General features: G+C 39.1%; 2 protein-coding genes and 1 long non-coding RNA gene across 6 annotated transcripts in view; 2 read left to right on the top strand and 1 right to left on the bottom strand.

The window, feature by feature from the left end:
• Window positions 1–27936: 27936 nt before the first annotated feature.
• On the top strand, window positions 27937–37440 carry LOC113536330 (uncharacterized). 2 transcript variants are annotated; one of them, XR_003403673.3, is made up of 4 exons: window positions 27937–30486; window positions 30664–30819; window positions 30997–32418; window positions 36926–37440. It is a non-coding gene; the product is annotated as an uncharacterized LOC113536330 (long non-coding RNA). The 2 variants fall into 2 exon arrangements; XR_008300770.1 differs by lacking the exon at window positions 36926–37440 and adding an exon at window positions 32777–34840.
• A 5995-nt stretch (window positions 37441–43435) lies between these two features.
• shisa9b (shisa family member 9b) lies at window positions 43436–83153 on the top strand. The gene is made up of 4 exons (XM_026930179.3): window positions 43436–44305; window positions 45431–45543; window positions 74594–74740; window positions 76221–83153. Exons 1-4 carry the CDS (start codon window positions 43797–43799, stop codon window positions 76613–76615), a joined length of 1164 nt encoding a protein of 387 aa, XP_026785980.1. The 5' UTR covers window positions 43436–43796; the 3' UTR covers window positions 76616–83153.
• A 41012-nt stretch (window positions 83154–124165) lies between these two features.
• The window catches only part of LOC128317303 (uncharacterized), a 20510-nt gene continuing 496 nt past the window's right edge, over window positions 124166–144179 (bottom strand). Inside the window, exons 1-2 of one of the 3 annotated variants that reach the window (XR_008300816.1) lie at window positions 137774–144179; window positions 124166–124758 (exon numbers count right to left, since the gene is read on the bottom strand). The exon at window positions 137774–144179 is cut by the window's right edge and continues 496 nt beyond it. Coding sequence is in view for 1 of the 3 variants with exons in the window: in XM_053228720.1 (XP_053084695.1) it covers window positions 138178–143925 (5748 nt within the window). In the remaining 2 variants the exon portion in view is untranslated. Of the gene's footprint in view, window positions 124759–137473 lie in introns of those variants that run through there. The other 2 variants (XR_008300815.1, XM_053228720.1) reach the window with 2 other exon arrangements.

Here is a 144179-nt window from a genome sequence, read left to right as displayed (position 1 = left end):
TTGTTAGTCAGTGTTTAGGCACCTCTTTGGTTTGTCTGTGTTTTTGGTAAAGTAATATATATGTAAAAGCTCCAGATCTGACCAATGATACCTTTTTCCTTGTTTCCTGGTCTTGTCTTTCCTAGCTTTGTTTATTGTTCTTCTGGTTTGACCTTTGGCTGTTTTTGTCCCTGAGTATGAATTTGCTTGAGTTGTCTGATTTAATCTGGACCTCTGTGATTTTTTTTTGTTGTGAAATGCCTCCAAAAGTGAAAATGCTTATGTGTAGTACATTTCAGCTTCAGTGGAATAAGGCATGGTGTGAACACAGGCACTTACACAGATCACTGTTTGAGCTTCACAGGGGTGATTTATTTATGAGCTGTGGGGAAGAGAATAAAAGAGCTTGTACTGTTCAGTGCAAGTTTCTTGATGTGGGCTACCATGTGCTATGGTAAAGAGGTGCTACTGAATGTGAGGAAAAATATTTCACTCATGAGATGTTCATTAGTGTTCTTATTCCTCCTTGGTAAGCGATCAGTCTTAAAGTGCTTGTGCATTTTTTGGTCTCATGACCTGAAGTGTGTCAGGGTTGCTGTCCGTGGTGCTGATTCTCCGGCCCATGGGCTGTAGTGGGTACCGTTGTTTGGGGCCTGGTATTATGAATGCAGTATATTGCTCATAAGCCAGTGATAATTGTTTAAATGTTATTTTTTTCATGTATTCAAAAACTTTATATGGCCCAGCATCACAAAGGTGATGTATTGTTTCTGAGTCAGTGATAATTAGTTTAGTTAGAATTATATATTTCAGATATTCAAGTACATAAGTAGGGTTTGGAGACCAGTTCTTGATTATAAATACAGTTGTGTACCACAAATTTCATGTAGTTAACCCAGTTATGAAAGTTCTTTTACTTTTTATACTCTGAGGAAACGAATCTCTCACAAATCTGGCTGAATTGTAAATCAGTCAGCATTGGGCATCCTTATCAGGTGTGCCTGGAGTTATCTCACAGGCACATGAGTGCTGGAGAACACCTCCAGCATGTATGCCTGTTTCTCTAAGATTAATGCAATTTAAATAACCCTCAATCACTTTTCAAGGGTTTGTTAATGCTCTCATGAACCAAGCTGGTAGCTGCCTACTAAGCATATTTGCTAAAATAAAAGGAAAATTATTTGACCTTACATAGACACCGTAAAACAAGGCCATTATTTTAGTCACACAGAGAATTTATGACTGTGATATAGGCAGCTGTTTCTGCAAGTATAACAAGCTTATCAGACCAGCGCAATATCCAGAGGAATAGTGCTTGTAGACAGGAGATGTATGACTGAGGAAAGTAAATTTACAGAGAGTAGAAAATGGGAGAAAAACAAATAGACATCCTGGGTGAGGTGAAATGCTGAACAGAGGGGAAATGTGTTTGAAAAAAAAAAAGAGCTAAGAAATCACTTGAAATATAAATCAAGATGACTCTCAGCCTTGAGAAAGATGAGGAATGTGTGAATATGCTGTCAATTGGTGACAAGAGCAGAGTTTTGAAATATGGTGGTAGAATAGCCATCTCATTATAAATAAAACTAAATATCCAAGGAGGTAAAATAAAGGGAAGGTTGTATGTCTTTGGAAAATCAAATAAATAAATGTGTAACTGATGATATCTGCCCTGATGTGCAACCCTGTGTGAAGATCTGTGGAGAACACTGAACTTATGATTAAAGGGACGTATGATTTCTTGTGGAAGCCTATCTGAATGGGAAACTTTCTATTGTTGGATCTTGTGTAAAACCTTTAAGGATTCCCTCAGAGGAAAAAAAAACCCTAAGAACTCTCTAGGGTTCTAGATGTAATCTTTTTTTTTTCTAAGAGTGCATTAATGAGATCCTGTCACAAATACCCTCTTCTGGATTACTTTGGCTTTTAAAAGCCCTAAATAGATGTGAATGAAAGCTCTAGTGTTCTTGATGTGATTTGTATTACAAAACAAAAGAGGCCTGAGTCTTCTGGCACACCAGAGTAACCCAGAGATGCCCTCTAAGGTCGGCCAATGACTCAGCTCAGATATCAGAGAACAGTCTCTGGAGGCACACAACTGAAAGGCCTACAATCTAATAAGCTTTTTCATTTTGTTATGGAAAAAACCCTAAAAAGACAGAACATTCTGGCTCACGCCAATACATAGTCTCGAAACATTACCGTGTAAATCAGTTGAGGTTAAAAAATGCATAACATTTCTGAGGTTAAACAGTGGGCTATTTTTTGTATGAAAAATTATGAGAGGCTGTAAGCGAAGGTGTACTGGATTAAAAGTGAACAACCTTTCAATTATAATTCAATTCAATTCTTTTTTATTTATCTAGAGATTTTAACAACAGACATCATTACAAAACAGCTTTAAATTTATATTTATATTTAAATGTATTAATGCTGTTGAGCACATGTTAATGTACTTTCTTACCATAATTATTTGTCACTTTTCTGACTGTCTAGACTATTTGGTTTAACTGAGCATCTGTTGGACACTTTGGTGCCGGTCTGTGTCATAATTGTCTGGGATTTGGGACAGCACCATGTCCTGTGTGTCATCCAGCCCTCCTGACTCTTTTCCACAGCTCTCCTGCCTCGCTCACAGTCTCCACAGTCTCTCATTTCTCACCTCTTGCAGCTAATGTAATGTAGATGTGATGCCACCAGGGAGATTTTTTCCTTCCTAATTTACGGTCAGATGTGATTGACAGAACCAGGTAAGCACCTGCAGGTTCTATTCTTTTAAAGGAAGGTACCTGCTGACAGTGTAAGTCATTGCTGTGAATATTGCTTCTCAAATTATGTCTGAGTGAACATTATAAAGGATTCAAGTTTAAATAATAATTAAGACAGACCTGCTCCACTTTTGATGTTCCAAAAAACTAAGTGTTCCCAAAGCTTTGTGTAAAGACAAGTTTTAATAAGGTGAAGTCCCACGGAGCCTGAGAAATGCTATCAGGTTTGAGAATCTATGCCTTTATTAATAAATTTCTTTTGTTATACTACCTACCGCTGTAGTAGGACTGCTGGTTTCATTAATATCCAAATGACTGCTCAGATGTGGTCTATGAATTTCAACAGATATGAAATCATATGACTGTTTTGCTTTATGAAGACCTATAAATCCCATAATTTTAGACAGATGAGAAGTAGGCTACTAGGCTAACTGTAGCAACGTCACACTTTTAAGTGAAGTACAATATATTCTTGATAACTGTTTATTTTTTAAATTTATAATCAAATATTTTGGCTTCTGGCATGAATTCGTGGGCTTAACAACAGTTAGCTGGTTGGTTGATGCTCCAGAGATCAGTTTTTAATCGACTCTCCATGTTGTTTGACTAAATTTGTTGAGATTCACAACAGATTCATTGAACAAAGTCACTATAAATTTAGGCAAGATGTATAACCACAATAATAGTCACAACCGCATACTTTGGTGACGTGTATTTACTTATTAAAAATTAATTCATGCTGGTTATATAGATTGAATATTTATGCTTTTAAAAGATAAACTCAATTAATATGACTAAAGCCCAGTCTTATTTGAATAAAAAATCAACCTTTTAAGGGATATATCCTTAATAAGGTATCTGTGAATGAGAATGCTGTTTTCTGTTGATTTAAACACTATACAGTAAAACTTTTTTGTACATTAATTTTAATATTGTGCAATTTACTGTGATTATCATTTAAGTTGTTATTCTGTAGCTGTACTAAAGAGACAGAGAGAAAGAGAGAGAGAGAGAGAGAGAGAGAGAGAGAGAGAGAGAGAGAGACAGAGAGAAGCAGGGAGACAATGTTTCTTTCAAAAAATAAGAAAAAACAGGATCAGTTTGCATATTTTGAAGTGCAACGATCCCTAATGGCAGGAATGATGGAGGGTCAAAGTCATCATCCACATATTCAAAGAATGATGTAAGCTCAAAACACTAACAAAGTCATATGCTGCACATTTAATAAGTAAATCCGGGCCCAGTTTCCAGCTTGCTGTCTTTTCTGTAGAAATACTGTATGTGAGAAGAACACTAAAATTACAGAAGAGAGGAACATTAGGAAGATGAGACCTCAAACTCTATCTTCTCCTTAATGTTTGTGCACCAATTTGACTCTAGACATTTCATTTTCTGATGAAATTAGTGTGCAGACATAACCTAGTAACAGACATTTTAATGTATTACTGTATCTCTAGTAATGACCATTAGTTCTTTAAAGACAAAAAGCATGGGTCTACCTTAAAGTTGGACTCATCTGGATTTTTTCCATAATTGAAATCCACCTGTTTTGGGTCACCGTTATTGCCTTGAAGCACACTGGCAGATGTCCTGGGCCACAGAGCTGCAGCAGTCAGCGTTGTGGCAATAATGAGCCAAACTGCTGGACGTAACATTATATGGAATGAAATCAGAGTCAGCAGAACCTGAACCTGAATTTGTAATGTGTGGCAGAAACAATGTGTGTAAATGTGATGTTTTTGAAAAGTTTAGGTTAAAAACATTCAGGTAAGAAAAATTCACATAAAACAAACAAACAAACAAAAAAAAAATCAAGGCATTGAAAATTCAGGTCAAAACAATTCAAGTTGTGCAACTCAGAGAAAATATCCAGGACACTCAGAAAGAGTAAATGAGACAGGCTCTAATCAAACTCAGTCCTGACCACAACACACACACACACACACACACCTGTGAGCTCATGCAGGGGGGCTTGATTGCTGATGCACAGTGCCGTTGTAGAGAAACAAGCCAGTGGAGTTTTTTTAATTTTAAGTTGCTTGTGTCACTTTTCTTCAAAGGAAAACCAATTAAATGCCAGTGTTACTTGTTTAGGTAGCTGTCATTATGACAGATAAGCAGCTGCTTGACTTAGTTTTCATCAGTAAATCCTGCCACGCTTTAGCATATGACCACAGTCAAGCCAGCTGCAAGGCCAGCTCTACTTTTTCAAATGTTTTGACTCAATTAGGGTCCACAAGACAATATTAATTTAGAACACAGATTTACCATTCATTCAGTGGACCAGATTAGATTCAGTGGACCACATTAGGACCCAGGCGGACCCGGGCCATGGGCCGTATGTCTGACACACTACCATAGCTCTCAACCAGATGAGCAGCACAGCGTTACAGTGAAGCTCTGGCAGTTACCACAAAACCTTGTATATACATGCACACATGCTGCATAATTGACAGAGTAATTACTGATTTTGTTGCTCACAAAGTGCAGACAGATGATACGGATGAAATGTAGCCTCAAGTAAAAATCTTTTAAAATTTGCTGAAAGTGATGAGTGGATCATCAGTTGATTTCTTTTGCCCAGTGCAGTTTTACTTGATCTCTGTTCTAGAGCTTTTAGCTACAGGCACATTTTAAAGACAAACTGAAGACACATTTATCTGGGTTTTCCCAACCTTGAATCGAACAATGATTTCATGCATTCATCTTGCTGATTCTGCAATACATTACATTTCCAAATATGGCAGGGGAAAAGTACAACATGAGGGATTTTCACACCATCACAGGTTTTCAAAATGTATTTAGGGCAATATCCACCCTAACAGTAAAGAAACTAAGATGATGGGTGATGAAAAACCTGTAAAATTTGGTAAAAACCTTGAATCACTCCAAACCACCAAGAAAAACGCTCTCCACACTTTTCCTTTTCATATTTCATTGTCATTCCATTTTTTACAGAGTCCCTCCATTTTCACAGGCTCAAAAATAATTGGACAAACTAACAATTATAAATATTAGGATTATTTTAATACTTGGATGTAAATCCTTTGCAGTCAATGACTACCTGAAGTCTGAACCCCATGAACATCACCAAATGCTGAGTTTCCTCCCTTGAGATGATTTGCCAGGCCTTTACTGCAGCCACTTTCAGTTGCTGCTTGTTTGTGGATCTTTCTGCCTTCAGTTTTGTCTTCAGTAAGTGAAAAGCAGCTCAATTGGGTTGAGATCATCGGACATTTAAGAACATTTCATTTCTTTGCCTTAAGAAGCTCTTGGGTTGCTTTCGCGGTATGTTTTGGGTCATTATCCATCTGTACTGTGCAGCGCTGTCCCGTTTCGCAGCATTTGACTGAGTCTGAGCAGAACGTATAGCTTTATACGCTTCAGAATTCATCATGCTATTTCTCTCAGCATTCACATCATCAATGAACACCAGTGACCCAGTTCCATTGGCAGCCATACACGCCCATGCCATAACACTGCCTCCACCATGTTTGACAGATGATGTGGTATGCTTTGGATCATGAGTTCTTCCTTTCCTTCTCCTTACTCTTCTCTTCCCATCATTCTGGTACAAGTTAATCTTGCATCAGAACTGCTCAGGCTTTTTTTTACAGGTTTTTAGCAAAGTCTAATCTGGCCTTTCTGTTCTTGAGTGTTACTGGTGGTTTGCATCTTGAAGTAAACTCTCTGTATTTACATTCATGAAGGCTTCTCTTGATTGTAGACTTTGACAGTGATATGCTCCAGACTGTTCTTGACTTGGCTAGATGTTGTGAAGGGGTTTTTCTTCAACAAGAAAAGAATTCTGCGATCATCCACTTTAGTTGTCTTCTGTGGTCGTCCAGGCCTTTTGATGTTGCTGAGCTTGCCTTTGCATTCCTTCTTTTTATGAATGTACCAAATTGTTGACTTGGCCACTCTTAAAGTTCCTGCTATCTCTCTGATAGGTCTGTTTTGTTTTTTCAGCCTAACGATGGCCTCCTTCATTTGCACCATCACCTCTTTGGACCGCATATTGAGAGTTCCCATGAAATGCAAATTCAACACTTGGAATTAACTCCAGACCTTTTATCTCCTAAATTTGTCATGAAATAACGAGGAAACAGGCGTAGTAGTATGTCTACTTCATTGTCGGTGAAGTTCATTTTTTGACTTTGACATGCTCCATGTTGTCAGCAGCAATCAGTGCCATGAGAAGGCTAAAGGAAAGTTGTTTACCATATATGGTGATTGGGGGTGTTCTTCATGCAAATGAGTGTGGCTGTGCATGAGCCGAGCAATTTAGATTTGTAATTTTTATCAACATCCATTGCGTACAGCTGTGCGTAAGCCAGGTAATGTGAGGCAGGCAGGAATGACCTAGACAAGACTAAATCAGGAACCGTGAAGCAGAATGTGGTCAAAACACTAATCAAACCAGACAGAGAGCAAATGGTGGAGTAAGACTTTACAATGTAACACAGAGAGACCAGTTATTTAAAGGGAATAGAGTGACTGCAAACAGGCAAATGTTATTAATAATTAGGAGACTGTGACCTGGGATAGGCGCTTGACTGGAGGTCCTGTCATGAGGTTGTGGGCTGTGAATCATGGGAATTATAGTCTGCAACTTCAGAAGTTTATGTGATACTGAACAGGAGGCGTTCTATCTGGTTCTTTTGATATATGATGGTTCATTGCCTATGGCCTTCCCAGAGTAGTGGTGATGCCAATATGAAATACACGATTAATAAATTTTGCTTTAAAATATGGTTTTGCCTCAAAGCTTTCTTTAAGACATTACTTTTCTCTACTTCACCATTAAAAGACAAATACAGAATCCTTATACAGGCTAAAGGCTATGTCTTTTAACTCCAATAAGGTGCTACAGTATATTTCTGAGATTATTATTTCCACAAAAGCATGACTAAACTGCTGAAATGAATGTTCGCTATGACCATTTCCTTCTATTAAATTCTATCTGTTTCACTCCTAGTGCTCTCTCAGAAGCACAGGCAGTCAATGGGTACTTGTGTTTCTGTAAAACCAGCAGTTGTTAAAACATTAAGGTTGATTTGACGCTGTGTCCTTGAGACAATCACATTTAAAACCTACTTCAGATGTTTTATATACTTGAGGAGGCGAAGAGGTGGAATTAGCTCTCATAGCTTTCTTACGACTTTGTGCATACAAAATCTCATGAATTTACTGTTAATCAAAAGTTCTGCAAGCTTTACATGACATCAGATTGTATTGGCAATTTGTAGTGAGCACCAGACGCAAATGAATCCATATCTCAGGCTACTGTTTTTATTTGGCATCATATGTGTCTATTGTTTGGTTTGGTTCCTTTCACTTCTTTTTTGACGTGGATGTGCAATCAAAAGCAAGGGTTCATAGCTGTTCATTTTATTATTATTATTATCATTATTATTATCATTAAACTCATCCCAACGGAACGGATGAAGCAATTTCTTTGTAAATGTAGGTCATGAAATGCAGTTCACAATAGACTTCCCTGACATGGCCTCCTTACTCATGATCATACTGGTTTTCAGCGTCACCATGACAACCCCTCCCTTCCGCCTGGCCTTTGAATATTCCAAATTTTAGGGGAGGGGGGAATAGTAGCAGCAGAAATCATCTGAATTAGAAGCTTTCTGATCTGAATTTCAACAGCTTCAGCCCTTCAAAAGCTGAGACTACAGTGTTGTCTTTTTTTTTTTTTTAGATAATCATAAGAACAGGCACATTCTCATACCACTCAGAAGGTAAAAACATTGCATGAAGTAACATATTTTCTATGAAGCTGCAGACATGACAATAGCATTAAAATATATGGAGTACATTTTAGTGAGAGCAATCCAATTCATTTTCAGTGTTAGTCTTTTCAAAACATAACATATAAATTCACTGGTGAATGCAGTATAATTTTCTCCCAGATCCTCATATTTTGTTCATAATAATGTGTGTATAATTAGACTAGAACTTCCTGCTCATGAGATTTGTACTTAAAGATTTCAGCTTTTTTTTCTCCTCTGCACAATATTAGGCAGGTGGTTTTAATGTTGTGGCTGACTGTGTATAATAGCATTGTACATTAACATTAAAACCACCTGCTTAATACTGTGTAGATCCCCCTGTGCCACCAAAACAGCTCTGACCCGTCAAGGCATGGACTCCACAAGACCTCTGAAGGTGTGTGTGGTAACTGGCACCAAGTCATTAGCAGCAGATCCTTTAAGTTCTGTAAGTTGTGAGGTGGGGCCTCCATGGATCAGATTTGATGGCCAGCACGTCCCACAGATGCTCAGTCGGATTGAGATCTGGGGAATTTGGAGGCCAAGTCAACACCTTGAACTCTTGGTCATGTTCCTCAAACCATTCCTGAACAATTTTTGCAGTGTGGCAGGGAGCATTATCCTGCTGAAAGAGGCCACTGCCATTAGGGAATACCTTTGCCATGAAGGGGTGTACTCATTGCCCAACATTGCCCAGATCATCACACTGCCTCCGCCAGCTTGCCTTCTTCCCATAGTGCATCCTGGTGCCATCTCTTCCCTGGGTAAGTGACGCACACACGCCCGGCCATCCACATGGTGTAAAAGAAAATGTGATTCATCAGACCAGGCCACCTTCTTCCATTGCTCCATGGACCAGTTCTGATGCTCACCTGTCCATTGTAGGTGCTTTCGGTGGTGGACAGGAGTCAGCATGGGCTCTATGACCGGTCTGCAGCTACGCAGCCCCACATGCAGCAAGCTGCGATGCACTGTGTGTTCTGACACCTTTCTATCAGAGCCAGTGTTAACTGTTTCAGCAGTTTGTGCTACAGTAGCTCTTCTGTGGGACCTGCTGTTTTGGAGATGCTCTGACCCAGTCGTCTAGTCATCACAATTTGGCTCGTGTCAAAGTCGCTCAGATCCTTACACTTGCCCATTTTTCCTGCTTCCAACACATCAACTTCGAGATCTGACTGTTCCCTTGCTGCCTAATATACCCCACCCCTTGACAGGTGCCACTGTAACGAGATAATCAATGTTATTCACTTCACCTGTCAGTGCTTTTAATATTATGGCTGATCGGTGTACTGTATAAAGTCTGTATTCCAAGGTCGTATATGTTTTTGTGATTATTAGAATCTCTAGCTTGCATCTTTGCTTAGCTTTAATACAAAGAGTTTGTGTATAATTGCTAATAATGAGCAATAAAATGGAACAAGTTGTATGCATTGCTGAGGGGGTTATGATGTACAGTTGCGAAAACATCACGTAGATGTGTGTGTGAGCAGAATGAAATGAGGAAAGAGACAGGGAGATGCCAATCATTCTGTATTTGCCTGTTCCATTAAATAAGCCTTTTTAACCACATAAATGCCAACACCCTCTCATTACACAGGCCCACATCTTGTTGATGTGTTCAAGGAAATGGTTTCCCTGAGGCATCACTGAGAAAACAATTTAGCTCTAGAAAATGAGTACTGTTGTTATCAAAGTTCCCAGCCTCAGAGAAACAAAAGCTATCCACTCACTCGGGGGCTACATGTCCTGAACACCCACTCATGTTCGGGACGTGTCATGCATGCTGACTACTAATCTCTCAGCAGACCTCACCTCAATCATTCCCTACAAGTATGCCCAGCCAGGCCTCCTCCTCCTCCTCATCATCCTCCTCCTTTAAAGATTTTGACAGTATGACAAATTATACAAGAAATGTCAATATAGAACCCTTATTTTTAAAGAACTAATACACAAAAAAACACCAAGAAGGCTAATCATCAATGGTGACTCAGTAGTATGACCTTATTTATTCTATCTATTTACTATATCTATTTACTATATCTTGTCTGATTTTTTTCATTACTAGAAACATTGTCATGTTTGGAGTCTTCTACCTTTCAATCAGACCAGGTGGCCACTGGTCAAGTGAAAGAATCATGTGAGAGTCATTGCATATCTCAATTAACGTACACTTTGGGAGCACACAATGTTAATAAGGGTTTTGTAAGACGAAGAAGCTTATCACCATCTAACACAGGCTTTTGTACTACACATAGAGAGGCCTAATAAGGTTTTAATAACTAGCTTAATGTCAGAGGTGCTGAATGGAGGTTACAATGGAGAACCACATCTAAGAGAATAATGGAGAGAAGATGGGTCAGATACACGTACATCCAACCATAAGGTGAAGGCTGAGAGGTTGTATTTAATATTAAAGAGACTCTAATTACAGCATTGTTCTAGAACCTAAACTCCTACATTTCTAAATTTTATCTCTTCGTCTGTATATCTCCATGGAGGGAGTTACAGATGCAGAGATACAGATGAAGAGATAAAATTCAGACCAAGCTTCTCTTGTGTTGATTGAGAAAATTATTGCCATGGCACCAGCACTTTAGTAGAATATCATATCTAATTTACATAAATCTATTTACATAAACAATTACAGAATCACATAAACACCTTAAAGTTAAACCTTAAAGTTCCATAAACCTTAAAGTTCAAATGGTTTTGTATTAATGTGTCCATAGAGAGTGCACCATGGATTTTGTCATTGACTTTGTTAATTATAAAGAACAATGAATGGTTTTACTGTATTCACATGGGAATGAACAACGCACAGAACACTGTGGACTGCACACTATATAACATACAGGAAAAGCTCAAGTACATTTAAAACCCACAGTGCAGTCCCACAATAAGTTTACATGGCATCACACATGTAATAGAAAAACAAAATGGGAAAAAGCGAGAACGGTGAAAATTCCACACAGACAATAGTTTTGTCTCATACTTATGTGACACCCTAGGGGCTCCTTGGAGGACTAGTGGTTAGACCACAGCACTCTCACCACTGTAGCCTAGGTTCAATTCCCAGCTAGGTAACTAACCCCAACCACTGGGGTTGTGTGCAAAAGTACACCCCCAGCACTGGTCCCAAGTCCAGATAAAATTGGGGAGGGTCGTCTCAGTAAGGGCCCCTGGCATAAAAACTGTGCTAAATCAAATACAAAGACCAATGATCTGCTCTGGCAACCCCTAACAGGAGCAACTTATGTGACACCCTGGTTGGCATGGGAATGCAGGCATGAGGGAGAGTACTCTTTATCTTTACAACCTTCTTAACTGAAAAAACAAAATCTTCAATAATCAGGTAAATTCACACAAGCTCAGCAGGATGCTGTCGAGAAAAGTCATGTTCCTCTTCACCTAACTGCAAGACATGTTGTTCTTCTTTCAGCTGCTCCCGTTAAGGGTAGCCACAGCAGATCACTGGTCTATGCAGTTTTTTTTAAACGCTGGATGCCCTTCCTGATACAACCCTCCCCAATTTTATTAGGGCTTGGCCTGGCATGAACTTTCATGCACTGGTCGGGAACCGAACCCTGGCTACGGCGTTAAGAGCACCTAACCACTAGCCCTCCAGGGACCCACCTCACTGCAACACTTACAGTGTTTAAATAGAATACTCTTAATCCCACACAGATGTACATTCATTCATGAGATTACCTGCTCCTTCTCCCAGACTCAGCCTTCCATTCACAAGCGGTGCTCGACCATACCAGAATAATTAGGTACAAACCTGCGTTAATAGCCAGCTCCAGACACTGCCTCACCTCCTTTTTGGTCTTGAGTCTTGGGAAGAGGACAATTGCTGCTGTCTAATCAAGGGATGCACCTGCCCAAGACCCAAGTGAAAACCTTCATACCATACTGCATCCCATCCAAATGCATACTTGTTTAGCTTTGTTGTGAGTCCCACCCATCTCAAGGACCTCAGGAAAGCCCTCAGATGTTGGATGTGCCACTGCCAATCATTACTCTCTCTCTCTCTCTCTCATTCTCACTCACTCTCTGTCAAGCTACATGAGTTACTCCTGCTGCCGGATGAGATGCTGGTACCATTGACTCCTTCTGCCTTCTAGTCATGCCTGGCCCATCCTGATACTCTACTTCTACTTGGTGTTTTCGTCACTTGAGAATCACTTGCTGCTGCTGAGGATGGCCCCACATGGATAGCCTAAAGATTGCTGTGTGATTGCTGTGGATGGTACCACATGGATAGCCAAAGACTGACATGAAATTGCTGTGGATATTACCAGGCAGATATCCTAAAGATTGCTGTGCATGGCCTCACTTGGATAGCCTAAAAATTGCACTTCTGGAAACAGTTTATGCCCAAGTCTCATTCATTAGTCCGTCAATATCTTCACTTGGATACTATAGATTTAAAACTAACAGTGGAGTGAAATAAATAAAAACCCTTGATGCTTGTACAGAAGATCCTTTCAACACGCCCAGTACTGCACCACTGGCTCTCTCTGCTTGGCGTGTAGCCCATCACTGCAAGAAACATGGTGTTTACATAGAATATCTTTAATCCCACAGAGATGTACACTCATTCATGAAATTACTTGCTCCTTCTCCCAGACTCAGCCCTTTCACAAACGGTGCTCGACCATGTCCCCATCACCACAACTTAAAATTAAACTTGAAATTAAAGACAGAAAAATAATTCATGGCTTTTTCTTGTTGATTAATGATTCAGTCCCCTAAGATGTATTGGTAAATATTTTGCAAATACTACAGCAAAATTTTCATCATTATTTCAGAAAATTTGCATTTATATTTATCCCATTTGACTGACGCTTTTATCCGAAGCGACTTACAATCGAATAAGGAAAAAAATGAGCTGCTGAGGATTAAAGGCCTTGCCCGAGGACCCACCAGTGGCAGCTTGGTGATGCTGGGATTTGAACTCACAATTCACAAAATTTATATTTTGTTGTAAACTTTTGCACACATATTCAGTATCATGCAAATAAAAAAGTTATATTGAACCATATGATTCTAAGATCTCTGCAGATCTCAGTGTTTGTGTGTGTGTGTATGTGTTGAAAGGAGACCACTGGAGATGGACAAATTTTGACAGAGCTTCTGGTTTCTTTTATTCTTCCCTTTTTTATGTCCTCCGCCTCCGCCTCCACCACCTGGGACAAAATGGCCCCCAGCCCTCTGTCCAACATGACAGTCTGCAGAGAGAAAAGTCAGCAAAATGAATCAGAAGGCCCACACAGAACCGCTTTTACCTGGCAAAAAGCCTGTTTGCACGGCTCCATCCACTGGAACGGAACTGGTGATCCCCTTTCAGTGAGGTCAGTCAAATAATTAGGTGACGTCCAAATAATTAGGTCAAAATCTACAATATTGGCCAGCCAGCCCCAAGAACCCCCTCACCCCCTTGCTGCTGTCTAATTTGGGAACACACCTGCCCATGGCCCAAGGGGAAGCCCAGATTGTACTTCCAGCTGTCTAATTGCACACTTCTTTGGATTTGCCATGAGTCCCACCTGTCTCAAGGAAATTTAGACTCTTTGGTATTGCATCATTACTATAAATGATTATTTCATTTATATACACAGCATCATATGCTGAGTATTTTGTCCATGGAATGTTGAAACCTGGCCTGGGGGCCAAACAAACCAAAAGGAAGGGTAACAAATTGGTGTAACCTGAAACAGAATGGAAAAGTCATTTTTTTCTCAGGACATTGGAGTCAGTGGAATCTGCCAATACCCCTTGATTAAATCCAGTGTTAAATAAATGCTGTAGGGCTTCCTCCCATACAGTAATTCAAACAGGGAGAACCCCTGAGGCTTCCGGGACCTCTCGTACTGAAAATAATATGGGCTAAATCACTTATCCCAATTACATGCATCATCACGAATGAACTTACAAATCATGTTTTAGCATGTTTTAGCATTTTTCAATGGGCTGTCAAGGTCAATCGCAATTCTTTTAAAGGGGACCTTGATTAATAGTGTTTTTGGGTGGCTGGTAACATTTAAAGCATCCTGCACACCACTTTCGTACATCGCCCTGCTTGGCCAAGAAAAATGGGTCATTAGACGGTTGAACGTATTATCCTACATCACTTGGTATAATTTATCCTTAATTACTGAAAAGTTAGTGTGTTTTCTGACCAGTTTATGTAATCATCATCGACTTCCGTGTCCAAGGGACTTGATCCAAGGGGACCAAGGAGAATCCCCACAAAGATGAGTGACCTCCTTGTATGAGGTGTGAGATGGGGACTAACCGTCACATCAATGCTATCCCTGGAATTTTTTAGAATGGGAACAAGTTGATATTAGTACTCCCTTGAATACTCTCTGGTTTGTGGCATGTTCCGGGTCACATATTCTGGCGTGTTCTGGCGAGGGACTTAATTATCTTGCCGAGTGGGGAGCTTTCCATTGAGGTGTCTGGTACCTTGTTCTGGCTTTCAGCACCACTGTAGAACCATGTGTGTGTGTGTGTGTGTGTGTGTATGTGTGTGTGTGTGTCTGATGGAGGACTCTGGAGACAGGCGAATTTATCTTTAACATCCCAAATGCAGAGTTTTTTCTAAGCAAGTTTCATGAGAGGGCCATTGGAGCCATGTTACTTGTTTATAATCACAATAAAGCAGTTCATGGCCTACCGCCAAGTTAAACACCATAAGAGAAAAAACGTCTCTAATCCAAAAACGCTTCATTCGCACAAGCATAGTCATGTGAACCTGAGTAAAACAGATTACAAATGGAAAAAAATTTCCATAACCTCCCATCACCCCTTGCAATTATAACCACTGGTGAGGGCTCAGATGTGGCCGCCTCCAAGCCTCAGAGCTGAGCAAGGAAAAGCCTCCCACAACTGGCTTACATAAATTCCACCATGCCTGTCAGAAGAGAAGATCTCATGATGCTAAATTAAATCTTAGGCTCCAATTACAGAGAGAAAATTAGCTCAATGGGCAACTTCCAATCACATCTTTGCCTTAGCAACAAATAATACTCTTAGGCAAAAAGGTAGGAGGTGTTTCCTTTGGGAATTTTTCTGATTGATATGCGATTCAGTTGTGGAAAGGAAGTGCCTAACCCTGGCTAGACAGCAAATCCGTCTCTGCCTCCTGACATTAATATAAGCTGTCACAAAGCAAGGATCCTCTGATAGACTCAGGAAGCAGTATGCTGAATAGGAGGTGTCACCAGTCAGTCCTTTTCGTGCAGAAAACAGACAAGACAGATTCATTGTTTGAGTTGGAGGAGCCGGAAAGGTCAGCTAATGCAAGGGGCTTTCATTGTAGGCTGAGGGGTGGTGAAGTAATAGAGCTGAAGGGTGTCACTATGAGGAAGTAATTTCAGGGAAAGTGAAAATACCACTGACATGAAAAGATCAACAGAGACAGTGCTGATTTTCTCTTTTTTGTTGCTCCTTATTTGTTTGGAGCCTTTGGCACAGAGACAGTGAGGGAAAGTGAGATGGGAAAAGTAGCATGGTGCCTGGATGAAGCAAGACATCACGAGACATTTTGAGAAAGGGTGAACCAGGAAAAGAGAAGTGGTTACGAGATGCATGGGACAGATCCTAATCATTTATGTACACGTGTGAGAGGAAAAATATCATGATCTACTCTTCATAACATACACTGTTAAAAATCTGTAAATTCACAGTGACATTTTCACTGTTTTTCAACTAATTTTTTTATGGCACTAAAATCATTCAATACCTGATAAATGAAGCTGTAATTTTACTGTATTTGGTGTTAATAATTTAATATAAATAATTTACATGCCATCAATCTGTTAATGATTATTATTACCTGACCAATGGGAACACAGAGTCCCAACTAAAAGGGGTGGAGCTATAGATTTAAAAGCTACACTTTGGCACTATTGTGTTAGCTAGCTGCCTTGTTTTCTGTCTGTCAGCTGGTATGGCAGTATTTCTTGTTGCTTTTACATATTCTCCTTTGCTGTTGTAGGAAGTAGTTAGCTCTAGTTGTGGCTAGTGCCAACTGTTTGTTTGTTGTCAATTGTGTGCTTGTTTCTTTCTCTTTTTTGCTAGCCCTCTTGTTGTGAAAACAGGTATGACTGCGCATGCACCTCATCACAATGAATGTCTGGACACATGAGGATAGTGGACGGTGCCACCCCCTGTATTTTTGGGTAGTTCAGCGTAGTGTTATTCGTCAGTATTCTTTTTCAGATTTTTTCTTGCACTTAGGTTAGCTACTTAAAATACAGCCTAGTGTAGTCCTGTGTCACGCACTTTTTGGTGCGATCAGTGTTTTCCCTCCAAGGCGAGACTAATTTCCTTGTTGTCTAAGCGTTTTGTTGTCTGTGACTGCAAGTCTTGGTGGTGTATTTTTTTTTGTAATTACAATAAAATATTCAGCCATACTTCTAAACCCTGTCAGTCTCATATTCACCACCAGCTCATACCATCTTTCCAACCTGCAGTCTTAAGATTGTTAATGTTCTTGATCTTACACTGGACCTTAGCCTCCTACAGGAATGTAAGAAAAAAATAAAAAACAGACTTGCATATGAAAATAAAATGTCTTTAAAAAAAAGACTTGCATATGAATATGTGTAACATTTATTTAGTAACACTGCCTTATTTCACCCTCTAGACCACACAGTGACATCTGCAGGCTATTCTTCATTTCACTGAAACGGTCTCAGATGGGTGCAATATTAGTGTGTCAGCAAGCTTAAAGGATTATGAGACGTTTAGCCGGCTGTATTTAGCTGTGTGCACATGCATGATAAATTTGTTATAGCATAAAATTGATAAGTTCCTTCTTTGGCTATGATGTGAGCATGAACAGTTGTTTGTTGGTACACCACACAGCATTGCTGTCTCACTGCTCCTGGTTCCCCAGTTTGATCCTGAGCTCAGGTTACTGTCTGTACATGTCCTCTGTGTCTGTGTGGTTTAAATTGGCCACTGATAATACTTGCTGAAATGTTTATTTATCTGCTTTTGTTTTTTTTTTGTTAGAATTATTTTCACCATTAAAAGGATCATATTTGGATCATGGTCAGCCTGGTTTCATATCTCACTACAGTCTGAAAGAATAAGGCTTCCAAAAAGGATCATTTATTTCCTGCCTGACAGGAAGTCTTCTTCACCCTTAAAATATCATATTTTGCATAAAATTGGCACTCATGCATTTCAGTTATATCATTTGTAATATTTTCAGAAATAATTGGAAATTTAACAACTTTTGATCATCAGAATATTTTAATACGATGTTTAAAGTTATACAAAAAATGAAATCTTCAATTTTTCACATAAGAAAAAATAAATATGGCCTGGGCAATATTAAAGGTATCCTTACCTAATACTTTAGATGCATAACCCTTGGCAAGGATACCACAGTCCTAATGTTTCTTGTAACCATCTATAAGGTTCTTGCACCTTTCTGTTGGCAGTTTCTCCCACTCCTCAACTGTAGTTTGTTCTAACTGTCTTCAGTTGAATTGAAATCAGGACTCATTGCTGGCCAGTTTAACACAGTCCATTTACTCCTTCTTACATTCTTTTGAGCTTTAGGATGTGTGTATAGGGTCATTGTCTTGCTGGAGGACCCATTATTTCTGCCTTAAACCTAGTTTTCTGACACTGAGTAGCATATTTCTCTCTAAAATTCCCTGGTAATCCTCTGATTTCATGGTTCCTTCAATATGTTCAAGGCCTCCAGTACCAGAGGCAGCAAAGCAGCCCCACAACCTTCACCATATTCAACTGTAGGTAAGGTGTTTCTTTTCTTTATAGGCTTCATTTTTCCACCTGTAAACAAATTGCTGAATTGCATTGCCAAAGAGCTATATTTTGGTTTCATTAGCCCACAGAACATTTCCCCAGAGGGGCTGTGGTTTTTCTAGGTAGATGTTTGGGCAAAAATCAGTCATGCCTTTTTATGTTCATTTTGAATAGCAGGGTTTTCCTTGGTCTTCACCTATGAAGCCCTGCTCAGTTTAGTGTGTGGCCTAAGATAAGAGTAAGAGTTGGCAAGAGTTGAAACTGTCAAGATCTCTTCAGGTCAGCTTTAAGCTCTCTGGATGTAATACATGGCGGTTTTTCAACAGTTCACACAGGTTTTTGCAGATTTTTATGGTCAATGTTTATCTTACCAACCTGCCCTCAAACGTTCTTGACAGTTCCATGAGCTGTAAACGTCATTACATTGCGAACTGTGGAAACAGGCATACCAAGGTGTCTGGAGATGGCCTTGTACCCATTACATTTTTTTATGTATGGTGATGTATGGAGACAGCTCGCTTGTCTTCACCATCGTCAAAAAGGAACAGGGAATAAGAGTGACCTTTTAAAGCAGTAAAGTCCTCTTACTGGTTAATTTAAGTCATGTGAGTACTGGCAATTCATCATAGGTGGGTATAATTTCACTGAATCTAGTTTCTCTAATCCAGCTCATTTGAATTGCTCAATGGGTGCCAATAATTGTCAACTTTCCAATTTTTATATGACTATAACACATTGCCTTTTTAATTGTTATATTTTTTTTTGATCATGTGCTGCTCTGCATCAAGCAAATGAGTGTACATAGACAAGATATTGTATATTGAATTTCAAAAAGCAAGGGTGCCAGTAATGCTGACCAGAACTGTATTTTTCCTGTTTAAGTCGATGTTCAGACCAAAGATTTAAAGGTTAAAACATCATGGGCCTGGGCCACTAAAATTTCACCAAAATCTGAAAGGACGACTAATGGCTTAATTATCCACCAGCCTTGCCTCATTAGTTTACAGTCGCCTGTTTCGCCCTGCTGTGTGTCAGCCATGCACCTAGCTCTATCTTCTGGTGTATGCTACGCTATTCATCCCTGAGGGAAGTTTTGTTACAGCAACCAGTATGACACATCAAATTATGAGGACACTCCAAAACAACTTACAAGGGCACAGAGTAACAAATAGCAAGTAAATAAGCAAGTAATAAGTAAAAATGATATAGCCATGAAGTGCCCAGTGATCATACTCTATTGTAAGACAAAGAGTCAAAAGAAAGCATCTGTCCATAGCAGAAATAAAACAGAGGTGAATGAAATAAATAAATGTGCAAATAAATAAACACAGTGCAGATTAATGTGAAAGTGCGGCATGGGTTGTACATTGTCCTAAAAACCTAGACAACACAAGAATGAGTTATAAAGCCTGATGGGGGAGGATAAGAAGGCTCTCCTTTACTTCTCTTTGCTGCAATGTGGATCAGTCTGGACCTACTGTGCTCATGGAGAGTGTTGGAGACATTGTTCATGATGAGCAACATGATGAGAATCCTCTCCTGAACAACTAATTCCACGGAGTTCAGGTTCGTCCCAGTGACCTGTCCATCCTTCCTAATTAGCTTCTTCAGTCTGCTGGCATCTTCTGCTTTAAGGCACATCGTCATAAAGATGGTGCTCGCTACCATTGGCTGAACGCGCGTAGCATCCTGTTGCTTACACGGAAGGACCTGAGGTTCCACACAAAATAAAATTTCAAGTTGGCACTTTTAGGAATTGTACTGGAAGGTGTACAGTGTGAATAAGAAACAGAACCATGACCTATGGATGCTCTGTGCTGCTCACCACCAGGTCTGACACAGTGTCACAAATGCACAAACTGGAGTCTGAATATGACACAGTCAGTGATCCAGGAGATTTTGTTAGTGTTCATCTGCAGCCTCATTATCTTCTCACTAAGGAGAGTGAGCTGTATTTTGTTAATCACTAGAGAAACATGATAGTCACATTGTTGCCTGCTTTGTCCAAATGAGGTAGGCTGAAACCTTTCCAGGGTTTTCAGGGTTGACAGGTTTTAGGAAAATTGCCTGCCAAATGCAACTCAAAAACCACACTAGCCAAAAATATTTGGTCACAGAAAAGGGTAGACGGATTGCAGTATATATCTGCATTATGTGGCCATTTTACAGGAACCTGGCAACCCCGCTCACGGGGCATAGAAGTTCATGATACTCCTCTTGATATTCACAGGAGCTGCACTGTTAGGTTTTATCCTGACCTAAAAACTGCCTTACTGAGCTCCAAAATAAAACCATTTCTGTACAAACAAAAGAAATATGCTTTTCTGAGCTGTTGCTCCATATAGCTCAGAGTGTGTGCTGTGCACAAGAAAGAATATCTCTGCTGGGTCTCCAAAAAATAATCATTTACCTTTAAAAAATATTGTAAAACATATATATTGATTGTGCATGTTCTTCAAAAACTTTTTTGGAATATTACAGGTGAATTATAACAAATTTCTGCTTAAAGGACCCTATTTTGACTCGGCAGCATTCTGTGTGAATGTGACCCAGCTTTAGAGTAGATTCTGATCTTGTGTCCAGCAAAACTTTCTGATCTTTCTGGAATGTAACAACCCTAAAAACCTGTAAATCTGATAAAATCTCAGTAGGTTAGCAGGATGGTTATTGCTACCAAATGTAACCTAAATAACAGTTTCTTGACATGGAAAGGCTTTGAAGCTTACTCACACATTATATAGAAGCTAGAAAGCTATATTGTTATAGTTTGTGAATTTTTTTCTAGGAGACCTATTTTTTCAGTTTTTTCCTGTTTCCAGGGCATTAAAAAAAACAACTTCAGGTGCAGGCCACACCCACTTCTTGTTTTAATTTAAAACTAGATTTAATATGAATAAAGTAAATATTAATTTAATACAAATATTGGAAGATCCTTTTATTTTTTTTCTAGAAATAAATGATTGAAATTTGAAAAATTATCTGGCAATAGAAAATTATCTGGCAATATCTGGCAAGCTTGAAATCTGTAAGAAAACAAACAAACAACCAACAAACAAAAAAATTATAAATAGGATTAAGAGTCTTTTAATGGGCCTACTGTAATGTTATAATATGAAATAGATACATTTTACTATATTCAAGTTGTTTTCACTCATTGAGATGAAGTGAAAGTGATTTTTATTTTCAGTATTGTAGTCATTTATGTTTGTCTGTCAGTTTCCCACACAGTAAACGTCTGGAATTTAATGGTTTTCTACCATCATGAACATCACTGATGTTCGTCTTCTGACCAATTTTACAGGGCTTTTTTTCTTGAGGTTTTTTTTTGTAGCAGAAACTTTAAAAATGACTAAAAGAATGACAGAAAGGGGAAAATGAAAGAGCTAAAATCCCTGATTGACACCTGGGATGCGCTACCCCAGGATGAGGCTGGATTAGTGCTTGAGTCTTTCAGAACCATTGCCTGAAGTTCTGGCAATGAAAACTAAGTGATGAAAGTGGCAGCTGCAGGCGGATGGCAGGACATCCAGCATCCCTCGAGCTCGCTGATCCTTTTGCGTTCTGCTGTGGAAAACTTCTATATGCATAAACTAATTTAAGGTGGAAAGACTACGGAATTATGGGACTTACAACTGACTGGCTGACCACCAAAGGATTTACAGTGAGTAGTCACCAAAGCACTAGCAATACAATGGGAAGGATGGAGCATTGATTACTTGGCTGACCCTGGCAAATACACACAAACCTGTATTACAAAGCTGCAGAATGAACCATTGGTGTTTAATTACAGTATTGCTCTTTTTTTATACTGTGACAGGGCATTGGTTACACATTACAATAAAGACAGACAGATGTGGACCTAATTTTATCAGTGGATGAGGATAACAGTGATTAATTATTGTCATCTGCGGGTTGCAAGGCAGCAAGTCTGTATGTGTATTTACAGAGGCAGAGACTCAGAGAAAAGAAATTAATTCACGCCTCCCTGTGGCTAAGCCACATTTCCAAGCAGCATTAAATTTATCCTTTATGACATTTGAAAAGGTTTACTGCTGTTTTGATGCAATTAAATCACAAAAACTGGTTTAATAGACCCTGATTCAGAATTTAAAGTGGAAATTTAAATCAATTTAGATTTTGATTTTACCTATAAACTACAATCTTTACATTCCAACTGCTATCAGAAAAATAGATGCTCTAAGAAAAAACTGATCTCTGTGACTGACTGACCCAGGGTCTAAATCACACTTCAAATTCGTTAATCAGGAGCACACAGAAGCTTCCTTATAATAAGCCTGATGATAATTTTGAGCTCTCGGTGGGTAGAAAGTGCTAGCGTACCAGAAGGAGAAAACAGTGGTAGGCTAATGTAAAAGGTGGATAGCATATAATAACTGACAGAGTGCAAAACAATGTCAAATTTTGCTAATGAAAAAGAGCAGGGATCAAATTACCGAAGTCATGGGATGCCCAAACCTGCTGGTTCCAAGCATATTATCACCAAAATAAGACTGATGGGAGCTGGTATTGTCTATGGTATGTATTATATAATGTATTCAACTACACATCAGAGAGACATATCTACTTGGTTTTAATGCAAGTTTGACTCTGTGTTGAGTTTGTGCTAAGTTTCTATTAGGAAGAAATTGTTGTATTAATTGCACTGAACTGCTGATGTGAGGATTAAATACACAGTTAGGGTGTAACACAATGGCATGATCTGTATCTGTATCTTATTTAGATTTAAACCTGAAGTGGGCATAGTGTAAACCAGAAAGGTGTGTGTGTATATAAAATATACAGTTAGGTCCGGAAGTATTTGGACAATGACGGAGATTTTGTGATTTTGCCTTTATACACCACCACAATGGATTTGAAATAAAACAATCAAGATGTGATGGAAGTGTAGACTTTCAGCTTTATTTGAAGAGTTTCCACAAAAATATGGCATTTACCATTTAGGAATTACAGCCATTTTAAGCAAAGTACCTCCATTTTCAGGGGCTCAAAAGTATTTGGACAATTGACTGACAAGAAGTTAATTGACCAGGTGCGGTCCATTCCCTCATTACTTCAAGACAAATGAAGCAGATAAAAGGTCTGGAGTTGATATCAGGTATTGAGTTGGCATTTGGCAGCTGTTCAACTGGAGCCACCAATATGAAGTTCAAGGAGATCTCAATGCAAGTGAAGGAGGCCATCATTAGACTGAAAAAACAACATAAATCTATAAGAAAGATAGCAAAACTGAGGTGTGGCCAAATCAACAGTTGGGTACATTCTTAAAAAGAAAGAAAGCACTGGTGAGGTCAACAACATCGAAAGGCCTGGAAGACCACGGAAGACAACTAAAGTGGATGATCGCAGAATCCTTTCCTTGGTGAAGAAAAACCCCTTCACAACATCAACAGAAGTCAAGAATACTCTGGAGAAGGTAGGCGTATCATTGTCAAAATCTACAGTCAAGAGACACCTTCATGAATGTAAATACAGAGGGTTTACAACAAAGTGCAAACCACTGGTAACATTCCAAGAACAGGAAAGCCAGATTAGACTTTGCCAGAAAACATCTAAAAAAGCCTCCCATGTTCTGGAATAAGATTCTTTGGACTGATGAAACCAAGATTAACTTGCACCAGAATGATGGGAAGAGAAAAGTATGGTGAAAGAAAGGAACGGCTCATGATCCAAAGTATACCACATCATGTGTCAAACATGGTGGAGGCAGTGTTATGGCATGGGCATGTATGGCTGCCAATGGAACAGGCTCACTGGTGTTTACTGATGATGTGACTGCTGACAAGAGTACCAAGATGAATTCTGAGGTGTACAGGGCTATACTCTCTGCTCACATTCAGCCAAATGCTACAAAACTGATAGGACGCCGCTTCACAGTGCAGGTTGGATAATGGCCCTAAACATACTGCAAAAGCAACTCAAGACTTTTTGAAGGCAAAGAAATGGAATATTCTTCAATGGCCAAGTCAGTCGCCTGATCTCAACCCAATAGAGCTGCTTTTCACTTACTGAAGACAAGACTGAAGGCAGAAAGACCCACAAACAAGCAGCAACTGAAGGTGGCTGCAGTGAAGGCCTGGCAAAGCGTCTCCAGGGAGGAACCTCAGAATCTGAGTTTTGAGAACATGGGCTCCAGACTTCAGGCAGTCATTGACTGCAAAGGATTTTCATCCAAGTATTAAAATTATGGTTATATTTACAGTTATGTCACTTTGTCCAAATACCTTTGAGCCCCTGAAAATAGAGGTACTTTGTTGAAAATGGCTGTAATTCCTAAATGTTAAATGCCGTATTTTTGTGGAACCTCTTAAAATAAAGCTGAAAGTCTACACTTCCATCACATCTTGATTGTTTTATTTCAAATCCATTGTGGTGGTGTATAAAGGCAAAATCACAAAATCTCCGTCATTGTCCAAATACTTCCGGACCTAACTGTATATATATATATATATATATATATATATATATATATATATATATATATATATATATATATATATATATATATATATATGAAGTAATATATGAATCCTACCACAATGCCCCTGAACACTGGAAACCACTGGGAAAAATATCCAAAGGTAGAAATGTCAGAATAGTCTGTTAATTCTGGCTCTTTTCTCGACAATTTCTCAACCTCAGCTAGACCTGCATCACAGGAGTTCATAACTGGTCTCAAGCAGAGATGTGCGCTGGACTGTTTTTTAATCTCTCTTGTGCATTATTTTTGTTTTTACCTGTCCACAATATTTTCTAATCAATTTAGTTGGTTCTATTTCCCAAAATATAAACAAACTTGTACCTATCTAAACCACCACAACCCTGACCAGGGAGTTACTAAGGATGCTGTAAATATATCGTACACTGCTGCATGTTCATGTCATCTTTGTAGCATAAGCTTTATATGATGCCCACATAAAAGTAAAAACCTGACCCGACATTTTTGTTGCATCCCAGGGGATCCAATGCACACCTCTAATTTCAACCAGATGCTCTTTGAACCTTTCTGTTAAGCTTTCTAAAAGCAATGTGCCTCATATTTGTATCTACACTATATGACCAAAAGTATGTGGACACTTGACCATCACAGGCAAATTCATATGTGCTTGTTGAACATCTCATTCCACATTTATTCCCCCTTTGCTGTTATAATAAGCTCCACTCTTCTGGGAAGCTTTCCACTAGATGTTGGAGCGTGGCTGTGTTCATTCAGCTACAAGAGCATTAGTGAGATCAGGCGCTGATGTTGGTGAGGAGGTCTGGGGTGCAGTCAGTGTTCCAGTTCATCCCAAAGGTGTTCAGTGGGGTTGAGGTCAGGGCTCTGTGCAGGACACTCGAGTTCTTCCACTCCAACCTTCACACACCATGTCTTCATGGAGCTCAGGGACATTGTCATGCTGGAACAGGTTTGGGCCTCTTAGTTCCAGTGAAAGGAAATTGTAATGCTTCAGCATACAACAACGTTCTATACAGTTTTCAAGTTTTTCCAACTTTGTGGCAACAGTTTGGGGAAGGAGCACATTTGGTTGTGATGGTAAGGTGTCCACATACCTCTAGCCATATAGTGTATATTTCTATCCATTTAGAACGGATTATCGGTTCATTCCATATAATACGTATATAATCAGTTACATCTCAATGCATTGTGCTTGCAGAGATCAGGAGACTATTGTGAAAGAACACTTGCAAGCATAGACACAATTTCACATACCAGAGAGCACAGAAAATAGATTAAGAAAGGCAGAACAGTGTTGTTTGGAGAAACAGAATGTAATTTCTCAGAGCACACCTAATTGCCTTTTATCAAAATGAGTAGCTTGGCCACACTGTTTACAGAAAGGTTTACAGATCATTTGTGTACTGTTATAATTAAACAGGAGACATGATTTCCATGACTGAAGTGCACTTTCCAGTTCCCATTATAAGCCTTTCCCATTGGCTAGAACTTAACTAGAATGTAACAGAACATGCAGTTTTTTGAAATCAGAATGGTTAATACTTTTCACTGAATGACAGTTAGAGAGCAGTCAAGGCTGTGTGGCATAATTTTTGTGCTCTAGCAAAGCAACTAAAAGCAGCAAATGAAGACTCAAAATGAAGTGATACTAAGATGGAGGCCTGCACAAAGTAACCAGTTTTATAGCTGACCCTTGCCTACATTGAAGATGACTTTCAAAAACATCTTTTATTTGGGAAATAATACCATTACAATGACTACGATTACAATGGTAGTGATGTGATGTGTGTTGATCAGTTTTTGTTTATAGCTTATGAACAAAACTCGGATATGCAGAGTTTGTGTATTTTGCTTCAGTGTTTGTGTTCTTGACAGTCTAGATTGTTATGTTAGTTGACATATGGTCAGTTTTTCATTCATTTGCCTTTTAACTGGATTCGCTCTCTTTTTGTAGTGAAAACAGACAAGTGGAGTGATACAAACGGTGAAATGTACCAGTGCTGTTATACTAAATACCAAGTATCCAATAGTGGACCGGAACAAACTGTGTATATTTAATATTTTATCAGATTTACCTCAGGATTTGGATTTGATACCAGAAAAATCAGAAAGAATTTCTTTATTTTTTTTCTTGAATAATGCTGTAGAATAATCATTTAAGAATGACAGAGCTGTTCTTCAAAGCTCCAAGCAAAAGTAAAAACCTCGTGCTCGTGTGACTTTTTTGTTTCATCCTGTGGGATCCCAGTCCCTGAAGCTGGCAAGCTTTCCTACAAACAAAGAAGAAGAAGAAGAAGGAAAAAGCATACTCTGTCTATTGTGCATATCTGTATTCATATTGATTTAGGACGCATTATCTGTTCAATCCAAATAATGTATTTGTATTCAGCTACACTCCTATTAAGTACACAGTCAAAAAATATTATGTGTGTAAATGTGAAGTGGATATATGCACTGGAAGTATATTAAACAACTAAAACAAAAGTGTCTGAATACTTATTTCCCCTTGCTGTATTTCTGCAGTTTCTCTTCAATATATTGAGGATGGCCTATGTAGTTCATTTTTTTGGCGTATATCTACTGTTTCTATCAAGCTTTGTGTTTGTGTTACTTAAATACCTGTTATGGTTATTAGCCTACCTAATTATCTCAATGTGAGTCATTTTTTGTGGACATTTTAATTACATACAATTCTTTATCGAACTATGATTCACTAGAAAATACATGAACTGTAATACATAGAAATAATAAGAGGTATAGAGTCATGTTATTTCAGTGCAACAATACTCTGAGTGCCCCATCAGTAAGGAACCTTTACTGAGAAACTGGCTAAATCCAGTGTTGAATAAAAGTGAGCTGCGCTTAACCGATCGAGCAGTTCATCACTTTGAGGCATTGGGTATGCTTCAAATTTAGTCACCATGTTAACTTTTCTAAAATCCACACAGACACGGAACTACCCGTCAGCCTTGGGCACCAAAACCACAGGGCTTCTCCAGTCACTGTGGGACTCTCAATTACTCCCATAGCCTTTAGTTGATCCCAAACTACATTTTTCTTGTGTTTGGGTAGACTATAGGGGAAGCTGCAACCTGGGGGAGTCTCAGTGTGGTGCTCTATGAGGTTTGTGCAACCAGGTAGAGGTGAAAACCCATCAGAATATTTCCCTTGCACATGGCAACCTGTGCTCTCTGGGATGATCTCCACAAGGGGTGTTTGAGCCAAGTTTTTTAAGAATGCCACGGGTCCCAGCTCCTCTCTCTCTGGAACCACCGTTGCCAGAGCCACAGAGAGAGGCTCCATGGTTTAAGGAGATTGAGGTGGTATTTTTGCAGTGCATTGCCTCTATCTGTTCACCTGACCTCATAGTCTACTTCCCCAACTCGCTGTGTGACCTCAAAGGGCCCTTGCCATGTGAGTAATTTAGAGTTTGACCTGGGAAGAACTTTTATCTCCTGGTGTGAATTCCCCTAGCCAAGCTCCCCTTTTATACACTTAGGACTCCTGTTCCTGGGCATGACACAAATTCTCCTGTGTTAGGTGACTTAAGACATAGAGTTTTGCTCTCAGGTCTAGAACATACTGAATCTTGTACTGCACATAACGCAGTATCTGCAGTTGCATAACGGGTGTCCCATTGCATAATTATGAATTATAATCCACCAGGACTAACACAAAGTGATACCCTCATGTGCACCACTCTAATGGCCCAATGCCAATTCTTTTGAAGGGGACCTTGATTAAGGGTAATGGGTGCAATAGTGCTTTTGGGGTGGATGACATATTCACCAGCTGACATTTGTGGTATGCCACATGCCATTAGATGGTTGCCTATTTTATTCTGTCCTAGGTGGCCTACCATGGGAGTATAATGAGCTGCATTGAAAAGCATTTACCTGTGGCTTTTTGGAACCAATCATTGAGGGGTCTCTTCTTTTGCATAAGTGTTCTGCATCACTTGATATAACTTATTCTTGAAGATTGAAAAATATGGTGAGTGTCTGGCTGGATTATCTGACCTCAATTACTCTCACTTGGTGAAAGGCATAGTGAAGTGACTTGTCACACCGGAACATTTTAAGAAGAAGAAGACTTTGTTACATATACTTTACAGCACAGTGGAATTATTTTCTTTCCATATCCCAGCTTGTTAGGAGGTTGGGGTCAGAGTGCACAGTCAGCCGTGATACAGCAGCCCTGGAGCAGAGAGAGTTAAGGGCCTTGCTCAGGAGCCCAACAGAGGCAGCGCTGAGGCTTGAACCCCCAAACTTCTGCTCAGTAACCAGAACGTTAACCATTGAGCCACCACTGTCCTTAAATGAAAACCTGCCCCCTTACTAAAGCCTCTCCCTGGAAATTTATTAATATGGGTACCAGCAGATATTCATGAATATCCCATTGCACACACCTCACCTTCACTAATTGTGCATTTCCCAATTCCTTGCCTTGAATCAGGCTTTGGTGCACTGAGGTCTGATTATATCCTGAGTCCACCAAGGCCTGATATATACTCCTTTGGATACCCACTCATATGTGGTACATTCCTGCTCAATTAGGGAGGCCTGAGGGAGGCCACCATCCTGAGGAAACACTGATCCTTGAAATGCTTGGATTCCCTGCAGTGCCAACAAACCTGCCTGGGAGAGATAGAGAGAGAGAGAGAGAGAGAGAGAGAGAGAGAAACAAGGGATGCCTGGACCAGGGACTGCTGCCAGATGATCCTTTGCCAACTGAACAGCTTTGTCTAGGGACGCGGGCCGGTGGCACTAGACCCACTCTGCTGTTCCTGTAGGAAGTGGAGCGATGAACTGCTCCAGTACCACTAGCTCAATGAACAGTTCCACATCCTGCTCCTCTGCCATCAAGCACCGACAGCAGGAGTCCTTCAGCTGCTGCATGTAGATGAAGCCGACCTTGGTGAGCTGCAGCGACTGGAAGTGCCAGGCTGACCCGCTGCAGGACTACCCTCTTGAGGTTCAGATACTCCAGCTGTGCCTGTGATGGCAGCTGCTGGATGGCAAGCTGGGCTTTCTCTGATAGGGGAGGAATCACAGAGCCCATTCATCCTCCGGCCATTCCCGCACACTTGGAAAAAGTCAATGAAGGCCTCCAGATCATCAGTTGAGGCCATCTTGGTGAACTCCATGTGTGGGATGGTGGCAGGGGACACAGCTGGAGAGGTGTGGGAAACTGGAGCAGCTTCTGGTGTGCCCCCTGGTTCTTGGCCTGCTCCTTAGCGAGGGTTTCAAAGCATAGGTGCTGCTCATTGCGTAAGTCGAGGAGATCTTGGTGTTGGGTTTCATGGAAGCTGGTGAAGGGGCTTTATGATTTTGCAGAGTGGGGTGGCTTCCATGGCAGTGTCTGAGTCCTCTTGGGTCCCGGGTTTCGGGACACTACTGTACAACCTGGTGTGTATGCGTGTGGAGGAAGACTCCAGGGGCAGGTAGAATTTCAGCAGAGCTCTAGGCTTGTGTTTATTTGCGGACTTTCAAAACCTCAGTCCAAAAACAAACAAACTGAAAAGGGGCCGTCATCAGCTTGTGGCTTTTGCCCCATTCAAGTTAAAGGTTCAAGTTCATGCTCTGTGTGTGTGTGTTGCACGGTCTACCAGCTATGCCATCTATCCACTCTGCTGCTATGAAGACAAGCAGAGTGAGCTGATCAGGCTACAGAGATGGAGAGACAAAATGTAAGTCTCCCAGTTAAACTCCATGGCTAGCATAGCTTACAGCATATATTAACCTTAGTTATATTGTTTTAGCTCTGGCACTACTCCAGAAGCAATAATTCATTGATTAGTAGTATCAATCAAGATATCAAGGGCGAGCATGATCATATAGTCAAATTGACTTTGTTGTGATTTCAGATAGAAGCAACAGCTGCAGCAACAACAGCGCCAGCAGCAGCAAGAGGAAAGGAGCAGGAACCTGGCCAGGAGAGGCCCTGGTCGGCCCCGGAAGAGCAAACATGGCCTGTGTGCTCTGTCTCCACCTTCAGGCAAGCAGGATGCCAAGTGTGGAAAGTAAGTGTTCATGGGCTTGAGCACAGACACTCTCTCTCTGTTTAAGGCAGTCACTGAAAGCACAGAATAACACACATAAGTAGCCTATCGGTAATATGGCACAGGTAAGAATCATCACTTGTTACCTGTCAGTTCAACCTGCTTCTTCTCCATCTGCATGTTGTTTAATGTTTACAGGAACAAGAGGAACAAGATACTGAGGAACAAAAGTGAGCTCCAAACTAATGGATGTATATATGGGTGAATGTCATAACAGGGGTTCAAAAGTGAAGCCAAAATGTCTCTGATCATGTTAGTAAATGGAAAACAAGCCAAACTTGCAATTTGTTTCCCCCACGATTTTCTCCCTAATGTAGTCATGGCCAAGTCCCGCCCATCAGGCATCTCTCCACTGTCACACAACAGCTACCAACCAGGGAGGATGAAGTCTAAGTGTACTGTACTGTAGCTTGGTAGGGTTAGCGAATCACTCCTTTTAAATGAACTCCATCACTAGAATGAGTGATGCATAAAAGAACACACTTCTCCATTCAGATGTGTAACTTACTGCAAGTGTCAGATCTAGATGAAAATCATGGAGAGCAGTGATTTTTTTTCTTGAAAAAAAAAAAAAAAGGTTGTGTTGAGTGTAAATGTTGATTGCTGTTTAGCAGTATATTTTCAGTTGGTATATTACATTAGAGACTTACACTGAACAGCCATAACATTAAAGCCACTTGGTTAATATTGTGTAGGTCCCCCTTGTGCTGCCAAACAACTCTGGGGCTTTCATGGATCGGACCTGTTTGTTCAGCAAATCCCACAGATGCTCCCACAGATTGTATTGAGATCTGGGGAATTTGAGGCAAAATAAAACACCTTTGAACCCTTAGTCAAGCTCCTCAAACCATTCCTGAACAATTTTTGGAGTCTGGCAATGTGCATTATCTTGCTGAAAGAGGCCACTGCCATTAGGGAATACCGTTGCCATGAAGGGGTGTACTTGGTCAGTAACAATGTTTAGGTAGGTGGTACGTGTCAAAGTAACATCCACATGAATGCCAGGACCCAAAGTTTCCCAGCAGAACATTGCCCAGAGCATCACACTGCCTCTACTGGCGTGCTTTCTTCCATAGTGCATCCTGGTGCCATCTCTTCCCCAGGTAAGCGATGCACATGCACCCAGCCATCCACATGATGTAAAAGAATAAATTTTGAATGTATTTATTTCTGTAAAGCTGCTTTGTGACAATGTCCATTGTTAAAAGCACTATACAAATAAAATTGAATTGAACTGGATTGAAAAGAAAATGTGATTCATCAGTCCAGGCCACCTTCTTTCCACCTTCCATTGCTCCACGGTCCAGTTCTGATGCTCATGTGCTCATTGTAGGTGATTTTGGCAGTGGACAGGAGTCAGCATGGGTACTCTGTGCAATGTGACAGCTTTCTATCATAGCCAGCATTAACTTTTTTTTTTTTAGCAATTTGTGCTACAGTAGCTCTTCTGTGGGATCGGACCAGATGGACTAGCCTTCGCTCCCCACGTGCATCAGTGAGCCTTGGGCACCCATGACCCTGTTGCCGGTTCACCGGTTGTCCTTCATTGGACCACTTTTGGTAGGTACTGACCCAGTCATCTAGCCATCACAATTTGGCTCGTGTCAAAGTCACTCAGATCCTTACACTTGCCCATTTTTCCTGCTTCCAACACATCAACTTTGAGAACTGACTGTTCCCTTGCTGCCTAATATATAACGAGATAATCAATGTTATTCACTTCTCCTGTCAGTGGTTTTAATGTTATGGCTGATCTGTGTATACTTACATTACTTTGATTAGCATGATGGATTAGAAAATGTCACCTAGCTAGCAAATGGTAGCTCGATCAATCATGACTCAAATATTTAAAATCTTTTCCTGACAATGGTATAATCAATATGCTTGTCAAATTTTTTGCACTGTGTTCCTGGGACAGACTCTGGATCCACTATGATTCTGACCAGGATAATGTGGTTACTGAAGATGAAGAGTGGTAAATTGTAAGGCAAGGATGGTACACCTACTAAAGTTATGAAGAATGTGAAAGCTGACATTTTTTTATGCATCAAAGGGCCTTTTCCCCATCTGAACCTTTTTCAACATAAAACTATAGATTGTTATTTATTGCTATTTCTTTGAGCAATGGCATAAAAATCATAATGTTATTTATAATATACCATTTTTTGCACATGCCTTTTCTGAAAATGAGAATCCTAGACTGTGTTGGTGTGCAGATAAGGTGAGGCGTAACACATTTAGCTGAGGCGTAAATCCCTTCACCCTTCTTATTAACACATGTCAGTAACAATGGGCAGTTTTATGGGTCCTTACCTTTAGAAATCTCTTTTCTCCTGTGATCAAAGTGGAGCCCATGAAAGCCTTCCCTCAGAGGATTCTTCACATCCTTTAGTTTAATAGTGCCTTGAAGATGATGAAAGAATGTCTGAATCTCTACTAGATACACCTCATTCTTAAACATTTCCCAAGGTTGTGTATAGCCTACAGATACAGTTGACTACAGTTACAGGGAATATGCAACTTGAATGAATGCTTTAATCTGCTTTAGTCAACTTTAGTAAGAACACTCAGTACTCAGGGATCCGCTAATCTGCTTTGGAACATGCATGTTGGCATAAAGGTGTTCTTTTTCATTTAGAGCCATAAACAAATCACCATATGCTGGACTGCAATTCTCAGCTTAAGTTTATTCACCAAAAAGAGCTTTAGCACGCTTGCTGCGCATAGTCGGAGTAACAAAATCAAAATACATCCTTCCAAAAAATTGACAAAGCAGTGCATGTCAAAAATATTTTTAAAAAAAATCTTTCCTTGGGGTCATTCAGAGCCACTTCCTCTGTGGCTTTTTTTATTTTTTTGAAAACTAAACCATACATGATTTGGCCATTACCCACTGGAACTAGCTCCAAGGAGTGGTGATTACAAGATTACATTAGTCACAAATCACAAATATTTAATTCTGAGTGTATTTTTGATGGGGTGGCTGTCATGGCTACTATCCTTTCACTGCTTCCAATATGTATACAAGTGTAAGTATGTAATTTGGTTCAGGTAAAACCACCTGCTGAGTTAACAAATTGTATGATTTTAAGTGCTTCAGCTGTGCAGAAATTGTGTGAAGGTGTCTCATTAATCTTTTCAGAATACACATAGAAGCACATGTATATTAATAAACATGGATACACTATCAGCTCAAATACACTCTGGTAACACTCATATGAATATTAATCACATCATGGTTTCACTCTACATGTTCTGCAGATTAAGTATCATTCCTCAACATAGATAGTCTTTTGTAGTGGTGGCAAGAATTCAGACATCTGAAGCATGCGCAATAGCATGTACTTAGATTTTAGCATGTACTTAGAACTATTGTACACACATTTTATAGTATGAACATGCATTCTTTAGCTTAGAATTAAGCATGTATCTGCTTACTGAAAAGAAATATTTGTTATTAAATTAAATAAAGTTTTATTAAATTAATAACTAGCTACAAAAACGTGTAAATAATGAGCTTTTTTCCAACCTATTACCAAGATGTGTTTATCTATACATGCAAACAAAAAACAAAAAAGCGTGGTAATGATTTCTCAATTATATAGTTATGCCAAAAAAACTATGGAAATGTGGATTTATGCATAGCAAGGAAAATGCGAGGTGGTATGATATTGTGAATATAGACGCAGAATGTAAGTGTGATAGAAAGACTAATGCTTCACTCAGTGTCTCCACGAGAGGCCATGTTGTTATTACACTGCTTTCAATCAAAATCACTACAGAGCAATAAAATGCAGCATATGATTACTACAACAATAGATCCTCAGCAACAACAGTCTCTCGCTAGACTTTTTTTACTTCACAGAACATCCTGTTTGGCAGCGCTGATACACAGGAGGGAAACAGCACATCAAATAACCTTTGATCTGTCTACACTAAAGCTCAGGAGTAATGTGTGTATTAGAGCAGATAGATTACATAGACAGTCCAATCTAAAGTAATGGAACAGCAAGACCAATTCTTTTGTTTTTGCTATACACTGAAGACATTTGGGTTTGAGATCAAAAGTTGAATATATGATGAAAGATCATAATTTCAGCATTTATTTTCTGATATTTACATCCAGATGAGTTAAACAACTTAGAACATGGGACCTTTTGTTTGATCAAAAATATTGGAACATATGACTGACAGGTGTTTCTTGTTGCCAAGGTGTGTCCTGTTAGATTGCCAGTTTAATTAATTAATAGCTTTGAATGTCTGATCTTGGTTTGAACTCTGGGTTTCGCCTGTGGAGATTGCATTTGTTGTTAAAAATGAAAAACCAACATGAAGACCAGAGAGAGGTAGTGTCATGGCTTGGGCTTGCAAGGCTGCTTATAGGCTCATTAATCTTTACTTCTTTGTTGATGGAACTCATGATGGTAGCAGCAGAATGAGTTCAGAAGTCTACAGAAACATTTTGTCTGACAATTTACAGAGAAATGCATCCAACCTTATTGGGAGGAACTTCATCATGCAGCAAGACAACGACCCAAAACACACTGCCATCACAGCAAAGGACTTCATCAGGGGAAAAAGTGTAAAGTTTTAGACTGGTCAAGTCAATCACCAGACCTTAACCCAACTGAGCAGCATTTCACCTTCTGAAGAGGAGACTGAAGGGAGAAACCCCCCAAAACAAACAACAACAACTGTGGGAAAAAAAAGCTGTAGTACAAGCCTGGAAAAGCATCACAAAAGAAGAATGCAACAGTTTGGTGATGTCATTGGGTCTCCGGCTTGATGCAAGTATTAAACATTATTTACTTTAATTTACTTTAAGACGGTCTGTTCCAATACTTTTGCAGACTTAATAACTGGGTGGTCTGTCACCAAAGGTGCCATGTTCTAAGTTGTTTAACACATCCTGATGTAAATATCAGGAAATGAAAGCTGAAATTCTCATCTATTGTTTCATATTCCTGTTTTTATCTCAAACCGCAATGTCTTCAGTGTGCAGCAAAAACAAAAGCATTGGCCTTGCTGTTCCAATACTTTTGGAGGGGACTGTGCATGGATTCCAAATGACTCCACATGGATTCTAATGACATTGGATTGAAATATATTCAACATACTGTTATCTTTACATACAAAATCTTCTTTAGGAATGATTTATTTTGTCTTTTTATGACTATTAGACCTTACAATATTAGGGCCATCCTACAGTATGGTGACCAGGTTTTTTTAGAGACTATAACAGGATTGGGTGCCCTGCCTCCTGAATTGTCCACTAGGAAATGGAAATTAATTAATCTCATTCATAATGCTTTAAATATAAATTGAGGGAAAAATCACTTCACAAGTCATTTTTAACCCAGTGTGGTACATCAAGGATGGTACCCTGGAACTGCTCCACAGTAATTCAGATTATGCACAAGGGTCACAAATAATAGAAAGGAACCTCCAGCATTTTTCAGTCTAATCTCTGTGTGTAGTATACTATATGTGTATTTACCATGGAAAAACATTTTGACCATTTTGTGTTTCAGAAAAAAAGGACAGGAAACCCATTAGCTTTAAAGTTACTAAAACGTGCGAAAAGCATGAGGGGCACAAAGAAATGCAAAATATTTTGTAGGACATGCTCAAGAATCCTTTTGTCAAAGATATATAGTTCACATCAAATGAACATTTACTACATTTAATCACAGTTTATTGGTTGCCAGATGCTATGGTTGGAAAAGAGATTAAACAGTGGGAATCATGCATCGATCTGGCTTTATAAGGCAAGATGTAATATCCACTGCATTAGTAGCGTGTTATTCGAATCATTTTTCAGTGGAACTGTCACAGAGTTTGTCGACGGTGGAGTGGCTGGCTGCTTTATGTCCCAGGGCGCCCTCATGTCTGTGTTACCTTCTGGCTCTCCCCTTTAGTTGTGCTGTCATAGCTAGTCTCGCCAGAGTCCCTGCTTGCACTCTGCACGCAAAGTAAATTATCCTTAACCATTACGGGAAAAAGCTTACCTAACAATCTCTCCCCTCTCTCTTTCTCTCTCTTTCTCTCTCTACATGCCACTCCTGAGATATCAGTGATCCTGACCCCTTCTGCTTTCCGGACCTGCCTGATCCATCCTGATGCCCTACTCCTGGTTGGAGTTCTCATCAGTTGAGATCGCTCGCTGATGCTGGGGGTGGCCCCATATGGGCGGCGTGAAGATCATTAGGATTGCTAAGGATGGTGTCGCTTGGGGGCTGTGGAGATGGCTTGGGGAACTTGGGGAGTTGTGCTGTGGTGGCTTTGGGGCTGCAGTTGCTGGGAGCAGTTTTGCACTCAGGTCTCCATCAGTGGACAGTGGATAGGTTCAACAAACCAGACATCTTGTGAAAACTAATGAATTTACTCGTTTCACAATTGCACTATTTGTCTATTTCTATTTGCACTACAGTTATAGAAGGGATTTATTTACAATTGCACTCTCCGTTCACCTCTGGCTTGATCACTAGGGATAAATTCACACATTTACAATTTATTTTGATTTAATTTATTTTGAATGTATTTATTTCTGTAAAGCTGCTTTGTGACAATGTCCACTGTTAAAAGCACAATAGAAATAAAACTGAATTACATTTTAGTTTCTTTGTCTTTTTTTTATTATTGTTTATTATTTATTGTTATTATTGTTATTAACATGATTAGTTGATGGTAAATAGTGTTTCTACTACTGCCTGGAATCCACTCAAAATGTATATACATGTTGGATTTAGCAATTTAATTGTACTGATCAGGTAGTCATATTTCTTCATCCCCTGAAATGAATTCCTGGCCGTGCTACTGATGGGAGTAATAGGAGCAGCCTCATTGTGCTTGTGCCCAAACAGGACGGGGTGGTCTGTTTCTGCGAGGACTTTCACAAGGTGATGACTGTTTCTAAATTTGATGCCTATCCAATGCCTCGTATTGACAAGCTACTGGATCGTCTGGGCGCGGCTGGTTTTTACTCTATCCCGGCTTTCACCAAGAATTATTGCCATATTCCCTTGTCAGCAAAGTTCAAGGAAAAATGGTTTTCTCCGTAATATTTGGTTTACACCAATTTGTCACTCCTCTATTCAGGCTGTTTGGGGCGCTGGCTACATTCTGCATTCTGTGGCCCCATTGTGCCTATGCCACAATCTATTTACATACATAACCTACAGTAATGATTAGAAGTGGCATATGCAGCATGGGAGGGTCCTAAAGTCCTTGAGATGAGTCGGCCTCATAAGAACCAGCTTCCACTTGGGCAGGTGCCTCACTAAATTGATAAAACTGCTGAAAATTGACAGTGGAATTAACTGTTCTCTACCTCCTCTATCATAAAGTCTTCTTCAAGCTCATCTTCCTAACGCTCAGTGTGAGCCCACCAGGACAGCGCTTGTATCTAATATGACTGTACAGGGGACATTTTCTAGCATACATGTATAGATATTTTAAAGCTTTACTGCTGTTTAAAAATCAGAACATCAAAGATTTCTAATTTTAATGAGAACTTCAGAATAATAACAGCCCTTCACATCTTATACATTATTGATTATTTATGAAATACATATTAAAGCTGTGGTGGTCTTATATAACACACAATAAATCTGAGTCAGGAATGTTATATTAAACCGTTTACCTGACAGGTCAAATGTGAAGAGCCAGGCAAATATACACTGCAAATTAACACAATGAATCATGCAGCATTGCAATGAATTTTTTCTCCTTTTTTTAATGCACCCAAAATGAATCCCTAACATGCTTAGCAATCATCTGAAGCAATGAGCATATGAGATGTGGCTGTGTTTTGAATAGCTTTGGTTTTACACTGTCATTACAATTATCTTAGAATAGGTGTAATGTAACAATAAATCTGACCTCTATATTCCAAGTACCTCCTATTTAATTGCATGTTACCTATACACGTATTTGTCAGTCTGTGTATCTATACCACCTCTTCCAACTGGAAATAGCCTACATGTCGGTGGGAGGCCACGAGATCCTAATATTATCTTATCTCTTTGAATCACAGTTTAAAAAGTACGTCAGCCAGCCAGCACACCAGGGCTCACATCATGGTTTACATGGCTAAGTTCTGCCAACATGAACTGAACAGCCTGCATCATGCAAGCATGCGATGAGCTTACACTGCCAACCACCCAGTGAACTCGCACTGTGTATCTGTGCTACACACACTCCACATTTACATTGGAGGACATGTGTGGGTTGTATGCGCTGGGGTTTGTTAGTATGTGCAGTGTGTGTGCTTGTGTGTGTGTGCTTGTGTGTGTAGGGGGGTGGATGGTTGGGTGTTAGGGTAGTTAGATGGTCAGCTGCGTTTGATTTTGCGTCAGTCAGGAGCTAAAAATATCATTCCACTTGATGGCAGTGATCCAACATGACTGCAATCACTACAAAAAATGTCAAGATTACTCAGTGGAGGCAGGTGAAAGAGCATAAAAGCTGACAAATCTCTGCAATAATATTATGGTGCTGTTTAAAGCCTCATATACACAGTTTTGATTAATCATAGAGCAAATCTTTGATTAATTGCAGGATATGTAATTTCTGTCACTAACCTAAATGTATTTCCCATGTTGCTTGATAACTGGCTCCATAGCTCTCTCTCTCTCTCTCTCTCTCTCTCTCTCTCTCTCTCAGTGTGTTCAGTAAGTAGTAGGGTAAGTGAAGGTAGACTTGTGCATTCCCATATGGTGCCTTCATTTTTTCTGAGCTAATGGATTTATTTTCCACTGGCATCATATTGATGGAGGGAAGAGGGCAAAAGGGAGTCAAAAGGTAAAAGTGTATTTAGCCTCAAACTGACTTGCTGTGTGACACATGGTCAATTTCATTGCGATGTAGGCTAAACGGGGTTAAAGCCATGGTTCATTATCTTAGGTAGAGCACCATAAGAGATTTCACCCTGACATCCTCCAGTCTTATAAAAAAAAACCCTCTACTTACACAGAACTGGCTTTAGGAATGATAACAGCTGGGTTTTGAAATTTCTTTCTTTTTTTTTTTTTATTGTGTAGCTGAAAGAGCTTGAAAGTCTTTCATCACCCACACTCCTGCCACAGGGAAACTCTTGAAATGTTGCGAAATACAAGTCTAATGAACATCATGTGTAGGATTTAAATGTTAAAAACTGATTCTGAACCATGGAAGTGTGGCTACAACCTTTTTGCAGCCTTTTTATGCCTCCGTCACTAAGTGGTGAAGGCATTATGTTTTTGGGTGGCTGTCAGTGCATCTGTCCAAGATTCTCTTTAGCATGATATCTCAAGAACAAGCAGCTGAATGTTTATAAGATTTATGTAGAATTATCATTGTAGCCAGCAGATGAACTGATTAGATTTTCAAGGTCAAGATTATCAAGGTCACAACAAGGTCAAATGTGTGAAATAGTTTATCATACAGAGATATTACTTACAGGTTCATGCCCATGAAGTCAAGGATTATTCTGTAGCTATCTATGATTTTTGTCTTCGGTGCAGTAGTCGATCCATCCATCCATCCATCCATCCATCCATCCAAGGTTTTGTTAATGCAATATCTTAGGACAAAGTGGTTGAATGCTTGTAGGATTTACATGGAATTATTATTGTAACCAGCAGATGAAGTGATTAGATTTTGTAACTGATCCAAATTCTTCCTACCAGTTTAGTCCTTCTTAATACTAATTTAGTAATAAGAAGGACTAGACTGGCTCTTGATGGCAGCATCCCCATAGATGTTGTTGGCATTGAGTTCTAGTTATTTAACATAAATTGCATTTAATTGATATCTTTATTTTAGAAATATTTATTTTAGAGTAAATTCACTGATGATCAGATTTTCAGGCATAAACAATGGTCTCGTGATCCTTTTACTTCATAGAAAAAAAGGACATAAAAATAAATTTTTCCAACATAACATGTGCAAACAAAAAAGTTCAGGAATGTGGATAGAAATTTGCATCAACATGCATATGAACATGTGCTAACTTTCTCTGCTATGTGCCGCATCAAGCCACACTTCCATCGAGGTCTGTTAGACATTAACCAGGAGTCTTAACTTAGAGTTAGACAATTAGGCCCACATTCATAGACTATGCAGAACTTAGACATAACTACTCAGACAGTTGAGCAGAAAGTTCTTGTACAGGGCAGGTAGGGGTGATCACCTAAAGCAGAGGAGTATCTCAGTTACGTGTAATTATGATATTGGACTTGGAACCATTTTTCTTGTTTAATATCAACTTGAGCATGGAGCAATATTATGGCCAGATCTGTCAGTTTGAGTTACCCGCAATATATCATGCTGAAAATATACGTTTTGGCCATTGTACATACACTATAAAACTCTAAATATCACCCAGTTAACCGGTTAATTGTAGCACCAGGTCCACAAGGTTATTTTTTCCAGACATCAGAGGAAACATCTTTATCTGAGACATTCCCATCATCTTAAGGACTGAATACATTTTTTATAGATAAAGTTTTTTTCCTGGTTGTAACTGAAAACTTACTGACTAACCTAACATTTTATATCATAAAAAATTCTAAATTTGGAGATTCTCATGCTGACGTGCAGATGTTCACAGTTTCTAAAGAAAGCACGTTTTACTGGATGTTTATACATTTCCCAAAAATAACAGTGTGTGTTCTGAATCAATCTGTTCATCCAAGAGTACTTCTTCAAAATCCATTGTTCTTTTAATAACTATTTTTGAATGGTTGCATGGCTGACATTGCCTGTGTTTCTGGTGGAATTGTGCATAGTATAGCATCTATAACATAAGAGCCACTTGTTCCCTGACAAAATACATGATCCATGGCTTAGCAAATCGAGCAAAGTAAGAAACATGACAACAAAACCAAAAAACACAAGCATTATCTGAAAACTGAAAGAGGATTGTGGACTTTTTCTCATTCTATTTTCTTGTCAATAACAGAAATTAATAAATAAATCACCAAAATCCAGGCAGGAGGAATGATGAAACAAATAATTTTTAATTTGTTTTTATTGTCAGAAATAGCAGATACAAAATGTGTTTCTTTTTCTTCTTTGTAGCCTGTATCAAAATCTCCTTTAAAGCCCTGTTATAGAGCTAATAGACACAAAGGGAATCCTGTGCATCAATTAGTGTCTGTTAGGTGTTTGTGTACTCGCTGTTTTAATGGGATGAAAGATTAACACTCACTGGACAAAGTAATAACATTAGAATGAGCGCATTAATATAAAACTATTGCTCATGTTCAATATACATATATATATATATATAAGCTGAAAATCTACACTTCAATCACATCTTGATTATTTAATTTCAAATCCATTGTGGTGTGTACATATATATATATATATATATATATATATATATAAACAGTTATATATAGTTATATCAGTGATAATGAAATGGCACCGTTTTAGGGACTGACCTAAAAAAATTCTTTAAATCAGTTCAGCAGTTTAAATTTGAGTGGAATTGCCTTCCACTGAGACACTATGTGTTAGGCAGGATAGTCCCTTTATTACTTCTGAAAGCGCATGCTAACCCTGTAAATAACACCACAGTTCAGGCTGCTGTTGACTTTAGGACAGTTCAAAAATGACTTTAAAAATGGGGAAAAAAATACAGACAAAAGTAACATAACAGCCTCTCATACCAGTCATGTCTTATTATGTTGTTTCAATTCCAGCAAACTTTTATGACAAATTCATAAGTTTTGCATGAACCAACTACATGACATAGATAGGGTTAGAGGGACTGCATGTGTTTAAACAGATTATAAATGAACTGAAAAGACAAAGGACAATGGCAGGACAAGAAACTAACATGCTTGGACTCTTTTAAAGATGTGAACTTTGGCTAAGTGTAAATATTGTGTTGCAGTTATGTGTAAATATGTAAGTATGTGCACCCTGACTGTTCAGTTATGTGTGTTTTGACCAACTCAGTTCTGTGTAGTTGTATTGAAAATTGTTGATGATTGCCTGTAATGAGTGTTGAACTCTTACTAAAGCTTGATTTAAGCAGGTAAGAGGGGCTGATCACTCATCATAATACATGCGTCACTAATGAGGCTAGTTATACTCCAGGCTAGTTATACTCCAGGCCAGTTATACTCCAGGCTAGATATACTCCAGGCTAGTTATACTCAGCACATCTGGCCCTCACCTGGCACAACCCGGTACGCTGTTTTCACCTCACAGGCGAGGAACTGAGCAAAAGCACCGCCACACAGAGCTCATGGATAAAAGGCAGCACGAGCAGCACACTTCGCACTCTCTCAACCACTTCATAAGATCTGAACTTTGCGGTTGTTTGGAGAGCCTGGGCCTGAGCACGCAGGTTTGGACGCGGTATCTGGCTTGCTATCACTCAGCAGGCGTCAGCAGCTCCTAGCAGGCCCATAGATGTGCCTCTGAAGGGACCTGCTTGTTTCTCACTTTGTTCGCTCGCACCTTCCCACACTCGAGTCTCTCTCCTCCTCTCTCATTACGCACTTGATCCTGTTCAGCGTTCGCGCGCGCGCTGCCAGAGGAGCACTCGCTCTTCCACACACACACACACTCACACACACACACACACACACGCAGCAGTGATGCATGCGAAGTGATGTAGCCTGTCGTAGTTAAAGGAGGATATCTGTATCGCGCATGGGCGCCGCTTGTTTCTGTTTTTGGTCTTGTTTAATTTGTGTTGTATGTTTCAGAGGCGACGTGCAGCGACAGTAAAACGGAGGCACCGTAAGTTGCTCGCGCTTCTCCGACAGCCGACTGTTGCGCCAGGAGCGCGTCCGTCAGACATGAGCGGAAACGCGGACGGCGGCGACGCGCTCGCGGAAAACGAGCTTCTCTCCACTTCATGAGGCGCGAGCTGCGATTCTGTTGCGTTCCGGAGTGGAAGCGGATACCAAAAAAAGAAAAAGCGGAGGAGCGCGCGCAGGATGAGAAGCTCGGAGCTGCTGCTCGCCTACTTTCTCGTGAAAGTTGTGGCGTGCGATGTAGCCGGTGAGAGCGCTAGACAAGTCGGTTCGGTGGCCGTGTCTGGCTCCAACGAGTCCCGTGACGACGAGAGCGGTCTCTCGGAGCCTCCGCACACAGAGGATAAATGCAGGGGCTACTACGACGTGATGGGCCAGTGGGACCCGCCGTTCGTGTGCCGCACGGGCAGCTACCTGTACTGCTGCGGCACGTGCGGCTTCCGCTTCTGCTGTGAGTTCAAGGAGTCGCGCCTGGACCAGCGCGCGTGCACTAACGACGGCACACCGCCGTGGTCAATGACGGGCAGACCGCCACCCAAGAAGAGCGACCCGGCGCACGACCCCACGAGGGATAAAACCAATCTAATCGTGTACATCATATGCGGAGTGGTCGCCATCATGGCTCTGGTGGGGATTTTCACCAAACTCGGGCTTGAAAAGGCGCATCGACCTCACAGAGAAAACATGTCTAGGTGGGTGACCCGAGGGAAGACTTAACACTATCACCTGCACAGATAGATAGATTTTTCACAGACAGACAGATATAAACAGCATGGACACACTAGTGAGCCCATATAGCTCACTGTGCCTATCCACTATCCCCTAATATAACAGGCTGTTCACCCCAAATAACCCACAGAATCAAAATTCTTAACAATCAAACAAGAGGAGAGAGCGTGACCCTCAGAGAGATCATGGCTTGAGATGTAAACAGATAGTGGGAATACGTAGTGCAGGGGTCTTCAGTTTTATCCGCAAAGGGCCGGCGTGGCTGCAGGCTTTCATTACAGCCAAACTGGACGCACACTTGATAGCTGATTGAAGATGAACTGATTAAAGAAGTGAAATCAAGGCTGCAGCCACACAGGCCCTTTGCGGATAAACACCGGCTCATTCTGGATAAGACTGGAGACCCCTGATGGAGAGTATAGCTGCTCTCAGATTTAACAGTGAAAGTACAGTATAAATGCTATCAGTAAATGATCTTCACAGTAAACAAAATGTGTTTGTAAGTGTGTGGGGAAAAACAAACAGGTGTAAAAGATGTGACAGAGCAAAATGTGAACATGCGTCTGCACTACCTCTAAAGTTAAATCTCGAGTATAGCGATGGAGAAATGTTTGTTTTTTATGTAGTTAGTTCCACAGCAGCAACTGCCAAAGTTTTTACAACTACAATTTTAATATAAATACACTTGGATGCGTTTTAAACCCAGCTTCTAATTAATCCACTATCACGCATTAATCCACTGATCCCAATCATGCCACTAAACGAGTGATTATTCACATCTTCATTCAGGACACGTCTTTTAAGCTTATACAAATCTATTTAGATTATATCAGGTCAATTATTTTCAGATGCCCCGATTTCTCACATCCATTTTTAAGCGTGCACTTTATGAGTAATACACGTCATGCATGGTTTTTCATTTTGAACATACTGGCATGCTCCTGAGAATACAGCACCTGCTTCCTGGCAGTGTGTCTGTCAGTTTTGAAGCGAGACTTCAATAACAGTAAAATACATCAAGAAAGCAGCGCAGTACTTCATCTCTGATAGTTTTGAGACCTGCTATAATGACGTGTGTGTCTCTGCAGAGCGCTGGCGCACGTGATGCGGCAGACAGGAGGAGAGGAACGCGAGGAGAGCCTGGCTGTGCATGGACAGCCCTATGAGAACCTGCAGACCAGGACAACAGGAAACAACCTGCGTGAGTATACATGCTTTTAGAACTGTAATACCAAGACAGTGCAGTATAGGGAATGTTTTACATACAGTAAGTAAATATGAAACTTTGCTGGTGAAAAGACGCAATCATGTGACGCTTGTCTGTTGAGTTTCAGTTGAGCTTCCCTGTTGTGTACAGGATGTTTAGATCACACTTCCTGGCCTACCTGTGGATCACAGACCTCAGATAGTAATCAGTTACAATGGATTTTCAACTTGACAGTTTTATTTCCGATTACTGTAATAGACTTGAGCCCTTGAAATGGGTGAACTGTGTATTAAAAGAGTTATAGGTCCTATATATTTCTGACAGTAGGAGTCTTTATGGTCCATTATGGATCCCAGTATGATTTTCTGAGCCAGGGCAAGTGAGATTTAGAGTTGGGTGAGTTTGATTCAGAGTAAAGGTGATGCTGATTCAGAGTCAGGTTGCGCCTGATTCACAGTGAATTTGATGGAGAAAACAGATGCAAGAGAAAGTAGTAGAAGCAGCTGTGGCTTATTCACCTCAGAGAGGCAGCTGTGAGGTCCTACAGCTATTCACAAGGGCACAGATCTCTGACTTGGCCTTCGTTGTGGAAGGGAAGTTGTTACAGCAGGCCATTTTTGGCACATCCGGTGGGCCACAGCACCACTTACATCTACAGTGATCATTTAATGCGCTGGGGTGGTAATTGCCTTGGCTGACTAATACACATAGCAATGCTCTCTCTCTCACTTTCTACACACATGCATTCAGAAGCATACTGTGAACGCATGCGTAAGCAGGACTCTAATCACCATGATAGCAAGATACTCATGCTGTGCTGCTACCAGTGAACACACCTCCTGGTCTTCCCCACTAACTCAGCTCGAAGGGATCAAACTGATGATTTGAGTTTGTGTCACAGATTACACATGATCATTATTATTATTATTTATATTAGTATTTTTTCATAGAAGAACAATAAACCTATGTTCGCATCTAAAAGCTTTGTTGTGCAAATGTTACTCTTTTTCTACAAATGCTGCCTGATGTGGTATACATCAGTGTTGCCATGGCACTAGTGGATTTTTCTCCATTGAGCTCTCCTGTTGCTTATGTTGGGTGTGTAGATCAATATGCTTATTATACACTATATGTTCGATAGTTTGTAGACACCTGACCATCTTACCTATAGTGCCCTCAGAAAATATTGTAATGGCAAGGCCAATTCTTTTGTTTTTGCTAGACACTAAAAACATTTGGCTTTGAGATGAAAAGATGAATATGAGACAATAGATCAGAATGATTTCAGCTTTCCTTTACTGATATTTACATCTAGATGTGTTAAACAACTTAACAAGGTGCCTTTTGTTTGAACCCCCCCATTTTCAAGTGATCAAAAATATTGGAACATGTGACTGACAGGTGTTTCTTGTTGCCCAAGTGTACCCTGTTAGACTGATAGTTTAAACAAGTAATAGCTCTGAATATCTACTCTTGGTTTGAGCCCTAGGTTTTGCCCGTGAAGACTGCATTGTTTGTTAAAAAAAAAAGATAAACCATGAAGACCAGAAAGCTGTCTATGGGAGAAAAGCAAGCCATTTTGAAGCTGAGAAATGAAGGAAAATCACACAAGAAAATCGTCATTGCATAAGCGTTGGGCATAGCCAATACAACAATTTGGAATGTTCTGAAAAAGAAAGAAACACTGGTGTACTAACAACCAAACATCGGACAGGTCAGTCAAGGAAAATGGCAGATGATGACAGAAATATTGTGAGAGCTGTGAAGAAAACCCAAAAACAACAGTCAGTGAAATCACCAACAACCTCATTGGTCAAGTACAGTGGAGGAAGTGTCATGGCTTGGGATTGCACGCCTGCTTCTGGAACGGGCTCACTAATCTTTATTAATGATGGAACTCATGATGGTAGCAGCAGAATGAATTCAGAAGTCTACAGATACATTCTGTCTGTCAATTTACTTGTAATGCATCCAACCTTATTGGGAGGAACTTCATCATGCAGCAAGAGAGCACACTACCAACACATCAAAGGACTTCATCAGGGGGAAAAAATTGGATGGTTTTAGACTGGTCAAGTCAATCACCAGACCTTAACCACGTTTAGCAGCGTTTCGCTTCCTGAAGAGGAGACTGAAGGGAGAAACCCCCCAAAACAAACAAAAACTGAAAGAAGCTGTGCTATAAGCCTGGAAAAGCACCACAAAAGAAGAATGCAACAGTTTGGTGATGTCAGTGGGTCGCCGGCCTGATGCAGTTATTGCAAGCAAGAGACATGCAACCAAATATTAAGTGTTATTTACTTTAAGGCTGTCTGTTCCTATACTTTTGCTTACCTAAAGATTGGGTGTTCTCCCACCAAAGGTGCCATGTTCTAAGTTGTTTAACACATCTAGATATAAGTATCAGGAAATGAAAGCTGAAATTCTGATCTATCGTCTCATATTCATCTTTTGATCTCAAACCCAAATGTCTTCAGTGTATAGCAAAAACAAAAGAATTGGCCTTGCTGTTCCAATACTTCCAATACAGTCCGAGGTCACTCTGGGTTAAGGGGTGTGTTTTATCCGGGTGGGTTGGCAGTAACACACCATCTTCACACTAGGGAAATGGGGAAGTAGAGGGTTATACAGGGAGATAAGACATTATTAAATTTCTCACATTCTGTCCATTACTTAGCAACAGATGTTCCATTTTATAATAATACAGTGGTTGAATTTATATATATATATATATATATATATATATATATATATATATATATATGTGTGTGTGTGTGTATGGACACACTCACTGCCCACTTTAATAGGAACACCTGTACACCTGTAATTTATGCAGTTAATGGATCATGCAGATGCAGGTCAAGCGCATCAGTTAATGTTCACATCAAACATCAGAATGAGGAAAAAGTGTGATCTCTGTGACTTTAACCGTGGCATGGTTGTTGGTACCAGCTGGGCTGGTTTGAGTATTTCAGAAACTGCTGATCTGGAAATTTCACACACAAGAGTTTACACAGAATGGTGTGAAAAACAAACAAAAACATCCTGTGAGTGGAGAGTCTGCAGGCTGAAACACCCTGTTGATGAGAGAGATCAGAGGAGAATGACCAGACTGGTCTGAGCCGACAGGAAGTCAGTCAGCACAGTTGTAAAGAGTGATTATTTGAGTTACTATATCCTCCTTGGCAGCCCGAACCAATCTGACCATTTTCCTCTGACCTTTCTATCAGCAAGGCATTTCCACCCACAGAACTGTCGCTCACACTTTTTCTTTATTCTGATGTTTGATGTGAACATTAACTGAAGCTCTTGACCTGTATCTGCATGATTTCATGAATTGTGCTGCTGCCACATGATTGGCTGAATAGATAAGTGCATAAATAAGCAGGTGTACAGGTGGACGGTGAGTGTGTATGTGTGTGTGTGTGTGTCTGTGTGTATACACACACAGACACACACACACACACACACACACACACAGACCTTTACATGTTTCTCTTCTCTGGTGTGAATGGAATGTGACATGGACTAGAATTATTTTCTTATTTACTGTTGTTATGATTTATTATTACATGCAATATTCTTATGAATCATGTTAATCAAAAAGTCAAAAATAAGTGAATGTAAATATTGTTCTATGACAATAAATATTCTCTATGATGTAAATATTATTCTGTACACCTGCTCATTCATGTAGTTATCCAGTCATCTAATCATGTGGCAGCAGCAGAATGCATAAAGTCATGCATATACTGTGCCAGCATCAGAATGGGGAAAAAGTGTGATCTCAGTGACTTTGACGGTGGCATGGTTGTTGGTACCAGATGGGCTGGTTTGTGTATTTCAGAAACTGCTGATCTCCTGATTTTCCTGGAGGAACAGTCTGTAGAGTTTGCACAGAATGATGAAAAAACAAAAAACATCCAGTGAGCGTCAGTTCTGTGGGCGGAAATGTCTTTTTGATAAGAGGTCAGAGGAGAATGGCCAGACTGGTTTGAGCTGACAGGAAGTCTACAGTAACTCAAATAGCCACTCTTTACAACCATCGTGAGCAGTGAGAAGATGCAGGTGGGTTAGAACAGCAGAAGACCACATTGGGTTCCACTCCTGTTAGCCATGAACAGGAATCTGAGGCTACAGTGGGCACAGACTCTCCCAAACTGGACTGCTGAAGATTGGAAAAATGACTTGGTCTGATGAATATTGACCAAGCCTCTGACATGCAGGTGTTAGGGTCAGAATTTGGTATCAGCAGCAGGAATCCATGGACTCAACCTGCCTTGTGTCAACAGTTCAGGGAGGTGGTGGTGGTGGTGTAATGGTACAATTCTTGACACAAATTGGGCTCTGTAATACCAATCTGAGTATTGTTGCTGATGTGCATCTTTTATGGCTACAATTTACCCATCTTATAAAGGATGTTCCATGAACATGAGTTCAGTGTACTTCAGTGGCCTTCTCAGTCACCGGATATGAATCCAGTAGACCACCTTTGGGATAACAGGAGATTCACGACATGAATATACCACTGGCAAAGCTGCAGCAAGAATGTGACGCAATCATGTCAGCATGAACCAGAATCTCAAAGGAATGTTTGCAACACATTGTGGAATCCATGTCATGAAGAAATGATATGCTGCGAGTCCTACTCCGTATTTAATTTTATCAAAAATGTAAAATGGGCCATTTTGATCCAAATAAAACACGAAGCAGGTTAAAGCAGGTTACACAAAGAAAACGGGCCAAGAAAGTAGGTCTTTCGGGGGGTTTCTGTAAAACAATACGAAGCCTTTAGCAAAAAATAAAACAAAACAGTAAGCTTTATAGGTATTTTATAATGTATATTAAAATGTTAATAAGTTTCTCTTGTTTATTGCTATTTAATATTTTATGTTGCTACTGTTTTATTTTTACTTAATGTATAGAATTAATTGTTCTCAGATTTTTAAAAATGATATTAATCATTATAGAATTACATGTTATATTATATTATATTATATTATATTATATTATATTATATTATATTATATTATATTATATTATATCATATCATAACATTCATCTGGACAATGCATCTGGACAATCCAATGCTAAAAAAAAACCATCTTACCACACACAGAACACAGGTGTGCTGGGTCAGTAGTTCCTAAGCTGTGCTTTAAAACGTATTATTCAGTAACCACAGTGTATGTGTCAGTGCGAGGAGCAGCTTAGCCAAGTGGTGACTGCAAACGACTCTGTAATTAATTCTCCTGAGAGCTTGTGTGTGCCATGCTCTGTCCCTCCAGCAACAGTCTGCTCATCTCTGACGGATACTGAGAACTCATTACAGTGGAGTAAACTTAAATTCAGCGCCATCATCTACTTATTTATTAGAACAGCTGAGAGAGCATCAGGTTTAAGTAGCATTTGGGTTGCCAAAATAAGGGCTGTCCCATTTGGAGGGCAGGAGAAAGACAGCTGTCTTGGTGAAAGATGGTGAAAAAAGCCCCATTATTCTGTTTACTGGATGATTTTTAAAAACATGTCAGACAGCAACAGTCACAGCTGTGTTTGTTGACTGCTCATATTATGATAATATTGTAAACCATGATAAAAGGTTATGCAGTTATTGTTATATGAAAATTTAGGTACTTTACCTGCCAGTCATGTGTATTCATCTCATGCATGCGTGTTCTTTTGTCATGCTAATATTGCTAGGCATAGTCTAATATGTTTTATGACACAGTATATGTGTTATATGATTACAGTATATCTTATATGTTTTATAAATACAATATATCATATATGATTTATGAAAAGTGTCCTAACAGGCCAAAAAAGTAGGTTAGAAAGCTAAAAAAAGAGAAACAGTAAGCTCTACAGGTGTTTTTAAATCTCCGGAAGTCATTATTGTATTATTATTTAATGTTTCTATTATTTTATTTTTACTTTTTATTTTTCATGTTTTGTACTGATCTATATAGATTTATAATTGCAGCATTAATGCAATAATATGCTACACAGTTATAATATTTCCTTGTGCTTAACTTTTTGCGATTACATTATTATTATTATTATTATTATTATTATTATTATTAAGGAGGAACGGCTTCTCAAGTGGTGACTGCAAATGACAGTGTAATTAATTCTCCTGAGAGCTTGTGTGTGCCATTTTAGAAAATAACAATTCACTTCCATTCTTTTCTATTAGCCAGTATTTTCTTTATCCTATTGGGAGAAAGCCATGACAAACCCTTTGTAATACAACTCACAAGTGACATTTCCTCTCGGGTCAGTGCAAATGGGACACTTATTTCAAGTGTTATGAAAGTTGTAGCACTCTAAGATGAAAAAACACAGATGGAAGCATGGATATGAGATGTAAAATGGAATTACTAGATATAAATAGAATTACTTTGATCATTAGTAAATCTCAGAAAATTTTGAGCAAATTGAAGAATTTGAGGAATTTATATGACATTATAACATTTATTGTTATTTTAGCAACATTTATTCTTCACACAAATCCTGTTCTGCTAGTGTGCAGTATCCTGCACCTTCATATCAGTAAAGTCACATGCTGCATGAGAATAATGTTAAAGCAATGGGCTGTGCGCATTTCTGTTTTGAAATTGTGTGGTTCTCGAGTTTCTCGTAGCACTGTTTACATGCAGAACTTTGGGACATGTAGAGCTTTGGGACAAAGACAGATTAACCTGTACCAGAGAGTGGTGTAAAAGGGGCTTGCGATAAAAAAGCATGCCATCTGACCTGGGAAACATAATGCTACAGGCGTGTAGGTCTGCCTGTGGAACTGGTTCACTTATTTTTACTGAGAATGTGACAGCTAGTAGCAGCAGCAGCTGAAGGAATTCCGAAGAGTATAGAAGCACCTTAACTGGCTCAGATCTAACCAAGAGCAGCAGATGGCATTTCATCTTGCAACAGGAAAATGACCCAAATGATACTATCAAGTTTTTCAGGGCTCCATACGGAATTCCAGAAAGGCCATGTCTTATTTCTTTTTTTTCCTTATGATCTCAACATATAAGAGTTGTTTTCTCAAGATCTCAATTTATTTTTCTTGTGCGTCAAAGTGCATTATTGGGCATACATACTATACATCAAGCAGTGTTTTAAGGGAAAGTAGCTGGTACAGTGGTAGAGTTACAGCCTGAGCTCGGGTGACTGTATGGTGTTTTATTGTGTTTTTCCCGTTTGGAATCAATAAAGTACAACTATTAATCTATCCGTCTATCTAGCCTTACGTTTGTCAGCGCTAGGCCATTTCCAAATTGGTGTCCGTCACTTGAGAAGGCATCTCAGAAATCTGCAACTATACCATAGTGAACAGTATAGTGATCCTGAACAGGTGGTCAGTTTCACTGCCAGTCAGTGTGAGAGATTGGGATGTCTCCGTGGTTAGACAGGTAGATAGATAGATGTATTTTATTGATCCCAAAGTGGAAATTTGGGAAGAACAGTCACCCAAGCTCAGGATCAAATCCACAACCTTGGATATAAGGCCATAACTCTACCTCTACCTCTGCACCAGCGACTTTCTGTTTAAGAGCTACCTGATGTATAGTGTGTATGCCCCATAATGCGTTTCAACATAGAAAAACTTAGAAAGACTGTTATCTTGAGACCACAAGAAAAAAAGGAATAATGCATGTCCTTTCTGGACTTCCATACTCTAGTGATTCTGTGAGGCAGTATTAGATTTCAAATACAAGTACTAAACATAATTGTAATTAAGATTTGCACCAGTAGCAATAATTTAAGTTAAAACTATACATTAAATTAAAACTTACAATAAAATTTATTCTTTAAATTTAGCTATTTAACCAAATTCAAACAAAGGTCTAACAAGAGTCCAACAATAAGTTTTAGTGATACCTTCTCAGACATATGCATCTGTCCTCTTCTACGATATAATTAAGCAATATCACATGAGCAAGAGTGCTGTTGTAATGAATATCAACACTTCTCAGATTCAGCCGTAATTACAGCCATGCACATGAAATTAATATTGACTAACTGACGTTTCAGTCACAATATGTTCAAATATTTTGTTTATTTTTGCTCCATAAACGAAAATAGTTCCCAAAGAAGCCACAGCTGGATAGAGCGTTGCGTGTTGCCATGGTAACGCACAGAACGATTGACAACCCACAGTGTAGTAACAGTTTCAGTGTAACGATCTATTGCTAGAACTGGAATTTTATGTAGAAACAGGTGGAGCGATACACACAGTGATATGTCCCAGGTCTTCATATTAAATATCAGCACTCGTCCAATCAGATTAGTGGACTGGAAATAACTGTGGTATAACTCTAGTTAGACAGCTTCCATCATATAAAATAAAGTAGTTATATGAGTAATCCTTGCTTGTTTAACAGATGTTTAGAACATCTGCTTGGATGGGAAGTGAGGGAGTACTAAATTTAGCTGATTACAGAGATGATCTGACGCACTCACACTGAACACCACACTCTTGAGTCATGAAGACGCTACAACCCGTGGTACAGTAGCCCATGTTTAAAAGCATTTTTCATAAATGTGTCAGACTCTAAGATCTTTGTTAGACACCTGACATGACTGGGAATGCTTAGGATAATGTAGTACAGCCTATGTCTTTTCCTAAAATTACTGCTCTAAATTCATTAACATTTATAAGCAGAGAAGGAGAGAGCCTTGGCAGATCAATCATTCATCTTTCTTTAAACAGAGACCTTTCCTTTTCTTTCCTACCTCCCCCTCCTGGAATAATTATCAGTTAATTTCCTGCCAGCAGCACTGCTGATAGGTAGGTGGCTGTGCACTGTGGCAGCTCAGGTGGACGGCTGTAGTGGCTGGCAGTCAATGTGCTGGACTCTGTTTCACAAATACCACAGACGCAGGACAGATATTAGAAAAAATGAGCATACACGACATCACAAACATATAAATAAGCATTAATTAGCATTATAGCATAAATAGCAAGTGGCTTTGGAAAGGGAGCGCAGATTGTGGATCTTCGCACTTCTGAAGCTGACATTCACAGATGAGAGCAGAAAAAGGGATACATGTGGTGCAGTGTGTGATGTGGCTCTGTGGAGAGCTCTGAGCCAGCAGGGCAGGCGGATTTAACTGGGTCCTCATCAGAGAGTGCCATCAGTCAAACACTCCTGCTGCTCGCTCTGCACATGATTATGGGTGATTGTAGGCATACAGTTCCCCATTTGGTGTATTGAGAGCTATTAGATATTAGTTTGGATATTCACTTAAAAACGGGGGAAAAAACCCAAAACCCAAGGTTAGCTGCGTGTAACTGTAACAGCACCTGGATTTTTATTCTGCATTGATTTCGGTCAGTGTACTCTAACACAGAGTCAAGATGGAGGACAGCTGTAGGCCTACAGGTTGATGGAAACTCACGACAATTAAGACACCTCAAGATGTCCCTATAATTTTGATTAATACCTGCGTCCATGCTGTACAGGAAAGATGTGACTGACTAACACTAATGTAGAAGGAGCCGAAGCGCCCTGATCTTAGATAATAACAGACTTGGAGGACTTTCGCTGTTATTTTCTGAGATCGAAATGCTTCAGCAGTGTTGTCTCATTTATACCAAGGTCTTTACATTAGTATTTAAAATACCTGAGCTTTCTATATGTTTTGCATACTCAGATCTTAATGATATAAAAATAGGAAAACCATTGCCCCTTTATATAGCATCTATATATGTACATCAAAAAGCTATAATTATACAATTTGTGTTATGGTTATGTCTCAAAGGGCATTATTTCATGCACTCATCACAGCAGCCAGCATGCAGAAGGTATCGATTTGGTGAAGTGGTAGGAAAATTAGATAAGAATTGGATAAATGAAAAGAACCCTTTATTTCATGTTTATTTTTTCAATTTAAGATTATTTTGTAAAGAAAAACTAGGAGTTAAAAAATGTTGAATTTATATTAATGGAAATAAAAACAATAGGCCTATTTTCAAGTATTCATTCCTAGTCATGGATACTTTACAGAATAGCGTGTACTAGTGCACTACTGTGATAGTGTTCAGTAGGCAGATGACAGTATTGTCTTTCTGATTGAGAAAAGTGGTAGCAGGTTTCAACTACAGCCGTGTTAGAGAAACTGCTGTGAATCAAAGGTGTTTCCACACATGGTGGATGAGTTTAATTAGACTTGCTCCTTTCAGTTTTACAGAGGAAATCAGATATTGGAGAAGTGGGTCAAGAAGTTTATTCACATTATGCTTTTTTATGTCATGATTTAAAGTAGGCGAGGCAAAATCTTTTTCAATGCACTGTGGTTTAACAAAGCACATAGAGAACTACATTATATTTCTCCAAAAGAAATAACTGTGCAATCTGGTTTGCATTTTTCTTTTTATTACATTTTTGCTACGTATCTGCAGCAATTACAGCTTTGAGTCTTCTTGGGTAAGTTTCTACAAACTTTGCACACCTTGATTTGGGCAGTTTCTCCCATTCTTCCTGGCAGATCCTCTCAAGCACAATCAGATTGAATGGGGAGTGTCTGTGAACTGCCATCTCCAGGTTTCTCAACAGATGTTCTCTGGCGCCACTTAAGGACATTTCGAGACTTGTCCTGAAGCCACTCCAGTGTTGTCTTGGGTGTATGCTTCAGGCCGTTATCATGCCAGTCTGAGGTCCTCTGCACTCTGGAGCAGGTTTTCTTCCAGGATCTCTCTCTCTGTATTTGGCTGCATTCATTCTTCTCTTAATTCTGACAAGTCTCCTCATCTCTGCCACTGAGAAACACCCCCAGAACTCGATGCTGCCAGCACCATACTTCACTGTAGAGATGGTATTAGCCAGTTGATGAGCAGCACCTGGTTTTGTCAGACATTGTATGATAGGGTCTAGCCACTCCAGATGTGGTATAAAAAGGTCTAGCCACTCTACCATTAAGTCCTGGAGTATTCCTGATCTTGGTAATGCTTTGCAAAAAAAATATTCCCATCCCTGTGGAGGACTTCTGGAGATCTGTTAGAGTGTTCTTGGTCATCTCCCTGCTCAAGGCCCTTCTAGCCCAGTTACTGAGTTTGGCTGGACAGCTCTAGGAAGAGTCCTGGTGGTTCCAAACTTCTTCCTTTTTGCTATGATGGAGCCCACTGTGCACTGGGATCATTCAAGCTTTATAAATGGTTTTATTCCCAGATCCATCTCTTGACACAGTTTGATCACAAAGGTATATAGAGAGTTCCTTGGACTTTATGGCTTAGTTTTTGTTCTGACATGCTTTGTGAGTCGTGGGACCTTATACACACAGGTGTGTGCCTTTCTAAATAATGTCCAATCAACTGATTTTACCACAGGTGAACTCTAGTCACATTCTAGAGACATCTCAAGACAGTCAAAGCAAACGGAATGCACAATTTGGAGTGCTTAACTAAGGAATTTTCAATTTTTATATAAAAAAATATATTGAAATATATTGAATTTTTTATAAATTTGCATAAATGTTTAAAAATATTTTTGATTTGTCATTATGAAATATTTTGTGTAGATTAATGGCAAAAAAATAAATTTAATCTATTTTAAATTAAATCTATAACACAATTAAATGTGCAATACCGGCGGGGTCTGAACATTTTCTGTGATTGAAAAGGTGAAACCCTAAAAGATGGGCTGCTTCCATATTTGCATACTGACGAATTTGATTCTTCTTTTCCTCTCCTCATTAGACTGGTCCAGTGTAAAATTGTTGAAGCCCTGCTCTCAACATGGCAGCATAAAAAAGCTGCTATTATAGTGTCAGTGCTGCAGAAGCATGTAATCCTTTCTCAATACCTGAATAACATGAACAGCCTGTCAGGAGACATCAAAGTTGGTAATAATAACAGCTTTGTCTTAAAACCAAAGGAGCCTCCTAAAGCACTCAACATCCTTTTCAAAGTATGATGTTTCTTCTTCCTCTTCTCCTTCATATGATTGTGTTGCCTGTAGTGTTTCAGAATGATTAATTTAGTCTGATTTTATTCCCATATCTAGCGATACATCTAGTAAAACATGTTCTGTGACATTTTATGTTGCTTCCTGGTGGTTTGAATACTATTCAGGTGGCTATGGAGTAGGTAATGTACCTTGATAAGGAAATCTGAAATAGATCCTCTACTAATATTATGTTATAATGTATTATGTATCAGATTAAACAAACCAGGGGGAAATGAAAAAAAAAAAAAAAAAAAGCAGGTGCGCAATAAGCGACAACCTTAGTAAATTAAATTCTAGACATAAGAAATAAATAAGATTTGCAACAACAAGATCAACAATGAAAGATGTGTATGACATGTCTGGCGATCTCACCGATGTGAAGCAGGTGGGGTCCAGAAGACTGAGAGCGCTAGTGAAAATGCTTCTATTTTGCGTTCTTTTCTAATTTAATACAACAATTTATTACAATTTATGTTATTGACAACATCTTGAGTGAAAAGTAGAATCTTTGAAATATTTGCTTGAGTTTCAGAGTGTGCACTCGAGCTGGCATGGACTCCACCGGCGTGCCGTCTGAGCACATGCTTCAGTAGAAGAGATTAGGCATGAGTAAAATCTGACCTTTTGTACAAAGCAATTAACATGGTCAATATCAAACATTTGCTTCCATTTAAATAGGGACCTAGAAATAGTGCAGAATCTTATTAAATATTCAAGATATTGAACATGTACTTTCTTTGTTTTGCATATTTCAAAATACTAAAACCTTTAGTTTATTTCTGAAATAATCGCATAATTTCAATGTGGTCTCAGACTTTTGGACCTCACTATATCTACTGACATGAACTTAAGAGGCTGGTTTAAGTCACCAACTGCATATGCATCATAGATTGAGTATGAATGTCACTGAAAGGTTAATGTAATACAAGCATTTTTTGAATTAGAACAGAGGACCACTCTGAATTAATAAGGCGAGCACAGGGGGCTATTTAATTGTTCTGGGAATTATCACTTAAAAAATAATAAATTGATTAATTTATTTTAACATAATTTTGACATAATTCTACATTACAATTGTATAACAGTGCAAAAAACAACATCTTAGCAAGTGAAAATATCTTGAATAAAGTCAGATTTATCTAGTATTTCCTATTAAAGCATTACAATAAACCAAATATAAGGTTATTAAGCTAATTATAAATAAGCTTATGTTTCTTTAAGCTTATTTCTTCATTTCAAGCTTGAAATAGTCTTGTTCTATTGGTAGATAGTTTTGCTAATTTTAAGAATTTATTTCTAGAAAGACGCAAAATTATCTGCCAATAGAATAAGAAAATGTGAAGCTTGAAATTTGTAAAAATGTCTAGAAATTTAATAATAATTTAATAATGTTCTACTTGATTTCTTCTAATCTTAAAATAGGAAATACCAGATACATTTGACTACATTCAAGATATTTTCACTAGTTTAGATGTAATTTTCTGCAGTGGCTTTTAATTCAGGATTTCTATACCAATGCCTTCTAGCAATACTTCTAGCAGTTTCTGAATTATGATGTTACAATCAAAGACGTATTTGTGATCACTATGCAGTGCACCCCACAGCAGTTTCCTGCTTATAATTAAACTTACCATGACACTGGGTAATGCATGAGTAACCCATTCTTGTTATTGGTTTAAAATATACACACGAACACACATCAGATTTGAATGCATCCCCAACCCTGCACCCTTTTGATTATTCCCTGCTCTAGCACACCAATCGCTCATAAAGGACTTTATTATCTGGTTAGTTGGATTAGACATGTTAAAGCAAGGATAGCAACAGGATATTCAGGGCAGAGCTCTACTTGGACCAGGGCTGGAACCTGCTGGTCTAAATCACAGCCAGTAACCTGACAGCAGTATTGAGTAATAGCTTTGGGAATATTTGTCCATTAATATTTATAGCATTTCAGGCACAGTTCTGCATATTTATAATAACCACATGAGACTGTATCACTGTGATGATGAGTCCAACTTTTTTTTTTTGGAAGAATTTCATGGGAAAGCATAGACTGCCACATTCAGAAATGGGTAAAGTCTTTACAGTTTATGAATGGCAGATCTCCAGTGATTGCCTTTATGTTTTAGATCCTCATTTTCTAAACATAACCTATCTCTGTCTAACAGAGCTTTTGATGTCACTGTTTGCAAATGCTACAAATATAAACTGTTTAAAGCCTTTATCTGCATCCATATTTCAGTGACTGTTTGTTCTTGCGTTCATAGCACATACATAAGAATCAGTGAATTTTAATAATGCAATATGACCATGATACCAAAAACTGCCCTTTGCAATTCACAGCTCTGTGAGGTGCTTGATACTGTAGAATGTTATTATAAGGTACGCACCTTGCCAGGTTGGTTAAGATGGCTTATTAGCTACCAACAACCAGGGCATCCATTTAAACACAAGAGACGTTACCTTTATAATGTGGCATCTTCTTAAGAACAAACAGGTTTCTTCTTATTTTTTTTCTGTGTTTGAGCTACATGATATCTTTTCCAACTGGAAATAAGTATCTAAAAAAATATTCCAAATATTTTCCACTGTTTCATTGTGACCTCAAACCAGTAGAAATGTATCTATGTAAACTGTTAATATAAGTGTTATAAGGTTATATCTGGGTTGAGGATGAATTGGAGACAGAACCATATAAAACTAAAGTCACAAAATATATTTCTTTATTTCCTTAATACTCACCCATAAATGAAGGTTCACATCCCTTATGAGCACTACTTGTATATTAATAATGGAGATTTTATCATTATTTAACTCATTTGAAGCAACAGCCTTTATCATGTTTGTCACACTATTAGTTAATACACTGATCCCTTGTGGCAGAGTTTTTCCCTGTATAATCTTTTTGGTAAAAAGTGCTGTTTAACTATCAGCAGTTAAAAAACTAATTAAATGTACTATGTGATGTTTATGCAGGTCTGTGTTGTGCAGCTTGATCACAAATGGTTTACACTTGCACCACTTCCAAAGGCAATCTGAAAAAATGAAGTGTGAGCTGGTATCTTTTGCCCAGCGCTGGAAAGCAGTTTTGCTTGTTGTGCCGTTTGGAATCCGTGTTGTGTTTTGTGTCACTGAACATAATTCTGTCTTAACTCACAGACCTTCATTGCTTAATACAGGAAAAGAGCTCAGATTGAATGCATGTCAGTTTTATTAAATATAAAAAAACAAACAATATATGGACATGTGACAAATTAAAGGAAAGCCCGTGGCTCTGATATGCTATGGAGGGCATTTTGCTGCATTGGTTTGGCTCGACTTGTCCTCTTAGAGAGAAATGCCACTGCAAATCAATACAACGTTATTCTGACTGATCACCTTTATCTCATGATAAACATTTCTATCCTGATGGGAGTGGTCTCTTTCCGGATGACAGCGTCCCATCCACAGGGCACGAGGGCTCACTGAATGGTTTGATGAGTATGAACATTATGGAAATCATATACTATGACCTTTGCAGTCATCAGATATCAACTGAACTGAACATTTTGGACTGACAGGTTAGACAGTGCTCTCCACCACCACCATCATCAAAACACCGGATGAGGAAATGTCTTTTGAAAGAGCGGTGTCCATCCCTCCAGTACTGTTCCAGTAAAAGCTGGTAAAATCTGTGCTATGATGCATTGAAGCTGTTCTGGTGGCTCATGGTGACCCAACACCTTACTAAGACACTGTGTTGGATTTTCCTTTAAATTGTCACCCATCTGTATGCATCCTAAAAGTTATATAAGAAGAGGAATAAAACACAAATAGGAAAATAATCAGTGTGGTTTATAGCCTGAAACAACACCCAAAGTGTTCCGCTTGAACATTAGAAGTTTTTATTTATTAAAAAATAATATATATTTTTTAAAGTTACATTTAATTTAAGTATCATAGGAGCAAAACATTTGCTCGTTTCCTCGCTAGTCTCTCTGTTTTCTCTCTCTAGAAGCCTATTTGTGAAGAAGCTGCTTGTTAGAAGAAAACGGCACGTTTCTGTTTATGGTAAAGCTGGATGTTGAGAAAGGCAGGTCAGAGCAGTGGCACGTCTGGTGCAAGGTGTGGTGTAGGTTTGGATTTCCTACAACAATTGAATTTCCTTCGGAAAACATTCACCTCTAGAGCTTTCTCTCTCTTACAGAAGGTACCCAATAGCATTGCAGGCTATTTTCACACCTGTACCACATGACTGATGCTACTCTAAATCTTGATGTGATAACAGATGGATAGCAGTGTTTGTAACGGAGTAGTTGGTATATCACTGTGACAGAATGATCCCTCACTAATTTAACATGCTTCCCAGCTCTCTAAAACACCAGCAGGACATGCCTTCCAGCTCTCTCCGAGGTTTGCAAAGAGGTTGGAGGTAGAATGTTGTTGCACCTGGTGGAATTTTGCTAGATATTTTTTTCTATATTTAAAATGTTACAATGCACAATGCAGAAAATCCTGAAGTTACAGGTCAAGAGCTTCAGTTAACGTTCACATTAAACATCAGAATGGGGAAAAAGTGTGATCTCTGTGACTTTAACTGTGGCATGGTTGTTGGTGTTAGATTTCAGACACTGCTGATCTCCTGGGAATTTCACACACATCAATCTCAGTTTTCACAGAATGGTGCGAAATTCCTTTTATTTTAATTAAATTTTTTTTTTTTTTTACCTCAACCCCATTAAACATCTTTGGGATGAACTGGAACACCAACTGCATCCCAGGCTTCCTCACCCGACATCATTCAACTAATGCTCTTGTGGCTGAATGAACACAAATCCCCACAGCCACGCTCCAACATCTAGTGGAAAGAAGTTCAGCAAGCACATATGGGTGTGATGGTCAGGGGTACACAAACTTTTGGCCATATAGTATATATGATAGTATAGAAAATAGTTAGAATATTTGAACAAACTTTTTAACACCAATGTTGCATTATTTAATAGTACTAAGCCGTAGATATGTCCCACTGTGAAGTTTACTGAATGGCCAAAGACACTATACTGAAAATGAGTAAAAAGAGTATTTTAAATATTGTAAATATTGAAGAGTGCACAAAGTCCATTCCTGTAAATCACAACTTTTTCTTATTTACTGTAAACAAAATGCACTAATTTAAAAAAGGTTAATATAAAAACTCTGTTAGCAGTTACATATTATATATGACAAAAACATACTACACATAAAACTGCCTCTAGCAATTACAAAAATCCATGGCAACAATAGGTTTGGGTTTGAGGGTTATCATATCTATGGTGAAATTCCTGATAGTTTAAAAAAGCAGCTTCACTGGTTTGCACTGCAGCAGCATGCGCTGGATTTATAAGATGACGTACAAAGTTTTGTTTTAGGTGATGTGAGTGAACAACAAAAATGATTCAGAATAGAGGACGATACCTGACTGAACAACCGTTGAATTAATAATGACCACTGAAACTTCTGTAACCCTGAGAGAAAGGAGCAGCAGAAGGCCAAACCACGTCCACCAGACTGAACCTGGCCAAAGCTAAGGATATGTCGTCTCTGGAGACGTTTACAGGTTCGTCTAGCTTGAAAGTGTAGTTATTGAAAGTGAAGAATATGTCTCAAACGAGGAGAAAGAATTCGAGGTCAGACACAGGACTAAAAGAGAAAGAATTAAAAAGTTTAAGTTTTAGTTTTTTGGAGTCCACAATCCCTTAATGCAATGATAAAACAGAACTTAATAGACAAGTTGGGCTAATTAGGACATAATTTCCCAGTGGTCAAATGAGATATAACTTTGGAGTTAATTGCTTGAAATGATCTGTTGTGTCTGATTAAATGTTTGAGGGCTCATAGGAAATGCTTCTTCAGTAGCTCAACTATTTTTATTAACTTCAACAGTAGCCTAATTTCTGTAAATTTTTATGTCTGACAGTCAGGTTCATTTGCCAGGATGTTTTGTAAAAGGTGTAGATCTAATGGCTTTGGTATTGTCTTGAAGAGTCTTTAATTTGCATTAGCATTTACTAGTTTTTTATTGGTTAAGTTGCATATAAATGAATCAGGGGCGTTGTATTTAACTCCGAAGCATTAATTCTTTGGAGTTTTTGGAGTTATTCGAGAGTGTAGGAGTAATTTGGCAAATGGTGGGGAGACACAATTATTTTGCCTGCATTCGTTAGCAGCCAACAACCTAAGTTAGCTGTTTTGGCATCAATTATACATAGAGCGCCCTTTTATCGCTAAATTAAAAAGCACTGAGTAGGATTTAGCCACGGTTCTTACAGTAGAAGACTCCATACAGTCTCTGCTTTAGCCCAGGGCTGTCAAACTCAGGCCAGGAGGGCCACTGAAGCCTACAGAGATCTGTGTTTACTCTCTTCTAACACAGCCCATGAAGATCTTGGGAATTAGTTGCTGAGTGGAATCAGATGTGTTAGGTGAGGTAGAAAGCTGAACTCTTCCGTGACTGGAGTTTAGGCTGTTAGCTGCTACGGATTGCCAGCAAGCTAACATTAGCATAGCCTACCTAGTTACCTAAATAACTACACTGGACATATTCTAAGCATCGAGTGCTTCAACATCACTGTAGAAATGTAGTTCTTTTAGTAGAAGATAAAAGCTTCAGATGGACTTACGTCATTTCAGTTCATCTTCTTTTCCCTGGGAATCTCAGATGATTCACCTTTGACCTAATTTACATTAAATCTGTAATTTGCAGGTATAATTTTAATCTTACCCCTAGCAAGCTCAAACAGAAAAAAAACATGGATAAAAATGTAAAATAAATATAAAATTATTAAATACACCACAGAAAAAAAAACAGGGCTGTCACGAATACTCAATTATAAAACAAAACCTCAGTGAAAATTTTACATTATCAAATATTCAGCAAATGACACCAGTCTGAGACACGAACAGGATGAATCCGTTTAAACTGAGATTTTTACACAGTGTTTTTCATCCGTTTCTGTTTTCTGGTTTTTAATGGACTCACTTTCCGTTTTGAAGCACGACTTCGTCTGTAAAAGACAGAAAGTTCTGGATGCGACGGGGGAAATTTTTTTGATTGTTTACGCTTTATTGTTTAGCATTTTATTGTTTACACTTAAGTTGTACTTTGAACAGTATTCCTCTGATTTAAATAATATTAATCTGAATTTGATTAAACCTGTAGAAGAAATGTTAGGAAATTTTATTTTTACTTGAGTATTTTTTTTTAGTAATTGTACTTTTACTTGAGTAACTATTTTTGATACTCTAACCACCTCTGACAATAACAAGTATAAGTTATTATTATTAAAATACAACATTTTTATAACATTGCAACATTAAAGCCCACAGTTTGTTTTCATCAATGGACGATTTTAACTTAGCTATAAAAATCAGTCAAATTATGTAATAAAGATGTAAAAAAGTTTTTATAAACTGAGATTAAGCATTTGCTATTTTTAATTTTTTCTTCCTTACAGTAAGAAACAGTAATGCTACAGATACTGTATTATTTTTGTTTAGGAAAGACATGCATTAAAAAAATAATAATTTTGTGTATGCAGTATACATTACAAAAAAAGGGAATTTTTGAGAATTTATTTTTCATTAAAAAGTCAGAATATTAGGATAAATGAAGTATATTTATATAGCGCTTATATGTAGTATTTAGAAAAAAACAAATATTAACAGTTGTCTGAACAAGTAGGTTTTAAGATGCCATGTGATATTGACTACTTGATTATTAATTGAAGGAAACAGTGAACTAATCATTTATCAAACATAATCGTTAGTGACACACCTCAATTTAATGTGACGTGTATATAATTAAATTATACAAAATTCATATTCATATTATTTTGTCAGCTTCCATGCTCCATATTTGCCCAAATGCCTAAAAAAACTTGTTTAATAAGCTCGATATTCTAGAAAATAAGGCTTTATCTCTTATGCTTGCGATGTGCCATATCATACCACAACACTGTTGAACTGTCAAATCTGATTGCTCAGAAAGTGATTTCAGTGATTTGATTAACTTTCTGTAACAGCAACTCTGACAGACGTGAAATGATTGAAATGATTTTAATATTTTAATTTAATTAATTATAATTTAATTAACACAAATAATCAATTAATTGTCATAAATCTGGACTGTAAATTTGGCATTTTTGTTTATTGTTTATAGTTTTTTTTATTTAATGTAAAACAAAACTGACAAAAAACAACAAATAACTTTTGTTGATATTTAATGATTATTCCCTGTTACAATAACAATACCCTATTTTAATTACATATAAGGAATGTATTTTAAATAAAAGCACAGTATTTTGAAAATTTTTGGAATTAAATGGAACTTTCTCTTTACTTCTTTATCTAAATTGTACACTGACCTTCGTCATTAATCTTAACATGTGAAAAATTAATCAGGCTAAACTTCACCAGCATCATTAGACTATAATGGTTTACTACACATATTTATCTACATTAAAAAAAATCACGCACCTTGAATGAAATGTAATATGCGTCTCTAATGTCAACCGTTCAGTATATTTATCTCACCAAGCTGTAGTTTTGCACATTTCATCGATGTCCTGCTATTAAATGCATCTCCATATAGCACACACTGTGTTACTTTTATTATTTTTTTAAAGTTAAACTATCAGTGCTTTAGGTATTAATTTTTTGACTCCTCTCTTATTGCCAGCATCATTTCTGAGTTCTGTCTTCGAGACAGACGACTCGTGTTGTGATCAGTCAGTCACATTTAAGTTCACATGAACAATATTAAACCTTTTTACGCATTCAGTCTGATGGCTCTGTATGGCTTATTGTTATCTAAACGAGAAACCTGTACTTTGCAAGTGAAATTCATAGATCTGTTTTTTTTCTGTTCTTTAAAACTCCCTGAACAGTTTCGAGCCACTGTGGTTTTACATTCAACCCAGCAACGGACGCCTACACGCTCTTCTGTTGTCCTGTAAAGTATAATAATATAATTTCTCATAATTGACGTTGACAATTATGTCGACTAATAATTTCAGGGCTAGTTCTAACACATTATCATTTCTATAATCATTCACAGGGACTTGTACAGTACCGCTAGAAAGTTTGTGAACCCTTTACAATTTCCTGTATTTCTGCAAAATTTGACCAGAAATGTGATCAGATCTTCATCTAGGTCCTAAAACTAGATAAAGAGAACCCAATTAAACAACTGACTCAAAAACATTATAGTTCTTACATTTATTTACTGAGCAACAATAAATATCTGATTCAAATTCTGATCGCACTTCAGGCCAAATTTATGCAGAAATACAGAAAACTGTGAAGAGGTCACAAACTTTGTAGCAGCACTGCGTATTGGATGATGTACATAATCTGTATAATCATTGATATGGTTTTCTTTTTAGAAGATGTTTATGTAACATTTATGGAATGAGTCTCAGTTTTAAGTGCTTTGTGTCATGCAAGTGGGAAAGATGACTTTGCGCTTTCTCCTTAACATAAACTGTGTTTTTTCCTTTTAAAGTTTTCTTATTAACTAAAGAATGACTCTCTGTAGCTGCTCTCTATAATATAAGTGATAACAGGAACTAGTTTGTCTCAAGGACATTCCATAACACTAACCATAAATGAATTAAAAAAATGCAGTCATTGGCAAATTGCTGTGGAATAACAGGTATAACTTTGTTGAGTATTTTTTTATTATGGGAATGTTTTGATCAGGTGTCAAGCAGTTTGAAATTGATGTCATCTAATAATTATTTGGGCATCATAACACACTCGCTACATTTTGTGGTGTCGTGTCAGTTCACCTTTTGCATGGTTCATACTATTTTGTTTGGTATCAAATGAACTATCAGGGCATGCAGAACATAGGTGATTAAAATATTCAACCATCTTTAGCCCTAAAGTGCAGTGTTTTTTTAAACAAAGGAACAACATGAGAAAAGAAAAGACAACTTGATTGTAGCAGCTAAGGACACAAAGGTTATCTGAAGCAATTGAGACCAGTCCTAAGTGAGCTGAAACCAGAGATACAGACACCCGTCAAGAGCTCATGAAAAATGCAAAGCAGTATTTTGGGATCTTGAAACCAATGCAGTTGGCCTATTAGAAGGGCAGTGCTGTTCTCACACAAAAGCACCAGTCCAGACCTAAAATAACAACTGGCTGAATCCTTATTACTCCATTCATTCAGAACACACAATAAAAAAGCAAAAATGATGCTTTATTTTTTTCAGTGATGGCTCGATTCTTGTGGTTTATGGATACGGTGAAAATCCTGTCCACCAACATGATATCGACTTTTACACACAGGAAAGAGAACTCACGTCATGTGGTGTGGCGCTCCTCTATTAGCCTGGCACTCCCCTATAAGTAATTTAACTCTAACATTTGATTAAACATTATAAGCCTATGTATTCGTGTCAGTGCTGAAAAAATTGACAAGTGGTGATTTAGTGGGAAAAAACAGTTGGAAGTTCCTGGGTTCACATAAATTCAGCTTTGTGGTTAATTCAATAGAAATAGTAAAATAATATGAGACAGTATGCTGTTGTAGCTCATCCACCTCAAGCTTTGGCATGTTGTTTGTCCTGAGATGCTTTTCTGCTCAGCACGGTTGTAAAGAGAGATTATTAAAGTTACCATAGACTTCCTGTCAGCTCGAACCCATCTGGCCATTCTCTCTCTCTCTCTCTCTCATCAGTAAGTTGTTTCTGCCTCCTGCTGACTGGATGGCTTTTTTGTTTATCTTGCCATTCTGTGTAAACTCTACAGATGGTTGTGTGTGAAACTTAAATCAGGCATCAGCAAAAATGCTATGGTCAAAGTCCCTGAAGTCACATTTTTTCCCCATTCTGATGTTTGATGTGAACATTACCTGAAGTTCTTGACCTGTATCTGCATGATTTTTATGCATTGCGCTGATGGCACATGATTGGCTGATTGAAAAATGTTCCTAAAGTGATTGATGAATGTAAATCAAACTGCTGATTGCATGTGCAATTTCTTTTGACAGCATGAACATTTTCCTCTTTGAACAAGCACAAGAGATATTTCAATTTTAACATAACAATAGACGTTCCAACTTTCCCTGATTGGCACAAGATTTGGCGCAGAAGCTAAGCAAACAAAACAGTGAATATTATGCAGGTGTGGTACAAATTATGCAGGTAATGTGGCTGTTGTACAAACAAAACTGCCTGATTGCATGTGCAATTTAAAAAAATGTGTTGTTTATTTGGCAAAATGGGCAGAGCTTAATGATCCTGGGTACTTTTTTGTCTGGTTTGAGTCAAGAAATGGAAGTTTTAGGCTAAAATGTAAATCAATCAGGCCTAAAAAAAAAAAAATTGTGAAGATATGGCAAAAACCCTATTATTAGTTTGTAAGTAATTTATCATAAATTTAAATGGACAGGGCTAAATTTTCCAAAAGGCAGATTTTTATGGTTTCAGCCCAAGAATCAGCACAACAAAGATGATTCACTACTGGCACATAATTTTATAAGAGATATGCTTGTTTTTAAGTCCAAAAACATGAAGAGTATCCTGATACTTGAGTATTTTAAAGCAGTTCTCCTGTTTTCCCAATTTTGGAGTCTCAGTACTCCTCAGCAAATCTAAAATCCTTGATGTATAACAAGAAACAGACATGACAAAGAGTGCAGAGAATGAGATCATTGCTGACTTTGGGATAACTTAGTTTGTAAATTAGTAGCTACACAATATGGCCAAAACTTTGTGGACACCTGCCCATCACATCCATATCTGGTTCTTCCCCAAACTGTTACCACAAAGTTGGAAGCACACAGTTGTATAAAATGTCTTTGTATGCTGTAGCATTACAGTTTCCCTTCACTGGAACTAAGAGGCTGAAACCTGTTCCAGCATGACAACGCCCCTGTGCACAAAGCGAGCTCCATGAAGACATGGTGTGTGAAGGTTGGAGTGGAAGAACTTGAGTGTCCTGCACAGAGCCCTGACCTCAACCCCACTGAACACCTTTGGGATGAACTGGAACACCGACTGAACCCCAGACCTCCTCGACATCCCAACATCAGCGCCTGACCTCACTAATGCTCTTGTAGCTGAATGAACTCAAATCCCCACAGCCACGCTCCAACATCTAGTGGAAAGCTTCCCGGAAGAGTGGAGCTCATTATAATAGCAAAGGGGGAATAAATGTGGAATGAGATGTTCAACAAGCACATATGGGTGTGATGATCAGGTGTCCACAAACCTTTGGCCATATAGTTTATGTCAGTAGTATGGAAGTGATTTGGTTAATCAGACAAGGTTAAACAATAAACCAAACTAACATAGACAACCATAGCTGAAGAATTTGCAACTTGCACACCATATGACAGAAAAAGCAAGCAGTGGAAGGAAATGACTAAAGCCAAACTTGTTATGATTGTCTGCATTACATAATAAACACTTTATTTTGAATTAAAATTAAACATTTTCATATTATCACAAAATAATTTTATCACAAAAATACCCTGAATATCATCATATTATTTGAAGGATATATCACATATCTCTATGTGTTGTCACCAGGGTTTCACTGCGCTGACGCTGTGGCAGAAACTGTCGCATCTGGATATGTACTCTCTTACCAATCAATCATGTCTGTCAGAACACAGTGTGTTTTTCAAAAATGCATTTGCATGTTTCTATGGTTGCACTGTGCCTAATGGCATTGTGTTTGTTTCAGTGGCGAATGTTTTCACTTTGCCTAAATTCATGATTTCCATATTAGGTTGATGTGGATACAGCATGAATGACAGTCCTTTCCTCAGAGAAAGAGAGAGAGAGAACGAGAGAGAGAGAGAGAGAGAGAGAGAGAGAGAGAGTACTCTGTCGGGGTGGCCACATTGGAAAACAGTAAACAGTACAGAGAAAATTGTCCCTACTGCAAAGCAATCTCAACATAAATAGCTTGGTGCTTATAGTTCGTTGGCCTTCAGGTATTGTATTTTTTTTTGCCTATATTTGCCTATCATTAATGGGGCTTGGGTGCTTGCATGCCTACTGCTAAACTGTGTTCACCTTTACTTATTGTTTAGCTGTAGTTTAGTTCCTATAGTGTAGATATTTATCAGATAATGTAACTGAATTTTCGTGTGATAGTTTTAACTCGTCTGAGCTGTAAACAGCGTGTTCAGTGGCATGTGGAACTGCTAACTGTTTAGTGGGACTGCCTAATATCTTTTATCCGTTAGATGTTTTCTAGTGTAAGTTGAAATGCTCTCTTTACACCACCAAGGATCAGAGATACATGGTTCCACACTCAGTAATGATACTATGGTCTTGTTTGTGAAATACTGACTCCTGGCCTTGACAGTTGACTGTAATAGAGCTTAGTGGCTGTGTGAAATGTGCTGTCTACAGGCTGCAGAACCACAGACCAGGAAGCATGTGTAACTAATGCTGGCATATTCATTATGTTGCTGTCTGCAGAAATGGCTTAAAATCCAATCAAAGAGTGTGCCAGGGGAGAATGATGGGAAAAGAAGCCCGGGTGACATTTTGGTGAGAGCTGACATGTCCTCTCAACAGGACAAATGCCTGTTCTGTTCAAGAGCCGGTCACAAATTACAGCAATTTCTGTCAGACTGACACTCGATTTTGTCACCTGAGAAATAATTTATACCCAAATCTGAACAGCTTTGTCGGCCATTTGCCGAGTGACTAACCACTTGAAGCGATGATTTACAAACAGATGAAACACAAACAGGACCAGTTTGGTTTCAAACCAGGTTCAGCAATGTGCACTAAAGGGAAATAAAGACATAGTACAGCAATGCTATTCTGATACTTCACTTAAGTTTCACGGTTGAGTAAAGACTTGTGACAATAGTGTATTGGAGAACATCCCAAACAAAACTGAAAACAAGACTGGTGACAGAGAACAAGGTGAGAAAGAGAGAGAAAGAGAGAGAGAGAGAGAGAGAGTGGGGGGGGGGGGGGGGGTATGGGGGGGGGATTGAGCCAGTCGAATTATGTGACCCTCTATCTTTTCCACAGATTACTGCAGTGTACAAACGTATCTTGGCAGAATCATCTTCTTTCATGCTGGTGTTGACTTGCATGATCGGTGACACATATAGGAAAAATTATCTCATGATCAATACGTGACTATATGGATGAGCTTCTACACACAAATAAGAACCTGTGGAATGCAGACTGTAAATGACGAGACCTCAGAGAATACATCACAATGTGAATATTAATAACGTGAAATCAATTTGGAATCACATTGGTGCCTTTTAAATGCTGTCTCTGTGCATCAGTTTTAATAATCTGGGGATATATGATTTATTTGAGTAGTGATCATGCCAAAGAGATCATATGTCACTGTCAGCAGATTTGAAAATCATTATATGCCAAATTATATGCTACTTAAAGTAGCCATAGTCACACACACACATACACACAAACACACACCTGCCCATTCATGCATTTGGGTCTCAGAAGCGCAATGCATAAACTCGTGCAGATACAGGTCAAAAGCTTCAGTTAATGTTCACATTAAACATCAGAATGGGGAAAAATTTTCATGCAAATCAGTCTCTAGAGTTTACACAGAATGGTGAGAAAAACAGAAAACATCCAGTGAGCGGCATTTCTGCAGGCGGAAACACCTTGTTGATGAAAGTGGTCAGAGGAGAATCTTAACACAAATACGCACTTTTTACAACTGTGGTGAGCAGAAAAGCTTCTCAGAATGCACAACACATTGAACCTTGAAGCAGATGGGCTACAACAACAGAAAAACACATTGGGGTCCACTCTTATATACACACACATACACACACACACACATTCTATATGGTCAAAAGTATGTAGACACCTGACCATCATACCGATGTGCTTGTTGAACATCCCATTCCAAACCATGGCCATTAATATGGAGTTGGTCCCCCACTACAGCATGGCCATGGGGATTTGCCCATTTAACCACAAGTGCAGTAGTGAGGCAAGGAGGCCTGGGGTGCAGTCAGTGCTCCAATTAATCCCAAAAGTGTTCAGTGGGGTTGAGGTCAGGGCTCTGTGCAGGCCACTGAAGTTCTTCCACTCCATCCTTAGGAAATCATGTCTTCATGGAGCTCGCCTGGTGCACAGGGGCATTGTCATGCTGGAACAGGTTTGAGCCTCTTAGTTCCAGTGAAGGGAAATTGTAATGCTACAGCTTTCAAAGACATTCTATACAACTGTGTGCTTCCAACTTTGTAGCAACAGTTTTGAGTAAGGGTACATAAGAGTGTGATGCTCTGCTAGGTCTTTGCTGTTTTCAGCTGTTTTCAGTTCCTGGTTGTTCTTGGGCGTTTTGCCTTCAGCAAGTGAAATGCATGCTTTATGTCAGATGATTGATTTGGCCATTGCAGAACATTCCACTTTTCTTGCCTTAAAAAGTCTTGGGTTGCTTTCGAAGTATGCTTAAGGACATCGTCTATTTGCACTGTGAAGTGCTGCCCAATTTTGAAGCATATTCATGTCTTCCTGTTTTTGAGGCTTACCATAGTTTACAATAGTTGTGGTAAACCTTCTGTATTTACTCTGGTGAAATCCTCTCTTGATTGTTGACTTTGACATAAATACAAGTGCCTCCTTGAGGGTGTTCTTCATCTGGTCAATTGCAGTGAAGGGGTTTTTCTTCACCAGGGAAAGAATTCTTCTGTCATCCACCATATTTGCTTTCAGTGGTCTTCTAGGCCTGTTGATGTTCCTGAGCTCACCGTTGCATCTTTTCTTTTTAAGAATGTATCATGTACAGTAGTTGAGCTTATAGTCATTATTTAATTTCAACTTCAATATACCAATATTCTAATATGTGGTAGACAGCTAAAATAACAATAACTTTGTCAATTTCCAAATTTGGATGGCCCTGATTGTATACAAAATATGTTTTTTAAGTATATCAAAATATACTTTGGGACTAGTCTGTAAATGGGAGAAGATTGCCAAGGGGCTTCAACGAAGTACATATTAAAGAGTCTGAGTACTTGTGTAATTATATTTCTTCTTCTTTAATTTTTAACACTTTTACAAACATTGTTTTTGGTGAGAAAACACACATGTGACAAAATCAGACCACAACACATGATTCTCCTGTCACAGACTGTGAAATGCAGTGCTAAACACAAGACATTGGGAAAGATTAGGCTCACATGAGTGATGTGAAAATAGCACAGACAATACACTATAGAATTCAATAAGCACACCTATTACACAGTACAAAGAGTGGACAGCAGTGCTTTATTCACAACACTGTGAAAAAAAAATCAATATACATGTTGCTTTGCTGTTCCTTAATCCTTACCAGAGTATATGGGGTCATGCGTATACTCAGCAGGCCAATTAAAAATAATGCTCACAACATCTGGCTTGTCTCCAGTAGTTAATTTGCCATGCTGCTGTGCACCATTCAATTGACCAGCTGTCTGCTGCTGGATCAGAACATCTCCTGAATAGTTCTGTGACTTAGGGCAGCTGTGTCCCTCGAATGGACAAGCCTTGAAAGCTTCTGACCAAGTAATGCAGAATAGAAATCAGAAGAAAAATATTAAAGATTTTAAAGGCTGTCTCAGCAATAGATTGCTATTGGTTTGAAAATTAACCTGCTTGACATTAGCAGTTTAAAGGATTCAGTTAGATTTAGCTCCTTTCCTGGAGATGGCATGTAGAAAAGCAGGTGACAAGAGGTGACAATAATACAAGTTCTACAAAATAACAATAAACAAAGGTAAGATAGTCATAGGATGAAAAAAGCAAGAGGTTATAGCAAGTGCTAGTACTAAGCAGTGCGCAGACCATTCAGTCAGAGTACCAGTGACAACCATTTGAATCATAGAAGGCTAGAAAGGCAAGTAAATACACATAACGATGCGCAACAAATATCATTCATCAACCGCTTCACTCACTACTTCAGAACAGATTACATCACTGGTTAGGGGACAATGTTCTTAGAATAGCTAGTAAACCCTTATGGCTTCTTTACATACATAATTTGCACATAGAAGTCTCTATTTTCTGATAAAGAAGCTTGTCCTGTTCCTCATCCCCTTGGCTTTTCTCTTCTCTTCTTTTCAGAAAGCAACCAGATAAACAGTGTGGGTCCAGGATCAGGCCTAATGCAGGCAATGACCCAGTACCCCACACTGGGACAGGCCTCTCACACCTATGAGCAACCCCAGCCTGTCAAAGAGCTCAACAAATATGCATCATTGAAAGCAGTAGGTAAGCTAAACTTTTTAGTTCATTCAAATGCAAAAGCAGGTCTGAAATTGTATACTATCAGAGATTAAAAATAGATCAGTAACAGAAATTCAACGGCAGTAGAACTATGATGGCGATTTTCCTGATAACTTTTAATATGGATGTTTAAATTACAAAAAAAAAATTAAAAAAATTAAAAAAATTATTCTGCATCAAGGTCCAGCTCATTAAAGATGTTAGTTGGCAGATAGCTGTCTGAATTTGAGGACAGATGCTGGCAGAAGAAACAATGCATAATGGTGGATGTCTTGCCGAGACAATCAGTCTCAGCCAAGGTTTTCCTCCAGGTAATCCATTAAGTGCTGCCTTTTGAAAGACAGCAGTCAGAGAATGTTTGAAATGTTTGGCCCACTGCTGTGTTAAAATGTTTGACCCACTGCTAACTGAGACATGGTGCTCATTGCCACTGATATTTGCTAATCTTGGGGTATTGATGTACATGAATGAGCCTTGTTCTCCCAGGTGACCTTCCTGTCTCTACTGCCTGGCTTGTTTTGCATGCTGCTCTGCCTGTAGCTAAGTGTTAGTTCTAAGCAAGCAGGGACTCAAGGGGTGCCAGGGTTAGAAAGGTCACCTCAAGGATATTTAATTAAGCAGTCTAAAATATCGCAGAGATCTCATGCACATATATGCTCTCCCAATTAGAGATTTAGACAGTTTCAAGGCGATACCAGTGTGTGAAAGGTGGGAAACTTACATCTCACCCTGCCTCACTGGGGATTGGCTAAAAAAACTGAAAGAACAAAAAATCTCTAGAGACTGATGATCAAAGATAAGTGCTTGATATAACTGCATCAACAAATTTAGATAAACAAAATTCATATGGGTTTAACACCTAAAACTTAAAAAATATTTTTGATTGCTTTTTGGTTACCATCTCCAAGGGCTCCTGCTACATCCAGAACTTGGATTACTGTCTGTGCATCTTCTTCCCATGTTGGTTTCCCCGGGTTCTCTGGTTTCCTTTGACCACAGGCTCAGTGTGCCTGGACTGGACTTTGGATCCACTGTGACCTTTACCAGGATGAAGTGCTTACTGAAGATTAATGAATGGATGTTAATTATGGATGCATAAAAATAACTAGAACAATCTGTGGCTGAATGAATAATTGAATACATTTTACAATCTCAGACCATTTCGATACCTTGCAAACTTGTTAAAACCTAATGTAGACATTATTTTCCCATAGATACTCCTTCCACTTGTAACTGTATACATAAAATATCTTCCTTAGCTTTCTTGTTATGAATATATTTCTCAGAGGGACTGAATATAATGTGTGTAGAGCTGGCTCCAACAAAGTCCTCATTGGAGAAAAGCAAACTGCAGCATGTTTGCCACAAGGCCAAAATATCCTCACAGTTTTGCATATAAGGCAGCTTTGCAGATTTTATTGGCTCACTTTGAACACCCATTGTTTGTTTCTGCTTGTGTTTTCAGCTGAGAAAGCTAACGAGAACTTTTACACAAATCGGAGACATGGGGTGGAATTGACGACCAAAGGCACACTACCCCTGCATCCAGTGCAACTTGAGCCGGAGCCAACCAACCCTTATAGCCCAGAGTTGCCTTGCCAAAAACAAAATGGACACAAGGCCAAGACCATTAAGGTGTCAGGCTCACACCCATTGCCCTATGGCTCCAACACCATTTCTGCCCCAGGCATGCTGAGGAGCCGGGATGGATCAGAGGCGCTTGGGCGTCGCCACACATATGCCCCTAAAAAGCACAGCACGCTACTGGAGCAGGTCAATGAGCTGAGCTCACACAGCCAGCATTACCTGCCTCCCCACCCATACTTCATCAGTAACAGCAAGACTGAGGTGACCGTGTGAGAGATATGACACAGCCAGCTGACCTGAGCCAGACTAGAGTAATGGAAGAGGGAAAGAAAGATTTGAGGAGGCCTAAGAGTTGTTTTTTTTCTCTTAGGGCCTGGCACTGGCAGAGCTGCATCTGACCATCTTCCTGGGCCCCATGTGTAGGATCTGTACTTTTTTCTTTTCAGGAATGATTGTGCATGAAAAAGGATGGTGTAGGACTCATTCCACAGCAACAAGCAGTATATTTTATAATCAGTACTCTCTCAGTTTCAGTTACTGTAATGTCTGCATTATAATGCAATTTAACAGTATAGTTATAAGCTTATGACACAAACAAATTGTTCAGCAGACTATAAAATTGTAATGCAATTACACTCATCTGCAGTGGATTATGGAAACAGTGGTAGTCTGTTCAGTAAGTCTGTAATGCTGTATACAGGACTGCATAGTTCTGGGATACATGGCCAGCAATGTGTCTGAGTACCTTCCTGTACCTCAGGCTCAAATGGGGCAGAAACTCAATTCTGGACAGTTAATTTTTCTTAATCTTGCCTAGTTCATTTTGATATTGTCTCGGAACAATGCATACCACAACCACAACCATATCTGTACTGATACAGCATACATCTGATAAACCTGGGGCCTGTGCTTGTCTGTCAAACCTGGCATTTAAAAACTTTGTGCATTTTAAAGGCAATTCCAGTGTTTTGTCAACAAAGGTGAATATATAGGCCTCTATTTTCATGCAGATATAAGTGTAATTTGCTTAGTAATGCCAGCCTGTTGCCATTTTATTTGGGCACACGACAATTTTTTCACATTTGCTCACATTCTCTCACTGTTGATATTTTAAAGGTCATAAACAAATGATGGTAGAATGGCAAAAAAGTGGGTGTGTCATTTGAAACCTGCCAGTGCAGTGGTATTTTTAAACCCATTTGGTCCAAAAAATGCATGTGCATTACCACCTCCCGAGACCTATTCTTAGCACAGATGCATGGATAAGACTCTATTTTCCTGACGTGAGACACAGAATTATTAGTCTTCTTCAATTTCTTACAACCCTGTTTTGTGGATGTTCACTATTTATATCACTCTTATATCACCCCACTTGAATATAAATAGGCCAATTCACCTAAATGCTAACCAAGTACAACACAGTTATTTATTTTATCTGTAACAATAAGAATGCTAGTTACAGATGTAGTGCACCTATGCATGCATGACTAGACCTTCAACAAGGTCAGAGTGACAGTGATGTAGTGTTTGCTATAAATAACTTCATACCATGGCATGTCACGGTAGGGACTGAGCATTCAGCCTGTTCGTAGGCTGTAGTGATGACTTCTGTCACCCAGTGGGTCTCTGCTTAGACAAGGGAGCACCCACATTATGACATATGAATGACTGGCCTGATGAACAAATATCTTGCCTTGCGGTTCTACCATAACGTATAAATACTACCGTAAGGTATGCACTGGACGCAGTAGGGAATGTTCTGCAGATTGACTTTTGCAGAACGATGCAAGGATAATATCCTGGTTCACAAATTTTAGTGAGTTAACCTTAGGCAGGATCTGTGGGTTTGGCCACAAGGTTACTCTGGAATCATTTAGCCGACAGCACATGCTGGGTGAGCTTATCACCTGGGCATGCAGTTTCCTCATCCTTTTTCCTCTGGTGATCTCCAGCAAAAAGCAATCTTCAGTGATACCCATTATAGAGCAGCATATCATATGGATGCTTGTATGGAGAGGTGTTAAGGGACTCCTACATGAGGGGGAAGTCCCTCCCCAGGTGTTGCTTTTGGAGGGTGCATGGTAGATTGAGGCATCTAGCTTTCAGAAACGCTGTCTATAGCTCCCACCAATTCACCAGTATAGACTGGGAATTGCCACTAACCAGCATTCAAGAAGGCTAGCACTTGTCCAGTGCACTGGGTCCAATCAACAGTGCACATACCATTTTTGGAAAAGTTTCCACCTAATACAAAGCCCACATACTAGGGACTCCTACAGTGCAGTCATTGAGTTTCCCACTGCTCTGAGGAGCCAACACTACAGGCACAGGAGACTGGCCGAGGGTGCCACAGCTCCCCCATTCATGTCAGGGCATCCCAACCACTAGCAAAAGCAGCAGTGGACACCAGGGTCTCACTAGCCATTCCGGGGCCATGAGTAGAACTCTGTGGTTTGCTTGCTGAATTGCTAAAACACATCTGACAATGAGCCAACTCAGTGTCAGCAAAGACCATTTGTGCCTGGCCAAAGGTTTCCCAGATCTGCTGCATGACCTTTGGGTGCAAGTTCCACTCTTTTGGGCATATGCTGCCCCACTGTGTTGAACTGGTAGGTAAATTGCTGTCGCTCAGGCTAGCCATCAGTGAGCTTTGAAGCTGGGGCCTGATTAGGTTGATACAAAGGCAGTAGACACACATCTAGTGGCTGTCCGCAGGCTTCTGGATTCACAATCCTAAGTACTTGGAGGTTCAGGTTGAACTCAGCATGGTCTGCTTGAATAGTTAGCCGCAAATCCAAAAGCTGAATGCAACAGACAAACAGTTTCTGAATCATTTTGCAGAGGTTTTGTTGGGGTGAGAGTGAATGGAGAGAAAAAAATGGTGTGAAAAACTTTAAGTGCCAAGTGAGTGACTTTGCTGGGGTGCAGACGGCAGCAAAGCTCAAGGCCTGCTCCAGTCCTGTTAGTGCCAATAGCTCCGGTGGATCTGAGGGACATGGATAGGTGAGGGTGAGTTGGTGACTACGTGAGGATGCTGTTGACAGCATAAGGGTGATGGAGGCCCTGGTGAATGTAAGGGAAATGCTTGACACACATGCTCCTATCTCATAGTACAAAGTGACTGAGTGAGCTGCTTGACAGATATGCAGTTGGCAGCACAAAGCCAATGAAGGGACACACATGTTCCTATCCTGCGAACTGGAGCAAGCCACTAAACAACAACGATCTAGCTAGGTTGGACAGTACATAAGTGTGACACAATATAGGCTAGGTTGCTAAGCTAGCAACAAGAGAAAACATAAGCTAGCAAATCACAGCCCAACTCTCCAGCCAAGTATGAAATGGATATAATCACTGTGTTGGAGAGGAACAGAAGAAGAAAACAGGAGCATATCACAGCTTTGGAGGATAGAAAAACTATAGCTCCAACTGTAGTCACAAGATGCACAGAATAACTCCAAAATCTACATGTGGTCCAACATGTGCATGAAGGCAAGTAGAGCAAAGAGGAAGAAGTGACATGGCATGAAGGTATTTATAACAAATGCTATTTCACTGACAGTTTGCCACTTTATTACTTTGTCGAAGCTCTCATCATGCATTTGCACATGCACTGGAGAATATCGAGGTATCAGCCACTTCTTCTGGTAGCTGGACCGGATGAAATCGAACAAACAACTCTGGTTAGTACAAGCTGTGGTTAGTACAGGCCAATTCACATTGAAATCTCATATGAAGCACATTTGAGGGCCGAAACAAACCCTATGTATCTAAGCATACACAGATGACAACACCTGTCTAAAACTTTGCTAATGCACATTCCTGCTGTACATACTCAACATGTGTTCTTGCATTTCTGTGGCAGTTATGTGGCTCAGTACTCAAGGGGGTGGTAAAAAAGTCTTTAAAATTTTTGAAACTTTTCCAATAAATTACCAAATCATGGTAATCAGAAAATCGAAGGACCAAGCATTTCTAGAATAGAAGGATAGCCGTAGCCACTCGCAGCATCCCCGCAACGGACATCCTTCAACCTTTTCTTCTCCGAAGCTGTTTCTATTTTCTCTTGACATTTTTTTTGTGACTAACAGAACACACAGTTTCTAGCCAGGCATTTCAATTGCTGTTTGACTGGAGTGACACATCACATATATGCTTGTATGAGCAAACCAGCTCTGCAAGAGCTCTCATCAAACTGCCATATGTGTCGGGGAGAAACCGGCCTCTGCCCTTAGCCGAATATAGCGCCCCCTTGCTGCAATGCTCAGAATTCAGCTTGTGCTTGTGTTGCATTATAAATTTTGCCGTGACACATTTCTGAATGCAACGAAATGTGAAATCTAGTTTGCATAGCTCAGAGCATATTCGCTTGTGTAGAGCCGTAGGGTATGTTTCAGCCCTTTTCTGTGCACATGCTTCTGTTTTAACAACTGTTGAAATCCACACGAGCTGTTAGATGCACCGTGAAACTATACACCTCTCTGGAATTTTTGCCACACTTTCAGTTTCTCTTATCCGTGACCTTCTTTTGATGCTTATTTAGGCCCACTCTCAAAGGTGATCTCAGCATCATTGAAAGATCCAATAACTCTACATACTCCTATATATACATATGAAACGCAAACAGTTTGAAAAGTTTTTGGGCGTGGTGGTTTAGTTCTCCAGCAGTATGTAGCGGTTTGGTATAAATATAGACATGGCAGAGATTGCATTTTGCAAGGAAACTAATAATTTTACCTGTTTGCTTGCAGTGTGATCAGGCATAACGTAAGCATTCAATTCCATCGATAGAAACACAAGTGACAAATTGGCATTTATTGTGTTTTGTAAACAAACTACTGAATATAACTTATATACTATTCCAAAATTAGTCTGAATCTTTTGTTTTAGTGTTTAAGTGTTTATACCAAGAAAACATGGCAAGAGTAGGGGTGGGCAATAACATAAAAAAAAATTAATGAAATAATAATTGTGGTAATGCTGTATCCTGATGCTGAGTACATAAAATATACTTTTAAATTTGTGATTTCTACAGGTAGATTTTATAGGCATGCATATCAACAGTTCTATCGTGATCTCAATATTATAAGGTTCTATCTGCCATTTTGGCCAAAAATGAGATAACCACGAAAACTTAATCACTGGGTAATACTTTATCCTAATCTGGCGTTATTTTTAATTTTTAGGTTTTTGGTGTAATATTTGGAAAAGAAATTAAAGTTCTCCAAACCAAATCTACAAACTCACATATAAACATGGTATAAGGTTCTATCTTCCAGACAATCGTTATCCTGGATGAACACAGCATGAACATGGCCTTGGCCAAACAACGTACACATTTTGTTGACAGAGAAGAACAGACTTGATGCCTCAGTATGGCAAGCCGAAGCAGAAAGTAACTTTTAGTTGTACATATTCTCCATGAGACTAATAAAAATTCTGTGTACAAAACAGTTACAGCGCAGGTCTACTATACTCACTGGATTTACAATTTATAAATATCCGGGCACATTAGAAAGTCTTCAGCATGGTGGAAAGCTAATATTGTGGCTAAAATCAGCTAACATCAGCTGACATTAGCTAGCTACATGCACTGTGCTTAATTACCTGAAGTTTCCAGTATAAACGTCTAAAGGTCAACTAGCAGAAATGTAAAATGTTTTTTCACAACAAACAAAACAATGTATTGTATGTTCTGATGTATTTTAGTATTGTTAAATGTTTTAAAGTGAAATTTCAAAATAAAATATTTTGTTTTAAGAGCAACTTCAGTTTTTTTTTAATTAAATATCTTGTATTTTAAAACTTAGAGAATACATTAAGAAAAATAAAACCTATTGAAAAGTACAGTACTTATGATCAAAATGTGGTCTTATTAGGCTCAAAATGTCTTTCTCTGCTGAGTTTATTTCCAGACATTAATTATTTAATGAGATTAAGAGATTGCCTTATAAGAAACAGCCAGATAGAACCTTATAATACCAGTCAGTATTTCATCTTACAGAATAATAACGTTCTACAGGCATTTGGTCACTGTTTAAAAATCCTCTTTCTAAATGTCTCAATCTTTCCGTAATATAAATGTGAAGTAACCTTGTTGTGCTGTATATATAAATTTCAGGATTTTAGTGGTTTGCTAGCTGGAAATATCAAACAGCTCTTCACCCAGGTAGAACCTTATAATACTAAGTTCATGATATGTGAAATAAATAAATTGAGACTGTTCTCTCTTTAGGTCCTGTTTAATTACAGATATGAGCAATATTATTTACAATAGTCATTCACACTGTATGAAATGGACAGGTGGGCAAAGGGATGGCAGAAGGAGCAGTAGTTCCTGTCCTGCACATCATTTATAATGTCCTACAACATTTTAGTTTTCACATTTTGTTTGATTAAAACAACACACACAATATTAATGTTTTTATATTAGGATAGCTTTTCAATAGCAATGGCCAGGAACGAAAGTGCACCCACTCATCCCTAGCCAAAAGGATGTATGCACTCTCTGTGCGTGGCTGTAGCGTGGCTTGTGAACTTTATATCATTCTGTTTATATTCTTCATTTACCTTCTTCACATTTTCTCTTTAATGCCATTCGATCTCTGTGTTAGACGGATATCTGTATATTTAAACCACTGCATGTGTATTTTGGACAGTTGGCATTGAAAATAAAACTGCGGACATTTGTGTTCAAGTGTCCGCATTAGTGAGACTACCACTAAAATATATAACATAAAATCTACTTACAGAGAAAACAGAACATACTTGCTATAATTCAGCTGATTATAACTACCACTAAAATCCAAGTGAAATCACTTGTGCCAATGGTTACAGAGACGCGAAAATGATACAGTGCTGGTTTTATGCCTTTTTCTTGCCCATAAGCTGTGGTTGACTTGTTAAAGATGAAATATCAATGCCTAGTGCCCTAAAACGTTTCTGTTCATTATTGTAACTCACTAGCATCTGATAAGTCTTTGTCATCTACTTCTGTACCTGATGGCAGAAAAAAATATACTGTAGAACTTCCAGAAATAAATGTCACATGATATATGTTTTTAATTTTATTTATAAAAGCCAATAGCGTGGGAGTCAGTGAAGATAGTAGCAAAGCATTCCCAGCCCAAATTTCATTGTTGTTTGTTGTAACTTCTGTAGATTCCTTAACATGCAATGATTTAAATTTAACTATCTCTAGGAAAGTAGACTACCAGTGTATACTGTATTGGAATTATAATGTACTGTATTTAAAGTCAGTGGGTATTACTGCACTAAATCCATGTTAGGGTGAAGTCTCTTTAAGCAGTGGTTCCAACAACACCACAATACCTGACTTCATTACTTGCATGACTTTATTTGGAGTCCTGTGCAAGCAGTTGATGTTGTGTTCGGCTGGAACAATGTCCTGCTGATGCTGATATTATAAAAGATGATTCAAGCTTTTGTCACCCGCCTCAGAAGATGGGTCTGTTCATTTTGTAAAACTATTACGCAGCTTCTGAGCATCATATTTTGCGTCGCATTTAGGCCATCCTTGTATTATAGGACCAAAATAAATGACAGTTCTTATAACTGCATTCTCCATTCGTATATTATTCCTCAAATAGGCTTTTAAATATCATGATGGGTGTCTTGCCTTGGGCCAGCCAGTCAATAATTTTGGACTAAATATTCACCCAGAGAAATAGTAGTAGTTAAATCTAAAGATAAATAAAACATGCAGTTGTACCTATATGTATCACTGACTACATTTACTTATTACAAGAGGTGGAATGGTTTTTTTAAATGAATGATATACGTATGATATGAGGTGTAATTACATTGCATAAAGTCTTCATTGTGCACTTGTATATTCATTAAAATATTACAACCACAAGAAAAGTCATCAAAAAAAAAGTCATTGTGGCAAGTACCACAAAATCACAAGTATTAGCACTTAGACTGTATATCTGAAAACAGTGTAGTTATATTTTTGCACATGGTGTACGTTTGAAAACAAAGTGAACTAAATGTTAGTGATTTTGTGTGGAATTATGAAAAATATGTATCACTGCATTTACGTATTATGTACTTAGACATTTTGTTGAGTACAAGCACCATTCCACATGTTAAAATGTTTTCCATGTTATATAAAGCACCACTTATGCAATTTGCCATGTGTTGCATTATGGCTATCGTGCCAAATGATGCATGGCTGGCCAACACTTTAACTGCATGTATTCGTCATGCCACTCAACCCTCAAATCTGCGTCACTGCCACATCGACTATGAAAAGCTGAAATTATGGCTTCTGTTTTGACATTCACCCAATGGAGACCTAATGAATGGAGACCTAATGGCACGCAGCACATCAGACTCTTTCTTGTACAAACATTGAGAGAATAAGTCTTGTTTATTAGATTGAGGACATTTTGGATCATATATATGAGAGAATGCAAAAAAAGCTATTCTTAATATGAAAGAAAGTGAGATTATAAATGTTTTACAGTCCTTGCAAACCTAAATAATCAGGTTAAGACTTCTTAGCTGAAAGGTACGAGCCTCATGTCACAGTTCCATACAGATAAACAGCTCCTGGGAATGCTGATTATCATTTAATTGTGTTGTGTTTGACTGTTTTAGCATTCATTATCATTAATTAGCTCAAACTGCCTTCATTCTTTTTTTCAAAAAGCAGCAACCAAGAGGAGCCAGTGCAAATCCAGTATGCTAATGTACTACATATAGTACAAATTTCATCTGCTAATCAGGTCTTATTTTATTTTATAAGGTCAGAAAAGCATGAACAGTAACATTATTAATGCTGTATAATGATATTGTACAAAAGGGCTGATATTTCTACAGAATGCCAGAACTGTGACCCAATTCTTGGTGGACCACTTACATTAAATGGAGTTTGTATGATGACAGACGGAAAATGGTTTTATATCTCAGGTAATGGTTGCGGCAAATGGCATGGGTTGTGCAAATTATATATATATATATATATATATATATATATATATATATGTATAAAATTACTGTATAGTACTAATGGATCAAAAAAATGGAATAGTGATACAGTAACTACATATCACAGAGTAGCTTAATGGTTGCTAAACAGCATAAATTTTCAAATTTAGTTGTCTGTTTTGTAATTTATATATCAAACGTGATGGTATTTGAAGAATAGTTCAGTAACCTTAATAATACCTTGAGAGTAAACATAGTAGTAGGCAACACAGTAAACAAACACAAACCAATTAGTGGTCCCAGATCATGTAATTTGGCTGTACTATAATGGAATATTATTATGTAATCAATGTCTGTTACAAATGTATGACCATCATTTAATAAATCACTCTCCTCTTTTGTCCTAAATGTGTTCTTGATTGAAAAACTGGACAATCACAGAACCATGAGACTTCGTTTCTCATCCTGCCATGTTCTATACAGGATGTCAGCCTTTATTTTTTATAATAATACATGTAACATTTCTATGTGCAAGTTCTAAAATGGCGCCCTGTTGTACTGTTCCAGTTATAACATGTCTTTACAATAAACCTGTCTTCTCAATCTTTTGTGAATTTGTTTGTCAATAGGGATAAATTCACATATTTACAATATATTTTTTGAATCCATTTATTTCTGTAAAGCTGCTTTGTGAAAATGTCCATTGTTAAAAGCGCTATACAAATATAATTGAATTGAAATAGTCAGGTTATTAAAATCTGTATGTTTGTCTGTCTATCACAGTGAGGCTACAATAGATGCTAATGCTAGTTTATGCTAAGATTTTCAGGTTTTATTATGAGTTAATCTGCTTGTTAATCTCTAGCATTAGTTAATCTCTAGTTAATATCTAGCACTGACCTCACTTAATTTAGCAAAGAAAACTTCTCACCTGGTAGTTATGGCCATTTTATTCAGAATGAAAGGACACTACTGACCTGTAAAATGAAACGGTAAAATGAAACTGTTCTGGCCTCCAGGATCTATGAGCAGTCTTTGTTTGAATAAACAAAATGGAGCAGACTGAAGCAGGATATTGAATTTGTATAAACAGCATCTCTAAATAGACAGTATTAGCTCTAACGTACAGTATATCTGGGCAAAGGGTGATGATTCTAGACAATTCTTCAGACAGAGGGGGAAAATTGATTTTTTTTCAACTCAGTAGCATTGCAAAGCCTTAGGGACAGGACATCCTACCGGTAGTCTGGCTGCGGTCACTGTGCACACAGATTCCTGTCATTATCACAAAGTATACAGAAGCAGTGTGCTGTGGAATGATTGGTCAATAACAGCATTTATCTTTCCTGGTCCAAATCAAAGGACTGGATGGGCTGTGAAATATATTCTATTTTTAAGTAAAAGAACAGTTTTGTCCTGAAGCAGTGCTATTTTTTGCATCAGACACTGAAGTATTAACCTAGATACGAAGGTAAAATTGCGTATCAACAGCATGACTGCCTGTTGTAATTTTCAAAGTCCTCTTCTTTGGCGACAAGGACAGTTCTGCTTCTCCCGTGATGCATTGTTTCAGCTGCCAAAAGTCTCTCTCACCTGCCTAGGCTGTGGCCTCATTATGGTAGCTGATTAAAGCCCTTTAGTAATTAAGGTCAGAGCAAAGCTGTTTAGAAACTATGATCATTTACCACCATAGTAGCAGGCAAGCCCTGCCTCAGTGCCTTTTGTCACAAGACCATAGATTTGAGAGTAGATTTGTGAAATGTAAGAGGCCACAGAATTATTACATTATAAAATGGCATCTGAATGACGTACTCTAAATAACATGGCTTGGTTATACAGTATCTGACCAAACAAAAGAATAGAATATATCAGAAAACAAGAGAGTAGTCACTCTGGTTGCGTCTACACCGACACAGAAAGAAGTTGTACGTAAACACAGTTTGAAACTGCATTAAAAATAGCAATGTCTGTTTTGCTTTTGGGTTGATGATCCTTTTCTGTCCAACTATTTATTTCCTTTTAGAAAATGCATAATAAGGCGTAATACATATCTAGTACTGCTCTCAATATGTACAGTGCCGCTAGAAAGTTCGTGAACCCTTTTTCGGTATTTCTGCATAAATTTGACCCGAAATGTGCTTAGATGTTCATCTAAGTCCTTAAACTAGATAAAGAGAACCCAATTAAACATTATAGTTTTTACATTTACTTACTGAGCAAAATTATCCAACATTAAATATCTTTGTCAGAAAAAGTATGTGAACCTTTGATTTCAGTAACTGGTGTGACCCCCTTGAGCAGCAACAACTTCAAACAAATGTTTCCAGTAACTGGTGATAAATCCTACACAACGGGTTGAAGGAATTTTAGCCCATTCCTCCTTATAAAACTGCTTCATCTCAGTGATGTTGGTGGGCTTCCTTGCATCAACTGCTCTTTTTAGGTCCTTCCACGTCATTTCTATTGGGTTAAGGTCTGGACTTTGACTTGGCCATTGTTCATTTTATGAAATATCATCCGGTGCAACCATCAAGAAAAAAAAAAAAGGGACTTTTATATAGAAAACATGAAAATAATTAAATTATGTGTCCATGTATATCATGCTGTGCAACCAAAAATCATGTGGTGTAACCGCTGTTATTACAGTTTTATCTGGAACAGATTTTTCTGCATTTTCAGTTGATACTTGAAGATGAATATTTAGATGAAGATTCATATTTATAAATTTGAGTGAACTTGAAAATATCATGTGGTGTGACCAAAAATCATGTAGTGTAATCACTGTCTGTGATGGCTGGATGTCTTCCATTGGCTCTTTCTATGCTTTTATATTCCATTCATGATTTATTTTACATACAGTTCTTTATTACAGTTTAATTTGTAGCAGATTTTTTCCCTGAATTTTTAGTGTTTCCCAGCAATTTCAATATTATGTCTGAGAATGAATATTTGATATTTGAGAATGAATATTTTTTGTTTATATTTTGTACAATGCCATTAGAATTATTATTTATTAATTTATTATAATACGTTTTCTGGATGCAACTATGTAGCAAAGAAAAAAAATGCATGTCACAAGCAGTGGGTTAACTCTGACCCTAAAGCAAGAGCTGAGTATCGTGCTATAAGAAAAAAAGATTAAAAATGAAAAAATTAGGTTAAAAAAGAAAATTATTACTAATATGTGATGTTAACATTGCCTAACTGTATTTCTCTTTAGGTAATTCTGCATCTAATGTCCACTTGCTGTAACGTGTGATTTGATGTACCAAAAACCATTTTTTTTTACGTTAACCTTTTACAATCTCTCTTTATCTCGTTATCTCTTACAGACTGTTTTTTTTTTTTTAATTACTGTGCCTTTAAGACTGACCAATCAGCCATAAGATTAAAACCACTGACAGGTGAAGTGAATAACATTGATTATCTCGTTATATATTAGGCATCAAGTGAACAGTCAGTTCTCAAAGTTGATGTGTTGGAAGCAGGAAAAATGGGCAAGCGTAAGGATCTGAGCAACTTTGACAACGGCCAAGTTGTGATGGCTAGACGACTGGGTCAGAGCATCTCCAAAGCAGCAGGTGTTGTAGGGTGTTCCCGGTATGCAGTGGTTAGTAGCTACCTAAAGTGATCCAGTGAAGGACAACCGGTGAACCTGCAACAGGGTCATGGGCAGTGTGATGCTCTGGGCAATGTTCTGCTGGGAAACCTCGGGTCCTGGTATTCATGTGGATGTTACTTTGACACGTACCACCTACCTAAACATTGTTGCAGACCAGGTACATCCCTTCATGGCAACGGTATTCCCTAATGGCAGTGGTCTCTTTCAGCAGGATAATGCTCCCTGCCACACTGCAAAAATTGTTCAGGAATGATTTGAACATGACAAAGAGTTCAAAGGTGTTGACTTGGCCTCCAAATTCCCCAGATCTCAATCTGATCGAGCATCTATGGGATTTGCTGGCCATCAAATCTGATCCATGGAGGCCCCACCTCACAACTTACAGGACTTAAAGGATCTGCTGCTAACGACTTGGTGCCAGATACCACACACACCTTCAGAGGTCTTGTGGAGTCCATGCCTCGACAGGTCAGAGCTGTTTTGGCTGCACAAGGAGACCTACAGAATATTAGGCAGGTGGTTTTAATGTTATGGCTGATTGGTGTGTGTGTGTGTGTGTGTGTGTGTGTGTGTGTGTGTGTGTGTATTACTAGACTTACAGAAGTTCATGACTTAGAGAAAATCATAAATGAAGCATGCATGTTTTTCTACTGATGGTATTGTACATTTTAAAATTTTAAGCATATTAAGGAAATATATTATTATTTATTATTTATATTATTTCAGTCATAAATTTGCCTTTTTACAACAGTAACAACCAAGAGCTAGTTCAGCATATTCTATTAGAGTGTGTTTAAAAGCACAGTTTTATTTCACTCCTAACAGTCAGAGTCAGCGTTTAAACACCTGGATACCTTCTTGTGCACATGACTGGTCTCATCTAGAGTGTATTCCTGCTTGTGCTCAGTGTTCCCAGGCTCTAGATCCAGCACAACTAGGATAAAGAGGTTATCAAAGATGAATGAATGAATGAATGAATGAATGATGTCCATTGCAAACTTGCATCACAAAGAGTATTTGTTCTGGCAGTTGTTCATGATTAGGGTGAAAAGACAAAAAAAAAAACAGTCAAAAGAAAGCTTTTGCTGTTCGTGTAGCTATTACCGGAATTTCTGTGCCAAGTGCTGTGTGGGAGAGAGCACAGCAACAATATGAGCATGCAGTGAAGTGTGACATTAAAACACACACACACACACACACACACACATGGATTTTGATCTGACCTTTCTCCTTGTGATTGCATGACCAAGTATCAGATATGTACTTGATCTAAGGCCACATATGAAAGTGACTTCAATTTTTAGATTTTAAGATTTTTAGATTTTTGTCTTGAAAACACATCACATTTACGCTTAATGCAGGGTGTGACAACTACGATTAGATGAATAAAATCTCTATAAAATCAGAGAATAAAATTCAGAAACAGCAGTAGTGTGTGGTAAAGAAAAAAGAAAGCCTATTGATGTAAATAGGCCACTTTGCCTAAGAGGGATCAGAGTCTGTGTTTTTATACCTACAGGTTTCTGTAATCAAACTTTTAGGCTTAAGTCTATCATGTTTTATTCTTCACTTTTTTTTGGATTAAAATGGATAGGAATTTAGAATGAAGTTTCATTCCTCAGAATACAAGACTATAATAATGATGATGAAAGCAAGCAGATTTATAGCAATTCCTTTATAGCACCTTGTTCTGTTAATTCGTGCTTTGTTAAGCCGTGATGAGAAGATACATCCTAGGATGCACTGGACCACATCGTTAGTAATGTTTTCTAAGGCTATCAGGTGTTTCAGGTCTTTCAACATCAGACACCATCACTAAGGCGACCTAGCTGGGGTTGTTTAGACCCCACTTTGCCTCTCAGCAATATTTGACCACAGATGACCCCACCTAATCCAAAACCATCAACCATTTTGGCAGCTTCTGTGATGGACCTAATGGCTTTTCTTTATCCAACCCCAATGATGCCTAGCAGTGTGAGGACTTTACAAAGTGAGCAGCCTACAAAACCCCCACACTGTACTTCACCTTCCTGACAGTAAGCCCTCCATCCCTGCCTTCGGCAATCTTCCACCAGCTACTGATATTTGGAGTGCTACCTCTCATTTGCTTCCACAATGCATTCTTCCAAGGGCACTGTCAGCTCTATCATCGCCAATTGTTTTGAGGTCTCTGATGGAATCAACATGTGAGCTCACATTGACATTGGGAGGGAACTTGCCCCAACTCTCAACTTGCCAACTCTCAACTGCCAATCTGATGCCTTGGTGATTAGACCTGCCAGTGCTCCGGGCTGCGGCAGAGGCTGTTCTCCAGCTCTCATGAAAGTAATCCTGTTGCTGGGAGGGTTGTATTTGCTCATGTTAATGGCATTGGAGATGCTTTCTGCAACTCCCTTAAGCACCAGGTCATGATACTAGTGCTAGATACAAATTTGTGGTGCTCAGTGATTCATCCAGTTCACAGCCTCTGCTACCAGAAGTAGCAAACTTGTGTTTCACTCATTATCATTTTCAGGTGCTTTGCCTTGGAACAGCACTCTTTGTGGTAAATCACTGAATTGCTAATTCCCACTATATATATATATATATATATATATATATATATATATATATATATATATATATATATATATATAAGTGTGTGTGTGTGTGTGTGTGTGTGTAGTCTCAGTTCCTGAAGGAAATAAATCAGTTTTGTACTCAGTGCCTTGGCATTGATCATCTCAGAGAGGCCCTTTATTAGAATGGACGATTCTTGCACAGAATGCACAGTGATGCCGATGCTGACATGGAGAGTTTGTTTGGCTGATGTAGACCCAGGTTTTGAGTCAATTATGATCCAAACACCACAGCTCAGTAAGGCTAGGCATAAACATTAACGGACCCTTTCCTCAGAACTTGCACCCATCGACAGAGTGGCCTGCAGAGGGCAGGGGCCGATTTTTCCTTTCACTACTCATCTGGAGAGAGTGAGGAGAGAGCTATATCTGTGGCTTGGAAGTCACTTAGAGTAGGTAGGGGCTTGGCAAACATGGCGATGAGCAAGTCAGTATGGGCCTCATTCCATGAGTTGAAGCTTGCATCACCTCCTTGGTGGTTTCACCAGATAAGATGATATTCACAGATGTACACTGCCCAAGCACAGAGTGAAGGCGCTCTGATGATATTTTGTCAAAGGCTTTTGAGATTGCCACGCATATGGTGCAAACAGGCAACACACTGGCAGTCTCTCCAGTCGACAGCAGTTGATTCTTCTGTGCTAAAACTCACTGTAAAACCTCCAGCATTGAAAGACCCCCCCACTGCTAAAGAGTCCAATATAGTCCATCCATGACAAACAGACGCTTCACAGCTGAAAACTTGTTTCATTGGGCACCAACCACATCAGAGCAGTGGATCCTGATGGCATTGTCACAGGGATACAAGCTTCATTTCCGCCAGCAGCCCCCAACCTTTTCAGGGCTCGGAGGCTCATCAATTTCAAAAGCAATCAAATCAGCTGCTCTGTTCCAAGAAGTTTGTTACCTCTTAGATAAAGACATGAAAAAGAGCTAGTTTTTAAAAACATGTTGAACCTGTCAGATGTTCTTGTTACCATGGAGCCACAGGATTGTTTCACAACAGTCCAGGAGGAGGCGAGGCATTACCCTTCACGAAGCCAGGACAGGGACACAGGACTGCCAAGCCGTATGACTCGTGAGCATGTCATCTGCTCACGACAGAAATCAGAGCGCTTGAGAAACCAGCACATGGAAAGAAATTTCTTTCCAAGTTACCAGCCACACTTCTTCAACAGCCACAGTTGTTCAGCTAAGACTTCCATAACATATGCAATCAAAACTTGCCTTTTACTGCAAAAATATCACTCTGCAATGATCATGTTTCACACTATTAGCCTATGGTCAATCTACACCTAATGCATTACCCTACCTTAGGACACTCTGTTTAAACAACCCATACACCAGACATCACGTAAGCAGTGCAAACCAGAAATGACAATACTCCGGAAAACCAAAACATTAAGCATCAATTTAAGGACGACATATAAAAATATTGCTGTTGATTATTTAGCTGGTTATGTTACGAAGGTGATCAGAGGTGATAACATGCTATTTTCTGTTGAAATAATGTGATAAATTATCAGAATAGCTAACTGTTTTGAAAGCAAGACAGCGGTCAATGACCTCGGGTATTTAGCATAATAGCCAGCAACAGCCAATATAACATAATAAGCAATGATGACAACCATTATTATTCATTTTGAAGTAAATGCTCAAATGTAGCTATATAATTCAATGTTATATTGCTTACTGTATGCCCATCTAGTTTACAGCTATATTTCCAAAATCAAACTGAACTCAGAGTAGTGCAGTGAGCCCGCTCTGTTTCGGTTGCTTATTTGATGATTGTTGTTTTAAGGTTACAGTAAAAAAAAAAAAAAAAAAAAAAAAAAAAAGCACAATAAAATGAAACCATCATAGTTGATTTCTTAGAAGTGCTTAGTGTAGTCTAGCTACCTACTTTATCAAAATGGTAGCTTAGCTATTTTAAATCAAGAGTAGTTTGTAGTTTCTCACACTGTGTAAAGGCTGGGAGATACAGTGTTAGCTGTTGATTCTCAGATGGTGGGTGAATTGGAGCAATCAACAACTGTGAGGTTACACAGTCAGATAAAAACTTGGCTATTAAACTTTTCAGAAGGTGGGAGGAACCCATTGTACCCACACAGAAAGAACACAGAAAGAACATAAGAAACTCTGCACCACCCTTTTATACCTTTTAATAATCTTATTATTACAAGACATTCTCACGGTTATATTTTCCTACATAAATAACTTTGTTACTTTTCTGATCAGAACATAACAAGATAAGGGTTTGGGTGCTTGGGCCCCTGTCCTTTCCCTGTGTCCTCAAAAGAAGAAAGCAAGGAAATAAGGACAACAATTGATGAAATTTAGAAACAAATTTAGAAAGAAAGAAACACCATCTGCGTGTTTTAGCAATGCACATGGAGCTATTACAGAACACTTGAGAAGTGTCTTAATATGTATCAGTCAGATAATAATGTGCCCTACATGTAATCTATAATTAATAAATATATATTAAATTATAATATATATTATATAATAAATTAAAAAATGTGGACACCTGACCATCACACCCAGATGTGGTTCTTCCCCAAACTGTTGCCACAAAGTTGGAAGCACACAATTGTATAGAACGTCTCTGTGTGCTGTAACATTACAGTTTCCCTTCACTGGAACTCAAGCCTGTTCCAGCATGACAATGCCCCTGTGCACAAAGCGAGCTCCATGAAGACATGGTGTGTGAAGGTTGGAGTGGAAGAACTCGTGGAGGTTATTATAACAGCAAAGTGGGGACTGAATGTGGAATGGGATGTTCAACATGTTCAACAAGCACATATGGAGCTTTCTGATGGTCAAGTGTCCACAAACCTTTGGCCATATATTGTAAGCTTATCTAAGAGAGTAATGTAAAATATCATATTGATGGTAATTAATAACCTTCAAATAAGCCCAACATCAGGATTTACAAGCTCTCATCCCTAAAAAACCAAAAAGTACAGACAACACACACACACACACAAACACTAGATTACGTTATGGATTTCACAGTGACAAACAGCATCATGAACACAGCTGGGGCCAACAGACGCAACGTTCTGGTGAGCAGATGTCACAGAGAGAAAAAATACATTTGCTTATTCACACAGCTAAATCTGAACTGCAATCGTTTTCACCTCAAAAAATGAAGGATCATTCTACTGATTTAATGCATTGTGGAGATTTGGAATACTGACTGCACACGCACAAACACAAACACAAACACACACACACACACATTCTCTCTCTCTCTCTCTCTCTCTCTCTCTCTATTGGGCTGAACTGAGTGGAATCTGTTGCTACAGAGCAAACCGTGCTATCCAAAAGATTTTCATCTTACCTACTCCCAGTGAATCTACTTCTATTAATAACACGCTCTTTTAATAAGGATGTCCTGGATATACAAATCAAATCTCACAATCAAACCTTATAGCATTTTCTGAATACAATTCTATAAATCATCTAGTATACATCCAGTAAGAGAAATTCCTGAGACATACATATTAATACCTGCAAATGATAACATTTAACAAACCCACTAAAAACCTCAATCACCACTTACATATCTGATAAAGGTGGTGCACTAGTTTGGATAAAAGACATCTAATGAAACAGAGAAAACTTTTTCATACCAGTTTCAATAGCACAGATCCAATGGACTGCTAATAATGTAATTTCAGCAAAACCTACTGTATAAGAACAGATCATCTTTGCTGTACGCAGAAGTTATCAACTGTCCACTGGAGAAACCATTGCCTTTACACCATAAAAAATAGGCTTCCTTAACATGAGCAGAGAATTAAATTGTACTCATGCTGAATATCACCTGATGGGAGTATTCAGCTACCTGTAACACTAACTGAAGCTATAGCTTAGAAAAAACTAATGGTTATACTGTAATTATCCTGACAAACCCTGTAATGTTCACATACAGCAGGACTCCTCTGGAAAACTGATTAGCTTTCTCAGCTCTCCCCTCACACTTTTACATATTTAATGTCATGCCTTGTCATATGTAAATGCTTACAGGCAGCTGAAAAATGAAGGGCTCTAAGAGGTCTGAATAAGAGTTGAGGTTCCTTCTCACACTTTTTTGAGAAGGGGGGATGGTACTTTCTGAGATTATACCCAATGAACACCGGTGCCATCTTCCTGTAGTGTTGTAGCAGGTCAGAACTAGTGGTTTTCCAATAAATGTTTGGAAGAAGAGGGCAAAATAATTGTTAGGCCATAGCCAGGCCATGAGACAAAGGAGGCATCTCAGAAGAGGACATGACACCCAGAGACAGATGGAAGTCTTGTCATCAAATCCATCAAAAAGTGTGTCCTCGGTGGAGTTGTGCAGCACTGGAATAGTCTTTGCTGCTGTATCAAAGCCATTTTAAAAGAGCATTGAGAACATAAAAGTGTCATTCGCAGTAAGTCATGATGAAAGGATGTATCATAAGAGCTAGTAAATTTTGATTAAGGTTAAGGTGAACTTTCAGTACTAAAAAAAATCAGGAAAAATTTATGCCAGTCACAGGAATGTTTCAGTCTGTAGTTTCTTTTCAGGCCAACTGAATTAACTGTAACTAGTATGTATAGTATCTGGTCTAGTCTGGTTTCTAAAAGCACACAGCTTAAATACAATCGTGTTCAGATACAAGTGCGCTTTATCACCCCGACGTGTCGGGAAAACCATTTCCTAAGAATAGGAGGAGAGCTGGAAGGACAATAAGATAGACCATACAAAATAGGAGGGTGCCTTCTTAGCACTTCTTCACACAACAAGGTCATAATACGTATTCTCAGAATAGCATGTTTATGTGTCCCAGAGTTACAACATGCAAGTCATCATGATCATATTGATTTGGGTAAAACTAAAATGAACATAATCAAATAAGCAAGGAAAACATCCCAAATTACAAATCCAAAGGCATAGATTTCCATTGGCTTCTTTGCTCCAATCTGAATGGATTTGTCATGACAGGAAAATACTCCATTTGTTACTGTCCTTATATTAAGTCACATTTGATAGTTCTGTAGCTACACTGAATGTGTACACTGAATCGTTTTCTTTCAGGAAGACCAATGCTGCAATTTTATTTCATTTTTTAGTTGTATTTTAGTTAACTAACATGTTAAAGAGGGGATAAGCAAACCTAAATGATTCCACATTATAGTGGCCATTTAGGGAGAATAGTCGTCTTGATCACAGTGATCCTTCCAAAATTTGGCAATAAAAGCTATCTCCAATGTCCTTTACATTCCATGTGGCTATTTTAAGGAAAGGAAAGAGCTCAGGAAAGAGTATCAAATGTGGGAGAATGATACACCATGTTTTGCAGCGTAATAATGTCAGTAATAACATCAAACCCTGAATAAAAAAAAGTCGTTAAATAAATTTGAAACAAAATAAACAACATCGCTAATCCCCTTCCTGACCCTGTCTCACAATGACAGAGCACACTACAGGCAATCAGGTAACCATAGATGCTTCTCAGTGTCTGTATGGTGCCAAGAAATACGACCTTCCATGGTCCCGTTGTCCTTATGACTACCTTAAATAGCGCACTAGTTATTATGCTCTTATTTTCACTTTCAGAACTCCAATGATATAACTTGGATAATAGGCCTTCAAAAATGAGCAAAGTCACAGTAGCCTAACACATCTACAATAAAAATCAAAGTGCAGTGATTACACAGTATAACACACTGGCACATTGTTCATGACAAAAATCAGAATGATAAACAGAAGCGGTACCAACATTACAGTCACATCAATGAAATTATCCTCTGTCATTTTACTTTTCAGCAATGTGAGCAGTATTAGTTCAGTTTGTTGATTACAGAAAACAGTCCTCCATGCAGTAGAAATAGAGCTCCATAGTCATTCATCAAGGGTGGCAATAAATTTGCATGCTGAATCAAGGTCATCAAATAACTCTTTTTTTCTGTTGTGTAGACATTGGATCTTGGCTGGGTAGGCAAATCAGTGATACATCCCCCACTCTTTTTTCCTTTTTCGGCTGCTCCTGTTCAGGCATACCACAGCGGATCACCCATCTGCATATTTGATTCTGGCCCAAGTTTTACACCAGATGCCCTTCCTGACACAACCCTCCCCATTTTCCAGGCTTGGGACAGGCACTGAGAGTTCACTGGCTCGTGCAACCCTCCAGGGGTTGGGGTTGGTTCCTTGACGAGGAAGCGTCATATGCTAGCCACTAGTCCACCAGGGAACTGATACATCCCTCACTGGTCCAAGATTTTTCCCACAGCATCAAACTTGCTTCTTCTCCATAGCACTTCAGCTGACAAGCCATTCTAGATTTGCAGACTGGAGCCTTTACAGTATAGGATATGTTGTGCTTCTTTAGTGCTGCTGTCAAAGTTTCTTTGTTGGTGAAGCATGGTAGTGCTGAATACGGCCCAGACCTACACTACCCATCAGCCCCAGCACATCACATGCTTCACTGATCGCCTGCACCTGTTTCCTGTTTCACCTAATTAGTGTCACTATTTAAGTTCTAGATTATGTATGTCTCATTGGCTAAATTTACATGCACATCAAATTCCGTGTAAGGTCTATATCCGGGTTGCAGCCATATTCCGAATACGATGTTTATATGCATACAGACATCTAAATATTCCTGTATATGTGGTTGTTGTAAGTATGCCTGAGTAGCCATTCCTAAATACCTAGCCTACAGTTAACATCTGTTAGCATCCACAGTTCCTTGTGGACTGAGCATGTGTCTCCTTTCAGTCGATTTTCTGAATGAGGTGTTTACATGCAAGAAATTTCCGATTAGTACAGTTATATTACAGGGGTGGGAATCGGAATTTGGGGTGTTTACCTAACCCAAAACTAATTAGAATATTGCCAAATTCCAATTAATACTGGAATATTGATGTGCATGTAAACGTAGCCATTGTCTAGTTTTTGTCGATTGTTGTCATTGTTGTGTGCCATTTCATTCTTTTTGTGTTCATGCTCATGCATATCTATTTCTTCTTGGTTTTACTTCATGTTCATCATCTCTGTTTTTGTGTATTTCACTATAATAAACTCCAATCTGCACTTGGAAATTTTTTGAGGAGGGGGGCTCCTCAAAAAGGATGCTCAAAGAGGCTGGAACTGTTTCCCACCCTCCCTGCCCCACTGAGGATGTCTTGCTTGGCAGAGGATGTCCCTCTGTCCATCTGCCCTGCAGAGGACGTTGCTACAGCTCACAGCTTCTCTATGGGAATCACTCTGCCTCCTTGCTCCACTGAGGATGTCACTCTGCCTTCTTGCCTGGCTGAGGACGTTGCGCCGCCTCCCTGCTTCTCTGAGAACGTCACTCTGCCTCCTTGCTCTGCTGAGGACATCACTCCTTCCCCTTGCTTCGCAGAATGCATCACTCCCCCGTTGCTTCGTGGAAGACATCTCTCTGGCTTTGCGGTGGATGTCGCTCCCCCCAGCTCTGCCTTAGGCTCCGCTCCTCCTGCTGGCTTCACTGTGGCCACCCCTTAGCTATGTGGAGGAGGGTGGAAGACATCACATCTCCTGCCTGCTCCACTAAGTGTATTACTTCCCATTGACCTTGTCAGCCTAAGAGCCCCGATCAGCAAGGAGACATTTCACTTGGGTGTCCAGGACCCCCTCTTGAACTGCATATCACGCTTCGGGAGCTGCACATAAAGGGGAGGTTCTGTCATGGTAGTGCCAAATATGGCGCAGAACGACAGTACCCATCAGCCCCAACACATGACATGATCAAGTCACCTGCACCTGTTTCCTATTTCACCTAATTAGTGTCACTAAGTTCTTATCTAGTTTCTTTTGTTTCATGTTCATCGTTGGCATTACTTTAATAAACAATAATCTGCATTTGTATCTGCCTCTGCAACCAATTCATGGCACATAAAATTCAAAAGTCTTGATGATTTCAATGTGGAGACTGAAAAAGGAGATCTAAGAACTCTTTCTATGAGCTTCAAGACATAACATTAAAACCACCTGCCGAATATTGTGTAGGTCCCTCTTGTGCCACCAAAACAACTCTGACCCGTCAAGGCATGGACTCCACAAGACCTCTGAAGGTGTGTGTGGTAACTGGCACCAAGACGTTAGCAGCAGATCCTTTAAGTCCTGTATGTTGCGAGGTGGGACCTCCATGGATCGGACTTGTTTGTCCAGCACATTCCACAGATGCGCGATCAGATTGAAATCTGGAGAATTTGGAGGGCAAGTCAACACCTTTGAACTCTTTGTCATGTTCCTCAAACCATTCCTGAACAATTTTTGCAGTATGTCAGGGTGCATTATCCTGCTGAAAGAGGCCACTGCCATTAGGGAATATTGTTGCCATGAAGGCGTGTACCTGGTCTTCAGCAGTGTTTCGGCAGGTGACACATGTCGAAGTAACATCCACATGAAGGCCAGGACCCAAGGTTTCCCAGCAGAACTTTGCCCAGATCATCACACTGCCTCCGCCAGCTAGCCTTCTTCCCAAAGTGCATCCTGGTGCCATCTCTTCCCCAGGTAAGTGTCACACACACACCTGGCCATCCATATGGTGTAAAAGAAAACGTGATTCATGAGACCAGGCCACGTTCTTCCATTGCTCCATGGACCAGTTCCGATGCTCATGTGCCCATTGTAGGTACTTTTGCCGGTGGACAGGAGTCAGCATGGGCTCTCTGACCAGTCTATGGCTACGCAGCCCCATACGCAGCAAGCTGCGATGCACCTTGTGTTCTGACTCCTTTCTATCAGAGCCAGCTTTAACTTTTTCAGCATTTTGTGCTACAGTAGCTCTTCTGGGGGATCAGACCAGACGGGCTAGCCTTCGCTCCCCACGCGCATAAGTGAGCCTTGGGCGCCCATGATCGTGTCACTGGTTCACCAGTTGTCCTTCCTTGGACCACTTTTGGTAGGTACTAACCACTGTGTACGGGGAACACCCCACAAGACCTGCTGCTTTGGATATGCTCTGACCCAGTGGTCTAGCCATCACAATTTGGCCATTGTCAAAGTCACTTACACTTTCCCATTTTTCTTGCTTCCAACACATCAACTTTGAGAACTGACTGTTCACTTGCTGCTTAATATATTCCACCCCTTGACAGGTGCCATCGTAACAAAATAATCAATGTTATTCACTTCACCTCTCAGTGGTTTTAATGTTATAGTTCATTGGTCTATACTGTATGTAGTTGCAGAAAATCTGTCAGTGGAGTGTTACCTTTTACATTCTCTGGCAACCCCACGATTTTAAAGGTTTTTCTGTCGTCCTCTGTTCTCTAAATCATCAGCCTTTGATTGTAGCTCTGATTCTACCTTCAGCCTCATCTAGTATGTTTCTTGTCCTTTGCTACTCTGTCAGTCAGGGTGGTGAGGGAGGTCTCTAGAGAAGAAATTGAAGTCCTTTGCAGTCAACCGTCAATGTTATTAAGACAATTCTGCTAGGATGATCACCATGGTGGGCTGGCTAGAATTAGCTTTTCATGCTCCCCTAGCTTGCTTGCTAGCTTTTCTTTTCTTTTCCTTTTTTAGACCAATCTCATGAAAATATACTTAAATCTTTGTTACTTTAATGATGCTGCAATAATAAATGGAGGTAAAATATAAATGTTAGGAAAACACGAAACGGCAAAATCTCAAGCAGCCATCTCAACACCGGTCATGTGACACCACCCTGTGCAGTGCTGTTTAGTCTTAAATTCCTCTGTAGTACAGCTAACTCTGCTGCCTACAGAAGGAAAGAAGTGAGTTATCCTCTCTAAAACTCAAGCTCTGCCACAAATCCACAATATTTTTACTCTTATTTATAGAGTTAACTTAAAAGGCATCAGTGCAGAGAGCACAGTGTGTCCTACATAACACATAGTAAAACGTTTAAAAAAGAATCTCTTTTGCCCTGAAAAACTGAATGCAGTGAGCACTAAGAAAGTGCTGCAAAGTACATACTTGGAGATGGCGAAGGGGAAAATCACACTGCTCTGCTAGGAAACTGCATGGGAGTTTATAGATTTTAGGTTGCTGTAGCAACAGCATCAGAGCTATTCTTTGAAATAGCTTCAGAATATGTTTAGTGTCTATTAAAAGCAGAGAGAAGGAACTATACAAATAACTATGATTTACTACACTGGAGCCTCTATAATATCCTTCACTGTAGTTGTAAAATGGTCTTAGTAAGGACTTTCCCCATTGTTCTCCATCAAAGAAGGCTTGTAATGCTTTATTTTAAAGCTGAAGCATTTTAAGTAGTACAATGTGGGTTCAGGAACTCTCAGTAAAGGATCCCCTGTTAAACACTGCTAGCCTTATTAGCTGACTGTGAGTTAGCTCTATGAATGGTGCATTAGTTCACTGTTGGGCAGTAGTGACTCTCACCTCTCTCGATTCTCCCTCTGTGCCATCTCGCTGGAGCTTTTCCTTCTCCTCCATCTAGCCAAACAGTGGACAAGTGCCAAGTAGTCTAGTTCAGTGATTCTATCTTGTTGCATACAGACTGGTGGGCCTGTCCCTTGTGAAAAGGAAGCATACTTAAATCCTGTAATAGTATTTATTTATTTTTTAATTATATATATATATATATATATATATATATATATATATATATATATATATATATATATATATATATATATATATATACATATATATAAAATAGTATATATTTTAAGTTTGCAAAGAATACTAAAAGTACATTTTTCATTTCATGTACTTTATGAAAATACATATTAAATATACTTTTCTGTATTTTTCAAAAAGTATATTTTAAAGTAATACATTTTAAATTCCAATTTAGTATGCTCTAAGGGAATACATTAAGTACAATAAGTGATGGTATAAGTACAATAAAAATGAATACAATAAGTGTATTTCTAAAGATATAAAAACATGCTTAAACAAAAGTATACTTTATTGTCATTTCAAATTAAAGGTATTATTTAAAAAGTATATTTTAAAACAATACCTTTTAAATTATGCTTTAGTATGCTGTGAGGAAATACAATTGAATAAATTTATTTATACAGCATACTTAAACAAAAATATATCTAATTGTCAATGCAACTTAAGTGTATTATTGAAAAAGTATATTTTAAAGTAATACATTTTAAATTCCAATTTAGTATGCTCTAAGGGAATACATTTTAATAAGTGTATTTCTAAAGATATAAAAACATGCTTAAACAAAAGTATACTTTATTGTCATTTTAAAACAATACCTTTTAAATTATGCTTTAGTATGCTGTGAGGAAATACAATTGAATAAATTTATTTCTTCACATTCTACAGCATACTTAAACAAAAATATATCTAATTGTCAATGCAACTTAAGTGTATTATTGAAAAAGTATATTTTATTGAAATGCCTTTTAAGTATGCTTTAATACAACTTAGAAATTATGCTTCAGTGAGTGCATTTTTTCACACATTGACACACACTTAAATGAAAGTATATTTAACTGTCACAATTTAATTAAATTATTTATTTATTTTATATTTATTTAGGCAATAAAGTGTAGTTTCTTGTCTGTAGTGTGTAATGTAGATTTTATTAAATAATACTTAAAATGTAGATTTTAAATAATACTTGTTTATATCATTAGTTTATTATTAGTAATAACAGTTTGTTTTTAATATAGTTATGATTAAAAGTACACTTAACCGTTTAAACCTTATAATTAACTGTTTATAAATAACCAAGTGTATGTTCTGCAGTTTCAGTTGTACTTTATATACTTTAAACATCAATTCAATTCAATTCAATATTAATTCTATAGCACTTTTAACAATGGACATTGTCACAAAGCATCTTTACACAAACAAATAGATTCAAATTCAATTAAAACAAAATAAACTGTAATTATTTATCTGAATTTATACCTAATGAGAAGCCAAAGGCAATGGTGGTGAGCAAAAACTCCCTGAGACGACATGAAGAAGAAACCTTAAGAGGAACCAGACTCAAAAGGAAACCCATCCTCATCTGGGTGCTAATGGAGAGTGCAGTTATAAATAAATCCCTTCTATAACTGTGTACTTCATGGACAAATAGTGCAGTTGTGTAACCAGTAAATTCATCACAGTTTTCACAAGAAGTCCGGGTTGTTAAACCTATCCACTGTCCACTGATGGAGTCCTGAGTGCAAAGCTGCTCGTGGCAACTGCAGCCCCAAAGCCACCAATTCTTTAAACAAAGAATAATTAATGTGTGATTAAAAGTAACCAATTCCATGTGATATTTCTCACTGATTTATTACAGTGTAAGTACATACAGTATAATAGTTATAGCATCCGCATCACTTTACTTGATCTTGGTACAGGGTCATCAACCAGCAGCTATGTCCTGTACCTTCTTTTCAGCATCATTAAAACAAAATGAACATAACTAGCAAACTGAAATTATTCTCTGCCTCTTTACCTGAATAATTTAAACTGCAATGAAAAAAAAATGCATTTTTGGTGCTTTTTGGTTCAGAGCTTTGTGAGTGACATTTGAATCCAAACAATTAACGCTGGCGAAGAAGATCATTGTGGAGCTGAAATGGAGGAGCACAGGTCTGCAGTTAGAACCTGGCAGGTAAGCTGTCTTATATATTATATAAAATGACATTTTAATGTGATTTTTTTTTTGCTGGTATGCTTTAGTAAAATTTCTCACAATGTAAAAACTGCTTTGCTGATAAGAGCCATTGCTTGTAAGCTAACCTGCCATTCACCCCTCATTCTACCTTTCTGCTCAGGTCCTCTGTTGGCATTTTCTGCTAAGAGTTTTTTTTTTCACAGTTCCCACCATCTAACTTGCTGGTAGGTCATTGTATAAGTACAGCTAGCGTAATTGTGTAGGCTTCCCTTGCCGTACCGTGTGCTATTCACTGCTGAGCCTGCTATATCTGCAAGATTGCTAACACAACAACACTGGGGCTGGAGGTGGTTTCACTCTGTTCACACTCATTTCCCTGTCCAATTGGTTCTCCTTCACTCAAGTCTCCACTCAAGAGTTTCCACAGCCTCCAACACTTGAGTGAATAGTCGGATTTGGTTACAAACCGCTACCATGCTTCTGTGTTTTTTCCCTATCATAACACATGCTGCTCTTGGTTTAGCTGCTAATTTACCTGGGTTTCTGCTACTACACAGCTCTAATGCTGTAGTTGGTTTCCCTCCACATAACTCCTCATTCCCTCACGATATGCCGAGTGATTGGACCATGTTGCAAACCATGCTGCAGCACTCACACTGGTGTCTGAATCGCCTGGATGCTGATGCTGACACACTGAGCCAGGCTGGTAAATTTAGGCCCTGATTTAAAGTTGAATCTGACCCAAACACTGTAACCTAAACAAATTGCTAGTCGTAACACCCATGCCTGGCAAACACTGCTAAGCAGACAGAGCCAAGAATGCAATTTGAAACCCCGACTTGTTTAAGTCCGGCCTCAGTAATAAAATAACATCACACCCACAGCACTGGACCCTTTTGTACAGCTCTGGCTGCGATGTAATTCAATATGCCATGGTGCAAGGATTTTATTGAGCACTTTAAAGAGAGATTTGAAGAAACATTTCAGCCCCCACTGAGGAACAGGCCATTCTGGACACATCCAATGTCCTGGCACAAATGGTGCCTCTTGTCTCATGGTGAGCTCAGAAAAGAACTCCCTAAGTCCAAAACAGGCCGCACAATTCACTGGCATTAAGCTAGCCACCTTATTACCCCAATGTATAGCAGTCATTATTATGCTTGGCAGTCAGATCCTATCAGGCCACTATGTGTCGTATTGGATCTTGTTGAGGATGCTGGGATTGTCGATAACAGCCACAGAAGTAATTCCCCTCAGCTTGCTGGAACTATTATGAGCCTTTCAGAAGTGGGATTATCAGCCTACAATTGGACCACAAATGCCACATACAGAGACATGTCCTTGTCTCAGTGCGACATGAGGCTTTTCTAACAACAGGTGCTCTATCCAAGAGAACCACAGGTGCTTCCCTTATTGGCTGGGGAGCAGTGTGGTGCCACAGCGGCATGGGTGTGCCTGGCCCCTTCACGTGATCTGGTTCTCAACTGCTCCAAATATATACATCTGTATCTGTATTCGGATTTATACCTGAAGTGGGTGTGGCTTAAACCAGAATTTCTTTTATTAAATATAAACCCTTCCACTATGCCCACAGAAACACTGACAAACTCAGCACTGTCAGCATCGTCTGTGAATTCTCTGACCATTTCTCAATCTTGGCAACATCATGTTCTATTTCCCAAAAAGTAAACAAACTAGTAGCCTAATTTAAACCATTGTGACCACTTGCTGACACACACACAAAAGTAAAAACCTCCCACTTGTGCAACTTTTTTGTTGCATCCCATGGGATCCCAGTGCACACCTGTAGTCTCAATCAGATGCCCTGTAAACTTTTTTGGCAAGTTTTCTAAAAAAAAACCCCAAAAAAACCACACAAATAGTGCTCCTCTTTCCAAAAATGTATTTATATTTGGCACTTTAATTTTACACACTTCTGAGGGCAATTGTTTGCAGCAGAGGGGTTTGGGGGCTTCAAATTAACAGGGTTGAATACTTATGAAACCCCAACTTTTACCTTTTCTGTTTGCAAATAATTTTTAAACAATATTTTCTTTGGGTTTTTTTAAAAATTGTTTTTAAACAAAACGTTTCTTCATTAATGCTGGCTACTTTGTTCAGACTCAGGACATACAATGCCATTAAATCTGTTTACATGTTGTAACACTGTGTAATTGAATACTTACGCAAGACACATACTTCATTTCTTGACCGTGTTGGAATGTCTCAGCATGCATGCACATGTACACAAGAAGATTTTTTTTACGTCATTCTCACCGCCTCTGCCAGCGTTCATAGAACCACAGTGACACAGATAACTAACATTCAATCATTTCATTAGTCATTAATCACCCCAATCATTTAGCCATGCCTCAGTGGTCAGCAAAACTAGCCTTTGCTGGAAGGATATAACATGAATTAGCAGCCATCATTTAAGGGAAAGGTCATTTAAGGCAGATCCTGGAAGAGACATTATGTAAACCCATCATGGCAGAGATCTGAGGAGCTGCCAAGGCAGCAAATGTGACAAATCCCCAGCAGGAGAGCTGCAATAGAGCTCAGCATATGAACATCAGCAACAGGCAATAGAAAAGGCTGAGCTCTGTTGTCTACTTGAATGAAGCGGGTTACTGCAGGACAGAGGCAGACCGATCAAACAATGCACTCACAAGCCTGTGTAATATCGTATATGAGGCTTCAGGCAATAGAAGTGTAGTTCTGCTATGTCGAGCAATGTTATGTTTGCAAATGGCTCAGATGCTTTGATTATGAAAATTAGGTTGTGATATTTTGTATTCATTATTGAAATTTGTTGATGAAAAAAAGAATTTGCTGAATATTTCACCCTTGATGAACAGGGAAGGCAATTCCTACCTGCTGTGAAACTTATCCCAGCTGCCAGACTTGCTGATCAAATGCCAAGAAAGATCAGATCAACCACCTGCAGTTGAATCAAAATAGAAATTTACCTTTATGTCAGAATTTCAACAATAATGCACATTAGCTACGTTTGTGAACACAACTAGCCAGATAATCTCTCCAGCACCTTTGAAGTCTTATCAAAACTGTCCTCCAGTAGAAAAGCACATATTTCACCTTGGAAATATTTCTTGGTAATTCTTCTTGGGAAAGTAATAATTGGTCTTGGACAGAATATGTCAAAGTTTCTCCATAGTTGCATGAGTTAAAGAGAGATCCATTGAAACAAAGTATCCCAGTGGTGCAAAAGCATACGCAAACACACATACACTTTCTCCCCTGCCTCTCTGTGAGAATTTGTGAGTATGCCAGGTGTTAAATGGCTCTCTTTTTGGGTCACTCTGTTGAGTGTGACAGTGTGTCGACAGCGCACAGCAGCAGGTGCGGACTGACTGTGTGAAAACACTGGCTTGCTGTGAAAATCACAGGCTCCTAAATGCTGTTAATCTGGATCAAGTTATTTTGGCACAGCTGGCCTACAAGTGCCCTTGAAAGAATAGGAGCTTCCACAGAAGTTTTCTTAGTTTCTGCTCTTCAGAGCTTGAATGCCAAAAAGAGACACCTTCCAGGCAACCTTTCTTTTTCCATCTTAAATGTCCTGGGTCAATGAACGTCAGTGAATATATCTTTATCTGCAGTTTAGATAAAACCATAAACTACAGAAAAGAATGATAAGGTTTGATGTGTTATTTGTTTTAATGCAGATCATTTGAACATTAATGCAAAAGTTGACAGAAAGTGACTCAGCACATCTTTTACAAACGTAATTTAAAACATCTGTTGATTGTGCCTGTTTTCTTTTCCTGCCTTCTTTTTGTGCTGCATGACCTGATCCCCTTACACCCTCTCCATCCATCAGCCTGGAGGTCTTTCATGATTAAACTTTCAATTATAGAGTGTCTGGCCACTTTCATTAACTCCACTGAACAGGCCTCAGTCGTTCTGCTCCTCAGTGGCTCAGAGTAGCATATGGGAACTCTCTCTCTCTCTCTCTCTCTCTCTCTCTCTCTCTCTCTCTGCAGGCCACAAATTCACCATTTTAACTGAGAAGGAAATACAAGACAACCTGATTGTATTAAGAAACATCTAATCATAAAGCAAATAACAGACCCCTTACGGCGCCGTAGTAAATGGCTGAGAGCCAGCAGTGAACACAATATAAAATAAAAGCAAGGTCGGGCTGTTAAAAAATGTTATGGAAGAGCAATAAGGTTATTATTCAAGCCAGGTACCTCATACTAATGATAACCAGCTCATCAGTTTAAGTCTGTCAAGGCCTTTTAAGACTTTTAAGAAAATACTCTGCAGTGCTGTGAGTTTGTGCATGTCTTGACTGGTGCATCTCTTGACATTTGCAATGACACATTCACACATTTCCCCCTTTTACTAGTCATTAAACGAAATGTTGTGTTTAGTGACTCTTCAGGGTTGCTGACCCGCTTGTAGATAAAGATAAAAGCATTAAACATATCGCTTTGGATTTTAATAGACACGGATGAGTGGGATCAATATTGATTGAGGGATGCTGATGCACTTCTCTTGCCAGTTGGCCAGTAATTTTTTTTGGCAAGAAACCTATGTAACTCTTGAGAACAAAAGTAATTGATTTCATCTAAAACCAGATATTTTTCAGTTAAGTAGAGCTTAATAGGATGATCATAAATGGGTCAGCTTGTATCACTAAAGATGGCAGCAACAATGGTGTCAGCCTCAGAAGTTTGCCTTTCAGAAGTTGAGCATGCCATCTTTATAAACTTGACCTAAAAATGGTCAGGCAGTCATTCTCTCACTAAGCGGAAATTGGAAAGGTGTACTGTGTTACTGCAGTAAATAGGCATGTTTACAACAGGTGGTTAAAAGTGGTTATAGTTTTTGGCTCTGTTGTCCATTTAAATAATAGATATATGTTGCTACAACACAGAGAGATGCCCAGTATATATGCAGTAGATTCAATCATGCTGTAAAAAATGTAATTTAACTCTTATATTTTGATCCAGCTGACAAGCATCTGTAAATATGAAAAGCAATCTTCTGCATGCCATATAATTTGGCTGGTTCTGAATATGAGAGCAATATATGGTATCATTTATTATGTTTGGAGCTAAGCAAAGTGTCAGATTTTCCATTACCTTCAGTCCCAGGACGGACGGGTTGCTCTATAAACGGCAGACTCCACTGAGCCACTATTGCAAGGAACTGGGACACACATGCAGCTTTAAAGTCAGTGCAGACATTGGCCTATATAACACTTCATCCCCTCACCTCTGTCTGGCCTACTAAAAGGAAGGCAAACTCCTAATACTAGGAGGATCTGAAGTCTGATAAATGTAGTGTGAAGATGTTGTGCCTATTCCAACAACTATTGTACTATATCACAGGAGAATAAATAGCAGAAATTGTGGTTTACTGCGAGCACAACACCACCACCACCACCACCACCAACACCAACACCACCACCAACAACAACAACAGCAACAGCAAAGGCCATGGCATTGTCATCAATATGCCTATTGTTTATTATTTATTAAATATGGTTTAAAGTATGACACTGACAGTCGGTCCTATGCCATCTCGTCACAGAGCTATTCAAAAGAGAAGGTCTCCAACGCAAGAGATAATAGTAGGTTAAGTTTACATCATGTTAAGTCTGTTTAAAGCCTGTAAGGAGTTTTATTTAGGTGTGATTATAAAGAATAAAGGCATCATGAATTTCAAAATACACAATGTTCATTCAGAGCCATGCAGAGACCCTTAAAAGCCAGGTGCTTAAAGTTAAAAAAGGGCACATGGATCAAGATTTTTTAAAATACCACCTACAGCCTAACCTGGTGAACTATAGCAACCGATATTCAAACAGAACATAACAAACACACCATATAATATAGTGTTTAATAACTCAAATACTGGAAGTCAGTTTGATTTACATAATACAAAACAGTTTAAATTCCAATTTAAACCTTATGCTGAAAGGTGAACTAAGTGCAAATTGGCTCAACCTTGACTCAAAATTCTAGCAATTCTATCAAAAGCAACTGTACATACAGTACACTGTGCGTGTCCAAATTAGTCAAAGACAGATCTACTTATCCACCACTGACATAACCCAAACTCATACCAGATGCCTCGAGTAAGCGTCTGGAGCAATCCACACCGCACGTGAACCCATGTCAATGAAACACTAAGCTTTTCCAATTATCCATTAGTATCATTACCCTACAAACACTTTTCAGTTAAGTGTTTCAGTTCAGTTAAGTTCAGTTTTTAGGTTACATAGCCTGCTGCTCTGCTGAGCAATTTCACACTGGATTGTAATACCGTAAATACAACATGACCACATACTGTACAGTCCAAATGATTTTAAAAACAATAAATGCACCATTTTCACCATTTTTAAACTCACCAATTTTTTTTTTTTTTTTTTTGCTAATTAGTTGTAGCACAGTGACAGGTCATGTAAACTGACAGTCAGAGCCTTTAAATGTATAGTTAAATCATTATTAATTGAAATTTCCTCTCTTAAAAAACTTTCAGAAGGTGGTAAAGGGGAGGTGCTCGAGCATGTGCAATGTCTTATCCCCCTCCCACCTCTCACACGTGTGTGGGTGTGTTATCTAATTGTGATACGATGTGGATTTTGTTGTATTTGTTTTGAGCTTTTTTGGTGTGACTGAATTTCTCCTGCTGGATCAGAATTCCCACAGCTGTCCTCACCACTTCACACTCCCTCTACAATAAAAGCAATAAAAACCCAAGGGAGGCTGGAGAGGATTACTAATTGGTTGATTTGTTGTGTAATTACTGTCAAGCAAGACACATCCAAGTATTGGCACTTGGATCTGTCCTGCTCCTCTCCAAGTGAGGAAGTCTCCTGTGTCATAATTATTCATAATGCTACAGACGAAGATTTCCTGTGGGGGCCGTTATTCATAATACAGACCACTCTTTAAAATCTACGCATCATGTTAACACAAACTGGCCCCAAAGCCGCAGTAGTTTATGGAAGCTGTCAGCTTTGTGTTTACTTCAGCCAGGTTCAAAAGGCTCTTAACAATGCAGATCTCAGCTGAAAACAGTGGACTCTCCAGATGAAAGAAACATAAAACAGACTTTGGCACTTATAATTCAGGACATGAAGTCATTACACACCTAAGAACAAGGAACAATGTTTCAGCCCATGGAAAACAGCATTTAGTAGCCAGTCTGGCTTTGCCTTGGGGGCCAAACACAGGTTTTCTGTCAGAGAAAAGTAACATAAGTTTATTTTCTAGGCTCCCCTTTCAGATTATGCAGATTACCTGAATGTAGTTTCTCTTAGACTGCCAGATTTTTCTTGATTATAGGTTTCACGGTTTTCAACAGTGTCAAGACCACTGTCTTTAAAATGCCTTTAAGCCCAAAATTTGGGCTAGAAAATGTGGACTGAAGAAGGAAATAGAGTTTTTTTTCTTTGCTGTCAAATCATTTTAAAAATGAAAAGTAAAAAATAAAAGCAAACATGCAGGCACTGAAATAAACATCTAATAGGGGTCTACTATATAGTTGAATGAATAGTCCTAGTTGTAATTATCATACTAGTTACTGTAAATCTCATTTAAATTAAGAATATGGATTCCACCCTCATTATTTGGTAGCTTATAAAATAGTACTTGTTCTAGCACATCCTAATCTTTTACATTTATTTTTTATATTGTGTGCCAACAGTTAAAATGTGTGCATAATCTAATGAAGATGATGAATGAATGATCTATGAGATCATTAAATCACAATGCTTTTAATTTGCTATTTTGAATTGTCAAATTAATAAAGCAATGCCAATGTTTTGGTTAATTCAGTGTGTTGTTCTGTAAAGAAAATGTGCCCACAGTTTGAAGGATAATTAGCACTCCTGTGCTACGCGTCCAGCTCATTTTATACATAAAACATACAGATGTTCACAATTTCAGTAATAAATCCTCACTATGCATGTTTAACTCAACCTTGAATACATCTCATTAACAGTAAAATTGCCATTGAATTTTGGGAGATATATTTGGGAATAAACTATATTTTGATAACTATAATAATAAGAATACTAAATGCTACAAGAATCCTGCAGGCTTATTTGCAGGTAGCACTCACTACACATGGGTCACATTACAGTGATAATGTAAATGGAGAATATTTTAAAGCCTTGTAGTATATGACCCCTGTTCTGAAATATTTTGTGTCAGTTTCAGGGCTCTGACTTGCCATTGACTGCCTTCTGAATAGGTCTTTTGGTACTTCAGAAAGCCTTAACTAAGCACTCAGAACTGCTTGCTCCTGCTCGTAGAAAGTCACTTCACTGTAGCAAGCTCTTTAAAGCTCCCAGTACAGTCCTAGTTGGGAAACAAATTGTTGACACCCAAAGGCCCTGACATGCATTTCTGAAGGAGAAAGCTGCAGTGGAAGATTTCCTCCACCTGTACAATACAATAGAAAGACTTGGTGATTGATATGCAGCTGATATCCCACTGATGGGTCATGATAAGTCTTTTCAGAAGCTCCAATACCGAACTTAATAATTCATTCACGAAAAGGAAATCAAAGCACAAGGGTTCTGAAAACTGTAGCTTATACTGCAGTATTGTCTGTGGCTAGCTAGGGCCCAGAGACTGTTAAAGAAAGTATAACATCCAGGGTGTTACGGGAATTACATTTTCTGATTGTAACCTACAGTGTGTGATAAATGATCCACATGACACAGGTTACCATTAACACATGAATCTATATTTTAGAAGCACAAACAAAAATGGCGTAGCCTAACTCGCTTCACTCACAATCACACTGAACGCAGGGTCTGGGAAAACCCCAAACATGGGTCTTAAAGCAACAAACACCCAGACCATTACACCATGTCCAAAACCAAAGTTGTAATAAACACACCTGCATATTGCAGTACAGTTCTAAGGGAATTGGCTGAACAAACCTCTTATTCACACAACAGGGAAATCCTCATACAGGCAGAGACATCAAGTTTGCCTGAAGGTTACACATAGTGTACATACTACATACAGTTCTATAACTGACTGGAAGGGAAGTTTCTATCAGAGCTAGTGGCATTTTCCCATTTGCTTTGGTCACAGCACATGCTCACTTATACATATAGAGAGGTTGATAGGATGATAGGTTAGGCCATAGGTTTGATCTCTTGTCCCAGTAAAACTGTCAACCTGTTCCCCGTGTTCACTCAATACTGCCACATAGACTCTTAGGGTATATTCAGAAAGAGATGCTTCTCATTGACTCAGCAAAAAAGTCTAAAATGTTGTCAGGCTTTCTGGTCTGTGTACTATTTCTACTGCCTTTTTTTCTAGGAACAACTTCACTTCTTGACAATTGACTTTGATCTTGCACCTCTGTGGGCCAGACCCTGTATTTGGCCAGTGGCTGACAGTGAAGCTGTAAATGATACCCTGCGGACAATGTGCTCAGTAACCACCGGTCTGATGTTATCAATCATCCCACCAGCATCCGTGTGATTTCAGAACTGACACTGGGATCCCCTGCTGCATCCCATTTAGCTCCTTCTCTATTGCAATCTTTGAATCCGAACTCTTTTGGAATAATGTGCCGGTGCAGCTGAACACCTAAGCACAGTCTGTTGCATCAGGTGTTCTGCTCTCATCTTAAGTAGAAGGAAGCAGTTAACACTTCCTAGGCCTGTGCACCAAAAATCTGTCCAGATACCAGCCATAGCTGCCACAGTGTGTTTTTACCAAGCTCTGCAAATGGCATTTGAGCCAACCAAACATGTTTCTTTGTCTGTGTTAATAGACCTAGTGATTTGCTGCATTCTGTTGCCATGACTCCCATAGCTTGAAGTCCTGTATCTAAGATTTCTGTGCCTTCTAACTGTGGGCATTATTTCCTTAAGGGCCAGTAGCAAGTGAGCCAATGTTTCAGCAATACAACTTACATTAGCCAGTATATCATATGCTTTACAAACCAACACATCAGCTCTTCTATATTTGGGATGTATGCAGCACGGTATTACGCACAAAGCTTCACTAGTCTGTACTAATGAGGCATCTGGTCTCTCTACCAGAGGAATTGTTCTCAAGCCTAGGGTTTCTTCTCATGTCACTGTTGAATGTGTATAGGAGCTCATCACTAAGATTGGTACATTGTGACATAGCAAAACCACTCACATGGGCAGATGTATCACAGCATGGATTAAGCACTTGTCCAGCTGTATTGTGTGAAGGATCCATCTTTACTTTTGCCAAGTAAGCCTAAAAACTAGCCTACAGAGAATTCAGTGATGCTGCTTTGCTGTGCTCCTGGTTTACTATCCAGTATTCAGTGTGTTTTGTTGTCAAGCTTGTCTGTAGCCGTATATGCTGTGCGCTTCTCTCCGCACTGTGCCTGTGCAGTTCCTGTGTAAGATGATGAATAGACAGTATCTTCATATTCTGTCGCTAAAGACATTATGCTGCAGTTAGGCCAGTCCTCTATGAATGCCTGTAGCAGATATTCAGGTTGACACAGTCACAACAGTGCATGGATTTCCTGTGGGTTTTCTGCCCCTAGGTGTGAATGAGTGTCTGAATCTGGGTACATTGTACATCTAGGGTGTATTCCTGCCTCATGCCCAGTGTTCTTAGGACAGGTTTCAGATCTACTGCGATCCTGACAAGGATAAAACAGCTACTGAAACTAAATGACTGAGAATGATTTCTTGTTCTGTACTAGCAGTGACAATATGTTTAATTTACTGTATCACTAAGCACTCTATTGTCTGCCATCAATGTAATTTTTTTACATTAGCCAGTCATGATTCTGTTGGCACTATCCAAAATTGGGTGTCATGCAGTTCAATCTGAACCCACAGACAAAAAACTAAACAGAGCTACAGTTTATATGTACTAAAATAATAAGCACTGGAAAAGGTGTTATTTGTTATTTCATATCTTGATCATTCTTTGATTCTACATATATCAATATCAACATCACTGTCCACTTTATTAGGAACACCTGTACACCTGCCCATTTATGCAGCTATCCAATCAGCCAATCATGTGTTAGCAGCACAATGCAGATACAGGTTAATGTACTTCAGTTAATGTTCACAATAAACATCAGAATGAGGAAAAAGTGTGATCTCTGGGACTTTAACCGTGGCATGGATGATGGTACCAGATGGGCTGGTTTGAGTATTTCAGAAACTGATGATCTCCTGGGATTTTCACACACAACAGTCTCTAGAGTTTACACAGAATGGTGCGAAAAACAAAAAATATTGAGTGAGTGATAGTTCTGTGGGTGGAAAAGCCTTAGTGATAAGAGAGATCAGAAGAAAATGGTCAGATTGGTTCAAGCTTCCAGGAAGGATAAAGTAACTCAAATAGTCACAAATAATCACACTTTTTCTTCATTCTGATGTTTAACTGAAGCTTTTGTCCTGTATCTGCATCGCGCTGCTGCCACATGATTGGCTGATTAGAGAACTGCGTGAATGTGCAGGTGTACAGGTGTTCCTAATAAAGTGGGCAGTGAGTGTATAATACAAAGACCTTCATAATTAAAATCCAACATATGTCAAGACGGTTGCAGATTAGCCTATAGGTATCTTTTGTCGTGTCTGTGTTGTTTCTTTAGTCTGTACACAAGCACACAAATCACCGTCAGTTTACCCAGAATAAGTGGACATAAGAACCGCCAGGTGCCTAAAGTGAAGCATAAAAACTGTTTGCAGAGGCCTGTGTTTAAACTTTCCAATATTCCTCAAATGGGGGCAAGCATCAGAGGACTCGTTTCCCCAGTGCCAGGAGCTCTGCCTAATATAATAAAGCTCTCTTTAAACTCAGTGTGAGATTGAATTATTTTCTACTGTGCTCCTCATTCCTACTAACAAGTTCATTTTCCAGGTTGCACTCGAGGCTGTGCTACAGCCAAACTTATTAAACTCACTAGGCATAGTGGAGAGAATCTCATGGGAGAATCTAATCTCCCAACCCTGTGCAGGATGGATGTGTGTGTGTGTGTGTGTTTGTGTGTGTGTGTTTGGAAGAATGTGTTGAGTAAGCGTGACATTGTCTTTACTGAAAACTGGAGATTTAGGTCCCAAGATGACAGGAGAGGAAAATACTTTACACTGTATTTGGTTTCTTAAGTATTACTTTGAGATATTTCAACTTTACGTGAGTGTTATAGCCTATTTATTTACATATAAATTGACTGGTACTCTTAATTACATTTCCAAGAATTTTTCTTTTTACTCTTTATATTTTTATTTAGACCGTCAAAGTACTTGTTACAAATCTCAAAGATCTCTTCTTCTCTCATCCAGCCAATGATTGTACACTTCATACATCTCAGTTGAATGGGCAGCTGTGTATTTTATTTACATTTCAGTTTTGCATCCAGTCAAGTCCAATAATGTAGAAACAATCAAGAATCGTGCCAATTTGTCATCTACTGTGACTTTCTCATGCTACACAATGTAGTTGACGTTATAGCTTTGTGTGTGAATACGGATTAGCTCCTGGCCCGCGGTGTGGAACCTGATATGTTTCAATATGATGGAGTAAGCATGACTCATATATAATGAGCTGTCTTCTTTGCCTTCCTAGAAGGCATGAACTCCATTTAATTTGAAAAAGCATTTTGAGGTTTTTAGGTTTGCTAATTTGCTGATGTTAATTGGCAATATTTAACTAAGTTAGGCTTTCTTTGTTAATGCTAGGTTAAATTAGTATCAATTTCAGTAGCTAACATAATTAACTTGGCAGCAGGTAAATGGTAAATATTGGTTATTTACATGCTATTTTACTTGTGATTAATTCATCATGCAAACGTATAGAGATTGAATATTGTTGTCAGGCAAAATGATGTGGTTACTTATAGCAGTTTTAGATAAGTAAAACTTTTCACATGAATACATAACATTAATTTAATTTCATCAGTTGAAAACATGTACTTTTTACTTTTAATACTTGAGTATATTTAAAAGTCGTAACATTTTCACTTTTACTTGAGAACTTTTAGCTGGATACTTCCACTTTTATGTGCGTATGATTTTGTAGCTGCCTCCTCCCATTCTCTTTCCACTTTCCGAAACCACACATCCGCGACAGGGCAGCGAAATGCTCGTAACCTGCAGACAGCCACACTCTCCTCACAGAGAGCGTCTTTTCCCACACCCATGCTAGGCACACAATTCATATCCACTATTAAATAATACTTAGTAACTGTAATTTGAATTTGAATTTTAAGACTTACACTGGATATGTGAAAATATGGACTTATCCATGCTGGCTATTTGATTGTAACCATGCTAGTTTACATGGTCCACTTTTAAACAGTGATATAAGAGGGGCAGCTACTAAGTCAGGAAACTACCATAAATATCCACAGGCGTGATTTTAGATTCCCACATTAAAAAAATCATGCACAGAAAACACAGTTAACACATCTGATCTGTTATATTTGGCAAACCCTCATATATACAGTATATTAGGCATGTAACACAATAACATTGTCTTGGATTCAAACCGGAAGTGGGAGTGGTCTGTACTGGAAAGTTTTTATTTTATTGATTTATTTTTTATTTTTATGTTAACTTTACCACTATGCCCTAAAAACACTGAAACAATATGGCAGAAGGAAAATGAAGCAATGTTTCATTCACAGATTATAACAACAACAGCTGTTTGCAGAGCATACTGTAAATATATTCAACTTCTGAATCAGATGCTCTGTGGAACTTTCTGGAAAGCTTCCTGTTTTCTATCTAATGTGACTGAGTAAGCAAGTGAACTGTTTCAAAACAATAATGTCTTCCCCAAATCATAGAATTGCTGTTTATCTCTGATAAAACTAGCCATCTAATAATACTGTATCAGATTTCTTTAGTTTTTGGGTTTGTTACGTTCCAGAAAGATCAGAAAAGTTTGATGGACATCAGAATCTACTGTGAAGCTATGATGCAGTGTTACTCTGAGTCACACTGGGGGTCTGTTAAAAGTGTTGTAATGTCTGTATGATATTCAGGAAAGATTTTTGTTTTAATAATGTTGGAGAATGATCATTTAAGAGCAATGAAATCCATGCGCAATGAATGTACAAGTTAATACTTTTTTAAATTAATGAAATTATTTTTTGGAGACCCCAGCAGAGATATGCTGCCGTGTGCACAGCGCACGATCAGTGCGGACTGCGTATATGGAGCGGCAGCTCTATAAATAAATCAGAAATGCTTGTGCACCACTGATAACTTGTTTCCCACATCCATGGATATTTCTGAAAACATAATTTTAACCCAATCATTAAAAAAAAAATTCCACAATTTTAAAAATAAATTTCTCCACACAAAAATGCAAAACATATTAAAAACTCTTACATGAGCATGCCAGCCAATTAGATGGCAATAATATGTCAGAAACTGTTATTTAAGAATAATGTTAAGAGTGGCATAACGAGCGGTAGAGAAGTGGAAAAGTGTGCGCTTGGCCAAAAGTCGATTTTCTTTTTGTCTCGTGGGATCCCACTCTTGATGCATATGACTAAGTTTTCTGGTAAGCTTTAAAACAACAACAACAACAACAACAACAACAACAACAAAACCTAGTAACGCACCTACCACCTAATACGTCTGTATTTGTTTTAGAACACATTATCTGCTCAATCTGAATAATCTTTTAGTATGTGGTTACATTAAATGTCAGATCTGTATTACAAAGTTGACAGTCTTTCTAAAGATTGTCTCTCTCTAAATATCAGACACCAATCTTTTTGGCACTTGTTCACACACCTGAACAATATCTCTCGATAAACACTGTTATGTCTCTCAGGTGTAAGTTCATGATTTTTTTTGACTGTCTATGAATTTGCTGAACTTCACTTGCAATTCTCTCAAATGCAACACACAAATAAACTCACTGTCCACTTCAACGCCTTGTTGATGAGAGAGGGTCAGAGGAAAATGGCCAGATTGGTCCAAGCTACCAGGAGGGATATAGTAACTCAAATAATCACTCTTCACAACCATGGTGAAAACCTTGAACCTTGAGGTGGATGGGCTACAACAGCAGAAGACCACACTGGGTTCCAATCTTCTCAGCCAAGAACAAGAATCTGAGGCTATCATGGGCACAGACTCGGAGAAATTGGACAGTTGAAGATTAGAAAAAAAATCACCTGGTCTTTTTCCAGTCTTCAGCTGTCCAGTTTGTGAGAGTCGGTGCCCATGATAGCCTCAGATTCTTGTTCTTGGCTGACAGGAGAGGAACCTGATGTGGTCTTCTGCTGTTGTAGCTCATCCACCTGAAGGTTTGATGTGTTGTGGATGCTGAGATGCTTTTCTGCTCACCATAGTTGTAAAGAGTGATTATTTGAGTTACTAGAGACATCCTCAGACCAGTCAGCTCATTCTCTTCTGATCTTTCTCATCAACAAGGTGTTTCAGCCTGCACACCCTCTGCACACAGGATGTTTTTTTGTTTCATTTTGTTTTTTGCATCACTCTGTATAAACTCTAGCGACTGTTGTGTGTGAAAATCCCAGGAGATCATCAGCAGTTTCTGAAATACTCAAACCAGCCCATCTGGTACCAACAACCATGTAAAGTCACAGAGATCACACTTTTTCTTCATTATGTGATGAAGAATGTTTGATGTGATGTTTGATGTTTGAAGCTCTTGACCTGCATCTGCATGATTGTACGCATTGTGCATCTGCATGAATGCGCAGATGTACAGGTGGTCCTATTAAAGTGGTGAATGTAGTTTTTGCTCAGTTTTTTTTGACATATTTTAGAAAAAAATATCCAGATGTATTAAAAAATCAGTAGGGCTCCTAAAATAGGTATGTGCAAAGTCTAAAAAAGTATAGCAATTCCTTTATTGTCTTCATGTACATTTTTTTCTGATTATTTCTCGTCCTCTATTTTTATCCCCTTTAAACTGATAATGCAACATTTTGCAGCTTTTACATTGCATAAGGTTTTATCCAGTGTAACATTTAGTAAAATTCTCAGAACCATACTGACATACGTGCTTAGCCAATACAGCATAACTAAATATTTATATTCCCTCCAAATGGTAGTAAGCATGAATTTTTTTAAAAATCAAATTAAAATACACATACATACACATTCATTGAAGTACATATACTGTTCAGAGTTTATTAGTTTAGAGTTGAAAAGCATTGAAAACAGCATTGAAAACTTGGCCACCATCTTTTTTTACTGCAAACAAGAAGCCTGAGGAAAAAATGCAGAAAAAGCCTTGCTGAAGGGCCTCTCAAATGTCCTCATAGTGTAGCACCCTCCACTTTCTTATGAGCTGCCTTATGGAGGAACTGCCTTATGGAGGAACTCTGGGTTTATTAAAAATCTTTTTAAAGATTTAACTTAAATGGATGTTTTAAATGTGCTTATAAACTTATACTTTTAGTTAAACTCATTTACATGTGATTATACACATGAACAAATGTCGCCACTAACCAGTCATTAGCACACAATGTTAACTTTTGCAAACATATTGAATAGTAGCGCTGTATTGTAAAGCCAGCATGTAACTGGTATTTAATAGGTATGTGGTAAGTAGGTGGTAAGTATAGGTGAGCATGGGGTAATTATGCGGTAATTCTGAAATAAGTCAACATAAACAAAGCTTTCAGATTTTGCACACACACACACAAACACACACACACACACACACACACACTCTGTCTGTTTGCCATGTGACCTCAATTGGCCCTTGGCACTTTGTGAGTAATTTAGAACTTGACATGGGTAATAATATGAGCACTTTATCGCCCAGTGAAAACTCACCCAGCTGAGTGTCCCTGTTATACAGCCGGGACAGACATTTCTGAGCCTGGAGCAAATTCTCCTGTGTTAGTTGACCAATGTGTTGGCATTATGCTCTCAGGTCAAGAACATATTGAATTTCATTTGTGCTTTGTGAAAGTTCCTCCTCCCAATTTTCCTGGACAACATCTAAGATGCCGTGGGGCTTAATAGGGAGACCCCCATGGAGACTTGCAGGACCTCTCAAACTGCAAATAACAGGAGTTCCAGCCACTGATCCCAATTCTGAGCATCAAATTACAAATCATATTTTTAAGCACTCGATTAAATTGCTCAAACAGTCCATCCATTTGTGGACGGTAAAGGGGTGCAGTGGCACTTTAAGGGTGGCCGATGGAATCCCCAGTTGACATTTGCGGCATTGCCACACACCACATTTGTACATTGCCACAAATTCCTGAGAAATGGAATTGTAATCATTACAGGAAGATGATGTTATTCTCTCCAGGGCAGTTGTTACAAAATATTGGGCTGTTTTCATGGTTGGTGACTTAATTTGGCACCTTAAGTCCAAAAGTTACATATTTTAATATGTAAAAATTATGTAAATATGTAAAAGATTTATATGTAAATATTAAAAATTTAATATTTAGCAAATTCTCCTGTGTTAGTTGACCCAATGTGTTGGCATATTGTCGACAACCTCTGTCGCTATCACTGTCGTAAATATTAAAAATTTAATATTTAGACCGGGAACATTATGGATTGCATTATGCATGTGCTTAAGTCCATTTTATGGGTGTGCCATTCAGAATTTAAAAGCACCTAAATGTAGTTCACACCTCTAATTGCTCTAATTTTAAAAATGTTGCTATTTGTCAGATACGAGCCAATGTTCCACTGATTTGCTTGCCATTCTAGAGGTCGCACAATGGCGGGGCAGCACCACACTGCATTAATTAGCTTCCATAGAGTTATTATTGTACCTAAATATGGGAAATATGGGTCAAATATGGGAACTACAAGTGTTAATAGAAGCCCACTGGGGCAAGATTCATTCTGCCCCATGATTGAGGGAGGAGCTGCAGGCAGAAAGTTAATGACAGGATCGGGCTAGCTTAAAATACTTTGTGGCCACCAAGATCTTGCTTTATAGCAAATAATCTGAAGTAAATCTAATAAATTTACACAAAATGGAAAAAGTGTAAGTGCAGACAGCATGTCTATCATCAGAACCATTTCTGTTGTAAGATATATTGCGAAGATTGGGAGAGCCTAAGGGGACTTATGGAGTGGATAATGTCCATGCATCAGAAATATATGTGAAATACTTGTTTGCCCACAAAAGGCTGAGAGAAAAAAAAAGATAAAATGTCTCCCTTTTTTATCTTTTGGGCTAGTTCAAGGTCTTTTCTGTGGTTTTTGGAGCTGGGGCTGGAAATTTTGCTGAAAGCTGTAAAGTCTGGTTAATGATATTACTTCAAACACAGCTGGAAGAAGGTACACCTAAACCCATTCAAAATGAGCTGCTAGTCTGTATGCCAAGATGATACTATTAATTTATTAAACTGTGCCATATTTATGCATTTAATATTGGCTTAATTCTGCTCCACACTCAAACCAGTATAGCGCAAGAAAAAAGGTCAGAATCACACGTAACAGACATGCATCTCTTTTACGTAAACTCCACCCTGCATGTGTAACTCTCGTGCAACTTCTGAATTGTAGTTAAGTCTGTAGTTATGTCTCTGGTCTGAATACTAATTTGTACAATATCAGTATTTAATCCTCACCTCACATGCATAACTCAACTCTGAATATGGGACATTAATTGTAAGGATGCTGCTCGAAGGGTGCCAATAATTCTGGAGGGCACTGTATATTGTTCTGGATCTATGCAAAAGAAGGCAGTGTTTATCGGGCACCAGTCAACAGTCTGTGGCCTGCAGAAGTCACTGTCTTAACCTCTGTCACTATCACTGTCTAAAAGTCTTCTAAAACCAGAATGTGTCTCAAGAAGGTTATTAAACCTTTAAATGCCTTTGTGTACTTGACAAGTTAGAAAGAAAGACAGAGATCAAAATGTTGGCAAATTAAGGCCTGTTAATAAAACTCCACACAAGACTGTAAAAGAAACAATAACACAGTACACTGGATTGAGGCTGTTAATAATGGAACAATATATAGAGCTGTGAATCTGCTGACAATGGGGCAAAAATATAGGTGTCAAGTATGCACTTTCGTCAGCACGGAGAAATGTGAGGAAATAAATAGAAGCAGTTCCAAGGGAATCTTCAGAAGTCAATTCTTTGGCCACAGAGATGCGTCTGCCTTACAGCACAGATATTTAAGAGACATTTCAAACTATCACACAGAAGCAATTTATCATGTGACAAACCACTGATTCCAGTTTAGATTTAGACTCACTTATTCTGCACACACTAGAACACTACAACTAGGCTTTTTTTATCTGCCATGAAAATGTTTTAGTACATAACCTTATCTTAAATAAAGAAAATACCTCTCAGCTGTAAGGCTTGGTGGTGTATATGAGGATACACTGATGTCTTAACCACCAATAATGATGCCAGACACCAAAAACTAAAGGCTTTTGGCATTTCGTATGACACATATGAAAATATATTTCTCACTTAAAGATGATACAAACAGGTACAGTCTTTTTGTTTTCAGGATGAAACTGTTTTTGGATTGCAGTAAGTTTTACAGGCTTTTCCTGACACATCAGCCACATTTAGAAGTTATCTGGTAGGGTGAGATGATCTCACAACTAGTGACGACAGATTGTCGGGTTAGCTTTGCAGAGTGGGTTTTCACACTGCTGAAACAGCACAAAGGAACAGAATAGAGAGAGACGGTACTGGCAGTGAATGTATTAGACATCTCTCCATTTTTGAGATGCTACAACCATAGGCATGGCATAGTGGGAACTATGGGTAAGCATTTAATTCAATTCAATTCCATGCAATTTTATTTATATGGCATATAAATAAATGGATATACATTTAGATCCATATTGAGCAAGCTAGAGGAATAAGTGGTAAGGAGTGTCAAAGAACTAAATATATATAGACAAAAGTAAAAACAATAGAGCTGAACATAGATATTACAATGAGGACAGTTGAGTATGGGATATTTGATAGTGTACCACAAAAATTGCAGGAATTATACTAGTTAGAACAATCATTAACCAGTGTAACATACCTCCTGACATTGTTTTCAAACAAATTGTAAACCTCTGTAAATCTCAAAACTCAAACTGAAGATAATAAAAAAAGAAGCAGTATCCATTTTTGCAATTTTTTAAAACTGTGATTGTGAATTTTTCGGAACAGACTAAAAACTATGTTTGAAATGTTTGTATTTGTATGCGGTGAAGCTCTGTATTGATGTCTGTGATAATGTCTGTACTGTTAATAAGTGTAACATGTTGAAGTATTATCAATAAAGTATATTTAAAAAGGGAAAACTCTCTGTGATGACATGAGGACGAACCTTGAGAGGAACCAGACTCCAAAGGGAACCCATCCTCTTCTGTGTAACACTGGATAGTGCGATTGTAAGTCATTACTCTTCCACAACTGTCTGCTGTGTGTGTTTTGAAAGAATCTTTATTATGAGCATCTTTTCTGATTGCAGTAGAGTTTTTCACTTTAAATCTCCAGTATCCAAGTGAAATTATCCACTGAAGAATGAGAGAGATTTTGGCATAAACTGATTTGGCAAGTACAATCTTCAGGCTATTCATGTGGGGCCATCCTCAGCAGCAGCAGGTGATTCTCAAGTGAAAGCTCCAAGCTGAAGTAGAGTATTAGGATAGGCCAGGCAGGGAGTCAGGTACAGGCATCCCATCATCAGGCAGCAGGAGTAACGTGTAGCTTGGCAGAGAGAAAGAGAGAGAGAGAGAGAGAGAGAGAGAGAGATTATTATGGATGCTCTTGTCCTATAGTGGTTTAAAAGGGTGTACATTGTGTGCTAATTGCAAGTGGGAACTCTGGCAGGACGAGCTATAACAGCACAACTAAAACAGAGAGCCAGAAGGTAACACAAGGTTCCCTGTTATTAAAGCTATTCCTAGACATTTAAAAAAAATAATATTTTCAAGCCTTAAATGTTCTTATTCTATTGGCAGATAATTTAGCTTCTTTCTAAAAACAAATACTTAAAATTAGCAAAATTATCTGCTAGAAGCACCAGGTTATTTCAAGCGTGATATTAGTAAAAATGTCTAGATATTGGTTTAATTATCTTATATTTGGTTTACTTTATTCTTATAATAGGAAATACCAAAGAAATTTGATGACAGTGAATTAATACTTTTTTGCAATGAGTGATTTTGCAGTGATTTCTGAGTAAAGTAGGATATCATTATAAATGTCTGTCATGTCTCCTACTCTACTAATTAAATGAGGATGGTGTATATACATAGCTGTTTCCATAGAGCTGCAGGGCTAGATTAATTTAATGCCACATACTTATTTTATATGATCCACAGTTTTCTTAAAAACATACATTAATTTCTTGATCAGAAACAGTTTCATTTACAATAAGCACTTAGATTACACTTACACTTACACTTAGCACTTATAAGAGATCTAGCTTCAGATCAAGGGTGCTTGCTGAGTTGCTTTGATGAACTGAGTTAGGGGTTCGAATACTTATGTCAATGTAATATTTCAGTTTTTTTCTTTTTAATAAATTTGCAAAGTTATCACAAATCTGTTTTTTTGCTTTGTCATTATGGGGTATGGAGTGTAAATTGACACACACAAGACAGCTAGGAGACGGTCGGTTTAGCCTGTTTGTCTGGTGCCAATCCTCAGCTCAGGATTGTCTCTGATTAACTAGGCCTGTCCTAAGACAATGAGCTATGTCACAAGAACTGGGGGCAGCACCTTCCCAAGTGGGGTGTATACTGTCCCACCCTAAAAGACCAGACTTGCCCTCAAACGTACTCCAATTATCTAAAAAGCCCACATTGTTTTTGAAACACTACCTGGACATCCAGCAATTTGGTAACCATAACCAGGAAAAATAAGTGAAAGTCAAAACTTATGTTACTTTGCACTTACAGTGGAACTGCGTGATAGAAATATTGTAGCTTATTTCATATAACATCATATAATGAATTGTGGTAAGCACCAAACAGGAAGTTGACCCAAGAAATCTTAAGTGAGGTAGGAAAAATGACATATGCATTGACTTTTTCTCCCAGAAGGTTATAAAATTGTCCTGACTAATATATTGCACATATGTGCCTTGAAAAAGTATTTGCCCCTCCTGACTACCTCTATTTTTGCATATTTGTCATAGTAAATGGTTTCAGATCCTCATACAAACTGGAATATAAGACAAGAAGCATGCAACCAAATTCTGCTGATAACTAGAGATCAATCTGTCACATTCTTGTGCAGGAATTCTGGCCCACACTTCTTTGCAGAATTGCAGAATTCAGTCTCACGAAGGGTCTCACAAAACACCCCTGACACACTTAGCTTAGCCATATATGGCCATAAACAAACAACTAAACAAGCAAATAACATTTATATGTCAACAGAATAGTATTGAACTACAGGAACAATTTCCTACTTTCCTTGTTGAAGGCTGTGCAGAAATGAAAAGTAAAATAAAATTTAAACAAAGCATTTTGGCAGGGAGCCTGCGGTCCTTCATTATGATACAAATATTAAATTCCACTGGTAAGCATTTATTGTAAAAGATGCCCAGTGGACATTTTTACTGGATCCCCAATCAAGACAGACTAAATCCACTCTTGAACCACACTACAAATAGTGAGCCAAAATGTCTTTAACACACACAAGCTTCCTCTTCTTGAATTGTAAAGAATTTTATTTGTCCAAGCTTATGCCTAGCAGTACATATTTAAAGGAGCCAAGGGCACAATAACAATATGTTACCTGCTAAGCATAATATTTCACAGAACAAAATGCGTCAACAGGCAGCACTCTCAGCACCTCTGCTGGCCCACACTGCAGAAATTAACTCTATGGCCAGGTGACAGTGGAGTTGTATATTTGTCTGGAGGACCATGCTGTTGTGAGTTAGGGTGCCCTATTCATACAGCTCAAGGTGGGAAAAAAACTTGCAGGTTCCTCATGAACTATGCCTGTAGGTAACTGCCACATTTCTTTTTATTTATTGCTTTGGAATGGGGTCCTTGTGTATTTCTCTCTGGGCATCTCTGAGAGGCCCCTTAAGAGCTTCTAATGGAGCTGTTGTTTTGTACGGCCCCCAAAGCTCTACAGAAAAGGTGATAAACACTCACTTTGAAGATGTAATGATAATTTCTTTCTTGTGACATCTTCAAAGTTATTGTGTAGGCTATTTCTATGGTTTTTCAGGGAGACTTTTGGCCATTTGTCTCTCTGTAGATTATAAGAGTTACTTTATGCAGAGGCTCTGGCTCTAACTCCTTGTGCCCCTGGGCCTGTGCCTGGTAGGCCTGTTCTGTAATCCATACTTGCGTGCAGGTTATTTATATGCTACTGAAAAACTTAAATTTTCCACTTAGGATATACAATATAGTGTAATCTTGTCTTAGCTAAAAAAATTCCTTGCTTGAGTTCTGATCAAAGCCACAGATGAAAAGGGTAGAGGGGTGGATGTGGATTCCCAAGAGCATGATAACCATCAGAACACAAATGAAAGTACCATAGATCTGTGATAAAGTCTACTTTTTTGTAATACAGATCTAGGGGACAGATGTAGACTTACGTACATGAAGAGGTGCAGTGTGGCTGAAAAAGGTACTCGTACATCTGACTAATGTTTATTTTACTAAGGCTGTAGATCATCTGACTAACTATGCCTGGAACCATCTACTAAATGCACTCTGCATGAGATGCATTGCAACTTAAAGCGATTTTGAAATGGTGGAAAGTAGAGCAGTTAAAAAAACTCAGAACAAAGTAGCCTACAGTATGGCAGAGATAAATGTGCTAATAAGTGAAGTTCTTAGTAAATAAAGACTCTCATGTCAAGGGAATGGTGTGGTGGGCATTAACATAGCTGATATGCCATACTGGATGTAACCTAGACTGCAACCTAGAAATGACTGTTGTAGACAGAACAATGTACTTTGTATAAACTTGGGTAATTAAATGGAATCCCATTGTGGTCGACTGTGGCTGCTGCAACACAGATATATCATAAAAGTCTGTTTAGAGTGCTATATTTCTTTTTTAGCTGTGAAAATAAGTATACAGTATATATAAGTTTGTAATGTTTATGACCACATATGCACAAAATATTTTAATTGAGAAATTATAAGAATAAATGAGAATGAAAATACACTATTTTACACCTGGTTCTGAGAGGCAGACAAAATCATGCACAAAACTATTTCACTAATATATATTTATATATCACTAACATTTAGTACATCAAATGGAATATGTTTTTTTCTTTTCATTCTGGACCGATCTTCCTTCAGTACTACAGTAGTAGAGTATTAATGTGTATAAAGATGTCACCTTGTGACCGTTACTCAACATGGGTAGCCTATAAAAGGTCCCCTTGCATCCTGCATGTCTCTCCCATTCTATTCTCAAACAGGAAATGAGGTAGTGGATTCAAGGCACTAAGTATAGCTATCTAATCCTTATGCGTTTTGCTAATTTTGTTGTTGTTAAATATTCACCGTCAAAGGAGTGTGCATTGACAGGAGACAGTGAGCAAGCAATGGAGTAGGTCGTGGTTATGAAGTCCAAGATTCTCTTCTCTCTGAAAACTGAAAAGTCTCTATACTTCTCAGGGCATTTAAAAAGTCTGTAACAGAAATGGAGCAAGGCCTGTCTGTGTGCTTGGATGAGGTGTTGCTTCAGCAAATTATACTCAGGCTTCAATCCAAGGTGTCTGGCCTACAGATAAAAAAAAATTATGTCATAGAGGAATGATAAGGACGTGTTGATCATGCTCTTCATCCCTGGCAACTAGGATATTTAAAGGAGCTACAATCTCCATATCCCCAGACTACAATAACACCCCAGTGTAGCACGTGCCAGATCTGCATTCACTGAACTGAAGAGATTACATCCAGAGGGCATCTGCTACTGCATTCTTCACCCAGCCAGGCTCTCTTTCCCACAATGGAACGGAGGAGTTCAGAGACCCAGCGGAGGCTACAGTGTATGTGAATTTATATGTTATACAACAGAACTCTCACGCAAGTTTACCTGACCTGGAAAGTTAATTTTAAGTAATATTTTTTTTTCTTTTTTAGTGCTGGTAATTAGTATTAATTAAAAAAAAGAGACAATGCCAAAATTTGTAACTGACCTTGCCACTCACTATATTCTTTCGAGACCTGACTGAAATTGCCTTTTCTCAATTAAAGTCAAAGTCAACTTATTTGTCAATTCTGCTATATGTACAGGACACACAGAGGATTGAAATTTCGTTTCCCCCAGACCCATGGTGTGAGAAAACAACATAAATTTCCCAAGCACTTCACAAGCACTTAAATGTGTGGAGATCTTTTCATGGGATTCTTAGGCCACTTTGTTATGAGTTATGATACCAAGGTAGTTAAATCTATCCTAATCAATCTTATGACAGGATATGGCTAAAACACAACATTTAAATATATCAGGAGACTGTCTGATAACATTACAGGTTGAAATGCTAAATCTCTTAACCACCCTGTCAGACACAGTAAAGGGGTGTCACATATGAAGCAACCTAAAGTGGGGCTTGCCTTCCTTCAGGAAACCAATTTGCGTACATTTGATTGAGGGGAGGGTGGACAGGCCAATCACTCCAATTTTCATTATAAATTAAGATGAACAGCAAACCTTATCCATGAGGCTGTTCCATTTATTATGTCTAGGGTTGAAACATACCCTGCAGATCAATAAATTATAGTGATAGGTATAGTATATAATGTGCCAGTTTATTTTAGCCAATGTTTATGTACCCCACTTAAATCAGCTTAAAAAATTAAACTATTTCTTGAGATATGTGTGATCAGATGTTTGCTATTTTTGTAACCCTACATCTACCTACCGTACGTATGTTCATAAAAATGACTTGCGCACAGATTATTTCTTCTTAGACAATACTTTTTGTCTTTATTCAATTAGTGATTACGAGTCTGAGCAATTGTAATTTCTCATCATGCTCCATTATTGAGAAAGTTATTCATACCAAATTCTAATGCCAACTGTAGTCTCTGATGGCTAAATACCATAGTATTTGGAACACATTCTTTTTCACATTTCTTCAAATATTTGCAGCTTTACAGTTTTATGTCATTTTGATACGACAAATTTCCATCAAACCTCTCATCCTTTCTTAGGCTCTATTCTGAAAAAAATGATCACAGTCTAGGAAGACTATTGGCATAGTGTACTCTCTGCCAACACAATTTTATACCACTAACTTTAATAAAACAATAATGAGAAGAGGAGTTTAATAGTTATGAATCATGGCAAGATAAACTCCTCAATTTACTAAACTAAACAAAACACTGGTCATTGCTTAAACAGGTCCAAATAAATTGTCCAAATTCATGCCAAATATTAATATTGTGTGTGATAGGTGTAAAACTTTCACATACAGTCCCCTCTGAAAGTATTGGAAAGGCAAGGCCAATTCTCTTGATTTTGCTCTACACTGAAGACATTTGGGTTTGAGATCAAGAGAAGAATGTGAAACGATAAATCAGAAATTGCAGCTTTGTGCCCGGTAGGCAAAATGTAGGGGGTCCTGATGTTCCACAACCAGTGGCCTGAGCTGTTTCAAGACTAGTCTATCAAAGGTCTTCATGATAAATTTCAAATTTATATCCACATTTCTGTAAAGATGCTTTGTGACAATGTCCATTGTTAAAAGTGCCTTATAAATAAAACTGAATTGAATTGCATTGCATTGTAAATATGTATGAGGTGAGTACAATCAGTCTGTAGTCCTTAAGAGTGCTGGAGTGTCCTGTTTCTGGCACTGGAACTATAAAGGTCTTCCAGTGCTGGGGCACCATCTGTAGTCTTAGGTAGAGCAAGAATAGATGCTGTAACACACCAGCTGGCTGGTGCAGGTCTTCATCACCCTGGGGCTGATTCCGACAGACCCCACAGCTTTGCCTGTGCAGAGTTTTCCCAGTTCTCTCCTCACTTGGTCAGATGAAAAAATTGTCAGGCTGGGGGAAGGAGAGAAGGTGCAAGGGTGGCAGAGATGGTGTCTTCAGTGGTGGAATCATTATGGATGTGGTGCTAATGGATGACTAGGCTGGTGCCACAGTGTCGAATCTGATAAAAAAAAAAAAAAAAACAGATTCAGCTCATTTGCACTCTCCAAACTCCCCACCACTATTTGGTCTCCTACACCTTTGGAGCCAGTGATGGTCCTCATTCCACGCCATATTATTCTGCTGCAGCTTGCACTCCAGCTTATTGCTGTAGTTGTGTTTGTCTTGCGGAGCTGTTTTTAAGCATTGACTGGACTTGCCCTTTATCACCCACCCTGAAAGCCCTCTTCTTCCTATTCAGCAGGGCTTTTAGATCCCTTGTGATCCATGGTTAGTTATTGAGGAAACAGTGTGCTGTCTTTGTAGTCATCATATTTTCCTCACAGAAGTTAATGTAGTCAGTAATACAGTGGAAAGTCACCTCAGTGTCTTCCCCATATGACTCACAAAGCAAATCCCAGTCTCCTCAAGTCCATCCCGCAGAGCCTCTTCAGCCCCTTTTGTCCATTTCTCCACTGTCCTTATGTTGACAGGAAGCAATTGAGCGATGAGATGCACTAAATTATGATCAGATCTGCCAAGGAGTGGCAGAGCAGCAGGCTTGTATGCCTCTTGTGGTACAGTCTACATACTGTATGAAACATGAGTGTGGAGGAGAGAGATACGTGGTTAAATTATCCAGAGATTGCTATTAACGCATTGGTATGATCTGTCATTAGTTTACTAACCACAGAATGTATCTGCTCTGTTGTGGCTCCTGCATTAGTGGATCGCAGAGCAGACATGACCAAACCAATAGCATGTGAGAACACCTGTTGCATGTGATATGGCCACAGACCAACAGCGAGGAGCTCAACACCGCCTGAGCTTTAATAGTACTATGTTCGGTATTGCACCATCTATTGTTCACATAAACAGCAAGTCCACCTCCTCTGCTCTTGCTGCTGTCCTTGTGCCTGTCTGTGCACACCATATAAAAGCTGTTCAGTGAAACTGCAGAGTCAGGAATCTCAGCTCTGAGCCAAGTAAAATAGTAAAACACATGAGGCAACAGCGTTTGTATTCCCCCTTAGCTGCTGGTCAGTGCTCAGAGTTTGCCCATTTTATTAACCAGGGACCTTTCACTGCCCATGATGATATCAGGTAGATAACATCTATGCCTCCTCTTTTTATTCCAGAGCCAAACTCTCAGTTCTTCCCTTAACGCTTCCTTGGAAGAGCAAATTAAGCTTCAGCATGTTGATAAACAAAGGTAACAGGGCCAACAGCTAATGTTATGTGTATGTGTATACAAGCCCTTTATATGACAAATAAATAATATAAAAATAGAAAGAGCACCAAAGAGCTCTTCTCCGATGCCATTTTTATTCTTAATAAACCTATGCATGTTTTTCTGTGAAGACACAAACATTAAATAGATAAAAGATGATAAAAACAGACAAATACACGAGCTACTGTAGCTGACAGCTGCTTGAGGCAGAGCCGGAAAAACGAATAATGTTCAATAATAGCTATAATTATAAATAAAAATAAATAGTTATTACTGTTTACTTTTACTGTATTCCCTTTCTAGTCAGTCATATGTCAATTAAAAGAAGACTACTGGGGTTCAACTTAATAGAGGAACAGATTCAGCAACAACCAGAGCGTTTGATATGTACCTTCCACAATTTACTCAAAAGACTGCATCAATCCTGTACATCAAAGCGAGAGCACTTGTAAACCTTGTGCAGACTAAGATGTCTTCTATGCAACAGGACAGCTGAGAGTTGGCCAACATCAACCATCTGTTCCTGTCAGTCAGATTACTTGGGTCAAATGACTCAGATTACTTGAGTCACATTTGATATAAACCCCTCTCTACTATTGTTTGAGCCTAAAGAGAGTAATGTGCAGATAGAACTATTGGTAAAAGATTCTTAAACAGATGTTATATGAGGAGCAGAGTTATGGACGATTGTAATAATGTAGAGTGCAGTCGAAGACTACAGATGTCCACAAGCCTAAAAGACAACATTCCAGTTCAGCACACATATTCATCAGTACCAAGACCACCATTCAAAGAGGATAGAGGGGGTTGTCCAGGATCTTCTCAACTCCTATTGTGTGTGTCTGTAACAAAGAATTCAAACACCCCACTCCCCTTTTGTCTTGACTACCATCACCCTAAATCAGAATACATTCCCAGACAGACATCCTTTCCCCTGCATACAGGATCTCATGGATACCCTTGGTGGATACTCCTGGTTCAGCATTTTAGACCATCATTGAGCTTTATTGCAGATGCATAATAACCCTCTGACTTACATGGAGAGCACTGCCAACCTTAGCATCACTTGCCATCTCTGGGTTGGAGTACAGGCAGATTTTCAGTGTGAAATACAGACCTGAAAAGACAAACATTGGCACAGACATGTAGCTACAGATTCCCCACTGATACTGACAAATATATACAATGGAGATGGTAGCATATGTCACTAGAAAATGTCCATGTATTACACAGAAGAAACCACCTCTTACAGACACGGCCACTGTCATATCCAGAGCTCAGCTGCATCGATTATTTGCCAGTCAATATCTAGAGGCCAGTCAAGGAGGGTAGGAACACATTCTTGTGGTGGTAGACCATTTCACTTGATTCACGCAGGTCTATGTGACAAAAACTATTCCCGCTGGACTGCAGCTGAGCACACTTTCAATGACTTCATCCCTTCATTCATCCCTTCAAGTTGCACCATAATTAAAGATTTGAGTTTGAGAATGAGCTCTTCCAAATGCTTCAAAAGTTGTCAGGAGTAGATCACGTAAGAACATTACTCTTCCACTCCCAGAGTAATCCTTCAGAGAGATTAAACTGAACCTTATATACAACTATTACAGTGTACTGCATAAACTTGGAGATAAGAAAAAGGAATGATGGAATCTGCCTCAAGCGCTTCATGCAAATAATTGCACACAACACGAGTCTACAGTTGTTCACTCCCCACTGCTTTATGTTTGTCTGTCATCCCCGTTTATTGGTTGATTTATTATTTGCCTTAATGTGGGAGGTGGATGCAGTCATGCATAAAGCATGCAGTATGTACAAGTGGTACCAAAGAATGACAGAAGCATGTAAAATTGTAAATGGGAATAGCCATCGGTCAAGTGCCGGAAGATAAAGAACTTGATAAGAAGACAAAGAGCGTGGTCTTACAGCCTGGGGACAGGGATCTTGTGAAGAACCTCAGTGAACATGGAGGTTCTGGGAAACTAATGCTCCACTGGGAGAAAGTAATCTATGTGGTAAAAGAGCAGGTAGCAAACACTACTGTGTATTTAATTGCTCCAGAGTCATGAGGCCAGAAAAAAAAAACTCTGTATCACAACTTTTTGCTGCTTGGAAATGGTCTACATATACAAACAGCACACAGCTCTGCCATTTCAATACTGTGAACATCTTCAAGACCATATGTTGGAGGTCCAAGAGAACAGCTGTTCAGTGGTGACACCATGGATTCAGAGTGACCAGGACTCAAGGGGTTACTGGCTAAGAGGACCTATAAGAGAAAGAGACACCTACTTTGAATTTACAGGATCCATTCCAGGATTTCTGAAGAACCTAGAAGGGAAGAACGAAAACAAACTGACCAACAGAGATAGTCAAAGAGAGAAACAGCAGTGCTAAGTGAAACTCAACCCCTACCTGGGGTTCACTACAGGTGTGTGGTCCTGAAGTGGTCCTGAGTTGGCAGAGAGGCAGCAACTCTATTGTTGGTGACATGACTCAGAGACTAGACTATCTACCAGAGAGATGAGCCATAGGCAGATGCTTACATATGAAACACTCCGTAAGCCTTCACTACATATACAATAAGTCCAAAAATTTGTGGACATCTGACCATCACACCCACATGAACATTTTTGTGAACATCCTATTCCAGATTTATTCCCCCTTTGCTGTTATAATAAGCTCCACTCTTCTGGGAAGCTTTCCACTAGATTTTGGAGCGTGGCTGTGGGGTTTTGTGTTCAGTCAGCTACAAGAGATGGGGTACAGTCAACATTCCAATTCATCTGAAAGGCTGTACAAAGGTTTGTAATAAGGTGCAATAACATTGGGACTTTTGATTGAAAAGAAAGAAATGTATATCTGGATGTTACAAGAGGATGCTAGCAAGAGGGAGTGTGATAGTCGGTTCTGTGTAGTGTGTGTGTGGGTACTTCCTCTCAAATACAAGAGAAAGTTAGAAACACCATCACACATCTCTGCTGTCTATTTATTATAAAGTATTTTATAGGACATAATCTGCCTGCACTGGAGTGCAACAAAAGCTTATGAATATTCCAAATATACAAGCATTCATGCTGTCCTAGTTATTAGAATAACTGACAGCCTTTTGAATTTGCCCTAATTGGAATACATTGTGAAAAAAAATCTTAAACCTTTTGAAATGATGCAATCACACTTAAAGGGGGAGTTTACAGTTCTGTGTTTGGCATTAATCCCTCTAAACAATAGCATTTACTATAGTTTCTTGGTGCAACTTTGTCCATGGTGCCTGTTTTTCTAACAGTTCACTAGTCATTCATTTAGCAGCACTCCTCCTTGCCCAGTGGATTTAGGGGATATTTATTCCTAAAGAGACATTTGGTTGCCACCCACAGGCCATTAAAATGGTCATCTCACCCCCCATAAGCATTAGAAATCCCAGATGACCCTAATTTTTACTGTTGCTCTCAAGATTCAAGCCTCCTAATGACACTCAAATGTCAAACTGCAATATTCCTAATCTTTGTACAGCTGATGTGTGGTCAGAGCACAGTCTGTGGCCCCATTACTGCTCTACACACTACATATGGTGCAGTTGGTAAGTAATTGGAGAGTGACACATTTCTCATAATTTTGGTTGTTCTTAGTACTTCAGCACATTGAAATGAAGCATTAGCAGGTTAGAGTGAAAGAAAATTCATATCTATAATGGATGAAAGATATAGAACCCATATATAGCCCTTTTTAATACTTAGTCTAACCATCCATTTCAGGAGATCATAACTGACAAAGTAAAATTAACAAAATAAAACTGCTATGTTAAACACTTGGGGCATTTTCAGATTTGTTGAATTAATTGCAAAATTATATCAATATTTACATGGGGAGAGTTACTTGTATACAGAGATGGTTAAGCAGCTGCTTTGATTTTCAGACCAGCACATTCAGATTATGCAAATTTCTTTATCATGCTTTTACTTTGTTATTCTGAGTTGTTCAAATAATAACAATGGTTTTTCATTATTTTTTTAATATTTGCGCTATAAGTACAAGCTGAACAAGCATTCACCAGCTGTGCTTACATCTCTCCTTAAGTAAGTGTTGTTCATAAAATATTCAATCCTCAAGATAAGCAATGTCTTCAGTTATGATGCTGTCTCCTCTGATGTTCTCCATGTGGAAATTGCATTCCATAGTTTTGTACTTATAATGTATAAAACATAAATTTCAATATGACATATAGTAGTTACTTCAAATGCCAGACAGTGGCGCTGGATAGCACATAAGACTGTAGTTATGTTTGAGGTCTGAATAACAATGTGCCGAATGTGCCGAATGTTAACTCACTACTGTCACGTAACTCAATACAGCTTTTGGTAGAGATACTTTACAATTGACTGCCTGACCTGCAGACATGAGACAAGGAGGTTTTTTGTGATGTGGATTTTAGGGGCTTTCTTCAGTAGAGGAAAAGCTCAGTGGGTTTCTGATCAAAGGATTACCCAGCAAAGAACATCCCTCATCCCTTCCAGGGTGTACTCCTGCCTCAGGCCACGTGTTTCTGGGATACACTCTGGATTCACCGCAACCCTGACCAGGATAAAATGGTGACTGAAAATGAATGAATGAATGAATGAATGAATGAACAACTACATGATTACTTTATTAGCCTATTTCGGATAGGGATCCACCAATCTCACTTTTTCCATTTTTGTTTCTGATATTGTATCTCTGAATATTAGCTAATACCATATACTTGGCAACCTTCTGTTGATGCTTGAGTTTGATGGCATGCTTTAGATCAGTTTTGTTCTTTTCTCATCATGTTACTCTTCACATCTGTTGATCAGAACCCAATGATCAGAACTCTTTTGTAAAAGTCTTTTTTTTTTTTTTCAAAAAACTACTATCTTTTTTTTTTCCTGAAGTCTACCAGTGGTTTGTATCTTATGTTAGAATCTCTGAGGTTATAATGATGTATTAGCTTTTAATGGTACTCTTTGATACATTTGTGCATCCATCCTGCAAAGTATTTTTGTACTGAAAGCATATTCAGTCATGTAGTGTTCTCGTGCAGGGTGTTGCAACTCTGACTAAACACCAAGTTAAACCGTAGCCAATGAAAACAGAGTCGTAGTAAGGTTGCTCATTTACTGTCACTCTTCCTCATTAACATTTGCGGTGAAAACTGTAATAAAACAATACAGCAATATTCAGTGTCCATGTTTTGACTAACATTGCATTATAAATGACTGCAACATAAACATAAACTACTGTTCTCCCTGTAGTAGAGATTACAATGGCTATTAGCATCACTGAAAGCTTGTACACAATGGTAAACAACCGTTTTTAGCAACTTATCAAACATCATATTTTTAACAAAATCATTACTAATATATGATCATTAACATGTCTAATGTCATATAAATGAACTTACGGCATTGCCTCTACGATGCTTTTTAGTGGATGCAATGGATTATCAGAGAGAGCACACTATGTCTGTCTCATTGTTTTCATGCAGAACCTGGAGCACTAACAGGAAGTGACCTCATCACATAAAATAAATAATATAAATTTTTACAAACGAGGTAGATAAAGGAAAAGTAATTATGAACTTCACATTTTTACTTGAGAATATTTACCAAAAAATATTTAAAGCAGATATTTGAAAGTTAAATTCCTTAAAGGGCAATACAGTATACAATTTCAGACACTGCCTATACCTCCTAGTGGACACACCAATTACTGCAGTTAAATTCAGCTTAAAGGGCAATACACTCCCCGCCTGACCTACGTGAGGTCACTATGAACTTGTGAGCATGCTAAACCTTAGTCTCTAGATCAGTCTTTGGGTAGAAGTAGAACAACTTCTGCAATTGGCCTCAGAAAGGTTTTTATATTGCCTTGGTCAGTTGTTGTGACCTCAATCTTTCTTACATGGCCATCCTTTCCAGGGAATACGGCAGAGATTCTGGCCATGGGCCAACAGTTGCGGGCTATCTGCTTGTCCCTGAGCAGAACTAGATCCCCCACTTGAAGGTTTCTGCGAGGTACTGTCCACTTCTGTCTGTGTTGCAAGCAAGGTAAGTATTCACGGCTCCAGCGGGTCCAGAACTGGTTTGCAAGAGCTTGAACCTGTCTCCATTGCTTTGTGTACAGGTCCTTGTCCGAGAAGTCTCCAGGAGGAGGCGGAACTCCTGTCTTCTGTGTAAGGAGCACTGACGGTGAAAGTATGAATGGTTGTTCCGGGTCTGCAGACACAGGTAGGAGTGGTCGTGCATTAATGATAGCAGTAACTTCTGCCATTAGTGTGCAAAGAACTTCGTGGGTTAAGCGAGTTTTCAGCTGCAGAAACATTGAATCTAGGATTCTCCTGGCAATGCCGATCAGGCGCTCCCACGAGCCTCCCATGTGAGAACTGTGTGGTGGGTTGAATTCCCAGCTGCATCCTTGCTCACTGAGGTACTTCTGCACTATTTTGTCCATTCCAAGCTCCTTGCACGCTCTGATGAAATTGGTACCGCAATCGGAATGGAGCTGTTTCGCAGGGCCTCTGAGTGCAAAGAAGCGCCTGAGAGCATTTATGCAACTTGACGCGTCCATAGACTCAACGACCTCAACGTGCACAGCTCTCGAACTCATACAGCAGAACATGATGGCCCACCGCTTGCTCTCCGCCTGTCCTCCTCTGGTGCGTCTGCTTGTGACAGACCAGGGTCCAAATACATCGAGACCCACATACGTAAAGGGGGGGCAGATTTTGAGACGTTCAGATGGCAGGTCCGCCATGCGTTGTTCTTCAAGCTTTCCACGCAGCTTGCGACAGGTTATGCATTTGTGGAGTACTGAATTGATTAGCGACTTGCCTCCCAAGATCCACAGTCCTGCTGCCCTGATTGCTCCTTCCGTCAAGTGACGGCCTTGATGTTTCACTTGCTCATGGTGACGTCGAATGAGTAGTAGGGATATGTGGCTATCTTTGGGAAGAATTATTGGGTTCTTTTCTGCAGTTGCAACCTCAGAGTACTTTAGTCGTCCTCCAACACAAATGAAATTGTCCTCCATAATTGGACTGAGTTTCCACAAGCGGCTACTTTTGGATACAGCTTGGTTAGCTTGGAGGGCTGACAGTTCTTTTGCAAATGCAGCCTTTTGTGTTGCTTTAAGGATAACATTCCTTGCTTGATCAATTTCATCTGGAGTACGAGGTAAGTCACATCTGTGCCAACCTTTGCATTTGCTGTTTTGGTTCGTGTGCTTGAAGGATTTTGCCATGTGAACTAGAAATGCTACTCCTCTTACTAGGGAGGTGAAGGTGGAGAACCGCTGGAATCGGTTAGAGGTAAGCTCTGGTTCTTCCAGGTTAGTAGCACATGTTTGTACTTGTGGCCGGATTTCTGAGTCGTTTTCAGGTTCAATTAGCTCATACTTCTCAGTCATTTGTGTTTTTTCTGCAGGTGGCTGACGCAGGAAGGAGGGACCGCTGAACCAAGAAGTCTGCGCTAGGCAGGATGCAGGTAAAGATCGCGACGCATGATCTGCAGGGTTTTCTTCCGTACGTACGTAGTGCCACTGCTCAGGTCTCGAGGACTGACGAATGCGTTGGACTCTATTGTGAACATACACATAGAATCGTTTTGACTCGTTATAAATGTAGCCAAGCACCACTTTGCTGTCTGTAAAGAACTTTATGTCATTCAACTCTAAATCTAGCTCATCCTCAATGAGATCTGCCATCTCTACTGCTAAGACAGCAGCACACAGCTCAAGCCTTGGGATTGTAGGTTCGGACAGGGGTGCTAGTTTCGCCTTGCCCATAACAAATCCTACTTCGACTTGCCCATCTTTCTGAAGTGCTTTCAGATATGCCACAGCACCTATAGCCTTAGTCGATGCATCCGAGAATACACACAATTCTGTGTACACTGCTTCAGTTAGTGAAGTTGTTGTGTACGTACGCAGAACATGAAGTTGTTCGAGGTCTTGGAGAGAATCTCTCCAGGCTTCCCATTTGCTTAGTTTGTCCTCCGGGAGGAATGTGTCCCAGTCTGACTGTTCGAAGGTAAGTTCTCTGAGAAGGGCTCTTCCCTGGATCGTGACAGGTGCCAATAAACCTAGAGGATCGAAAACACTGTTGACAGTGGAGAGGACTCCACGACGGGTGAATGGTTTGGTAATGGTCGATGTGGAGTAGGTGAATGTGTCGGTTGTGATCTCCCATAGCAGACCTAAACTCCGTTGCATGGGAGAAGTTTCTCCACTCAGATCTAGGTCCTTGATTACTGGAGCACAATCTTCAGGAGGAAAAGCTTCCATGACTGTCTGAGAGTTCGAAGCAAACTTGTGCAAATGGATGTTTGACTCAGCTAGTGAGGCCTGTGTTCGTTGGAGCAAATCGATTGCCTCAGCTTCAGATGGTACAGATACCAAACCATCATCAACATAGAAATGTCTTTCCACAAACTTGACGGTATCAGCACCATGCTCCTGTGCACCTTCTCTGATGGCTCTTCGCAGCCCGTAAATGGCCACGGCAGGAGATGGCCGATTGCCGAAAACGTGGACCTTCATTCGATACTCAATAATTTCCTTGTTGACGTCATTGTCCTTGTGCCATAGAAAACGGAGGAAGTTACGATGGTCATCGTGCACCAAGAAACAATGGAACATCTGCTGAATGTCCGCTAGGATTGCAACCTTCTCTTTCCGAAAGCGTAGCAGGACACCGACAAGGGAGTTATTGAGGTCGGGGCCTGTAAGGAGCACATCATTGAGAGAGACGCCAGAGTATCGAGCACTGGAATCAAAGACCACCCTGATCTGATTGGGTTTTTGGGGATGGTAGACCCCAAATGTAGGAAGATACCAGCATTCATCCCCTTCTCTCAGTGGCGGCGCTACCTCAGCATGTCCGTTGGTGAAGATCTTTTCCATGAATGCCACATACTGTTGCTGCATCTCAGGTTTTCTCTTCAAGGTTCGTTGCAGACATGTGAGTCGATTAACAACTTGCTCCTTATTGTTTGGCAAGGGTTGGCGTGGTTCTCTGAACGGTAGAGGAGCTACCCAGCTGTTAGCATCATTTCTGTAGACGTTTGTGTCCATTACTTTTAGGAAAGCTGTGTCTTCCATGGATGGAGCAGGTTTGTTGTCATGCTCAGTTCTGCTGAACACTGTCTGTCCAAGCGTCTTCTCAGTTGTTTTGTTAGACATGCTACAGCTTTGCTGCGTCTCCTTGACCTGCATAAAGCTCGTACAGGGTTGAAAAATTGAGTGGCGGCCGCTTTCCAGCACATTGGTCTTGAATGTGTTGACTGTTGGCCTATGTACATTACCCAGGCACACCTCTCCTATTACTACCCAGCCCAGGTCCAGTCGTTGGGCAAAGGGGGCGTTGTTTGGTCCATTGACCTGCTGCCTGACCTTGTGTGCCCTAATCACATCTCTTCCGAGTAGCAAAAGTATTTCTGCTTCCGGTTCTAGTTCTGGAATGTGCTTGGCAATGTGTCGGAGATGAGGCTGGTAAAGAACTGCACTTGGTGTTGGAATCTCAGAGCGATTGTTCATGATCTCATGACACTCAATGAGTGGTGGAAGAGATATGAGAACTTTTCCGTCTAGGGACTCAATCTGGAATCCTACTGCTTTCTTGCCAGATGTTTCTATGATGCCAGAGCAAGTTCTGAGATGATATGAGAATTGTTTGCTCTCCACATTGAACAGCTCGAAGAATTCAGGTCTGGCTAATGAACGATTGCTCTGGTCATCCAGAATTACATAGGCTTTGATGGCCATGTCTTTGGAACCCTTTGGGTACAGCTTTACGAGGCAGATTTTTGAGCATGAGCGGCTCCACTGACCTGGACCGCAAACTTCTGTACAGCTCGCACTGACAACAGCTGTGTTCGAATGATCTTCTCCCTCCCCGCCATCCTCTTGTGACGGTGAAGGAGCCTTGACTACTTCAGGTGATGGGCCAGGATGCATGGCCGCATCATGATTGGTGCTGCCGCATTCAGAACATTTCACGGAAGACTTGCATTCCTTGGCGAGGTGAGAAACCGAAGAACAGCATTTAAAACATATTCCTTTCTCCTTGAGGAAGGCCTTTCTGTCTTCGAGGAGTTTGTTTCTGAATGTTCTGCATTTTTTCAAGGGGTGTGGTTTATTGTGTAATGGACAGATTTTGTTTGGGTCATCATTAGATGCACACACATCTGTTTTGTGAACTGAGATGGGTTTGTTGCTATGGAAACTTTTCACAATGGATCTGTCTGGTTTTGCAGTTGTTGTAGCACTGCTTTGATGTATAAAGCTGGGGTCGTTTCGCTTCTTTGCTTCATAGCACACAAAGTTACAGAAATACTCAAAGGGAGGAAAGTGGCCGTGATTTTTTTCTTTGTACCATGACCCAGAAGTCACCCACTTGTCCTGAAGCCCATATGGAAGCTTATCTACAATTGGTGCGATTCCACGTGAAGTGTCAAGGTATGACAGACCTGTGAGATAACCATCTTCTTTAGCACCTTGGATTTCCATAAGCAGATCCCCAAGTTCACGTAATTTGGTGTAGTCTTTAGCTGAAATCCTAGGAAAACTGTCCAATCGCTGAAACAGTGACCTTTCAATGATTTCCGGCGCGGCATAACACTCACGTAGTCTTTCCCATGCTTTGTGTAAAGCAAGGTTGGGGTTGCTGACATGCACTGAGCGGATGCGCTTCACCATTTCGCCAGATTCCTTTCCCAGCCATTTAGTCATGAGATCCAATTCCTGGGTTGCTGTGAGGTGAACTTCACGAGCTGCACTGGTGAATGAAGAATACCAGGACCGATAATTCTCAGGCTTATCATCAAATTGGTACAGTCCTGAACTAATGAGGTCTCGCCGTGCTAAATACTGTGCCAAAGGCTCTGCCTGAGGTGGCGTGCTAGCTGGAGGAATGTATCGAGCAACATAAGGTTTAGCATGTGTGTTCATGATGGGGCTGGTCCTCCCAACTTCAGACTTCATCACACCTGTAGACAGATCAGATAGGTTTGTTGCAGGTAAGTGCATACTATCAGCTTTCTCAGACTTCGGCTTGTTGTTGATAGACTGTGTATGTGAAGTGTCTTTCGCAGGTGCACTCCATGTTATGAAGCTGTTATGTGAGTCAGCATGAAATGGAGGAGCAACAGGTAAGGCTGATAAGAGTGGAGAGGGAGAATGCCTCTGTAGGTTGATTTGAGAATTGACATATTCACTGGTACGGTCAATTTTAACTTTCTCTGATTCAGATCCTCCTCTTTCAACTGCAGCATGCATTGCTAATTCAGCATCTTCCAGCACTTGTGCCTCCACAGCGGCTGCATCAGCTTCTCGTTGAAGCGTTAACACTTCCAACTCAGTGTCTATTCTTACTGTTTCCAGCTGATTTTGAGCTTCTCTTGTGGCCTTTTCCATTTTCAGTTTAGCCTCTTGGCTGGCATAGGATGCTCTCACTTTGGCGGCTTCAGCTCTGGCCCGGGCATGGGCTGCACTCGCCGATGATGCGGATGACTTGCTGCTTCTTGCGCTGCACACAGACGACTTACTGCTTGTAGCCATCTTAACCACTTTAACATCAAATGGTGCCTTTTCACTGTAGTGTTCTCGTGCAGGGTGTTGCAACTCTGACTAAACACCAAGTTAAACCGTAGCCAATGAAAACAGAGTCGTAGTAAGGTTGCTCATTTACTGTCACTCTTCCTCATTAACATTTGCGGTGAAAACTGTAATAAAACAATACAGCAATATTCAGTGTCCATGTTTTGACTAACATTGCATTATAAATGACTGCAACATAAACATAAACTACTGTT

The sequence above is a fragment of the Pangasianodon hypophthalmus genome, chromosome 23, assembly GCF_027358585.1.
Source record: "Pangasianodon hypophthalmus isolate fPanHyp1 chromosome 23, fPanHyp1.pri, whole genome shotgun sequence".
Classification (NCBI taxonomy): domain Eukaryota; kingdom Metazoa; phylum Chordata; class Actinopteri; order Siluriformes; family Pangasiidae; genus Pangasianodon; species Pangasianodon hypophthalmus.
The sequence above is the reverse complement of the archived record's forward strand: the minus strand, read 5'-3'. Positions and strand labels throughout refer to the sequence as shown.

What these genes read in the sequence shown, in the direction of transcription:
- shisa9b (XM_026930179.3), top strand. Translation starts at nt 43,797, where the DNA reads ATGAGAAGCTCGGAGCTGCTGCTCGCCTACTTTCTCGTGAAAGTTGTG. An exon ending in CACAGAGAAAACATGTCTAG is followed by an intron (nt 44,306 to 45,430) that starts GTGGGTGACCCG and finishes GTGTCTCTGCAG; the next exon opens with AGCGCTGGCGCACGTGATGC. An exon ending in GACAACAGGAAACAACCTGC is followed by an intron (nt 45,544 to 74,593) that starts GTGAGTATACAT and finishes TCTTCTTTTCAG; the next exon opens with AAAGCAACCAGATAAACAGT.